Genomic DNA, 144,179 nt, shown 5'->3' with positions numbered 1-144,179 from the left:
ACAGAGCTCTTGAGAATTAGGTTTGATAAATTCATCTTGTGGGGTTTTAAATACAGATTATCACAGAAAAGAAATGGAAAGGAGAAAGAACCTTTCATTTATTGCATAGCAGCTAAGGGCCACTCATTTTCTAGAAATTTTACATACTTGATTTTTTTTAGTCAACATGGTAGCCATGCTTTATAGATATTTTTATCCCTATTTTTAAAAACAAAGTATCTAAGGCTAAGAGAAATTTGGTAACTCATCCAAAGTCAAACAGCTCTGAGGTGTTAAACTACAGTTTAAAGCAGAATTGGGTTTACTCCAACTCCACAGCACTTTGACATAAAACAGTCCTAGGAGCTTTCAAAGACCTTGGGATTTGGGGTTGTAGAGAATACCTTTAATTTTTGTCTTTCCAGCATCCAAATCCCTTTAATATCGAAAGAGCATGTGAGACCCAACTGCTTTTGGTACACATATTGTGGCTGGCGCTACTTACTTCCTCTGCTTAGATAAAGATATGATCAAATGTCTCAGAAATAGTTGATCAGAGCACCAGATCCCCCAAGCTAAAGAGATTAGTTCAGAAATGAAGAAATAGTCCACTGTGGGCCAATGAGAACCTGTGGTAGACAGAATCATGGCCACAAAGATGCCTACCTCATCCTAATTCCCCAAACCTATATGTTTTCCTTCATGGCAAAAGGGACTTTGCAGGTATGATTACATCCTGATATGGCGAGATTATCTTGGAATATCTGAGTGGGCCCAATATAATCATGAGGGTCTTTATAAAAGGGAGACAAGAGAGTTAGAGTCAGAGTGTATTACTCAGGGCTTTCCAGAGAAACAAAGCCAATGTAATGTGCGCTCATGCATGCATGCGCATGGGCACACACACACACACACACACAGACACACACACATGAAGATATTTGTTATAAGGAATTGGCTTATATGGTTATAAAGGCCAAGGAGTCCTAAGATCTGCAGTTAGTTAGTCGGAAACCCAGGAAGGCAATGGTATTGTTTCAGTCTAAGTCTGAAAGCCTGAGAACCAAGAGAGTCTGTGGTGTAAGTTTCAGACCAGAAACCACAGGTTAGAGACTCAAGAAGAGCTAATGTTTTTGAAGGAAAACAAAACAAAACAAAACACCAATGTTTCAGCTCAAAGTGGTCAGGCAGGAAAAGTTTCCTCAAACTTGAGAGAGGGTCAGCATTTTGTTCTATTCAGCTTTCAACTGATTGAGTGAGGTTCACCCACATTAGGTAAGGTAATCTGATTTATTCAGTCTACTGATTGAAATGTTAATCTCATCCAAAAACATTCACACAAGAACAATATTTGACCACATACCTGTGCACTTATAGCCTAATCCTAGTCCAGTTGACATGTATTATAAATTAACCATCACACAGACAATTAGATGTAATGACAGAAATAGAAGTGTGTCAGGGAGAGAGAGAGAGAGAGAAGAGAGAGAGAAAAGAGAGATTTGAAGATGCTATATTGCTGGCTTTGAACATGGAAAAATAAGCCATGAGTGAGGAAATCAAGGAAATACATTTTCGCCTAGAGCTTTTAAAAGAAATGTAGCTCTGCTGATCCATTTTGAATTTTTCCAGAGTTATAAAATAATACACTTGGTCTATTTTAAGTCATTAAGTTTGTGGTAATTTGTTATAGCAGCATTGGGAAACTAATACAAGGCCTTATTTAAAACTCTTTCTAGAATCATAGAGAACCCTACAGAACAGAAATACTCTTGTTCCTCAAGGGTCCCCAAGCCAGTAGAATGCAAGCTGGGAGCTCCTGATGGTAATTCTTGCCACCACATTGGGAAAACTCATCTGTGAATAAAATCAACCACGAGAAAAACAAGACACTTAGATAAGTAAATACAGATTTCTTTTCATTGTGTTAAGAACACTTAACATGAGATCTACCCTCTTAACACATTGTTAGGTGTATAATACATTATTGTTGCCTATAGCTACAACGTCACACAGAAGATCTCTAGAGCTCATTTAACTTGATTGACTGAAATTTTATGTCAGTTGATTAGTAATGTCCCATTTCCTCTTATCCCCAGCCCCCAGCAATCACCATTCTACTCTCTGATTCTGCAAACTTGACTGCTTTAGATACCTCATATAGGTAGAATAATGCAGTATATGTCTTTCCATGAGTGACTTATTTCACTTAGCTTAATGTCCTTAAGTTTCATCCATGTAAAAATGTCATTTTTTTGAAAGGCTCAATAGTATCCCATGGTATGAATATACTCATGTAGTGCAAAAATAACTGCGGTTTTTGCCATTAAAAGTGATGGCAAAAACCGCAAATTACTTTTGTGCCAACTGAATACCATATTTTCTTTATCCATCCTACTGTCAATGAACATTTAGGTTATTTCCACATCTTGCTATTGTGAAGAGTGCTGTAATGAACATACAAGTGCTACTGTCTCTTTGAGATAATGAATTCAATTATTTTGATAGACACATATATGATTGATGGATCATATAGTAGTTTTATTTTTAATCTGAGGAACCTCCGTAATGTTTTCCACAGCAGCTGCATCATTTTACATTCCCACCAACACTGTGCAAGGATACAAATTTCTTCACATTCTTGCCAATGCTTGTGGTCTTATTTTTGTTGATAATAAACATCATGTCAGGAATGAGGTAATATCTCACTGTGGATTTGATTTGCATTTCCCTGACGATTAGTGATGTTGAACATTGTTTTTCATACATCTGTTGGCCATTTGTATGTCTTTTATGGCATATAAATAGAAATGTCTATTCAAGTCCTTAGTCCATTTTTAAAATGGGTTATTAGTATTTTCACTAGTGAGCTGTAGAAGTTCCTTATCTATTATGGAGATTAGCCCTTAATCAAATACATGGCTTTAAAATATTTTCTCCCACTTCATAAGTTGCCTTTTCACTTTGTTGACTGTTTTCTTTGCTGTGTCGAGAAGATGTACAGATTTCTGGCAACATTGTCTGAACATCTGGAACTAATCATGCCTGAAGACTGATGCCATAGACTTTTCAATCCCTTCAGCCAAATTAAACCATCTTTAGATGGATTTCTACCATTGTCAAGCTGAAGAATCTTGAGTAAAACAAGAGTGTAGACTTTGGCATTTATTTACTGTGTCAACATAGCAAAGCGGGAAACATCGAGAAGTCTCTCCCTATAAAGTTCCACGTTAGGGATGGCCACAAAGATATTTGCATGCAATCTGGGAGATAAAAGCAAATCAATAGTCATTATGCTCTCAAGATCAATGCAAGGTACTGGATGTTGTTGCAGGTCATGCGTGCTGTTACTGATCTGCTATCTTACCCTGTTGGTTGGCATACGGCAGCAGAGCCAGGCCTGCAGCTCCTCCAGATCCTGATGGATCTCCTTCGGCAGCTCAGAAGCCTAGGTTAGGTACATGTACCAGCTGTGCAGCTCTACCTACATGGTAGGTAAACCTTTTCATAAGGTGAAGAAAACCCCATATGATTTTTTTTTTCAATGAATCAGACTTTGTATAAATCAGTTGACTAAAAGAAAAGCACATCTGCTCACTTTGTTGTTTATGCAACATGCTACAAAATGAATTTAAAAGCAAAACTTTTTATTCAAATGACAAAATTGAGACAAGGACACAAGCTGGTAATTTTCTTGGTTGGAATCCCTGGGAACCCTGGATACTCCCACATAAATAGACCATTGTCAGATTTTCTTAGGTAGATGCTTATTTAATCTTCTTTTGAGATGCCTTTTGTGCGGGATATAGTTTTTAAAAACATGTTAAAAGCTCTCCTACACTTTTTCAGTAACCTTCTCAAATGGGCCTGGGAAATGTCCTTTTTGCCAAACAGTGGGAGGAAATGACTTACTTCACGTTTTAAAATATGAAATTAGGTTTTATTGATGAAACATGAACTAAATAAAACTCAGGATTGCTGTTTCTGGTCTGGTTTCATTCATGGGCTCAAAAAGTATTTATTGAGGACCCATGATGTTTCAGGCCCAATGCCAGGTGATGGGGCAGCAACTCAAGTAAAATCTTGCCTCTACCCTCCATACACACATACAGTAAAGTGCTGGAGACAGATGAGAAAACCAGCAAGCACAGAACAGTATATAATGATCATTTTAATGGTTCCATGAAGAGAGAGCTATAAGAACACAGGGCTAAGTATCCTGATAAATGATGTGGTGGTAATAAATTCTGCCAGAGGGAATTGTTGCAGAAGTTGACCATTGAAGGAAAGGGGGAAAGAGCCCTCAGTCATGTCAAAGAGATGGAACTGCATGTGCATATCTATGTAGGTAGAGTAAAACTCACTAAGGTCAAGGATTTTGTTTTGTTCAATAAATATTTGTTGAAAGAATGTCAAATGTTCCTCAAGATTAATGAGAAGAATGTGTTAGTGTAGGAGATATAACTGTGGGGATAACCTGGGGCCATGACGGACCCTGTGTGATGCGCTAAGGCCTTAGCATTTGATTCTGAATGTGCTCTCACAAAGAGATCCACTGGTAGAAGCCTGAGAGACAGACTGGAAGGGAGTGAGCTGGAAGAAAGGGAAAATAAATAGAAGACAGAGGCATCAGTTTACGATAAAAAAAGCCTCTTCACTGACCAGTGAAAGTAGAGGGTAAGAGACTGTGAAGGCAACAAAAAGACAGCAGTTATGAAAATGGATGATCAATTGGATGTGTAGTGGGGAGGGCCAAGTTGGGAGAGTCTAGAGCCATGATGTCCAGCATAGTAGCCATTAGTCATGTGTAGCTAATGAGCACTTTAGACATGGCTAATTCAATTAGAAACATGCTGTAAGTGTGAAATACACACCTAATTTTGAAGACATAATATTAAAATGGAATGTACAATATCTCATTTATGATTTTGTATCTTGATCACCTTGAAATGATACCATTTTGGATATATCAGATTAAACAAAATATATCATCAAAATTAATTCCACCTATTTCTTTGTACTTTTTTACTGTGGCTACCTGAAATTTTTAAATTACCTATGTTGCTCACATTTGTGGTTCATGTTATATTTTTAATGAATGGCAGTGACCTAAAATTATTACCTAAATAACTTTCTTTTTATGTTGAGTAACTTTGTGATTGTGTTGTCATTCAACAAAGTAGAAATGACAGAAGGAGGAATGTTTTGGAAGGATGAATAAGGGTCTAGTGGACTTCCATGTGGAGCTATCTACTGTGTTGGTATGTTAAATATATTGGTTGGGGCCTTAAATATATTGGATGGAGATTGGCTGGAGATAGTAGATTTGAAATGGGTCGGGGGGTGTTCATCCAAGCACCAGTATTCAGTATTTACCATGGACTAGGCATCATACTCAGTACTTTACATACACTGAATTTTCTCAGTAATCCTGAGTCCTGTAATACTGTTATTATCATCATCCCTGTTTTTCAAATGAGGAGACTGAGGTAGTATAAACAAATTTCCAGAGCTATTAGGCACATGCTCATGATGCTTAAGCTTTAGGGCCCTGCTTTTGCATAGAGGCATTCTAAGGATTAGTGTGTTTCTCTCTGAGGATGAAAGTAGAAAGCAGTATCTCTAGCCATGTGCCCTGAGGGTCACTTTTGTGCTCTGGAAGATATCCTGGGGCTGCCAACTTCAACTGTACATTCTCTCAGCCACGTTGACATCTTAGGTCTGATACAAGCATCAAGCATCAGGGTTGTACCTTCACTCAGAAGAGAAGGACCTGAGGGAGATGCTACTCCACTAAGGACCTGTGTCTCAGGTTTCATGACCACCTCACACTCCCAGGATCATCCCTGCAGAAATGGGGAGCTGGAGGGCAGGGACCAGCGAGGATCTGGCTGAGGTTAAAGGCCTGAATAGAAAAAAGGCCAATCTCCCTTAAGGGAATTCTGCTAGCAGACCACCTTAAGACTTGAATTGCAGTGTCAACTGCTCCCTGGGTCTCCAGCTTGCTGTCCTACCCTGAAGCTTTTGAGATTTTGGGTTTGTCAGCTTTCACAAAATCAGATGAGCAACTTCTTAAAATCTTTCTCTCTCTCTCTCTCTCTCTCTACACACACACACACACACACACACACACACACACACACACACACAGTCTTGTTTCTCTGGAGAACCCTCGCCTCTCATCTGGGATCCTGAAGGGCTACCAGCATTCAGAAGCGACTTCTCTCCAATTTCCTCTCTTTCCTAAGTTACTACCCAACCCAGTAAAAATAAAGTTCTTCTGTTAATGTTTTACACACTCTTAGAAAGCAAAACTTATGTACCTAAAAACAACCTTTTTGTCCCCACAGAGGAAGCCCTTTTGTTTGATCACATGGAGAAGGTTTGCTGTCTTTGCCTTGGGCACATTCATGTGCTGTTCTAAACAGAACAGACTCTCCTTTTTTTACTTCCTGCTCTGGTCCCTTCTTTATCAGCTTTTAAGCTGACCATTGTTTTCATCTCACTACAGTGAAGAGGCCATACAGTGTGCTCAATATAGACAGCTATTAAAGAAAGGAAAGTAGGAATTACTATTTTCACTATGTAGCAAGAGTCACCATACACATTAGGTCCAGACACAAAATTGCCACTTACTACCCTGGCCCTGCCTAACATTGGAGCTAGGGATACAGCAGAACACCGTACCCCAGTGCAAAGAGATAACCAGCTAAAGTGAGCTCTGCCTTTAAGAGCTACTGAAGGCTTTCCTGAGAAGGTGATTCTGGGCAGGGGAAAGCCTTCTTTTTCTCTGCAGTTTGGCACTAGGCATCCCAGAGTTTACCACCTGCCCAACTCCTAGCCTTACCCATCCATAGAACTGGACTTTTTGCTGCTTTTGCCTTGACCCTGAGCTAGATGATCTTGCAGCTGTGATCTGTGAAATCAGTGGAGCTGTTAGGGTACAGTTGGTTTGCAATACTAATGAAAACCTTTTCCTGAGGCTTCTCTTATTTATTGTTAACATCATCATCATTATCATCATCATCCTCATCCTCATCATTGATGATATGGTTTGCTTCTGTGTCCCACCCAAATCTCATCTTGAATTGTAATCCCCACATGTCAAGGGATGGAGGTGATTGGATCATGGGGGTGATTTCTCCCATGCTGTTCTTGACATAGTGAGAGAGTTCTCAGGAGATCTGATGGTTTATAAGTGTTTGAAAGTCCTCCTTCACTCTTCTCTTTCCTGCTGACTTGTGAAGGTGTCTGCTTCCCCTTCTACTATGATTGTAACTTTCATGAGGCCTCCCTAGCCATTCAGACCTATGAATCAATTAAACCTTCTTTCTTTATAAATGACTCAGTCTTCGGTATATCTTGACAGCAATGTGAAAACAGACTAACACAATCAAGCTTCCTAACAATAACGTTTATGCTAGCACTTTGTGTCTATATAGAACTGCATTCAGTTTTATTTGTCTAAAGGTAAGAGTCAAGCTAATCATGCGTTGAGGCACACAGAAGAAAAGCTTGGGGTTCTTTTGGCTTCTCCTCTGGGGCAAAAATAAATATAGCCCAATCCAGAAAAGCATATTATTATCATCATTTTACCTAATTTACCTCTCTAATACATTTTTCCTTATGTTGTTGACTATACAGTATATATTCTTTGATTCTTTTGGCTTCTCCTTCAGGGCAGTAGCAAAGGGGAATTCCTGTGAGAAGCTACATGAGTTTTCAATCCTACTATAAAAAAGAAGTGGAAGAAAAATGCTAAGGAATTGCTCACACCCAGACAGATTTGTATCTTTCAGCATTAAAACTTTCTCATGTTTTAAACTCCCAAGGATAGTATAGATAATGTAGAGGCTGTGGTGGTAGGTTAAATTCCACACAGAACTTCTCCAACACCGAACAATCCTTTTGTTAAGAAGGGACAAGTTCCCTGGGGGTAATGTAGGTGAAGGAAGAAGTATTCTCTTACCACAGTAAACAAAATGCCAGGCAGTCTTGTTTCAGTCATTCCCATTCCCTAAGTCTCTATAAGCACTCCTTTCTGAAGGTGAGCTGCAATCTATCTCACCAGAAGAAGGTTAGAAGCCAGTTCAATTTCTGCTTCAGTTTTGTTGTCAATTTCTCCTTCTTTTTTTTTTTTTTTTTTTTAGGTTATGCTATGTTGGTTGCTATCCTGAGAACTCTATATGTTCTCAGGATACAAGCTTAAAAACTTCTTTGAATCCTGGCTTTGCCCCTACAGTGTCTACACAACCTTGTTAGTTCATCTTTCTGAGCCACATTTATCTCATCTGTAAATTAGGGAAAATATAACCATCTCATAGAGTTTCTTTGAGAGTAAATAATAAAATCCATGGCCCACTGATCCCTGACAGAGATGGCTTTGTAGACCATTCACAGTGTGTGCTCCTCTTCCAGAATGACTAATGGGAAATAATGATCCAGCTGGGACCTCCATTTCCCAGCTCTCTTGCACCTAGGGGGTCATGTGGCTAGCTCTGGCTAATGGTATGTGAGTGGAAGTGATGTATGACACCTTTGATCCTAGCTGGTCAAATGTATCTGTGTACCTTCCTCACTCTTTCTTCTCTCTAGTTTTTGACTAGAGGATACCCAAGGAATCTTGGAGCTATAAGATGGAATGGAATGTGTCTCTCAGTCAACACTCACACAAATTATCCAAAAGAACCTCATCTCACAGCGAACTTTTCAGGAACAAGAAATAAAGGAGAACAAACTTTCATTGTGTTAAAACACTGAGATTTTAAGGTTATTTTTTATAAAGTTAGTATCATCTGATGAACAGATGTAGTTATTTTTATTTCTACAAGTGAGTCACTAATGTATTATTAACCTCGTCACTAACATCATTTCACATTTTTCTTTACACAAAACCACCGCCACAGAGATAACTGGCATTAACAACATCATTTAGTGTTGAGATTTTTCAATAAGCAGACAGAAAATTGTCTAAGAACATTATAAACTTTAAGAGGGTAAAAATTATGTCTCTTTTTCACCATTTTGTTAGTGCTTAGTATAGTGTAGGTGCTTAATAAATATTTATTGATCAAGTGATACATTACTACTACATAACAAACATATCTAAAATCTCAGTGACTTAATACCTTAGAACTTTATTTTTACTTATATATCAGTTCAATGTGGTTCTTTGGTGGATTACTTTCCATATGGACATTCAGGGTAGCAATAGCAATAGTCTTCCATATTCTGGCTCTAGCCATTCATAGAGTCTTAGAGTCCTCTGCTGTATCATGTTCATGCAGCTAGCTAAAGGGGAAAGATCATGCAGGATCATGAGAAAAGATTTTATATTGGCTTGGCCTGGTAATCGTGCCTTTCACTTCTTCCACATTCCATTGGCCACAACTCAGTCATATGGTCACATCTAGTTGCAAAGGAAGTTGGGAAATGTAGTCTAACTATGTTAGAAGAATGTATTAGTAGGAAGAAGAATGTATTAGTATACCAGTGTTGCTATAACAAATTACCACAAATTTAGCAGATAGCACAATGCTATTATCTTTGGGTTCTGCAGCTCAGAAGTCTTAAAACCAAAGTGTTGGCCAGGCTGAATTACTTCTGGAGGCTCTAGCTGACAATCCATTTTCTTTCGTTTTCCAGCTTCAAGAGGCTGCCTACATTTATTGGCTCATGACTCCTTATTTCATCTTTAAAGCCAGCAGTGTAGCACCTTCAATCTCTTCTCTTTCCGTGACCTCTGTCATCACATCTGTTCTTACTTTGAGCCTCCTGCTTTCCAAGAACCCTTGTGATTACATTCAGCCCACCAGATAATCTCTGATAATTTTCTCATTTCAAGAACATGAACTTAATCACCTTTGAGAATTTCCTTTGACCATGTAAGGTCACCTATTCATAGGGCCTAGGAATTAGAATGTGATCATCTTGGACTTCTTTGGGAGGCCTTATTCTATCAACCACAAGGAAGAAACAGGTTGTGTTAAATATATAGCAATGTCCATTACATGGAAAGTAATCCACCAAATGGATTAATTAATTGTGAGAAGTTAACAAGCACTGCTCTGAGCAGACAGGGAGATCATCTTTGATATTCTTCAACCAATTACAGTGCTTTAGCAAAGTGCTTAGGATTTAAAGAAGGATGCCAGGCACAGTGGCTCAGGTGTATAATCCTAGCACTTTGAGAGGCCAAGGTGGGCGGATTGCCTGAGTTAAGGAGTTTGAGACCACCCTGGGCAACATGGTGAAACCCTATCTCTACTAAAGATACACAAATTAGCCGGGTGTGGTGGTGCGCACCTGTAGTCCCAGCTACTGGAGAGACTGAGGCAGGAGAATTGCTTGAACCTGGGAGGCAGAGATTGAAGTGAGCCAAGATCATGCCACTGCACTCCAGCCTAGGCGAAAGAGTGAGACTTTGTCTCCAGAAAAATAAAAAAAAATTTTAAAAAGGATTTAAAGAAGGACAGAAGGACTACAGTTTGGGAAATTCAAATAAGAATAGAATGGAGGCTTCAACTGAAGAAACAGTGAAAGTATCCAGGTTTTGGAACTAGAGACTAATGTGAACATTTTTAACAAGAATGGGGCAGTAGCCAGATGCTATGACTTTCATCTGGCTGTCTTGTCTAAAATAAATACAAGTGTTTCTGCCTCAAAATTTCTTCCAAGGCACAACCCATGTTTTCGATGTAGTGCCTCCAGGTCTAGGACCAGAAAAACCAAGAGTTCTACAGCAGAACTTTCCCAGAAGGGCAAAATATGTTTAACTCTGTGTTATTTTTATAAATCATAATTTTAAAATATCTATATTTGCAAATTAAGTAGCTTTCCTAACACCAATTAAAATATCCTTAGTGGCTTTTGGCAGGGAGCTGCTGTTCTTAATTTGAGAAAAACAGAGCTAGAAGAAAGGTTTGAAAATATTAAAAAGGAAAAATAGATTTTACAGAAAAAAATACCAACTTTGTAACTACATCAACCTTGCATACATAGAAAACTAAATTTATTACAATCATTAGAATAAGAACTCTATTTCTCAACATCATACTATTAGAAATATTACATGGAACTAATTTTATAAAAATAATACCTCTTTTAGAAGCTTTACAAATATTTGGTTAAATTAGAATTCAGTGGTTCTTTTTCATTCTGGTAAGAATACCTTGATGGAGTACTTTTGCTCAAGGTTCTTAGTCACTGACAACAGAATCCACTATAGCTACTGATCAGAAAGAGCTATGAAATGATATTAAGTATTTCACAGGGATTCAGGCTTAGATGCTACTCAGTGAAGAACAATGCGGTGAAATAAAACAAACCATATCATGAAGCTGTCTCCTAGAAATATCACTGCTGCTACCATCTACCACTCAGAAATATAATACCAAGACCTGAATCTTACCATGTTCCCTATGGTCCAGAGTAACCAGACACCTGTTTTCCACCTCTTCTCGTGTGGAGCACAGCTTCAATTTTCTTTCTCTCCCTCTAAGAAACGTGGGATTGTCTGTGTGGTAAAACTGAGTTTACCTGTGGACTTGTGGCTTCACGAGAGTTTTAAAAGGTAACTTGTAGTTTTACAGACTCAGTAGGTCAGAAGGGCAAGCTAGAATCTGTGCTGAGTCAGGTGATCTACACTAGATGCCATAAGAACAGTTGCCTCTCCGTGTTTGTGGGCTCTGCATCTGCCCATTTAACCAACTGCAGATTAAAAATATTTAAATAAATAAAAATACAACAATAAAAAGTAACAAAAATAAAAATAGAGTATTACTGCTATCTGAATAGCATTTACATTTTATTAATATTATACATACTCAAAATATGATTTAAAGTATACAAATGTGCATGGATTACATGCAAGTACTACACCATTTTATATAAGGGATTGAGCATCTGCCGATCTTGTTATCTGAGGGAGTCCTGGAATCAATTCCTTGTGGATACCAAGGGATAACTGCATTAGGCTTTCCTCTTTGGAATCCCCCTTCCCTAGAAAATAAAGCATTCACTGGTCTTGCAGGGACATGTATCTGATATTGTGTGCTTTTACCATGATGAAGGGTTAGTAATAAAAATTACACACCTGGGCACACTTACCTGGGCACACTTGACCTCTGCCAGACCTACAATAACTCTGTGCCATCTCCGAAGCCTGGGGACTTGACTTGCTACTGCCCCATGTTGGAAGATTTATCTTCATTTTAGTGCAACGTAATGTTATCTCAGTATTGAGTTTCAGAAATCAGGAAAAGAAAAATTTTGATTCCAAATATTGTGGAATGTATGTGTCATAGCGTGAGTGAGGATAGCAACCCATGGCAATCCAAATTTTTGGAGTCAAAGTGTGTCTTATTTTCCTTGAATCTATTGTTACCAATGATAACATGAATAAAAAATGGAACCAGTCAAGGGAATGGAGGAAAAAAGAGATCCTATTAATACACATTCGTAGAATGTGAGTGAGAGTAAACACACTCGCACATTTACAAAGCACTTCTTGAGTCTTGAGAGGTAGGCAACTGCAAAGGAGGCATGATTATCTCTATCTTAAAGACAGCAAAACAGGCTAGATTGAATTGTCCAAGTTCATAGAACTAGAAAAACAAACCTAAGTAAAAATTAAATTGAAACCTAAATCTATGTCTTCTGCCTATAAGTCTACTATTCTTTGGACCATCCAAATTTGCATTATATTGGAGAGAAGGGAAAGTACTTGAAAGGTTCATTTAGAATTTTTCTACATGATCACACCACCTCAGGCAGTTTTCGTTGATTATCTCATATTTTCTCAGAACAATCCCTTGAAATAGGTATCATTGCAGATGAGAACACAGGTTCAGGTACATTCCAGAATCAGCTTCAGAATCAGTTGTCTTCCAAATGTTTTGATCTTCACTAAGAAATTAGCTCCCAGATTGTTAATAAAAATAATTTGTGGGGTGGAAGAGGAAAAGCAGATATTCCCAGAAAATAAGGAGAATAAAGAAAAGGAGGAAGAATTCCTGACAAATTGTCCAAAGATTGGTAGCTGCTTGTGCTGTGCCTATCAGACTCAGGACTCATTCCCTTGAAGCAGTCTCACAGATAACTGCTCTCTCTGCTGACATTTCCTGCCCCACTGATTTCTGAAAACTGGCATTATCTTCACAAAGTGTGTGGGGACAGAGTTAGTAAAGATGAGGCTTTCCCTATCTGTACTAGTTCACGCTACTCATGAGTGAAGCCCAATTTTCTCCTCAGTGTCCCTGCTGCTCATCAAGTGTGTCACTAAGTTACTTGATTACAGAAGTGGAGGGGCAAGTTGGGACTTATTATTTAGCAACAATACAAATAAAATATGTGTGATTAATCTTATACCTGTATATCCTCCAGTATTTCTGTTTTAAGAGTTATTCAAAAAGTTAAAAACAGAGCTGCCATTTGAGCCAACAATTCCCCTCTTACATGTGTACCCAAGAGAATGGAAAACAAATGTCTGCACAAAAAGCTGCACATGTTCATAAGAACATTATTCATAAGAGCCAAAAAGCAGAAAAGCACCAAATGTCTATGAATTGATGAGTTAATGAACAAATTGTGGTATAGCCATACAATGAAATATTATTTAGTCATAAAAAGAAATGAAACACTGATAATATGCTAAATATAGATGAACCTTAAAAATATTATGCAAAGTGGAAGAAGCTGGATACAAAAGACCACATAGTGTGTGATTTATTTATAGAAAATGTCCAAAATAGGCAAAACTACAGAGACAAAAAGTAGTTTAATAGTTGTCAGAGGCCAGTGAAAGGGAAGAATGAGGAATAACTGCAAATGGATACAGGGTTTATTTGGGAAATTATTTTAAAAATATTGCAATTAGACAGTGGTGATGGGTACACTTATCTAATATATTAAAAACCACTGACTTCTGTACTTTAAAAGGATTAACTTTATGGTAAGCAAATGGTTCTCAATAAAACTAAAAATAAGTGCCACATGCACAAAAACGAAAAAAAAGAGAGAGAGAGAAAAAAGGAAATATTTCAATTACCTAATTAGATGGAATTTGTCAAGCATATGACTATAACCCTTTAGTAGCATTTAAAATATTTTCATTCTCACTTTGGATATATGGAATTCTTTCCAGAGAAAACCACATTTTAAATCTCAGAGTAGTGAAGTAAAAATAAACTCTTGAAAGAATATGCTTTGAAAAAAGAAATCTATATATTTCTTTCAATGTATTTTGATTTAATTTCAATGGCTACTTTCAAAATTTGTCTAGTTTAAGTATTCAAAATATAATAATAAAGCAGCTACTACATGCAGGACATGGAGCCTTTTACCTATTACATTTTTATCTATGAAATATTAAATACTAATGAGTAAACAGTGAGTTAATGTTAGATGATATGCTGATATGGAACTTTAGAGGAGCAAAGACAAATATAGGCTGTCATATTGAGAAGATCTTCTGGATAATATGGAACTTGGAAAAATTGGAGGCAGATGGGGAGTCTTACCAGGCCCCAGAAAGTGCATGAAAAAAGGATGGAAGATAAGAATGACCACAGCATTGGGAGTATAATGATATCCGCAGGAGGTAGAGCTACAAGTGTACTGGAAGATCCCTATACTTCATAAATGTAATTGCTAGCTACTGGTACTTGAAAAATAAACAATTTTAACCTTTGTCCATCTCCATTTAATAAATAAATGGCCCCGGCAGAAGTAAGTTATTGTGTTTCTTCTTTACAATTACTCATTGAATGCTTATAATGTTCCAGGTTCTGGGTCTGCCGAGGCATTCAAAAAAGGAAAAAGTTTGGGCTAGAGACTAATGGGGGAAGGCCCACAGGTGTCACCCGTTTCCTGTAGCTCAGAATAAGTGTACTTATCTCCTGCCTTCTTGAGAATACATTGTGGCTGTGGGCATGGGCGGAGGGAAGAGAAGTGCAATATAAATTGGGGTCAGACTGTTGAGGGCATGTAAAACTGACATGATAAATCTGAACTTTATTTCATAAACAACAGAAAGAAGATTGGACTTATGAACAGTTTCCACCACCTGTGTTGTTAAGGGAGGGGCCCTCCATAATTATCTAGCTCTTGTCTCTTATTTTCACTGAGGGAATCGTTAACAGAGAAAGTGATGATTTGTCTGGGGCCACACTGCTTTTTGCTTATACCACATGCTCCACATTACTTCCCAAATGTCCACATGGATTGGAGCTAGAATTACTATAAGAGACAAGGTGTCCTGGACATGGCTGGACCTTAGTTCTTCATCATGATGCCTGTTTATTTGCTTTCTTTGTTCCATCAGATTAAATGATGAATACAAACAGCAATATATTACAAGCAAGTGAGTTTCCCAAGGGCCATTTGTTTATTAAATGGAGATGCAAAGAAGTTAAAATTGTTTATTTTTTAAGTACCAGTAGCTAGCAATTACATTTATGAAGGATAGGGATCTTCCAGTACACTTACAGCTCTACCTCCCAGGGAGGTCATCACAACACAATGCCACCTCAAACTTGTATCTTCCATTTGCTTCAGAGAACTATTTGGTTGGCAGTGAGCTGGGCCTGGACTTTAAGGAATTCAGTTGGGTGTAGCATGCTTCATGATGTTTGTAATTAGTATCAAGAAGCTGCTTCATATGAAATGAGAGAGGCTACTCCTCAGAAGACAGGTGCTGCATTTTTGGTAATAAAGGCAATTTGCAAGGCTACAATTACTTTTTAAGTCTGAAATAAGACTTTGGTAGCCTGCATAATGTTGACTTTTCTATTCTGCCTTGAGAGGTGGTCCCATAGATCACCTCATTCAGTACATTCTTCAACGAGAATAAACTAAAAATGAAACTTCCTAAAATCCCCATCTGAGATATTCAGACAGAAATTAGGAACAGTAATGAGATGCAGGCATCTAGTTAACACTTTTTAAGGCAATTAAAAAAATTTCTCCATGGGAAAGTCAATGATTTTTTAAAGCAAGGACACGAATTCTGATGTATAAACTAAAACCTAAGTAGGTGCTCGCTTCAGTGTGTCAAATGTAGAAAGGCCATGATGTAGTTCAAATGGAAAGGTTCGTGTAGTGATCTTTCCTTCTGTTTGGGGCTGGAAGACACAGGAGTGGTGATGAAAAGCTTGACATGAGTGGGGCAAACATGGGGCAGAGGGAAGGAAAGCAGAAAGTGGCTTGCTGTTGGCTCTGCAGCTATATGGAATCCAGATGTCACTTGGGCGCTTTGTTTCACTGGAGAGTTGTAAAAACATGGCTCTCCTCGACATGTCTATGAATTACTATTTGCAATTCCTTATGGCATCTTCCACTCGGATCCTGTGTTTGTGAGATGTTCAATGTAGGCATTGCTCAAATCTAGCTTGTTACTCAAGCCTGCCCTCTTCCCATCCTCATGGTTTCTTAGAGAAAATAAGCTTATATTTGAGTTTTGTGGGAACACAGGGGAAGAGAGGTCATTTCATTCTACTCACAACTCTCTGCTGAGTGCTTGACCCATCCAGTCCCGATTCATCCCACCTACCATCTCACTAATGAGCTTTTCTTCCCAAGAGACAAGAGAGTCTATATTTATGGTGACAGAATGTGCCTGGCTGTAAGTGATAGGATGGCACACCAGATAGAAAACCAAATGGACTGCCTTTTAAATAAAAGCTTCATTTTATTTAATGTATAGCGCTTGCACTGTCTTTCCTCTTGCTTATTGTCAGAAAAATTACTCTTAGGTTACAGTTAGTGCCCTCACTCAGTCCTTTCTCTGCAGTGATTGACCCTCAAAGTAAATTATTAAACAGCTACGCATACACCATTCTATAGTGTTTAAATGTTTTTAAGTTGCATGAGAATCATTTTTGAAATGAAAGATGATATGGATGAATAAAAGAATGAATAAATGATATAAAGCTAAAAATGAGTACTTCATTCCTCCTCCTTTAGCTTCCACATGAATTTGTAATTTAATATCCAAAATACTTTTAGAGTGAGGTCAATGTAACATATATTTTTATTCCTACTGTCTTTTTTTTTTCTTTTCCACCTCATAAAGCACCCTGACATGCATGATAAACATCAAGAAGCCCAATAAAGAAAAGTTATTCCCAACAGGAATCTTAGCTGGTATTTTTTGTTTGTTGTTTGTTGTTGAATTTTTTTCTGTCATGTTTGTTATTGAATTTTTTTCTGTCAATATCATTTGAGAGCTTTGCCCTTTTCAAAACTGAAATTTTACCCACAATTCTGCAAACGAAAAGTTTTTTTGATATCTTAAACCCTTGAAGTACTTTATACAATTCAAATTTTAAATAAGTTTCTATTTTAAAAACATCAGAAAGCAACTGCTGTGTATTTTTGTACAGAGACCATTCCCCATCTGTGCAGTCTGTGTCAGAGAATAAGATCTTACAAGGTGCCAGGGGTCCTCCTCACACAAGCTTTGGCTGCCTTTTCAGGGTTGCTCTTGAGATAGGCCTTCGACACAACAGGACTGATGTCTTCGCCATGAGGGCCACTGGAGTTTGGAATTATATGACTGACATCTCCTTTATTCCTTTACAATAGGATGGGTCTCAATAAACTTGTCCTCAACAAATATTTATTCAGAGCTTATTTTGAACCAGGCCCTAATTCAGCAACTGGGGATATAAGAATGAATAAGAGCAAGGTTTCTTTAGGATCAGTAGGTCTTCATGAGGTGAAAAGCAGAGGAACAACATTTCCAAGTGGCAGGAACAGTGGTTTCATCCTTTACATGCATTGCTTCCACTTGGTCCAGAATTCAACTCTTCTCTCTTGCAAAGATTCTCTCAATCATTCGTTCTGGAGGGAAGATCTGTTCCAGTTTTTCTTTTTCATTCAAAGATGCTTGCCTTGTAAGTCTGGTCTCTTTATAACACCTTAGTCCACTGTTAAATAATTTTCAACCATTAGGCACATGTTTGAAAGTACTTGTGGCAGGGTGCTGAGTGAGACCCTTTCAAGTCTTCTTCCAATCATATGACTTAAAGGGACGGATCATCTTTCCTCTGCTACCACAGATACCCTGGGGAAGAAGTACTTATAAACTGTCAAATAATTTTGAGTACTTTTAAACTTTTGCTTACATACTAAGTATGTAAGGTACCTGAAGGCATCTTCATTGCTTCTGGATCAAGCTTTACCTACAGTTAGCATTACTTCTAGATTGCTCAGATTACTCTTTAAGCCAATTTGAGTTGCATTTTTCATTACTTGCCACATTAAAATAATGCTTAAATTATGCTTGTGTCTCCTCCACACTGGGTATGTGCCAACAAAGATAAATATAACATAGTTCTTGACTTTAAATATTAAACAGCTGTCTGATGGAGAGACAAAAGCACAGAATGATACTCACTATACAATGTGGTATGTACTTGTATGGAATTAATGAACCACATTTAGAATAACCTAGTTAACATATTCAATTGACCAGAATAATTTCTTCTGAGATCATTTGTATAAAATGGAGATTGGCTATATCTTGACCTGAAGCTGAGCTACAGCTCTTGGCAAAGTTGATTACAAACGCTAAATTTCATCATGGTAGTTGTTTCTGTGCCTAACCACTTACTTTTCTGAGTGTATGGCCTCCAACTGAATTATAACATATCCCATCTTTGGACACTAGGTGGTTCTCCCAGAAGAGTGCTGTAGAATTCCAGAAACTTCTGAAATAAAAGCAGTTTGTCCTTGAGAAAGCATTATTTCTACAGAGTTTTCAAAATTGCTGTTTTTTTTTTTTTTTCTTTAGAAGGGAAATAGACCAATCTTTGTCCTCCTTCAACTTTTAAAGTGATAAAAGTCACCTTCAAGCAGAACTGTAGACTTAAACATTACAGCTAAAAATAGGAAACTTCCTCCAAGTTATGAGCTTCCATTCTTCCCTTCATCTCCAGCTCCAAAGAAACTGAGAAGTCTTGAAGCATCCTATAAACCAAATGTGACATTCAATTGAAAAGGGGATAGGATTGCATGAAAAGAATCTGTCTCTTTGAAAAATCAGGAAAAATGTATTTCTCTAGAATATATTCTAAGGTGGCTTTGTACTTGGCAGCAAAAGGGGAGAAGGAAGACAGGGTTGAAAGAGAGAGAAAAGATTGACAACTGAAAATAGAAAAAGATAATTATAAGCATAAATAAAGGAAGTAACAGGGTAAAGTACACAATTTCAGGAATAATTTTGCAAATTGTATGAACATGCTATTATTGTGACACCTGCAATTCCTTGATCTTGTTTCTTAATGTAGTAAAACTTTAGAAAGGATTAAAAAGACTAAATAATGCAGAGTGTTAGACATCTCATTGGAAAGGCCTGCTTTTTAAGAGTAAGAGAGTGAAATATTATGTGGCAGAGAGAGGCTTTTATGAAAAGTTCCATTTGTGTTGACCGAGGCTTTTCAAATCTGTCCCTAACAAAAGGATTTGTAGTTGGATTATCCAGATTAATTTGCTGAGCCAAGGACTAGTTTCTTCTTTTCCTTTCTGTTTTTTTGTTGGTTGGTTGGTTTGTGTGTGTGTGTGTGTGTGTGTGTGTGTGTGTGTGTGTGTGTTGTGTGTGTGTGTGTTTCAATTAAACCTAATGCTTAAACCCAAAGCCTAGATATCCAAGTAAAATTTGTTGACTGCTGATTTAAGAAGAAGGCTTCAATGGCTGGGACTCAAAATTGGACTCTACTAAGAATGGAAAAGTTTGGTGGGATGGGTGAGGGTTTTGTTATTAATTTTAGTGAGGATGGGACTGTTTCTGGAATTGTTTCACAATGGTTTCAAGGAGTGCGACTTTTAAAGAAATGATTATTAATATCTCTAGAGACCCATATGTAATAAGAAGAAGAAATAAATTGGAATAGAGTTTCAGTGGGAAACTGAAAACCAGCTTCACCTGTATGGAACGAGTACAGTATGAAAATGATGGAAATGACATCAATGTTTTAAATTATTTCTTTTTTGGGTCAATAAAGATGTCATTTATAAGATAAGGTATTTCTGAAATATGAGAAAACTTGATTATTTCTGCTCACCCAGGTCAGCACCAATTATTGTCCATGGCAGAACATGCTGGGTGGGGCAATTTTATCCCTAGACATATGGTTGAAATTCATTAGGGGTATCATTAACTAAAGGAAGAATTGTCCCAGCTGGACACAATCTATGTCCTCACTATTCAGATAGAGGAAAAGCAGGAAAGGTCATTTCACCCAAGTCACCTGCTCATTGATATATAGCCCACCTGGAAATCCCAAGGACTGGGATTAAGGCGATGCATCTGATTTCTCAGAACCATTAGATCTCTTTAATTCTATACCTGATACTGTATAAAGATGTCTCTGGAACCTAAAACTTTACTACAGTCTGATCCAAAATTATTTACCCAAATTCACCTCCATGTACACTCACCTTCCACTGTACTGACCCTATTTTTTCCAAGGCTTAATTTTGCCTCTTCTATCTGATTTTTCAGGCTTCATTTTTCATTTCAACTTTAAAAAATGAAGTCTCACCCTGTTGCCCAGGCTGGAGTGCAGTGGCACAATCCTGGCTCACTGCATCCTCTGCCTCCCTGGTTCAAGCAATTCTCATGCCTCAGCCTCCTGAGTAGCTGCGATTACAGGTGCCTGCCACCATGCCTGGCTAATTTTTGTATTTTTAATAGAGACGGGGTTTCACTGTGTTGGCTAGGCTGTTCTCAAACTCCTGACCTCAAGTGATCCTCCCACCTTGTCCTCCCAAAGTGCTGGGATTATAGACATGAGCCACCACGTACGCCCCCCCACCGCCCATCACTTTCTGACATAAAAATGGACCAGTGTCATGGTTCACGATCTTCTTGCACATTGAAGTCACTTGGGGAACTTAAATTAATACTTGAGTCCCACCCATTAAAATGCTAAGCTAATTGATCCAAGGTGTGGCATGGGCACTGGGACTTTTAAAGTTTCCCAAAGTGATTCTAATGTGTGGTCAAGATTGAGACCCATTGGACTAAATTCTAAAGGCTGCAGAATTCACACGATTTTTGCCCTAGCCACTTCTCCCTTACTTCCTCTTCTCCATCTCCATTTTCTGTTAAATATCCTTGGGTAATGACGTACATGAGAAACTGCTACAGAGGCTTTGGCTCCATCTGGGGTGAACTGAACATCTGTCTTTTGGGGCCTCTACGTGATGGTTGGTAAAGTTATGCAGACCTTCTGCTCAGGGTGCCTGATGCAAGGCACTGACTGCTTGGGCAAGGTTTTCTACTTGATGTTTGGCTTGTTGGCCATCCCACAAATCAGGCCCAAACTGATTTTCTCGATTTATTTTTTGATGTTGAAATAGTTCTTAGCCGGGCGAGGTGGGGGGCGCCTGTAGTCCCAGCTACTTGGGAGGCTGAGGCAGGAGAATGGCGTGAACCCGGGAGGGGGAGCTTGCAGTGAGCTGAGATCCGGCCACTGCACTCCAGCCCGGGCAACAGAGTGAGACTCCATCTCAACAACAACAACAACAACACAACAACAACAACAACAAAAAGAAATAGTTCTGTAACTGGAAAACATACCGGAAGCATAGCAACCAAAGAAGAAACTCTCCTGCACTACTAGTTTTTCTCTGCTCACAGTTTTGCTGTCTAGGAGGAGAAGTTGGCAGGTTGGAGGGAATCATCCTGTGCTTCCCACTGTGTGTCTGACCTCGGACAGAAACTCCTTCCTGACCAGTGGTTTGTTGTGAGGGTACTACCTCTGCTTACTGATAATCAGGAAGAAAGGAAATCCACTTCTCTATTAAGTGGAATTCAAAGAAGAATTTCAATGTCCTTACCTAAAGGGGTTTGAGAGATTACTCCAAAGGAGTAGACAGCTGAGGAGGGGAATAGGGTGTTTGGCACCAGGTCCAGGTCCTATACCCAGTTTTAGGTAAACACCCATGAAACAAGTAATACTCTGGAAGGTGTCCTTCCTAAAAGGAGCTTTCAACCAGGACATTCGGTTGCTTGCTTCCCCTTCTACTTTTGAAACTTTTTCCCCTTTAGTTCTTTTTTACTCAGGTCCCCAGTGTCCATTTTTTTAAATTTGGGGAACCACCAGATTTACCAAGAATATGATCAACTCTTAGTCTCTATTTTCCCTTCTTATGTCCTACAAATTTGATACTCGTGGGCATCAGTTGGCAACATTTTTATCCTTCGCTTTGTTGATATTGCTCTGATCTCAGTGTACAAAAGCTTGGACATTGTGTGGGGGATGAGCTTGGCTCCCATTCACTCAGAAAGGGGAAGAATGAGAGAGGGGTTCTACTCCAAGCAGTACATTGTTCCCTTTAGGGATATTTAAATTCAAACACATCACAATACCATAAGGTTTCATTTCTTTCCCAAGTCTCAAGTCTGAACATCTTGAGAAACAACTATTCCTCATGTTAATTTAATTTTGACTTTCTTTCATGAACTAATAGCGTGGCCTTATAATGACCAAGAAAGCATTCACTCCTTTCCCTGAGTTAATTCAAAATCATTTGTATTACCATGACAGAGACTCTCTAAGTCCAAATCACAAATTCCTAATCCCTGGAGAAGACTGATCAATACAACACAATGTTGGTTATCTCAAGTTTCTAACTAAAGGAAAGCATTGTATCCTTCAGAATTTTTGGCGAGGGTGAGATATGGAGGTAAATTCATCAGACATAAATATAATATTGTTCATTTGGTTTAGAAATGAAGTCTCTATTTCAAAATAGTAACTAAGGAACAGTGTATGTGTTTGTGTGTATGTGCATGAATGCACACGTGTGTATGTTAAACAATAATACTTAGAAGCTATTTACATCAGTCATAAAACACTTTTAAATTATCAGTGAATGTTCTGTATCTCTCCTGTTCACAATGGAGTTGGAATGCTGTCTCCAAATACAATTTATTTTATGCTGAAGGTTAGCAACTCCTTTTAGCTTACTAATGTGATTTTCATCCATTAATCCAGGCTCTTAAACCTATATTTCAATTTCTAATTCTAATATTTTGACATAGAACCACACCTTAACAGTAGGAATGAATTTGACTTCATGTCTTCCTAAAAGCATGACTACCGTTTTTCTGTTTCTATAATGAGGATTTTTTTTTTTTTAATTTGAAAGTTACCATTCTTTTCCTTTAGTGATCGTATTTTATGCCACAGTTCAACTCTATGCCTCAGATATTTGTTGCTTCAACATTGCTTTGTCAAGTCTTTTTTACACCATGACTCTCTTTTTATTCTGCACATAATGAATAAGACCATCAAGGGAAAACTGACACTTTTCATGAGTTTATTTCTGAGGTGGGAATTCATGTACATTGTATCCACTGTATTTTAGTATCACACTGGGTACACTGCATTTCATAGATGGAAACATTCAAACACTGATAATGTTGTTCAAAAGAAAGGTAACTGGGACAAAGTTGCTATCTTTTATTATGAGCAATTCTTTGATTTAATTTTCATACTTTGAGTATGATGCGTAAAAGACAATTTATTTGGAAGGCTCACAGGCATTTCCTGTAGGACAACACGGGCCTATTTATCTACATGTTTCTTTCCTTCTTCTTGAAATAAGGGGCAAGAAACATGTAGAGTATTCTTAAAACGGAAAGCACAGGTATTTGCTCACCCTGTTCTCACCCCCAGCTGACCCAATTTCTTCTCTTTTCAGATTCAATTATCTACCTCCTTCAAGGAGCCACCAACAATCATCCTTGTGCGTACTGAGTTTCCCCTTGCTTCATATAGTTTTGGGGTTTTGTCTCCTCAAAAATACTGCAGTTTCCTTAATTTTAGGGACCATATTTTACAATTCTTATACTCTTATTGTACTAAGTATACAGTAAATTCATTTCACTTTTGAATTCATTCAAACAATAATTCATTAAGCACAAGTTTGTTGAAAGTCCTTTAAATGTGAGGCATCTTACTAAGCACTGTGAAGTCTACAGTGAACAATGCACCCCTGCTTCGTAGTTAGTGTAATGACTGAAGCTTCATGAAGAAGTGTTCCTCAGGAGGCAGCAGGAACCAACAACTGAGGATATACTGTCTCCATCTGTAGCTTTCTAAGAATCCTCAGAGATCCTTTTTGAACTCAAGCTTCCCCTCATCTACTTTTGGGTTTATATCCGGACTCACAGGTCAAGAAGCTTCCAGGAAGCTTCCAGGAATACACCGTCAATGACGCTGACATGTTCCCGAGGTGATCCCATAAGATCACAGCGGCATAAGAGACGCTAGAGATGTTGAGATAGTTACAGTGACTATGGAACTGGACTTTTCATTTCTGTTTTCTTTATATTCTGTTTTCTTTATATTTTCTTTATATTGTGGGCCACAGTGATCAGGAATCATGTAGGCCAAACACCCCTTTTTGCTGCAGTTATGGCTCTCACTCCTCTTCCATCTCCCTAGGCTCCAAATGTCAGCAAATCTAAAGGTGTTTCTGGGTGGCTGGTAAGCAATATTAGGGTTGATATTCCTTGAAAATGATAACACCAATTACCATTTATTGTGGTAGGTATTTCTTTTGATCATACCCTGTTCAACACATTGTGAAGAGACAGGTTCTTGCCCAAGAATTATAGGGATGACTAAACATACAACACCTTATAGTGGGCAGATGACATTGATAACCTTTTATTAGTCACATATACTCACATCCCCAGGGAGAGGAATACCATACACCATATAAGGTTACACAGGGCCTGTATTCAGGAACAGAACAAACAACTAATGGCTATGGTTGGCAGGCTTTATAGTACCAAGAAGGTTGAGGTCTCCTTACTATGTACTTTCTATATATTATCTCATTTAACCTTCTTAATAACTCTACTAGAGAGTTATTTTTATCTCTTATTTTACAGTTGAAGAAATTGAAGTTCATAGAATGTAAGCCACCCCATGTAATTGTCTAATAAATGGAAAATCCAAGATTCAAACCTGGATCTCTTTCTCTCTATAGTTGTGACATGTATAGTGACACAGATTGTAAAGCATTCCCTGTGAATCATACCAGACCATGCTTCCAGCTCACAATGCATGTTGACACCAGAATGTAGATGAGAAAGTGGGGTGTAGATTTGTGATGCTCGTGCTGCCTACTCTTCTCAATGAACTGCAGCTCAGCTGATGGAAAACGCTTGGGTACAGTGAGTACCTTGGTTCCTATGCAAAGTGCTAATATCTCACAAAACCTTAACAGCTTCTATTTCCCATGGATTATGTTTCCTGTGAGATGTTTGAAGTTATTATGCCAATCTCAGGGAGATCTTTTAGATTAAAATGGGGACATGTGACTTGGAATGGTTCAATTAAAGTCATCTATGGCTATTTTTAGAAGCGAGCTAAAAATGAACTGATACTAATGCCTACGATTATTCATTTTTTATGTCAGAATCAGACTGAATACACAAGGGCATTTGCTATTGATGAATGGTTTTCCCAAAGAATTTTACAAAGGAAGAGCATAGGTTGTTTCTATACATATCACACACATGGTGTATTTTCTCTTAAAATAAAGTGGTTGTCCCCTCCGGACTCAGAATGCAGTGGATCCATTTCTCCACTGTTGATGGTGGGGAGCATTCACTCACAGCAGCAGGCAGAAAATTTTAGGTCACTCTTTTTCTCATCCCTTTGTTTTAGGTGTACTTGTAGGGTTATGTCTTACGGGTTGTAGCAGTTAACTGTTGCTGCCATCATACTGCATAACAAACAACCTAAATGTCTCAGTGGCTTAAAAGAGGGAACAGTTATTTCTCTTGCTCATTGTTCTGAAAGTCAGCAAGGATGACTCTGCTTCAAGCTCCTAGGTGATCCACTTCAGGGGACCCAAGGAGTCAGTTTCATGAGTCCGCCAGCCTTCTTAGGTCAATGGCTACCTGGTATAGGTTCTTCTAATAATGAATAGCAGAAGTGTAGGAGAGTATGCGGAAACATTTGACACCCCGGCTCTGAATGGGCACACTGTTACTTTTGACCAGTGGGAGGTACTGCAAATCACATGGCACTGGGTAAGAAGCGATGGGACTATGGTATAATCTGCTACAGGGCACCCAACGTACTGGTACAGGGACATTTGTTTTCCTCCTTTTGGCTCTTTAAATTTTGCCACCCGATTCCTCTTTTTATATATATAAATCTATATTGATATCTATGTCTATATATAAAATCATGGCAAATAGCTATATGAAAAGCCACTTTAAAGTATATTTAATTTAGGCAAAGCTAAACCCTCAAAAAAGAAGATTAAAATTACACCAAGATTACTTCACCCCCAAAGCTGATATTTTTCTTACTTTTTATATTTTTTTCGGGATGAATAAAAAAGTTGTGTTTGGGAGATGCCTCCACTGTTTAGGAAGAACCAGAAACTAAATTTATTGCATACTTTCTCAAAGAAAAGTCGGTATGTTATAGATAAATCACCCGATTTTCCATAGAGAAGAGCAATGTATGCATTCATGAATTGGAATAAAGCATGTGCTGAGAATGTGATGCATTTTAATTTATTGTCTTAAGTAAGATCTTTTTATCTTAAAATGGTTAGTAGATTCTTAGTACTGGCAGTGTACTGTAATATAGGTGAGAATCAAACATGAATGTACTTATTAATATTGTCAAGTCTATTACTTATGATGAACAAGAGTTCTTATCACATCATGGTAGATGGTTACAACATACAAATAATTACCTTTAACAAATCCAATGTTCCTTGATTTGTAAAATGCTCAGCTACTCTTCTGCATGACAAGAAGTAGCTAAATTCAGGACTGGCAGTACAGACTTGGAAATAGATTATATGATGCTAATACATCACACTCATCAGCTCTGAGTGTCAGAAGACTGAGGTTATGGTCTCCATTCTGCCTCACTAACTTTGAAAGGCTGGTGAGACACTAAATGTTTGGGGACAGGGAAGATTATAATGGTACATAATGTGCATTCTCAAGCTTAAATGAATTAACCCAAGTGTTAATTATCATGATGACGAAAAACATGTAGACGTGTATTATCCTGGCATGGGGCAGCATTGCATAGCTGTGACTTGGTGATGTTACCTCTAGAGTCAGAATGCTTGAAACTGCATCCCTCTGCTCTACCACTTGAAGAAGGTGTGACCACAGAGGAGTTTATTACCCTCTCTGAACTTCAGTTCTTTCATCTGTAAAATATGAATTGTAATAGTATCTACTTCAGAGGGTTGCTGTGAAGAGTAATCAAAGAAGGCATGAAAAACGCTTAGCATGACACCTGGCACATAGAAATTCCTTAACAAATGTTGTTAGCTAAAAGTTATCATTTTCATTATTTTAAAGTGTTAAATTTATGCAACACTAAAGGGTCCCAGAGGGCATTTTACTACATTGAGTCTTAAAAACAATGTACTTCATTTTATTTTGACAACCAAGCATTAATCCTTTATGCCATTTTTTGCTGGTCTTTTAGACTCCATGGGATGGTATCCGAGTGGCTTGGAAAAGAATATTTAGTTGTGTTCATCCACCTTTAAAAGACATCTCTTTTGGTGAATTCCAGGTACAGCATGCCACACCCTAATTTCCTGAATAAAAAGCTCAGACATTACCTAGGCTTTTCAAGACACAGGTCCACATATGTGTGGAGATTTGGAAGGTGCTAGAAGGGCAGAGATTCCAGCTGATTATAACTCTCGGTTCAAAAGTTAGACAAGAAATGTAATAAATGACATTAACAGGAGCTCAGTCATTTTCTTGCGAGGTGACAAGTGATTATAGTTTTTGATATAAAGCCTTCATTAAAAGATGTCTTCAAACCAAATTAACTCCATCCTTTTCTGGCAACCAATATAAAAGATTTGAGACCATTTATTCTGTGATACAATAGAAATCAAATCTATTTTTGGCTAGATCAGGTTGAACCTGACAGTGAAACTGTGTTGCTGGCTAAAATAATTAAGCCGGTTTTACAAAGCCTCATCGGCTCCATGTATTTTAATCATGAACTTCATAATCATTAAACTTAAGGGCCAAAGCCCAATAACTATAAAAATGATGATAGTGATAGATAGATAGATAGATAGATAGATAGATAGCATCTAACACATGTCTGATTGCATCTCCCAAGCATCTTTCAAATTTACCTACTTTCTGTCTCCACTGCCACAACTCTGGTCTATGCCTCTAGCTTTTGTTCACCAGGAATTAGTGCAACAAATACCTGAGCTACTTATATCCAATTTTCCTCTCACTCTTGACAATTCATTCTGAATGCTGCTGCCAGATAGCTTTCAGAAATACAAAGTTGATCACACTCCCATCTCAGCTTGGAGCTCTTCAAAGAATTGCAGCGGGGTGGAGTGGTGGGTTAGAGGGTTGTTGTTTCTAGGAATTCAAGATAAGAGAGGTAGGAACCTAATGGGTTATGAGGATGGAGACAAGAGATTATTCCAGAAAACTGGACAGGGTTGATCTGGAAGGGCCATATCAGCATAAAGGGATCTGGCCTGAACATTATTGAGAGGGGCATAGGGAGTTATTAAATGTATCTAAACAATGTGCATAATATGTCACTTTTATATGAAAGTTTAGAAATGTATGTGCAGGGAGACAGAAGAGGTCTAAAAGAAAGCACAGAATAGGAATGAATACTTATTTCTTAGTGGCTTTGGAATAATTTATAATGTCTCTTAGTGTCTTTTAATATTGCTCTCATTTTCTACATGATTTTAAACCCTCCGATTTTTAAACATTAAAGTTATTTTTGTTTTGTAAGCAAACTAAAAGAAAAGCAAAAGTCCTGAGCTGCTGCTGCTTTTTTTTTTTTTTCTTTTTACCACTCCACAAGACAAATTAAAATACCGAGTTAATTGGGCCCCTCTGCACTTGTCTCTTATTGTAGCTAAATCTCTGGCCCAATGAACTGTTTTCTAATAGGCTTCCCACTGTCTCTGGCTTCCAAATTTCTTGCCTGCAGAAGTCTTTTTGAGTCTCTTACTGGCAGAACCATAGCCCCTGCTAGCTGAGTCGAGCCAACTGTGAGTATCATTGACCAAATGGTAAGCCGATTCTAATTACAGTGTTTTTGTTCCTCTTTGAGAGGAAACATACAAGAGCCATCATTTACAATCCTGGTCAGAGTTTTTAGATCTCCCAATCTCAGAAGTGATCATTGGAGTTGTAAACAGAGCCAGTCTACTGTGAAAATTGCTGGAAGGGAATTAATAAAGCTTTCGCATTTTTTCCCCCTGTTTTTAAGGAAAACTAATTTAATGGGTATATGGATTTTTAGCTCTGAGGAACATTCCTAATGAAGCTGGGCCAGGGGAGTAGAATAAGAATTCAAATGTAATTAAATGCACATAATTATATCATTCTCCCAATTAAGATATTTCATTATATATGGCTATTTCCCCTTTAAAATAATTTTCTGGAAATAGAGGCAGCATGGCCTGATCATGTATTCATTTTTTCTCGTTTGCTCTCATGTATCTACACGTAAGTTCTCACTTCTCAGAGGTATGATACATACTTGTCAGCACAGAGCATTTCCAAAAGACAGAGGTAGATTGGCTTCAAAGGCAAAGTTGTCCCTGAAAACTAAGGGCAACACAGAAAGATACACACATAGCACTCAAAATGGGATGGCATTAATTGATCATCTTCATTACCTAAATTTTTCCCATATTATCTAAGAAAATCTTCCAAAATTCCTTGGAGATAAAGGGTTAATACGGTGTAGTAGTTTGCTGGAATGTCATAACTAAATAGCATAGACTGTGTGGATTAAACACCAGAAATTCATTTTCTCAGCTCTCTTGAAGCCAGAAGTTCAAGATCAAGATGTTGGCATGTTTGCTTTCTTCTGAGGCCTCTTTGACTTGCAGATGGCTGACTTCTCACTGAGCCTTTGAACACATACACCCTTGGTGACTCTCTTTGTGTCCTATTCACCTTTCTTAAGACACCAGTCAGATTGGATTAGGGCCCACTCTAATAGCCTCGCTTTTTTACCTTACCTCTTTAAAGGCACTGTTTCAAAATACAGTCACATTCTGAGGCACTAGGGCTTAGAGATTCAACATACTACTTTTTGTCGTAATTCAGCCCATTTTATATATAGCGTCAGTTGGAAAGCACAAATTGACAAAATGAAACAATAAAGCAACTAAGATATTGTTTGTTCTCTTATAAAAACAGCAACAGTGATAAGATAATCTTCCAAATCTGAGCAAAGAGATAAATATGGACCTTTTTCACTCCAAAGAAAACCAAAAAGCTGCTCAAGCCAGAGCATTACTCTTCTTCTTGCAAGTGCTTGATGCCTCTCCAAAGATGGTCATGCCTCATAAATGAGAAGTGGACAGAACATGAGCTTTTGTGTCAAGTGAGTTTTCTGTAAGTCCTAGCTCTCTTACCAGGGAACACCTTGGGCAAGTAACTTAGCATCTCTGGGTCTCAATTCCCTCATTTGAAAAATAATGCTCTCATCCACTCTACCTCCCTCCTTCCAAGGTGAATGGGGATCAAATTAGCAAAAGCTACTGGGGGGCTGTGAGATTGGGAGACTTGAACTTGTATCTGATCTTGAATCTTGGTGATCAAGGCATAGTTTCATAGCAAAGGATAAATGGACATCCAATATTTCTGGAACATGAAACCAAGTTTGAGGAAACAAATTATAAGAAATCAGAACTTGAGCAATATAGAATATTAAATGAGTCTGGGAACTCTCTATAAATTTGAGAGAAATGTAAAAGACAGCAAATAAATGCCATTTTCTTCCTTGTTTCATTACATAAAGGATTTGAGAGATGGTCAATAAATACAATAAAATGGGAACATACAAATAACAAATGTAAAATAATCAAAATAACTAATGACTTAAATGAAATAGCCAAAAGTAGAGGAAATTGGGCTACAGCTAGATGGGCTGTGAGGTTGTATATCTGAATAATAAATTTGTTTTGCTTATGATATTCCTAGGATGTATGGCAAAACAGGGAACATTATTATGGGTTCACATGACACTCACTTCATGAAGGAATAGAGTTCACTTTCTTTTTTTTTTTAATGGCAGCAAAGTTTTGCCAAGTGCAATGTTCCAGAAAAAAATTCTGGTGCAGGATGCTTTATGGGTCAGTGTTGGTATCCTGACTAATCACTAAATCTTCAGAAGAGGGGAGATTAACAGAAAGACAGAGGTCCGAACCCAACCTCCAGAGATTTTAGTTCAGTAGATCTAGGTAACGCGTTCGTACTTATATTTTTCAAAGTCTTTCTCAATCTATCTGATCATTAGCCGGGTTTGGAAAGTATTGATGTAGGATATATTCAGGTGACTTAGGTTGGGTTTCCCCAAAAAGTGGGCAATGAGATGAAATTTGAATGCAAAGAGTTTATTTAGGAAGTGTTTCCCAAAGGTTTGTTTGGGAAACACCAAAAGGGAAGTAGAAAAGTGAGACAAGGGAAGAAAGACAGCAAAAATTCGTGCCTTACAAAGCCCATTATTTTGATGTATGAGTTGAGCTTCATTCTTCTGGGGAAACTCTGCAGCATGGGGTAGAATATATGCTTCCCAGAGTGAGGGGTCTGGGTGTTTATACACCAAGTTCTTACTAGTCACTGGCTGAGGATTGCACCTGAAAGGTGCAACTCGCCAGCATTCCAAAACTGCTATGTAAGTGGCAAAATATGCTGTGGTGACCACAGAAAACCCTCAGGCAAGTGAATGCAGGAGATACCAGTTGGAATTTGGCTGGTGTACATGCATATGGTAAGACTGAAGGCAGATGTGGCTGCCAGTGACACCACCCTCCCCAACATCCCCACCATCCCAGGAGTAACCTGGAAATAAAAGTCATCATTCCCATGATTGAAAACTATATGTACATCTGCCCCATCCAGGAGCCTGGTTTACTTAAGTGTATGTGGGATTTCAGAGCTGGCTGGGCCTAAAGGGATGGGTATAAAAAAGGGATAAACCATTGTGATCTCCAAACACCAAGCTCTGCTAACTAGCTGAGTGAGCTAAGACTTGCTTTTTTCTTTAGAACCTCACTTCCCTCTTTTCTTGCAAATTAAGAAAATGTCTTTCCCTATCCTCCTCCACTTATCAAGAGTCTTAAGATGAGACTTCATAAAACGAAAGGATGTGGAATAACTAGGCAATGTGACATTGGTGGAGAAAAGGGCTTTGCAGATAGCTACCTGGCTCTGCTCTTGCAGGATGCTTTCTACGTTTTAGTTTCCTCATCTGCAAAATAAGAAAAATGATAATATCTACTCGATAATAAATGCTGTGAGAACTAGGAAAGATGGGAACAGAATCTTGCACTATGCCAAGTAAATGATAACCATTGTTAGGGAAAAGTGAAATTGTTTGATAAGAGAATCTTTATCTGTGACTTATGCACAGGATTCCTCAGTTCATGTGAATATAAAAAGTCTTGTTAATGGTGAAGTGCTGAAAATGTCAGTTTAAGTCAGTCCTGTTTGTCCCCCTAAAGACTTACTCCAGGCAATACTTTTCCGAGATTTTCTTCTTCCTTTCTCACATCACATTTGCCTCTTGTCACAGCAGTTGGCTCCTGAGAGAGCCCAAGAACTGGCAGGGCTGTCTGTGGGAATGAAAGACTTTGAGAGAAGACCAGCATCTTTCAGACATTTTCCTTCAGAAGAAATGTAGACAATCCCAAGGAAGCTGACTTTCTGTGAATTAACCTCATCCTACTCCCCATAGGTCATTTTCTTTGGAAATCTATTCAACAGTCGATGAGATTAGCACAACAGATTGCTTGTTAGTTCTCAGACCAACAGCCAGATTTCAGATTGCCTTTTGTTTTACAAACTCTTCTTTGTAAGAAAATAAAAATAAAAAGAATAAAACAAAAAACATGAGGTTTTGGTTCTAACCCCAGAGAGACCCACAATGTATTCATTAAAGGCCTAGCTTTTGAGGTCAGATCCAGAGAACTCCTGCCATTTGGGTGCCTGGACATCCACAGGGAAAGAAAGCAAATACATTGATTCTTGTTTGAAAATGGTGAGCAAAATGCAGAATATTTTCCAGCCAAAGAAGAAACATAACTTATGAAATTGATCAACTCAGTTGCCACTAGTGAGTGACAAGGGTAACTGCACTGAACTTGCAGACAGCCTTAAACATATATCTAGTAATTTCCCCAGAAACATGAAACTTAGGCCATCCCTAGGCCAAATTTGGCAGGTACACTTTGTTTGCAATGTTTCCAACATCTGTTTTCCTGGTGTTTTCAGAACCCAATTCCATGTTACCCCAATGTACACGCAGACACACACACTCACACATGCACACATGCATGCACACGTGCATGGTTCACACTAGCTTCTGGTTCTTTTCTTATTGAGGAGATTATAGCCATAAAACCAGTGACTTTCCTTTTTACTGTCCTCCACCAATGAAACCATGAGACTCTATGTTCACCTTGTGGCCTATACAGCATAATTTCCCTGAGTTGAATGAAGAAGTCTTCGACCTTGAGGAGTGGCCCTGGTTGGGGATATGTAGCCCACTAAGTCATATGGCACATTTGGGATCATCCGTATCATGAGTGTGGGCAAATGTGGATGAGGAATGCAGATCTTCCTTTTTATGTTTTTTTTTTTTTTTTTTTTTTGCGAATTCGGATTCACCTATTTGGACTTCAGAATGAGCTGGACAGGACATTTACAAATGTGTAGTAATTGAGATTGCCTCTGGTTTGCTCTGCACGGGTCAGACCCAATCAGCTTGACAGATGAGTGATATCACTTTGGGAAGTCAAGCTAACAAGGGCTCTGGAAATGGAGAAGGGCATCATTTATGGACAGTCATTCTCCTCCTGCCAAGCAGGGATGTACTCAATCACTTGTGGTTTATGTTGTTACTCAAGGAAACAGATGCTAATCAACTCTCCCTCTCCAGCAACTTGCACCAGGATCATTTTCTCCACCTCTCCACTGGGAAACCAGGTCATGCTCAACATGGAACATGTTATCTGGGGGCTGTTTTAAAAGGCAAACTGATCTCATCCTATCTTGAAAGAACAAGAGGGCTTTTGGAATCATAAATATTCTTTACTGTGACTCTGTGACAATGTGGGAGTCTTACATGCCTTTCGAATCCTCAAGGAAACTTGCTGATGGCCAGTGACATTTTCATGATGTATGTTGTTGTGTTGTTTATCAAGAGAGGAAATTAGTGTCCTTTAAGGGACACTGGTTGGAGAACATGAGGACACAGTGCTAATCTGCAGGCCTGCAAGGGTTTCAATTTTAACACCTGTAAATTAAGTAGGTAGCTCGTCCCTAAGACTCTCCCAGCCCTAACAATCTAGGAATTCACCTAGCTGTAGTAACAAAGACATTTAATTAAGCAGAATTTTCCACTTCCTAAGTCTGCCGATAGATGAGAGAACTTACTATATGAGTTGAAAGTATTAAGCCAATAGGGAAAACCTACCCACGTCTGAGGCTGCCTTATGTTTGTTGATGTCAGGACAAGAATTATTGTGAAGAATCAGAGAAGGACGTAAAAAAGAACAATGCGTACCTGGCAGATTTTGTATATCATTGCATTACAATTTGCCAAAGTGTTCTTGAAAGTTAAATCTTCCATTATATAACTTTTCATCACTTTGTTAAAAATGTTCCAGTTGGGTTGGCATGTTTTATGATTTTTCCTTGCTTCAAAGATAAGCACATTGTCAAAGATTAGGCTAAAATTCCTAGGTATTTCTGAATTTAAAAGGTTGGGGTTAAGAAAGTGATGCCAAAACAGAAGGCTGGGAAAAGAAGCTGTTATTTAAAATATTTAGAAGGTAAGATATAGGTAAGATACTGTGTGCCTTGAGTTGATAGTTAATTTCAAAAACCTTCCAGTCCCAAAATAGGTAGCTCTCCATCTGCAAAGGTTGGGAAAATTAAGGGTCAAGCTGGGATCAAAACTGAAGCATACATGTTGGGCCTTTTTCTGTGCAGACTTGAGTCTTAGTTCCTTTCACTTATTGGCAGCATATACTGTTGGCCTTGGGGGACAGAGCATTCCCACAAGCTGGCAGGAAGAGCATTTCCTCTCAATTCTGATCATAAATGGGTGCCATAGCCTGGTATTTATTTTAAAATAAAGAAACAAACAAAAGAATTAATTTTCTCCTCCAGTGGCTTATACCTGATTCATGGCAACCGAACTTAAAGGTTCTTTTTAAACAAATAAACAAAAAAGCACTTGAGGCACTGTTAACTAAAAATCTACACATATAATTCAGGCAGGGGAATTATTAACCTATGACACACCTCTCAGCTCTATGTATATGGAGAATTTCAAAGTAAATATGTGGAAATTTAACTTTCCTGCATCTGAACAAGGATATGACTATACTTACAATCCTTTTCAGGGATTTTTGCTTCACAAGTACTTTTACTTGAATAATACAATTGACCATTGGGAAAATAAGCTCTCATTAGTGAGGACACAAAGATTATTTTGGAAGAAGCAGCCTGGAATGGATTGGATTATCTGATTTGTGAAAGCTTTTCTAAAATGAATGCGACTCATACACTCAAATAAATACAGTTAATTTACTTTTTTAAAGGGTTGTCTTAGCAAAGGCTTGATTTTCCTATTCTATAGGAAAAAATATGTGTATTTCAGTTCAGTTGGGTGTCTTTCTACAGAGTACCTGCAGAGATATATTATAGTATTGCCCTCCAGGGGGCGATAAATCTTCAACAAAGCTTCGATCTCACTGGGAAGGTGAATTCTCAATTCAGTTAGTAAAAGCAGACATTCTGGCTTCCTTCTTGCTGGGATGCAGGAATTCTCGGGCCTATATCCTGAATTTTACATCGAGGAGTTATCCCAGGTTTCTAGACTAGATATAACACTTTTAGCAAGTCTCGAAGGGTTGGGGTGAAAAGTCCATGGCCCTGGGGTGTGTACCATGAGCAGAGCCTGGCCACAGTGCTCTGCATGCCTCGCCACAAGTCCTGGATTAGCTGACCCTGATTGTCCCTTACAATAAATAAACATTTAAAGATACTATTGCTACCTAGGACCTTTAGGACTTTCTGAGAGCAGAAATTTTAGGCCCAAAGATACCCTACCTTGGGTTGGAGGAGGCTAAGTGTCTCAAAAATGGCAGAGGTTCCCTCTTCCCTACATAAATCTCACAAAGGGCTATTTTTGTGCTATTAAAAAAATAAAACCATCACGTAGGAGACTGCAGAACTATAGGTCTGAGGAATCAGCAACTTTAGGTAGGAAAGTTGATGAGCATAAGGCAGCACAGTGGATAAATGGTTCATAGGTTCTGGAGTTGACAGACTGGGTTTCAATGCCTGCTATTCTTACAAACTCTGTATTAATTACTTAATTCCTGTGTCTCTGACTCTCATTCACAAAAGACTATCTCATAGGGGAGTTTGTAAGGATTCATTAAGATACTCCAAAGAAAGTACTTGGTGCATAGTAAGTGTTCCATAAATGCCATCAGTTCTACTATTCCTTAGTCTGGAACTGAGATCTCTACTACATAGTTCCAGCCTTGTTTGTCACTTCTTTGCATAGACTCCTTCATCCCAAACACCTCCCTATATGATATACCTCTGCTCCCTCTGCTTCTTCTGTCTTCCTTGTCTACATCATCATCTTGTGAGATCCCACCCAAGTTTTAAGGATTATCTGTAATGGTACCTTAAAACCAATAACTTCCACACAATTCCCTACTCCCAAGAACCAAATGTGCTCTGGCCAATGACAAGGACACAATATCTTGATTGTATGACAGATGCTCAGGAGTATATATTTTTTAAAACTCATAGAACTGTGTACTTAATCTAAGAAAATTATAACTATAAACCAACTCCGTAGGAATTTAATGTGAAGACCTGTCTTTGGAGACAGAAAGATCTGATTCAAATTTAAGTTCTAAGACTTTCTACCTGGTAACTCAATGAACCTCTCTTACTTGAAGTTTTTCCCTATGTAAATAGAGCAGTTGTCACTTTCTTCTCTTGTTGGGAGAGTTTAAAGACACAATAATAGCATAAAAATGCCTCTCACAGTGCTTGCATCCAGTTGATGCTACATAATTACGAGGACCTTCCTCCCTAGCATAACCATTTCTATATTTGTTACACACGCCCCAGTCCACCAGAAAGTAATCTCGAGGACAGGCTATGTGCTGTCCTTTTCTTTTCCATTTTGTCCAGCATAGTGCAAAGGTACAATAAGTATTTGGATTCAATAGCTAATTATATCTATTTTTGAAGAGTAAATGCCAAAAGGCATCCTGACTTAAGCCTCTAAAGGATGCCACACTTGTGTATAACCACCTAGTAAAGTTCAGTATTTTAGACTCTGACAGATACTTAACTCGGCCAATAATTCAGCTATGGCTCCCCAGTGTACAGTTGGGCTTAATAACACATTTTTTCATTGTGATAGTTCTTTGAGTTCATAAAGGTTGTCTATTTTTCTTTAGAGCAAGTAGAATGACTATACTGTTTTCTTGACCAATAAGTCACTCTGTTTTCCATGGTTCAAAGTTAAGCTTTTATTTGGTTTTAAATTAAAAAAATAAATTTCATTATTAAATAGTGAGATGGATCTAACTAATGTTCAGATAGTAGCTTACTCAGAAATATACCACCGGGGGTACAATTACGGGGTAGATCACCTAAACTAAAATTATTTGTTATGTTGTAGTGTTTGTTAAAAGTTCAGCAGTGGCATAATTCAAAAGAAACTGAAATACAAAGTTTTAAATGTTTACAATGGATGGGAGAAGTAAACCACTTATTTCTACTGCAATCGCAAACTACTTTCTTTCTCAATACCAGTCAGTTTGGACACTATACCACAGTGCTAATATCATCAGGTTCATCCGCTTTCTTTTGCCTGCTTGGCAGGGATTTCAAGTATTCGAGGTGTCTCCGGGCATCCTCCTGATTTTGCCTCACATAATATACCACATATGAAATCACCATGGTGAACCAGCCAAACATGGTGACCAGCATGGCATAATCGGTAGTTTTTTTAGGGAGGTTACAAAGGTCAGCATCATTGGCAGCATTGAGGAATGGTCTGCCAGCATGTTCATCCAACACGGACGTTTTACAGATCACATTGTGGGCTGTCTCATGATTGGATGCCATGCTCCTCAGAACTTGCTGTAGAGTACAGTCGCAGTGCCAGGGGTTGTTGGCAATTCTGGCCCTGGCCTTCAGGTTATTGAAGGCATTTTTGTGCACACTTTGAATCCGATTGTCGGACAAGTCCAGAGTCTGCAAGGTTTCAGCTACTCCTTTGAAGGCATGCTCATCGATAAACTCAATGCCATTTTTGGACAGGTTGAGAACTCTCAGTTGATGGAGGTCCTTAAAAATTTCATTGGGAATAGATGTGATCTGATTGGAGTCCAGATACAGTAAGACTGTTTCAGGAGGAAGATCTCTAGGTATTTCCTTGAGATTTGCATTGCTACAGGTGACATTTAAACCCCCAGAGGAAGAACAAAGACAGCCCTTGGGACACATACTGGCAGAATGAAAGCACAGTATCATAAGAACAAAACTTTGTAGGAGGAGACACATGGAGAGGGAACGGGTTAACCACAAGTCTACCAGATTCATGCTGGAATGTCAGCATAATCACGAGCCCATTCCTCATTTACTCCAACAAGTGTGGTAATGTTTCCAGCCCTGTCCACACTATTGACTTCCTTCTTGCGTGGTTCAAAAGGCTGCAGCTAACACATGTGTCTCTTCATTATTTCTGTCCTTGCTTGGGCACCTAAAGGAAAGGGAAACAGATGCAATTAGCTCCTTTGCAAAGGAAGGTACATTGTAATTAAAGGTGCTCTCAGGTGTCTGGCATTCTATGTGGGTAGTGGGTTAGGTTATGCAGGTAATTTCCATCAATGCCACTAGGAATTCTCTGTGAAATGGAAGTCTCCTGTTCAAATCCCAGGTGCTGGGGGAGAGAACTGTCAATATATGAAAATACTTCTGAATTCTGTTGCCTGGTTTTCAGTTGAATAGAATGAGAACAAACACTCCTTATTTCTCTGCTGATCTCCACTCCTGGACCCCTTCTAATTCTACAGAAATAAAATTTAATTATGCTGCTCACCCTTTCTGAGACAACAGATGAATTTATGCAATTTAGTCCTGCACTTGGGCAGCAATGAGAAATAATACCAATATTTCATGGTTAATGACTATAGACAGGGATATCTGTCATGGCTTTTGAATGGATGCCCAATTTGGAATATTGTCTCTAAAGAAACATCTTACTTGAATTAAGAAAAGAATAAATGCATTCCAACCTTCACAACAAAATATTGCTAGAGGCTAACACCAAGAACCTCCAGGATAGCTGCCTTCCTTGTGACCTCTTAAAATTACATTATACCTGGGAGGATGCTTTTAACTGAATTTCCAGAGGATCCTCTCTCTCTTTTCTAAGGACTATATCCCCATCCCAATAAATGCTTAAATATGACACGCACCTATAAGACTTTTTTATATAACAAGAGAATTAAGAAATACTGGCTTTGAAAACTTTCCCAATAAACTTGACTCTCTATATGTTGCATATATATACTGTTAGTGTTGGCAAGGGTCACAGAAATTACAAAATTAAGTGATATGAACAAAGTTATGAAACTTACTCAACAGTAGAGAGCAGAGATAAGAATATCAGTTAACTCTCAAAATTACCCTTTAATATAGAGAGGAAAGCACACATCTTTGGGACCAGTTCACAAAGGAGACAAGTGGATCCCAGAGAGACAAGGTTACTTGCCCAAGGTCAAACAGATTGAGGTGTAGAGACGGGACTCAAGCCAAAGTCTTTGTTCTGACTCATTAATATAAAAACCCTTTCCACTATCCACACACTCTCTTCCAATCTCATCTGCTCTATAAGTATCTAGCAAGCGCTGCTTATTGTGATTTATGATGCTGCTATGTTGCAGCCCTATCTTTTATGCTATGAATATTGTTCCAAGTTGAGGACCCAATGGAGCTCAAGTGAGGGGTCCCTGTGCATTTCAAAGGGAACCCATGCCTGACTGAGAAGATTCCCTCCCAGGATCTGAGAAACAAGAAGAGCATTCACTTCTCTTACAGCAGTGAACAACACACAACTTTCTGCATGAGCAACTAATGACTTTCTGAAAACTTATCTTTTATGAAGATCCCAGATGGATAAATACAGAGGGAAATGACCCCAAATGTTACCAAACTCACAGAAGAGAAGATTAATGTGAGCTGAAAACATAATGATCTGGATTGTTAATCATGGAAAAAATGAGATTAGCAACAGCAGAATGGAGTGGATGTGCTTTTGGAAAACTGAGTCCCTTAAATACCAGAGAATGCTAAAGAGAGACCCTAAGCTTACTAAGCCCTCCATCACCAGAGCATTTCACTGGCAATGAAAGTGTCCTTCCTTTCATGTTTCCCTTCAAAACTGTATTGCATGGCACTTGGGGACTCTAGGAATCTAGATGGGAAAGAAAAAAAATAAACAGGTGTGGAAGGGAAGAGAGAAGACAGAGGAGTAGAAGGACAAGGCAATGAATTCTAGGAAAAGGGCATGAGAAAAGCACAGGAAATAGAAGAAATTAATGTAATTGAAGAAAGTAAAGGGAGTCCACATCAACCAAGTGATTCCACTTGGTATGTGCAACCAGCCTGAAACATGCTGAAAGATGAGAAGCCGTTTCTGGAGGACACTTCATATTTCTCTTGGGATTCATTAAAAGAGTTTAGTGTAGTAAAGTGTTCTCTATTCAGAGTACAAGCTCCATGAGGGCAGAGACTTGTTTCTGTCTCTTGCAGAGACAACAGTAAGCAATTAAAAAGTAGAAAGTACACTGAGTTTGCATATCAGCTTTATTTATTATTTTATTTTATTTTGAGATGGAGTCTTGCTCTGTTGCCCAGGCTGGAGAGCAATGGTGTAATCTCGGCTTACTGCAAATCTCTGCATCCCGGGTTCCAGTAATTCTCCCGCCTCAGCCTCCCAAGTAGCTGGAACTACAGGCACATGCCACCATGTCCAGCTATTTGTTGTTGTTGTTGTTGTATTTTTACTAGATAGAGACAGGGTTTCACCATGTTGGCCAGGCTGGTCTTGAACCCCTGACCTTAAGTGATCCATCTACCTTGGTCTCCCAGTGTGCTAGCATTACAGGTGTGAGCCACTGCATCCGGGCTGTATCCCAACTTTAATTCTTATTAGTAGTGGTGTTCTTGGGGATCTCATTTTCTTTATCTTTGTATAAAGATGATAAAAGCACCTAATTACAAGGTTGATTTGAGGGTTATATGAAGTAATCCATGTAAAGCACTTAGCACAGTATGAAATTGGTAGTAAAAGTTCAATGCTTCTTAGCCATAGTTACTATTATTATTCTCGGATACATTCCCAACACCCAGCATAGTGCCCGGCATATAGTGAGGACTAAATAAATATCTTTTATATGAATAAAGCAATAAAATATTGAAGAGTCTAGCTATGCTTTTTATTCTACATGGCAATTATTTTTATAAATATTTTAAACATAAACGTTGGTTCATCAAATGTCTACTGGTGTTATTCGGCAACATAATGGACTTAGGAAAAGTCATATGTGTTCAGGCTCCTAGGAGATGGAAAGAAGAATGGAACTCTTCCTCAGCAGGCTTCTTTACACTTATTCAGGGTTTCTCCAGAAGGATCAGTCCAATGGTCATGGTCACATATCAGAAATGTTTAGGACACAGGTTGAGTTCTCTACTCAGATTGCAATCTTTCTTGAGATGGAATCCATCATATCCCAAATTATCTACCTGTGAACTGGATGTAATGCTTGTTAGCAGTACAAATACAGAGCACCCCTTGCTTTCAAAGAAGTTGGACTTGAACTGAGTATTTCTTTTTCTCTCTATTATGTTTGATAAAAAGAGAATAAAGTCTTCTGGGATTGGCTATATTGCTGAGCCTCTGTGAGTCAGCCTCTACAGCCATCACCCCCAACCAGAATAAAGTGACAAAAGATGCAGGATGTAGACAGCTGAGCCCTGGGATGCTGTAGTGGTTTGAGTATGTGTGTCCTTCACATTTTCTGATGTCTAAATCGAATCCCCAGTGTGAAGATATTTGGAGGTGGGGTCTTTGAGAAGTGATTAGGTCATGAAAGCAGAGCCATCATGAATGGAATTAGTGCCCTTATAAAAAAGAGGCCCCAGAGAATTCCTTCATCCCTTCTGCCATGTGAAGAAACAAAGAGAGCCATCTATAAGCCAACAAACAGGACCTCACCAGAAACCAAATCTTCTGGCACCTTGATCTTGAGCTTTGCAGGCTCCAGAACTGTAAGAAATAAATTTCTATTGCTTTAGCAGTGCAAATAGACTTAGATGTCCAGGATGTAGACAACAAAGCCAAAGGCATCAAGTCAAGGTCATCTTCACCAGGGAGGATGGAAGAGCTGCTTTCCACTCCATGATACTGGTTCTGTAGTTTCCAAAGGGATTATCAGTTTGATATTTCTTTATATTACTAGATAGGTCAATAATGCCTGTTGGAAAAAGAAGATACGAGGATATGTGCCTCAGAGAAAAAGAGGTGGATATTCTTCTGACATTGGTTATCATCCAGCAGAATACAGGGCTAAAAAGCTTGGAAGCCTAAAACTCCCTCAGCTTGGAAGCCTGAAACTCCCTCCTGCTCTGACTGAATCACAAAGCAGTAAACAAGCTATGCTGCTGGGCAAGAAGAGTGCCTTCCTACTAACTTCAGAATGAGTGGTTAGAACATAAAGAAGGACCTGGGGTCACACTGGTAATGGCAAAAGCAACAACAGCAATTACTGCCCATTAAAGGGACGGACCAAGTTAAACAGCATCTTTCCTCCCTCCTAACTCCCCCTCTGCAAATCTCGACTCATGGGACTACCCTGTCCCCATCTACTCATTCCCTTTAACTATGTCTGGGTCAAGCAGGACGTTGCAATATTTCTGGATGTGGTGTTTAAGTATGCACTGCACCCCAAAGGAGAATTATTTTATCCAGACTCATATCTCGCTCGTATTTTCTTGCCACCCGGGTTTCTGAGCATTAGCAGTTAATTCTGGGATTGGGTGGCAACCATCAAATACCATTTCCAGAAGAAAAAAAAACAGTGCATTTAACAGGGTGTTCATTCAGTGAGAAGACAGGCCATTCAGTGGCTGATTAACAACTGTCTTGCTGCTTATTTCTTTCTTTTCATCATTAAATGACAGGAACATTCAGAGATTCTAACACAAAAGCTTTTATTAACCCTTCTGAGACAACCAAGTGTATCAATTCACAGAGAAATGCCAGATACACCAGTTTCTTCCAATTATAGTCTATGCAACTCTATTACCAAACAGGAGAATTTGATTAAAAAGGAAATAGATAGCAAAACAGGAAGGGCTTTTAATTTAAAACATAAAATTCAGATCAACGGGAAAAAAACCCTCATACATTTAATTATTTTAAATTTAAGACTTCTCCATGAAAAAAGTTAAGTTTATAAACAAAGTCAAAGAACAAATGACAAAACAAAAGGTTGATTATTTTAATACACAAAAAATCCTTTCAAAAGAACAATAAACAACTAATCTAATAAAAAAAATGGAGAGCTGAGCTGGGTGCAACAGTACACACCTATAGTCCCTGCTACTTATGAGGTTGAGGTGCGAGGATTATTTGAGCCCAGAAGTTTGAGTCCAGCCAGGGCAACATAGCAAGACTCTGCCTCTAAAAAATAAAAAAATAGAAAGAAAAGCAGAAAAGAAAAATGGATGGGAAATAATATACATAAATGGCAATGCATATGATGTATACAAAATAAACCATATGAAAAGATTCTTGATCTCACTGACAGTACAATAAATTCAGGCTAAAGTACTTATCATCTAGATTAAAATTAGGCATAGTATTTAGTGTCAATAAATATGTTAAGAATGAAGCATTCTCAAACACTTGACAAGAGGATAGATTGGTGTACTCTTGTCATATAAGCAATTTGGGACTATCAAAAATTTAAAATTGAAGAATAAGTTATTGATGATATAAAGATGTCCAAAGATTACCCTAAAGAGCAGCTCAAAAAAAAGCAAATACTTATAATCACATTTGTGTAGATTTTTTAAAGAAGATAAATATGCAAATATAAATATGTAATTAATATGTTTACATATGTATAGATCACTTCCAAAAGGGTATGTCAGAAACTATTAGTAATGGTTAACCCCAAGTGACTAGTAGAACTGACGGGCTGCCAAGGGGAGAAGAGGAATTGCCTTTTTATTTTATATTCTTTTGTATGGTTTTAATTCCTTATGGTATAAACGTATATTTTATTTTATAGTAAATATTTAAAATATAATGCAAAAGGACTAGGATTAGCCAAAAAATGAACCCAAATTTAATGCCTCAGAAAGCAACTATTCAGTGCATGAAAGAGTTGAACAATGGTGGCCAAGATGGCAAAGGCAAATGAAAGAACAATGAATTATTAAAAGCAGTACACGTTTCATGATGAGAGACTGAATATACAAACGGACAGTAGCCACACCATGTACAAAAATAGATTTCTGATGCACAATCTGGATGCGCAGCCAGACCAGGAAACCAAACCACAATCTCTGTAGCAAACAACCCAAATCAGCCAAGAAGCTGATTATAACTGATAATTTTCCTAAATGTTGACCCTGCTTCCAACTTAGGACCAATCCAAGAACACTAGATATGCACCCCTAACCAATCACGTATGCTGCCCTGCTTCTAGTTAGCCCACCTCCAGCTTTCCCATGTCAACAGCCTTCAATCAGAACTCACCTGAAGCCTTCCTTTTTTCCCACTATAATGCTTTTACATTCCTCTGCCAGCCTTTGAGTCTCTCTGCCAAATGCAAGGGATGGTGCTTGCCTCTTTTGCTATAGAAAGCTCTGAATGAATAGCATTTGCTTATTCTCATTTGGGTGGCTTTTGTTTATTTTCACAAAACCTAAAGTTTGAGTACTTGATATCTTTAATGCAATATTTCCAAAATTAGTCTTATTGACTATCATAGAGCTTAGATATGATTTATTTATATAATCAGGTTATCTATAAAATAAGTATTGGTTATTAGACATCAATATGTCTAATTCCTGTGTATTTGTGATTCAAATTATTAGGAAAAGAGAGTTGGGACCTGGTTAATTCAAGTGAATAAACTGCATAGGTAATTTTTCCACTGCTGGTCTTTGGGATCATGTTTGGAGATAATAACTTCTTCATTCACATCTTTACCACTGAGTTCTGCCAGGGACTTTAGTTCTCCATTTCCATTCTCAACTGTCTACTACAGGAAGAGTTCCTCAGGGCCTCAAACTTTGCATACCCAAAAGTAAAATCATAATTTTACACTCAGCTTTACCCAATAACTTCCGCCTCCACTGTAGACCACATTTTCTTCCACCCCGATTTCTTGAAGTTTTTATTTCCATTCTCCATTCCACCTGTCCCTTGCTTTGCATTCTCATGACCTCTTTCCTAATTCAGATCTCCAACATCCTGTTCTGAAAGAGCAAAAGTCTCCTTCCTGAATTGTTAGTGTCCAGTCTCTCTGCTTCCACTCTTCTAATGTCAGGTTAAAGTAACACTCTTAACCACATCATCCTGCAGGTCACAAAAGCCCTAATGACCCCCGATGGTTCATAACAATCCCCTTCTACAGTTGTATCTCCCGCCATGTTTTCTTACACAGACACAGAAACATGAACTCGACAAATAGCTCAATGAGGAGAAAACTGATGATGAATGGCACTTCGTTCCACAGATATGAAATTTATCAGAAACCAATCCAACTGAAGATCTCTACACTGTAGGATAGCTTTCCTGATTTAAAATCCAATTATAAAGATCTGGCCCATGAGTCATTTAGGTGGCCCATTAATAACAACAGCTGTGATCATTTAGTCAAGGCTATGAACCGACAAGGCAGACAGATGCATGAAGAACAGAGAATATTTTCATTTAAAAGGAGAATAATCTGGCAGCAGATCCAGAACTGTTTAAGGCAAGGAACTCTTGCAATCTCCAAACTCTCCCTTCTCTAATATCCTAGCCTCTACTATATTATTTGCTGTTTTCTACTTCATATTAAAGACATCACTTTACCTTCTCTACTGCTAGACCATGAGGTTCCAACAGGTATGGTCAGTGTCTTACCCATTTTACATTCTCACATTGCCCATGGTAAGAATTTAGTAAACATTTATTGAAATGAATTATAATCCATTCTCATTTCATTATAACACAGCTATCATTTGCTTGGCATTTATTACACATTAGGTATTTGTTAAACGATGAATTCCTCTAGCAGGATGGTAAAACTGAAATTCTGACAAGGTTCTTGGTTAAATGAATGTAGAGTTAAAAAGTTACCATATAACTTTTTTTGGAATTAAGGGGTTAAGTTACCATATAAAGCTTGGCTGACACATGTTCTGTGAGTCAACGTGTCCTTGCCCACTTTGAAAGTAAAAAGGTCAAGAGGTACCTATCTTGTCACCTTCCCAAGGAAAGGAGAAAGTTTATTACATGACCCCTGGAGTTGGGAGGCAGAATGTCTTGGAAAAAGAACCACGTTAACCTGTCGTTTGGAGATGCAGCTGGGTGATGTTTCGACGTCGGGGTGAGCCTACACTCCCAGAGTTTGTCAATAAGGGATGGGAAACTATTTCCTATAGGTCAAATGCAGTCACTAGAGGGGAAGAGATTTTCAAGGAGCAAGCATCTGGAGTCCTATTTCACTGTCCCATAAGATTCCTTCGTAGAACAGAAGGACTCCAGCAATACAAAACTGTAGGGTAGATGCTTAGATTTTGAGCAAGTGGCCACCTGAAATGCATCCACTGTCAGAGTCAGGGTAGCCACATGCCGGAAGAGCATTAAAGCCTCAGGAGAAAGAGACCTGAATCCTCTCATCCTATTAATTCTACCTCCCGAGCAGCTGCCACCCAATCATGCTCACCTCGGGGTGGGGTGGAATGGAAGGCAGAGAAGAGAAATCAAGCCACTTACTAAATCCTCTTTCCCTTTGAGCGTGAAACAAAGGGAAGGGGAGAACAGTTAAATAATAAATGAAATTCAGGGTTTTTGTTAATCTCTTAAACTAAACATTTAAATGATCATTTTTAATTTTTATTTTGGTTAAATTAACTGAGTTTGTGACTTAAAATAATATTAGGACAATCTATTATCTAGGGGTAAGTACAACATTATGGGGCTTACTAATTTGCATTCAGAGACTAGAAGAGAATGATCAAGAGGATAGAAATTAAAGGAACAGTAGAGGCAAGAAGGAAAGTTTCATTTTATGCTGGTTACACATGTATCACCTCACCACAATTCTCACAAAACCCCTAAAAGGTAGCAATTGCAACCCTTGAACGGATGAACGAATTGAGGCCTAAAGAAGTTATATAACCCATTTATGGTAACAAGTGCTAAATTACACAGGCAAGAGCTTAACTGAAGTCCTTTGGCTTCCAGAGCACATGTGATCAAACATGGCACCATACACCATTTTACAGCTAAACTATACTTTTTTCCTTCCAAACCGACTCCACTAAGATAGGAAACAAGGACCAAGATGGATTTTTAAATTAAGGGAAGTATACTTCCAAGTCAAAAGCTCTAAAATTATCCATTTGCCTTACATTTGTGAACTACTTTAGAAGCTTGTGGGGCAAGTTCATATGCATGCTCTCATTTGATTATCTCTAAACAGCGCTGTCAAATACACATAGTGGACATTATTAGTCTCTATGTTAATACAGTAGAGGAACTCATAAAATGGAGACTCCTCAAAGCCACAGAGCTGGTTAGTAGAAGGAAAGAACCTGCATCTCAGATATCCCCCAGAACAGGTCTCATTTAACATGCGTTGGTTTCTATATCTCTTTTCCTGGCTACTTTTTATATGAATGTCTATAAACACAAATGGTGAGTTTCAAATGCCTAACCAGCTCTCTGTGACCTCTTTCTGCCAAAGTTGGGAAAATCAAAGAGGGAGACAACCCCTTCTCCTGTTAGAATTTCTTAAAGGCCACTCTGATATAAAACTTTTATCAAAATCACACGAAATCCGTTTGTTCTAGATCTCAGTCAATTAAGGCACTGCTTTTCCACTTTTGAAATCTATTTCACAAGATAAATCTTCAAGCAAACCCTCAGTATATTGGGAAAGAACTGACTCTTCTGAACACATTAACTCCTTCCTACAAGATCTACTGCTTATAGATCTTCAGAGTGGGTTTAAAGTTTGTCCTACCAATGAATTCACTGGAAAAACAAACAAATACATTTTTTAAAACCCACTTTTTATGAACCCAGCGTTTATCCCTCTGTGAGTACTGAGCACAGCATAAAGATACCACGATGTCTCTGCTAACATCCATATTTATTATGCAACATGCTGCAAGTTTATAGGGAGACTGAGTGGGAATCTATCCATCTTGGTTTCTTTCTGTTTCTCTACTATTATTTCACAGCAAGTGCTTATGACATTTACAACGTGAGAGCTTTGCAAACTTTTAACATCTAATCTACATAAATGTAGGCTCTCCAAGATTCACCAGAGTCCAGGATAACTTGAAAGCTTCCTTTAGAAAGCTCTTACTTATGCTGAATTCAGTTGTACTTCTGAGTAGGATGAGTGTCACAATTTTTTTTTAAACATATCCTGCTTAACCCTGCATTATCCTTCTTACACAAGATGCTGTAATAATATTCACTGGGTTGGTGGGAAAAACACAGGATTGAGATCCAAAATGAAGACTCAGAAACTAGATTCAAACCTCAGCTTCCCAAGGAATGAATTTCAGGAATTTAGCACAACATTCGTACTTCCATCCCTTAGTTGCCCTAGGACTATCATCAATAATATCCACCTCAATGATCTCACAGTTACAAGGAGACAATAAAATATATGTGAAATGTGCTTCAAAAACTGTCAATGACCATTCAAAGATGATTAGGTTTAAATTTTAATTATTTTCCTAAAATATAAGATCATTCTGTTTTGAGGGTTTCACATTTCTTTTTCTTAAGTATAACCAGTTAGGAAATGATTCTCACATCACATACAGTATTCATGCCAATATATATTTAACCCAAATCTAATCAAGAGGAAGGCATCAGACCAATTCACAACTTGAGGTATTTTACTAATCTGGACTTTTTGAAATTTCACTGAAGAAAAACAACAAAAACAAAAAACAAAAATAAAAAGAAACAAAACAAAATAACAATAAAACACAGGCTTTAGAACTGTTCTAGATTAAAGAGAAGAGATGTTGCAACTGAAGACAATGCAAGAGATCAACTTCTGGATTTAAAGGAAATGCTAGAAAAGGACATTATTGGAACAACTGGGGGAAATTTGAATGTACACTGTATGTAAGGTGTTATTACATCAAATTTACACATCTTGAAATTTATCCTGATATGAGTAGAATGGAGGCAGTTGTTGTTCTTAGGAGGCACATACTGAAGTATTTTGGCGTAAAGTGTCTTAACAACTGCAGCTGTCAAATTATTCAGTGAAAACGAAATATATATGCCTATACAGAGTGAGAAACAGTGGTGGGAAAAAATTAACAATTTTTAAGGGATAGTGATGGATATACAAGTGTTCATTGCACCAATTTTTCAAGTTGTCTTAAAGTTTCAAATTTTTCAAATAAAAATTTGGGGTAGGGGAGATTCCACACCTTAAAATCAAGGGGAAGATTTGGTGATGCAAAAAAGTCTAAGGAATCCTAGATAGAGTAGGGCTTATCCCCTCAGAGTGACACAAAATAGAAACCCAAGGTGAAATGAGCAGTGATTCTCATTTGCAATTGCATTTCATGAACTCCAGGACTCCATTTCACTGCCATATGAGACATGTGCAAGGTGCACTTGGTTTTAATTGGCCAATGTGGCCACTAACTCATTGTATAGTTTCTCTATCCTAGTTTTCTCATCTGAACATGAGGGTAATAAAAGTTCCACCTCACAAGGGTGAGATGGGGATTAAATGAGATAACACATGTAAAACATTTAGAAGATCTGTTGTTACAAGATACACTCTCAGTCAGAGTTACTACTGCCACTCCTAGTACTACTGCCACCACCACCACCATCATCATCTTACATTGATGTCTGCTATGACAATGTGGAGCCTTCACCATCTTTTTTTTTTTTTTTTTTTATTCTTTGAGACGGAGTCTCGCTCTGTCACCCAGACTGGAGTGCAGAGGCATGATCTCGGCTCACTGCAAGCTCCGCCTCCCGGGTTCAGGGCATTCTCCTGCCTCAGCTTCCGGAGTAGCTGGGACTACAGGCACCCGCCACCACGCCCAGCTAATTTTTTGTAGTTTTAGTAGAGAAAGGGTTTCACCATGTTAGCCAGGATGGTCTCGATCTCCTGACCTCATGATCCGCCCGCCTCGGCTTCCCAAAGTGCTGGGATTACAGGCTTGAGCCACCGCGCCCGGCCAGAGCCTTCACCATCTTACACCTTGTCTTCTCTCTGCTATGACAATATTTCTAAAGAGTCAATAATTTCATTTTACCAACTCTTTCATGTTATTCCAAGAGGGATCCACATTCAGAGACATAGCTAAATCAGAATCATAGAATGGTAAAGAAAATGAACCACATAATGAGGGAAGAGGATGAATGGAGTAATTCTGATGGTGGCTAACATTTTGTGGGCACCTTCTATGTACAAGGCACTGGGCCAAATGCTTTACTTAAAAAATAGAAATTTTGCTCCCAAGATGCTTATACCTAGAGTCTTTGCATATCTGATTTAAATGCTAAAATGTGAGGGTTTGGGGGTGATATTTAGATGAGATTTTGTACTTTGAGTTGATGCTGTAATGAGTTGAGAATTTTGGGGGATGTCTGAATATGATTAATATATTGTGCATGGAGGATGGAGGTAAATCTTTGGGAATCAGAAGGTAGCTTGTGATAAGCCAAAAAATGGCCCAAAAATATCTAGGTCCTGATCACTGGAACCTGTGAATGTTACCTTTTATGGGAAAAGAATCTTTGCAGATGTGATTAAATTAAGGCTCTTGAGATGGAGAGATTATCCTGGATTATCTGGATGAGCCCTAAATGTAATTTTGAGTGTTCTTATCAAAAGGATACAGAGGGAGATCTAACACAGAAGAAAAGGCAACGTAACAACTACGGTAAAGATTGAAGTGATATAGCCATAAGTCAAGAAGTGCTGACAAGCTACCAGAAGCTAAAAGTTTCAAGCAATGTATTGTCCTTTACAGCCTTTGCAGGTAGTGTGGCCCTACCCAAAAAATTGATGTTTTTGTCCATTGAAACTGATTTCAGACTCTACCTCCAGAACTATAAGAAAATAGATGTGTGTTATTTTTAGCCACCGAGATTGTGGCAATTTGCTACAGAAGCTATAGGAAACTAATACAGTAATAAATGGAGAATAGAACTTGAAGTCAATTCCATCTGACTCCCCCTTACATGACTTAGGAGTTTTTGCTGCAACTAAGTACCTCGCTTAACTGAGTTTTCTGGCAGCCAAAGAAAGAAAACAAAAACATCAAATTACAAAATGGTTATTATCTAAAACAGTCAAAATGATTAGTTATTAGCAAAGATAAAATTTTTTCACATTTTATCATTTTCAAAAAATCCTAGGAAAGAGCTGCCAGAGAACATAATGGACAATGTCTTTAAGATTTCACTGATGATGCAGATACGTTCTTCTTTGACCTTAGGCATACAGTGAAGTCATTGATGTGTACAAGACTTTCTAAGCCATAGAAAGTTAAATTATGATCTAAGGATGATTTTTACTAGAGGTAAGGATAAAACCAGGATGAGATAGAAATGTGGTGGAACAGGATAGTTAGTATGTCCCTTACAGTAGGGGGCCCACAGAATGTATTGTACAAACAAAGACACGTCTAACAGTGAAAAGCAGCGCTAGTGACAATTGTGCTGGGACAACAGGTTCAAGAAGGAACAGTCCCAGGCAAAATGGAACATGTAGTCACCTCACTTAAAAACAGCATTCTTAAGAGTTAGGAGACAGTTTGATCAAATTTACAGAATGCCATTTTAAAAGAATATATCAGGCCGGGCGCGGTGGCTCAAGCCTGTAATCCCAGCACTGTGGGAGGCCGAGACGGGCGAATCACGAGGTCAGGAGATCGAGACCATCCTGGCTAACACGGTGAAACCCCGTCTCTACTAAAAAATACAAAAAACTAGCCGGGCGAGGTGGTGGGCGCCTATAGTCCCAGCTACTCGGGAGGCTGAGGCAGGAGAATGGCGGGAACCCGGGAGGCGGAGCTTGCAGTGAGCTGAGATCCGGCCACTGCACTCCAGCCCGGGCGACAGAGCAAGACTCCGTCTCAAAAAAAAAAAAAAAAAAAAAAGAATATATCAATCCCTGAGACTAAAACAAATCTCTGTACACAGCTCACAGTCTTCCTAGACATCCACAGAGATTAGCCCCTGTAGGCTATTAATTTAAAATTTTACAAATAGCGTTAAAACACATTTGAAATTTTTAAAAATGCATAATTCATACATGTAACCCATCCAATACTTTGTTCTTCCATGCCTTATAGGTGTATACACACATCATTTTACAGTTGGCATGTTAGCATAGGTAACAATTTTGTGTTTCTGTCTTTTTCAGGGTTGTAAATTGTCATGACCTTCATCATTTTAATGCCTACATGGTACCTCAGTGAATGGGGTTATATGTTAGATCTATTTACACATTATTCTTTTGTTAGATATTTAGGTTTTCTCCTATGATTTGCTATCACAAATAATGTGGAATAAAATTATTCCATTCCTGGTCTACATCATTGAAAGAGCCAGCTGATAACAAAATGGGAATACCTTTAAAATGAGAAAAGTTTGGTTACGTCTGTGTCCTTGCATCAAAGTTAAACTATGCAGAGCTGTTCCATGGGAAGGTAACAGCCTGAGGAGGCTGAAATGCCCTCTCCTGGTTTTGGCCATTGTAGATTTTGGACATATAGGCATCTGATGAGAACCATTGTCTCAGTCCTTTTGCTCCCTTGTTAGAACAGAGCAGACCAGAAAGTCAGGGTCCAATTTTTTGGTCAAAAGTATATATTTAAGCACTCATGTTTATCTACAGATGCTACAACATTTCTTAGAAATGGTCTACTATGTTTCCTAAGAAGAGACATTGGGGAAAAATAATGCCCTTTATGTGTTTTCTATTAAAAACATAACTGTGCAAAGACATGTATATAAAACTGGTTTTTTCAAATTGTCTTTCTGTACAGCAAAAAAGAAAAATAAAGAAGTAGTTTTTTAAAAAAAATAGAATTCATTTAAATATTTGTCATAAAGAGATTGATTAAATAAATATGGCACATCAACAAAATGAATGAAGCAATCTGCAAATCCTGATAAAAAGATATCAAATACATATCACTGAGAGAAAAATTTGAATGTGTAATCCCATCTGTGTAAGGCAGAACAGAAGCATCTACACACACACACACACACACACACACACAGCTTTTAAAGTTGTGGAAAAACAAGAACAAATTGATAGTAGTTTTACCTTTAGGTGACAGTTCTGGAGGTTGATGATATTAAGGATAACTTTCACTTTTTACCTTACGCCATTTTCTATAGTCATAATTTTTCATCCATGAGCATAATCATAACAACATCTAAGCAACAAACAAAGAGAGTGGCCAGGAGGCATTGACAGACAACCTATTTCCTGTTAAGTGCTACGGTAGATATGAAAGTATATGAGACATCGTGCCTCTTCTTACCAGTGGAGCCACTCTGGACTGTTTAAACTTTCTTAGTCTCAACAAAATGTACAGAAATCATCCGGAACCTGAAGCTAGATAAAATCAAGTTCAACTTTCATTTCTGATACCAGCTAGGAGGTCTTGGACAAGCCAACTAATTGTTCTGAGTTTCAGTTTCCTCAACTAGAACTAAGAATAATGCCTATTTCATGGAGTGCTGATGTGGTTCTGATAATGACTGTCTCACAGTAGATGCTTGGCTAATATTATTAGCTCTGAATACAACTTCAAAGGGATCAGAATCACATTAACATTTTCCAGGGGTTCTATGGAAAGTTAGGTGTCTGAGAGTTCTACAAATGAATATTATGAAGTCGTAAGTCTGAAAAACACTATTTCTGAGACTCGCAATGGATATCAGCCTGTTAAAGGTTCTGATAGTTGCAGTAAAGTATTTATTAACCCAGATTTTCCCAAATATGTTTGGCTCCCTGCTGAAGGCCTCCCCAGGTCTTCTTATTTTTATAGTGAAATCACCGGTAGAATAAAACATTGCTATTAATAAATTAATACATTCAGATTTAAATGGACAACTTTTAATACTACCTCTACTACTACAATTACTACTACTAATACACTCACACTTTACCTAAATATTCTGGAAGAGTATGAGGTGACAAGTTTTGCAAATGAGGATTCTAGTTGCACTCGATCAGTGTCAGGTTGCATAATATTACCATAGAGAAACACCTATCACCCACTAATGTCTATTGCAGGCAGAGAAGAAAAAATGAATAATCAATAGTTATCACTAAGGGTTATTTTTTGTTTTATTAAAGAAATGTCCCTAGACTTAAACTAGACATACTTATAAGTAAATGAAGATGAATGGACTATTGTGTTTCAATTTTATACTCTGCTGTTTCCTCATCTTCAGATACCACTTTTCGTTTTGAAAAGATTATTTAATACTGTTACCCTTAAAGGCTTTTAAAACCTTATAAAGCAGTATTTTTTAAAGGACTTTGGAATTAGGCATACCTAAGTTTGTCTACCTTTGTCATTCAGCCTCTTAGTAGTTACTAGTTACTGCTAGTAATTTGAACTTAATCAGTTTTGTGATTTTTAGGGCATGTTACTTAACACTGGACCTCAACGTTTTCATCTATAAAATTGGCATGATAATATCTATTTCACATGGTTTGATAGATTGCTTCCAAAACTGAATTCCATGATTCCTCATCTTGTATTATCTATGGTCTTTTGCAATGCGACCTTAAAGCTCCTTAAATCAACAGGTGGAGCCTATTTTTCCATTCTTTAAATATAGTCTAGATTGGGACTGTTGAGGCAGATGTGAGATTGATAAGGCAGATGTGACACTATGCCAGTTCTGATCCTAGGCTTCTCCAAAAGGTATTGCATGTTCCTGCTCTTGCTCTGAGAACCCTGCCCAGTCATCACGTGAACAAGCCCTGGCTAGCCTGCTGGATGTTAAGAAATCATATAAAGGAGAAGCCAGTTGTTCTAGCTGAGGTATCCCAAGCCTAGAGCCAGCCACTCTCCAAACATATGGGAAAACCAGCCTGATCGTTAGAGCCAACTACCTGATCTGCAGCTGACCATAGGCCATGAGCCAAGACTAGAAGAACCACCAAGCTACTCATGGATTTGTGAGCAATAATAAATGCCACTGAATTTGTAAATACTTGTTATGTGGAGAAAGCTAACTGATACACATGGCTATTTTATCAATTAAATAAGTTAATATATGTATATTTATGTTTTTATCACAAACCCTGATATTTGTTTCACACATATACACTAATAACTAATAGAAGAGTATGCTTTTTAATAAAAACATAGTAGAAACCTCATTTTAAAGTATTGTAATTGCTCAATGCTGAAGGACACAGCAGTTCCATTGTCATTAGATACCACATTATTTAATTCTATTTGCTGACCATGACAGTCAATAATGTTCTAAGTTGTTATGGTAACTTTCAAGCAGCTGAGAGAAACTGATACACAGATGAAAGATATCCATGCACTTCTAAGGTTTTAATCTGAATAAAAAATTTAAATATTGTTTGTTCACATCCCTGGTGTCTAGCACAGTTCTTGGTGTGGAATTAGTGCTCTATTAGTGTAGTGCAGGGGTTAAGACCAGGGACTCAGAAGTCAGACTATCTGAGTCTAAACCCCAGTTTCCATATTAACCTTGCCTTACCTCAGTTTCTCCATCTGTAAAATGAGTATAACAGCAGTACTTATTTCTTCTATTGGTAGAACGGACTAAGTGATATTATTTAGGCAAAATAGTTAGAATGAGACCTGGCAGAGTAAGTGCAAAATAAATATTAGCTATTTCTCTTTGTTGAGTGATTTTTATTTTAAACAAACTCTTGGAAATAGAGCCTGTGTGGCATATAGTCATCTTAGTGGACATGTGTGGATAGCCATCCTAGTACCTGTGATTCTCGGCAGCTCTCAGACGCTCTCTGGCAAACACAAAGACAAACATCAAAGAGACAACTACAAAGGAGACAAAGATTCTAGAGATTCAGTGAAGAATTTAAATGACATGTCTCGGTAATTCTGATGAAACAGAACTGACATAACTAACATTCTGTTAATTCAGGAGTATTGCCAGCATGTGGATAGTACAAGGTTCTCACCCAATATTATGTCTGCAAAAGGCTTCCATCGAATGGAGCCCACTCTCCATTATCCATGACTGAAGAGTAGGCTATCAAAAGAGTGCTCTCCTCCATTTCATTTTGGCCATTGATTCCCCAACAAACCTTGTCCAGAACTGTGGCATCATGCAAATTCTCACTGAATTATCCAGACTAATGACCTAAAACCGACACCTGGATGCTGATTTTAATTAGAGATGGATGGAGAAGTTATTTTCACACAACACTTATCCTTCCTTCCCGTTTTTATTTCCTAATCACAAAGTCAAAAATCTGGTTTCAGAGTCAGTGAGGTGGGTAAGCAGCTTGGAGTTGAGACAGATTACACACATGAAGCATAAAATAGAAAGCCAAATTTTCAAGAATCATCTCAAAACAAAGTTGCTCTTGTGAATCTCATCATTTTTCTTTTCCAGAACCACTGTGCATCAAATCAAATGGAATAACTATCGGTCCAATTTCTTGGTAGAAGTAAAGTGGGGTACAAGTTACCCTAACCTTCATATAATTTCCCCTTGATTTCAGATTTAGATTCTCCATTCTCTTAAGCATTCTAATGTAAACTTTCAAATTTCATCTTCTCAGTGATCACATGGGGATCATGTAAGGTCAAGTTTTCCTCATTTAATTTATCCTGTTATATATATATATATATATATATATATATATATACACACACACACACATTCATATACATGTATACATATATACATATGTATATAAAAGCTTAAGTCCTCATTCCTTAAAGAAAATGACAGAATGGAAAAACCAACCAACTAATATTTATAGAACAATGAAGTCATACAAAAAGTTGCCTAAATACTATCAATGGAAATATAATTCTAACAGTAAGATAATCAGATAGGCTCCCTCCTGTTTACCTAATTATGCCAATAACTAGGCAACCCTTTTAAACCAATTACTTGGATATAGCCTACAAATGTTCTTGCCTCTCTGTTATCACATGAACAGTTTATCTTCTCAGTTAGACATAGATTTTTTCCAACCAAGAGAAATCTTCCTTTCATAGTAAGGAAACCCCCAAGGACAAAAAAGAAAATCAGAACTGAGATTACCACCCATCTTTTCTATACTGTGCAGTTCGTTGAAGTTCCATAGAGAAATAATGTTGCTCTGAGTTGATTTTCCTCTGGGAAGCACCCAGAAAAATTAACAGCTACCTAGGGACTTAGCTTTTGTCAACAATGAACCAAATAAAACTTTCCAAACCCATTTAATTGTCTGCATGATGCAGTAAGACTTTCCCTATCTCCTTGCTCAGACATAATGCATCAATTTAAATAAAACCAGATTGGCATTCTCCAACCTAGCATTTATTCTCTCTTGGCGAACCAGCTGGCAGGTAAGATTAGTAAAGACAGGAGGAATCCATGCAGGCAAAACTAAGAAAGTCAAGCAGAGGAGAGACAGCCATTTCCAGAACAAGATAATGTAAATCTTCATCTAGCCTTCTTTAGATACTTGCACAATCTTTTAAAAATAGACATCATCATATTAACATGAAGTCACAAATTTCACTGCATCTGGGGTAGTTTCAGGAATCATAACCAAATTGCTACCACATCAAACCAATTTTTATCCATATTCAGCTCAACAAACCTGTGTTTGGTCAGGTATGCCCATGTTTTACATTTTTACCATGCCTATGGCTTTTGCTTTGTGCAGAGTCATAGCATGTAAGAGGAGGAAGGTGGTGGGGAACCAAGTGGGGTCTCCTCAATTCCCTGATTTAGTAACATTCAGTCCAAGCAGAGGCACAATCTACCCTGAGCATTTCCCCCTCTTTGTCTTTCCAATTCACCAACACCAGAAGTCACAGATGGGAGGACTGGACAGAGCAGAGTAAAACACTCATGTGTGGGTGGGCCTGTGGACCATCTGACTGTTACAGCTGTGGGCATCCCAGAGCTACTTTGGAGCAAATAATACAGTCTGTGCTCATAACATGTTTGCTCAGTGCAGATCTGGATGGCTGAAAAGATGGTGGGAGCCTCCCGAGAACCTAAAAGTCCCGGGGCTGGGCCACTGTACCCTTCACAATGCAGATTTGGCCACCTCTTTATGGAAGTCCATATGGAAATGGAGAAAGAGCAGGAGAGAGAGTGAGACACTAATTACCAGCTCCTCCTTGCACAATCAGGTTCAAAACAAAAGGAGAGAGCCTCTCACTTGGGAGAAATGGAAACAACAGTATCTAATTCATGAAACCTGAAATCTGGAAAGATGAAGAAGATGATACCTCTACTCTCCCAGAAAGCCACCCAGGGATGGTCACTGTCAGAGGGAGGTCAGATTCCGTGAGAAGGTCACCATTGTTTGACATGTCAGGACTGGTCCTGGTGTCCCAGATGCAGTTATTGAGCCTGTGATGCTAGCCTGGCCTACAGGTTTGAGAAACATCTAGTCAAAACATGAAGGTAAAATATTTACAAAGAGTGAGAGTCAGGGAGAGACTGAATCTGTACTAAGTAAATTTTTCACTTTTAATGTACCAGCATTTCTCTCTTTTCCCCTACTTTGTCTCCAACTTAGAAGGAAAGACATCATTATCAACCCTTAGGGAGGTGGAGCATCTGAGAGTCTATAAGGGCTCCTCATGCTCAGCTGCTGGAACTCCCTGGAGTCTAGGAAACTTCACAGGTCTGCAGACACTGAGGTCTCTCCACCTGTGGAAGGTGGCACTCATCCCATTATGGGATAACTGAGGCCTTGATGACATTAAAAAGTGATTCTTCTACTTTGCAGTAGATTCTTATCTGTTTGGGGATCTAGGCACATCTGTTTACAACTGACCAACAATTATTCATGGAAATGCTGTGCTTGTCATTCTACAACCACAAACGAAAGTGGTTAAAAATTGTACTCTAGGCAGTGATTATAGGGGTGAGATGGTGATATGGTTTGGATCTGTGTCCCCACTTAAATCTCATTTTCAACTGTAATCCTCAGTGTTGGAGGTGGAGCCTGGTGGGAGGTAATTGGAACACAGGAGAGGATCTTTCATGAATGGTTTAGCACCATCCCCTTGGTGCTGTTCTCATGATGGGTTCTCACGATATCTGGTTGTTTAAAAGTGTGTGGCATCTCCCTCTCTTTCTTCCTGCTCTGGCCATGTAAGATGTGCCTGATTCCCCTTTGCTTTGTGCCATGATTGAAAGCTTCCCGAGGCCTCCCCAGAAACTGAGCAGATGCCAGCATCATGCTTCCTGTACAGCCTGAAGAACCATGAACAAATTAAACTTCTTTTCATTATAAATGACCCAGTCTCAGGTATTTTTTATAGCAATCCTGGAATAGGCTAATGCAGATGGGAACAGTCATTATTTTTTATTGGTGCTGGCAAATATTCCCTGACCAAGTCAAACTTTCACCCGTGGCACAAAGCAACAGCAAATATTATTTTTTCTATGGTTCTCTATTTAAAATGTGTGCCTGCTCTTCTCTGTAAGGGAGCATTCTTTTCTGCTGACCAGAAAAGTATAGATGCCCAGATGTCTAGAAAGAGCTGTGGATGTATTTTAATTATTTTTTACTCAACATAATTTATGGGTCCACATCTGGATATATCTTTGTAGGTTCATCCCTTTTCTATCAATCTGTTATCATAAAACTTCCATGTTATGTCCTCCCATATGCACGAGGATACCTGGGCCTCCTTCTGATGTAACCAAGATGGAAGCTTCAGTGAGGTGTCTTTGTATCCCCAAAGCAAGGAGGAATCTGACAAAAGTCTTCCCAGAGGCTACTTGTGAAGCATGTCCTTGTTTGGTGGTTCCATCCAGTGGCTGCTGTGGGATGAGATAAAGCTGCAGGAGGCAGAGGAGCCAAGGCTAATTCTTCCTTATTCAAACTATGGATTATCTCAACCCTTGATACTCTTCCCATTCCATCTATCTCCTGAGTCCTGGGTCATTTTCATTGCTCATTATCACCAGCACCAGAGGGAACACAGAGGAAATGAAGGAAGTTGAAATTCAAATGAATCGATTCTACCACTTGTTAGCAGCTCAGCTCACAAGTACACCAAGGGAGGAGGCTGCAGCTCTTCTGTGGGTTTCAATTCTCCTTGCTATTCTTGTACCCCATGCTGCCAGGCAATATCGAGTGGGTTGTATGGAAACGATCTCTGGGATCAAAAAAGAAGTGGGGGTAGCTCCCTCTAACAGTAGCTTCTTCAAAGAAAAGAAAAAGCAATTATATGCTCAGCGGCAGCATGCCACACAGAGAAGCCCAAATTTTATTAAACAAACTCATATTTGGAAGCGTACTATACCCTCAGAAAACTAGAGAGAAAGGAATGCTGAGAACATATTTAGAGCAATTATAATGCAGAGGATACACTGATTGTCATAGCAGCAAACATTTTAAATAAAGAGGACATTTCCTTAAAAGATTATGCTAAGGACAGCAAAAGCAGAAGCAAGCAAAAGCTGTATTAAAATCCAGAAGAAAAATGCATTAAGACCTTTAAAACCACTGTTGCCAACACAGGTAGAATGGCAGGGAGAGAATAGAACCCTGGAGCAAATGGAATCGTCTTTTTCTCCCTGCACTTAAAAGATAAGACAGGGTTGGACTACAGTCCCCAATGCCCTGTCCTGCTCTCAATGGTGGACATTGTGAGGCACCACCTAGATGACCCTGCAACAAAGGGCTTGCCCCAGCTTCTGGGAGTGTAAGTTGCAGAGAGCTTTCAATTAGTGATCCCTTCGGGGATTGTCTCTGTGGCAGAGAGACACTTTGCCTTCCAGAAAGAGCCCACATCCGATGACTGACCAGTGGGGGAGGATAAAGGTCTGGCTCTCTCAGTCTAATATGGGACAGCTCTGAGGGACCATTCTAGATCCAGAGCAGACTGTGAGGTTGGCTGAGGCTGTCGTTGGTTCTCCATTACAGCTCATCTTCTCCTTCTTGCCATTCCTTCCCACCCCATTCACAAATGTTGATCCCAAGTGTACTCCTTAATAAACCTCTTGCATGCCAAATCCCATCTCAGTCTTCTTCCCTAGAATCTCAACATGCAACAGTTAATAGCCACTAATCTTTGCCTACTCTTGGTTTTTTCTTTCTTAACACTTTTTTCTGAGCTGAATATTTACTTTTGTGAATGAGGTTGGTATATACCCCAAGAAGTTAAGTTATGTAACACATCAAAGAAGAAACGCAGGTAGGCTGGTGGGGGATGCCAAAGAGCAAAAGGCTATGAATGATCCAAATGGAAACTGAATAAAAAGATTGGGCTTCAAATTAAATATTTAAAGAAGCAGTGTTGAAGTTACCATAAGGAGCATGGAAAATTAAGAAATAATCATTTACTGGCCGGGCGTGGTGGCTCATGCCTGTAATCCCAGCACTTTGGGAGGTCAAAGCGGGCAGATCACAAGGTCAGGAGATGGAGACCATCCTGGCTAACATGGTGAAACCCCATCTCTACTAAAAAATACAAAAAATTAGCTGGGCGTGGTGGCGGGCACCTGTAGTCCCAGCTACTCAGGAGGCTGAGGCAGGAGAATGGCATGAACCTGGGAGGCGGAGCTTGCAGTGAGCTGAGATCTGGCCACTCTACTCCAGCCTGGGTGACAGAGCGAGACTCTGTCTCAAAGGAAAAAAAAAAAAAGGAAATAAATAAATAACCGTTTACCTAGGCAAAGCAAGGGGCATAGTCTGTGTGAATCCTATACCACCGCTAAGTCTATTAATGAACAAGTAACTTTTTAAAGTAAGCCTAAGAACTTGGTATTTTCTATCTGAAGGAACTACTGCCAATAGAATCTTAGAGAGTGTTTGCCACCAGAAAAAGATATCATAACTGAGAGACTGGACTAAGTTATCAATGGAGCATATCTGGGCATGTCCCCCCACTGAACCACTAAATGGGACACAGTATTTAAACCCTAAGTCTGAGAGGAGGAAAGCAGGCAACTTGCTCAGTGAATGGAGATTCATGAAACAAAGATCCTTCTGAATTATTGTATATGAAATTTCCATCAATTGCACTGCATAAGTAAATTAAGGTATAGTCATAAAAGAGTAATAGTAAATAGTTATTTTTAAAAATGAGATATATAGATATATACACACATATATATATGAGTGAAGCTTGTATAGATTTGAAGTATATATGTGAATAAATATATATATATATATAGAGAGAGAGAGAGGGAGTCTACTATGTCTTAATATTAAAAGAAAAAAATACCAGTTGCAAAACAGTGTGTGTTGTGGCATAATTCCATTTTAATTAGCAAATATGTGTATGGCATCACATACTACTCTGATATCTTCACAATTACTAACTTATTTAATACTCATAACCATTTTTTGAGTTATTTACAATCATTATCCCCATTTTCCAGATGAAAAAAAAAAAAGTAATGAGGCACACTGAAATTAGTTCCTCCAAGGTCACAGAGCTGGTAGGTGACTAAGCCAGAATTTGAACCCATGCAGAATCCATGCTAACCACTACATCGGACTTTCTCTCACTATTATCATGTCTGTGCAAACAAAAAGCATATCAAGTCAATTGAAATTCTCTCTCTTGCCCTCTCACCACACTGAAGCTGGCTCTTGCAAACAGGAACTATCCTGATATCACCTTACATCTGAATGGTGTCTTAGGGTTTATAATGTATCTTTACAGAACTGGAGTCATCATTACTATGCTTTGCAAAATTTTCAGTTCTCCTTCCTTGGGAAGTGGTAGGATTGCCCCCTCCACTCTATCTATTTATTTATTAATTAGAGATTGGGTCTCACTGTGTCACCCAGGCTAGAGTGCAGTGGTGTGATCACAGTGTACTACAGCCCAAAACTCCTGGGCTCAAGGGATCCTCCTGACTCAGTCTCTCATGAGTAGTGGAGACTGCAGGCCTGTGCCACCATGCCCAGCTTCCAATCTCTTTGAAGTTAAGTGTGGCCAAGTAATCACTTTGACTGATGAGTCTGAGCAGAACTTGTGTGAGTTTTAGGCCTTCCCCAAGCCCCCCGACCCCCAACCCCAGTATTCCTTGGTCCATGAGTAAATAGGAAGACCATATTCCTCACTGATCCATATTGGACACATAACATGAATGAGAAAATAAACTTTTGTCCTTTTAAGCTTCTGAGATTTGAGGTTCATTTGTTGCCACAGAATTATTGAGCCTATGTTCACTGTTACAGTTGGGTATCCTCCTTACACAAACTAAGATTCAGAGAAATGTAATGACTGGTCGTTGGTCACATACTAGTAAGATAGGTAGCATTTTGACAAGCAGAGACTAAAGGGAGGTGATCATTTTAGAAAACAAGAAAGTCAAGTAAATCAAGAAGGCAAAAACAAATGAACAAACATGAAACCCCCCAAAAAACAACAACTACCCCTGTGTGGGCCAGGCACGGTGGTGGCTCATGCCTGCAATCCCAGCACTTTGGGAGGCCAATATGGGTGGATCGCCTGAGGTCAGGAGTTTGAGACCAGCCTGACCAACATGGTGAAACCCCATCTCTACTAAAAATACAAAATTAGCTGGATGTGGTGGCGTACACCTGTAATCCAAGCTACTCGGGAGGCTGAGGCAGGAGAATCACTTGAAGCCAGGAAGTGGAGGTTGCAGTGAGCTGAGATTGCACGACTGCACTCCAGCCTGGGCAACAAGTGCAAAACTCCATCAAAAAAAAAAAAAAAAGAGAAAAAAAGAAAAAAAGAAGAAAAACCCCTGTGTTTGAGTGACTGCGAGCACTCCATTGTACATGAGAATGGAGTAACAAAGATCTGCTACTGGTGAACTCAGGGATCTGAATGAATAATGAGTTCCACTCTGAACATATTACATATGTTTATAGAAAGTCAGTGCTATGGTCTGAATGTTTGTCCCTTCCAAAACGCGTGTTGAAATTTAAGTGCTATCCATAGTATTAAGAGGTGATACCTTTGAGAGTTGATTAAGCTATGAGGGCTTTCCCTCCTAGGTGGATTAATGCCATTTAAAAAGGACAAGTTTGGCCCCCTTTTTGTCTCTTTGCCCTTCCACCTTTTGCCATGTGGTGGTGCAGCAAGAGGGCACTGGCCAGATGCCAGCACCTAGATCTTGGACTTCTCAGTATCTAGAACTGTGAGAAAATAAGTTACCCAGTCTTGGTGTTCTGTCATAGTGCACAAAATGGACTAAGGCAGTCAGAAACAGAGCTGAAGTAAAGAACCAGAAATTGTCAGAAAGGAGATAGAAAAGAGTAAGCACAGATGCAGCACATATCATGGTCAAGGCAAGTATAGTATCATAATTTTCCAACCAATCTGCCCATTTCTGAATACCGCATAGTCCTTTAAATGCCATATAGATTGAGACTGACTTAATTTCAGTGGGAACCAGTGGGATTGACAGTTACATATAATCTACTTTCACCCTTGGTTCCTTGGATACTATGGATACTATCAGAGAGCACAAAGCTTTGTGAAAACATAGAGAGGGCTGGAACTTTCCCAACTTTGTTTTCAAACAACGTGGAGAATAAAGATTCCAAGGAATTGTTCATCTGACCGTGATCCTGACTGAATAACTTGAGCAAATCATCTAAATTGGCTGATTCACCAGGAGAAATGGGACAAGTCCACAGCAGACAACTCAGCCAGAAGGATCCTGAGAAAATATTGAGAGAAACAAGTCCCGTGGACAAAGGATCAGCTTTTGTCAGACATCAGTATGACTTATGCTCAAAAAGGAACCCAAAGAGCTGGTGCCAAGATTTGTCTGACAAAGTGCTCTAAAGTAAGAACAGAGATTTATTCCTGAGAAATTGTGCTGCAGATATCTTAGGAAAAGTGTGCATCCTACCTCTACACAAATAAATGAGGTTGCGGGGGGGGGGGGGGGGGGGCGGGCAGACAGAAAATGAAAAGCTGGCAAGGCTGCTGTCTTAGGCCAGAAGAATTGATAACTAATGGGCTGATCAGAGTGGTGGACTGGTTCTGCTTTGAGAAGGTAGTATTTCTAGTTTCACTGTTTCAACAGGGTGCAACCCTATGCACGTATGGTTCCACCCAGCCACAGCCTTCCTAACCTCATGGACAAGGACTTTGAATATGGCTGTGCTTTCATTCCTCATTGGAGTTCAACATTCGCTGGTGAGGACCTGCCATAAACCTCTGCCTCCTGGGGATCCAACTCATAGCATATCTTTTCCAACCCCCTTCTTTATTTCTCTAGACCTTGCTGGAGCTTATGTTTGGCCTAAACTGATGGGCCCCAAAGAACTATGATGCTACAACTACTCAAATCTGACTTTGCCAATTTTTGGATATTTCAGCTGCTGCTGCCACAATTTACCCAACAGATCAGATGGTTGTGGTATTGAAATGCCATCATGCAGTAAGGTGGTCCTATAATGTAGTTTAAACTGCTGTCTCCTTCCTTGATGGGACAAGGGATGCCCCTAGACTGTAGTGTCATTTTAAACTGCTGCCCTCTTCCTTGATGGGACAAGGGATGCACCAGAGCTTCTTAGTTTCTCTTTCCTTGGTCTTGACCTTTCCTAACCTCCTCCCATTCCCAAATGGTGCCCTCGAAGTCCGAGAACAGCTTGCAACCAAGTAAGCATGACTGGAATAAACAAGATATCAGAACTGAGCTTCTGGGGTTTAAAAACTGGCATAAAAACTATAGATAGGATTGTTTTTGTGTGTCATTCTTACAGGCTGCAGAATGCCTGTGAGAGAAACACAGGGTATAAATTAGAAATTCTCAGATTTTACATTGTTTGGGGTAAACAAAATGGAAAAGTGAAACAGGAAATACAGAGCTAATTGATGTAGAAGAGGAAACACAGCAATTTTTTGACACTTTTAATGTGCAGCAGCTGAATGCCACATGCAATATGCAATGGGGAGGGGAAAATTATCCACTGGGGCAATGCCACTTTGTGAGAACCCTGAGAGGGGAGCTGTGCAGAGGCCCAGTGGTACTTACAAGTGAATGACAGCCCCACCAAAAGGAGCATTTAGTTTTTCTCCAGGCTGGGGACTGTCTTTCTGGTGGCACTTGGCCAGGAAACATACTCTCCCATCTCAATGACAGGACTTCCTGGGGGAAAATAAATAGGTCTTCCTGCCAGGAACAAAGGCAAAAGGAAATGTAGTAATGAATAACTACAGTTATTCAGTAAATAAGTTGACTGGAGAAAGCAACCAAAGCAGTTCTTTTCTGCAAGTGACAATGCATATACGCATGAAAGTTTGAGGTTGGAGAGGTGACAGGAGAAGCAAAGGAGAGGCAGTGAACTTGAGAGTTTGCCAGGAAAAGGGCGGCAGTAATGAGAGGCAAGCTATGTGTATAGGGGTTCTCAAGCCTAGGTAACATGTAAGAAAAACAAAAGGAGCATGAAAAACAGTTGGACAAGAGGAAAGGGCAGCTACAAAGCTATTGGCAAGTCTTGTGTGAGAAGGGATTGGGAGTTAACCACAGTACCTTCTTATTCACGGTTTTGCTCTCCATGGTTTCAGTGACCCCTGGTCAACCATAGTCCCCAAATAGGTGAATACAGTACCATAAGTTATTCTCAGAGAGAGAGGGAGAGATCACATTCCTATACATTTTATTAAGAATATTTTTATAATCATTATATTTTATTATTATTTATTGTTAATATCTTATTGTGTCTAATTTATAAGTTAAACTTTATCATAGGATATAATATGACAAGAAATGTATACACAAAAACTTGTATGTATGGGAAAAAACATAGTGTATGTAGGGTTTAGTAATATTCATGGCTTCAGGCATCTGCTGGGGGTTTTGGAATGTATCCCCTGAGGATAAGTGAGGACTACTATATTCAATTCAAGAGGCTTTGGCTTATTTTAGAAATACTTTTGTTTTTACCAGATCTATCAACCATCTGGTTGCTACTCTAGTGCCTGACAGTGACTGACATTAATGATAATATACTGATAAGATTAATTACTATAATTGTAGGGGCTGACATTTATTTGGCCCTTATTTGGGACTATAGGCTTTATACACTTCATGTTATCCTATTTCACCTCCAGAGCTACCCTGAAAGATACGAATCACTATGATCCCCTTTTACAGATAAGAAAAATCAAGTCTCAGAGAAGCTTGCTTGAATTATTAATAATTGCAAAGCCTGATTTCAATCCAAATCTGCCAATTCTAGAACCTGAGCTCATAAACATTATAGAATATTGTCTCTTGCTCAGCAGAGACAATGAGGTTTATGCCTGTTCTTCCTTAGTAGACTGTGAGGAAGAGAGGTTACATGTGCTACTAATACGTTCTCATAAGTATATTTAATTTAGCCTTAGTTTTCAAGTCAATTTCCCTGTTAAAACTACATATTAAATAGGACACATTTTTCTCCCCACAAAATCTACACCTATAATTATGTTCGTTAATACAATTCAGTGTGATCCCAAAGGATTCACATTATGTTAATTATGTCTAAAAGCACTTCCATAAACATCAAAAGAACAATAAAAAAGTACAAGCAATGTCAATAAGAACAGAAACTATATATCATCTTCCAAACTATCCTTCCTTTCTTCTTCCTCCCTCAAAAGCTATTTTTTTAAAAAGCCTACTCCAGACCACAATAATTCAGTTGTCTTTTGTCGTATATAAGTGATAAAAATAAATATTCGAGAGAACAAAATAACAGATTTTCTCTTCTCTGTCCAATGCTAACTTTGGTCTTTGGCTTCCAAAACTAAATTCTATGATTAATAATGAAATAGGAAAGATAACACTTTCTTTCTAGATTAGGATGCTTTTCTGAAATATTTGGAACTCTGTATTTTAGGATAAGCCAAAATAAATCCCCTGTCTGGGCTAGACTATACTGTGTATCTTCTGGTCACAATGAAACAAAGCTGTTGGAGACAAGGAGGGAAAAACCAGCTATAGAGTTTCCTTTACCAAATGCAATGCCGAATAATCTTGTCGCATTTTATGCACAGGCTTACGACATTCTGTGGGAAGATATGGGAGGTCAATTATTTGGACAATATTGGGATGTAGAGTAGGAATTGCACGCTGTGACATGGAATGGTGGAGAGGCTTTGGGGAACTACTGAGGTGTGATATGTGTGACATTTCTGGGCTACCCTACCCACAAATGGATGCAATATAAACTTCTATTTCGCAGACCCCTTGGGGAAATTTACAATCTTTGCTCGTGGCATTAGACCTCAAATAGGAGAAATCCTCTAAGAACGTTCTTTTACTTTATTTCTAAAACAGAGATGCAAACCATTTCCTAAATAGATTAATGAGATAAATATTCCAAAAGCACAACTTAACAGGATTCACTAAACACAGAAACTTCAAGAAGAGAATTTGTACATTTAATTTTGCCGGCCTCAATGGGTGTTTTTACGGGGAAGTGGGGGCAGAGAGGTGGTATTGGAAAGTCTGGGAAGCACCTGTGCCTGTCGGGCTGGCTTTGTAATACTTGCCCTTCCCTGGATTGTGAACCAGCAGCATCTGCGTCACCTGGGAGAGTCCTAGAAATACTGAATTTTAAGCGCTGCCTCAGACTTACTGTGTCAGAATCTGCATTTTCACAAGATCTGGGAAATTTGTTGCACATGAAAGTTGAATCGCTCTGCTTAGGCCTCCTCTGCAGGCTGAAGAAGAAAAGCAAGTGAGCTCTGTAGAGGATGGGATAGTGGCCAGTGGAGAAAATGAAGCTCAGGGATTCTGTGTTCTCTGTTATGTGACACACTTTTGTTCTCCTAACCCAAATCCTTTATCACTCCCTCTCATTCATTTATTTGCTCATTTAACAGATATTTTCTTATGAGCCTCTTACATGCCAGAGACTGTTCTTGATGTTGAGCCTATAGCAGAGAACACCACAGACAAGGTTTCTGCACTCATAAAGCTCTGCATTCTGGTGGAGGAGGGCAGGGAGGACAGGTGACACACAAATAAATGATGTAATGTCAGGAGAAATAATAACTACCAAGCAGAATAACAATAAAGCAGAATAAAAGAATGGAACATGTTGCAGTGGATGGTGCTATTTTAAATAGGAAGGTTAGTAGAAGCCTCCCCAGGGAGGTAACACTTGATCAGAGAACTGACTGAAGTGAGGAAACAATCTGTGAAGACAGTGAAAGGTACAGAGCTCCAGGAGAAGGAACACCATGTACCAAGACCCTGAGCCACCCTCGGCTTCTTTGAGGAAAAGTGAAAAGTTGAGTGTGACTGCAGCTAAGTAGGCAGAGGCACAGTGGTAGAGACAGGCTTGGCGAGGCCAGCAGGGAGACCATGGAGATCTCAAATACTGTGCCAGAAGGTTTGGATTTTATTCTAAGCATGATGAGAAGCCCCTGGGATTTGATCACAGAAGTGAGATGAACTGATTTACATATTGAAAAGATCGCTCTGGCTGTTGTCGTCACACCAAGACTACCTGCTATCATCTTTCTTGCAGAAGCACCTGGATGAGAGACTGTCCAACCTAGAGGATTTTGTCCAACTCTGTTTAAATGTTTGAATAACTGATGAATGGATGAATGAATGGTTCTAGCTGTCCAGGTTATGGTTATGCACAACAATTCTATGCTGTCTTGTTCGTGAGCATAGGATTTGATAAGATCTTTTCTCATCAAATACATTTGTATTTGTTGTATGATAGCACACCTGTTGTCAACAGAGCCCACCCAAATATTCCTGGAAGGTCTAATGTTAGAGGAATTTCAGTTTTCACTTTTTGTTTTTAATGAGAAAGAGAAAAGGTACACGTCTTTCTCACTGAAAGAACTTATGAAACAACTCATAATTCTTCTTCCCAGAAAGTCTTTATTCTCTCTTTATTCTTAAAGGCTTTTGTGCTAACCGTCAACAGAATATGAACTGGGTATTGGATAACCCCCAAAGTCATTTTTATATCTGGTTCTATGAATCTATGATTTAATATCCTCCTATTGTGGTGCTTTTCCAATCCTTCTTTCAGAGTAAACTTTAAGAACCAGCATCATGCTTCTCATGTGGTTTTGAGGGTCCCCTGGCTCTTAGGTACAAACCTTGGGTATAGATGCTACTCAGGATGCAGAATCTGATTCTTCAGGCATCAGCACTGACCAGGAATCCCACTACTTTTTTTTTTTTTTTTCATTTTTTGAGACAGGGTCTCACTCTGTTACCCAGGCTGAAATGTAGTGGCGTGATCTTGGATCACCGTAACCTTCGCCTCCCAGGCTCAAGCTATTCCCCTACCTCAGCCTTCCGAGTAACTGGGATTACAGGCGTGTGCCACCACACCCAGCTAATTTTTGTATGTTTAGTAGAGAAAGGGTTTCATCATGTTGACCAGGCTGGTCTCAAACTCCTGGCCTCAAGTGATCCACCCACTTCAGCTTCCCAAAGTGCTGGGATTATAGGCATGATCCACCTCACCCAGTGAATTCCACTACTTCTCCCATATGTTCATAAATTTCACAGGAATGCTTCTTGGACTTTCAAATGTACCTAAAACTACAGTTAAAAATACCAATCTTGGCTGGGCATGGTGGCTCATACATATAAACTGAACACTTTGGGAGGCCAAGGCAGGTTGGTCACTTGAGCCCAGGAGTTTGAGACCAGCCTGGGCAACATGGCGAGATCCTGTCTCTACAAAAAAACAAAAAAGAAGAAAAAAACAAAAATTAGCCAAGCATGGTGGCACATGCCTGTAGTTTCAGCTACTTGGGAACTGAGGTGGGAGGATCACTTGAGCCCAGGAGGTCAAGGCTGCAGTGAGCCATGATCACACCACAGCACTCCAGCCTGGATGACAGAGTGAGACCCTGTCTCACAAAAAAAACTAACAAAAAAAGGCAAAACAAACAAACAAAAAGGCTATTTATCATATTTGTATTCAATTTTGGCTGACAATAAGAATGTGTCATATGTATACATTTGTTTCTTTGGTCTTGTGGCATTATTGTCCTTACATGCTCTAAATAATATTCTTCGAAGGTCTATGCCATTGGCACAGGGATGCTCCCAGTGTCCCCCAACAAGTTGGCCAATCTGCTTTGACTCACATAGGCCATCCCTTCCTCACATACAAGCCCGCCAGCCTTTCTAATGTGGGTAGGATGCTGGTGAGCAGCCTGCTCCCTAGCAGTAGTGCAAGTCGATCACAGGCAAAAGAACACCTCACACAGTGCCTCCTGCCCAGGGTTGTGACCACTACCAATCACTAGCTGAACCTCCCTTAGATTTACCCTGGTATGAAAGATTATGGGAAGTACAGCTTATGGGAAGTACACCAGAATACTGGTGTTTATTTTCAGTATCAACCCTCCCCTCACATTCCCACTCTCCAGAAAAAAAAACAAAACAAAACAACAAAAAAACCAGGGCTTCCTTGTATGATGAGTGCCTTATTTTTGCATAGCCCTGTACAGTTATCAAGGTACTTCATGCACACGATCTTCTTTGATTATTCAACATCCCTGCGAAGAAGGAAGGTATGGTTTTTGTCTCCGTTTTGCAAATGAGATTGCTGACTCACCTTCTTGACTCATCAGTGATGGGGCTAGAATAAGAATGTGTGCTCTTGACCCCTAGACTAGTGTCATTTCTATTCCAGCATGACACCTTGCCCAACCCCGCTTTATATTGTGGTTTGGAAGCACTAACAAATACGTTCATTCTACACTTCTACCCAGAGCATGTCTACAGTGAAGCCTGGACCTCCTCCTTATAAATCACACTGCCAGGTCAGTGTTCATGGATGTGCAAATTTAAAAATGAAATGAACAAAGGATGATGTCAGATTGCCACATTTTATTTTACCAACTACCACCATTATTTAATAAAAGAAATGATATATTTCATCATAAAGAATAAGAAGATAAACATTCTAGAATAAGGGCTAGTTTTTCCCAAGAAACAACAATTAAGGTGTTTCATATCAACCTATTTTTTAAAATGCTGTATATTTTCAAACTTAAAATTAGAACAATTTTCCTTTAACTATGCTGTAATTATTTAATTGATACATGTTTGCCAACCTGAGTATATATTCAAATATATGCATATATATTCAACAATGCCAGAAAAAAAACAGTTATTCCAATTAACTTATTTTTTATCAATACCTTTGTCAAACTTCCAGTTTCATGTGCTATTTGGCAAAAATGGAAAAAACACTCACTGGGGCTTCTTCACATAGCTTGGAATATTCTGGGCAAACTGAAAGAAGTTGAGAATTAATTGTTTCCATGCCACCAACCGCTTTTCCTACATTCTCACTCTTTGGAGCGCCAGGAAGACAGTGGGTAGTTGGCACAGTGTGTGTCTGGCTGAAGGTAGCAAGTACTCCAGGAAGGGGCATGTGGCACCTAGAGCTCATGGCATAGGCCTGACTCACAACCTCAACCTTGTCAGTGGTGAATTCATCTGATTGGGGTGTCACAGACACATGCAGACTTGATTTTAAGAATCACTGGCTTTGTTTATATGCTCTACCTGAATGTATCCATTTTATTTTAAGAAAATGACAAAAGCTCCTACCTGTATCTACCTGCTTAAATAGGTATCTACTTATATGCAATAGAATCAAGTGGGCAGAACCACACCAGGAAGATATACTACTAGAGTACACAGAAAACAAAGATCAAAGACTAGAACATGTTGAGAGGAGGATTTCTTGTTCTTTCTGTCTATGATACCCCTGGTGTTTCCAATTATTTCAAGTCATGTCATGGAATATCAATAAAATAGCCCAACATAAAACTACTTGGAATCATTTTAAAATTATATTTAAGCCCATGCTATTTGGGAAATCTTCAGGAAAACAATAGACAGGTGCCGGTCTACACTGACACTCATGTATTAGGCCAGGTGACTTCACTGAGAAGGAAAACATGGGAGAAGAAGTAGGGAGAAGGATGTAGGTTGGAGCAAATAAGGAGGCAGCAAGGATGAGTTCATTTTTAGAAATGCCCAATCTGAGTTCTTTGTGGGGCTTCCTGGTTGTGATATCTAGTGGGTACTTAGAAGTTCATTTAGTTATCTAAAATATTTATTATATATATATTTACTATCAAATCCTGTATTTGGTGCTAGGCACAAGGGAGAATATAGGCCCTGCTTCCATGAATAACCTAGATTTTAACATCAGGAATAAAATAGATAGAATGTTTTTATTCTTTGAGAAAACTTGTTTTGAAATATATAATTCATTTAGAAATTTTAAAAAGCCACCTTCATTCCTTTTTATAAGAAAACAAGAATAGAAGCCAAGTACTAAGTCATTTGCATAATATCAATATTTTACTTTATTTTGATCTGGCTAAATTAGTCAAAAGCTTAAATTTTATTTTAGTCCATTTAGTTTCATGTTAATGTTTTTACATTCATAAGTAAATGTTTTGCTTCTGTCCTATGACAGCATGACAAAAAATATTTACCAAATATTCATAATTAACCTGTTGAATTGAAGATAGTGCAACCTCCCACAGACTTCAGAGGGATCTTCTCCATTAATTAACTTTTGGAAGTGATGAAACTCATCATATTTCTGATAGTACAGCATCAGTAATCCAAAAACTAACTCAACATAAACCTCTCCTCGCCTATAAAATGTAGAGTATGCTTGTTCCAAAAGTTCAAGTGATTTAAATGATTTCTATTAAATCACAAAGTTGACTTAGTTCAAAAGCTCATCATCGACAAGCCTATGTGTTTCTTTGTTATGTATTTATTATTTGTTATTTACAATCTACACTAGGTCAGGAGATGAAATTGGGTCTCCTATAGTCTGGCTGGCTTTCCAATGTGGTCCACAAACCAGGGACCAATTTCAGGAACAAGAACCTCAAAAGAGTGGACAGGGTGAGTGTCACTCACCAATTAATGCACTACGTTAAGAAAACTCTCCTAGAGCTGACTGATTTTGTGTAGACTTCCTGTTTGAGTGGAGGAGGCTGTTCTTCAGTGGGCGGAGGTAAGGATGGGGATAATATGAGGGGGATCTCACAGGGCATACGACACAGTAAGAAGGCAGAGCAGCTTAGAGACCCAAGCCAGGAAGCAAGATGGAGGGTACTGCTTCCACGCCATGCTGTTTCAGGCTACTGAAACCACTGGAATATTCTCATCTCTTTTATAGGCAAAGAAGACATACGAAACAGACAAGCACCAGAAAGTATTTGTGTCCACCATACCTTATTGTACTGCCTAATTTTCTAAGATTGCTTCTCAGAACTTCCCCAAGCAGTCGAACAAAACTTAACATGAAATGAAGTACAATTTCATCGTTCTGTAGCTCAACCTTGGTACTATTTTTTTCTCCCCATCTACCTATCTCCCAATACCCTCTTCAGCATTGTTGGGTTTTCATCTCACACAAAGTGTATCTAAAGGCATAGCATTATAATCAGTATGGTTTGAAATGAAAACCTTAAAATAAGAGAAATAAAAGACTGTATGAACTCAGTTTTCAATAATGCATGTTCTGATTTTTTTTAAAGAATGACTTCTAGAAAAAAATAAAAGCAACCTATGACCACTTTGATTTTTCTTGATTTTATATTTATGCAGAAAACGATTGCTTGCCACTGCAGCAGACCTTTGTTTTATTTAAGAATAATTTCTAAGATTCATTTCACATGGCAACACTGACATGTGCTGTGGCTAGAAATTTGATTCTCAGGTGCTATGAGACTGGACTCGTGGAGTAAAATTTTTGGACAATAAATAAACCTACCTCGCCAACCAGAACCCTCATTTCACATTTTGAAGGAGAAATGCTGTTCCCTCAAAGTCATTCTGTACAGCTGATCTGGTGGAGTATTAAAAATATTCTTGCTCCAAAAAGTGGCCCTTAAACAAAGCGTACTATGGAGTCATTTCTGAATTAAGATGTTCCATAAAGACTTGGATATACTCTATTAGAAATGTATTTCAAAGACAAAGACAGGAAAAGGGGGGGAAAAAAGGAAAAGAAAGATAAAATATACTGAATCCAAAAATCTGAAGCAGCTACATAACATAGCCACTGTAATTGGAGCCATAGATTTGGGGCTGAGATTACATTTGCTAACAGAAACTGGATAATAAATTTGAGGCTTTACATTTAACAATAAAAATGGTTATTACCATTAGGCTGACTAGGTTGGAGGCTGGGAGCAGAAACTGAGTATAAACTCCCAGTTCAGAAACAGGATGATAGAACTAATCCTCCGTTTCAAAAGGAAAGTGGTCTTCCCCGTGTCTTCTCAGGCCCTCAAGTGAAGGGCCATTTGTTTTGGATTATTTACAATTAACATGAAATTATGAGGAGATATTTTCGTATCTCCACATCATAACCAAGTCTTATTAAACTGTTAAGAACTGAGCTACCAACTGAAGGATAAATATAAGAAATCAGACTGGCAAAAGTGCATGGCCTATTGCAATCTATTAATCACTACCCTTCTCCTGTAAAAAAAAGTACGGCCAGGTGCGGTGGCTCACATCTGTAATCCCAGCACTTTGGGAGGCCGAGGTGGGCGGATCACGAGGTCAGGATATCAAGACCATCCTGGCAAACACAGTGAAACCCTGTCTCTACTAAAAATACAAAAAAATTAGCCAGGTGTGGTGGCACACACCGGTAGTCCCAGCTGCTCTGGAGGCTGAGGCAGGAGAATGGCGTGAACCTGGGTGGCGAAGCTTGCAGTGAGCTAAGATCACGCCACTGTACTCCAGTCTGGGCGACAGAACGAGACACTGTCTCAAACAAACAAAACAAAACAAAGTACTGACTGTGATTTCTAGAATATTAAATTAACTAAAGCCTGTGACACTTTTTTTTCTTAGTATCTTCTGCTTTGCCTTTTGAAAAAATCAAAACTATTTTCTTCAAAATTCACTGTGTTAATTAAAACATAAAACAAAATGATAAATGAACACCTCAGTTACCGAGCAACAACTTCTTTAACTGTCTAAAGCCTGGAGCTGGGGGTGTTGAGGTGCAGAGAACATGTTATTGAAAGGTCTTTAAAATGTGTTTAAAATGCGTTTGACAATGAGTCATTGTTAGTTTACTAGAGTTTCCATTTTCAACTGCCTAAATAGATCTTGTGTTCAAAAGCGAGAACATTTAAATTCTTGGCCTTTCTGGGAGTTTTCTGTCAAGGAAGGATGGCAACCTCAGGTTTGCAAATATAAGAGAAAGAATTCTAGGGCAGATATCTAAAGGCCCAAAGTGTGGTTCTGGTTAAATTAACTTGCTTCAAATCCTGAGTAGCTTCACATACTAAGACTTATTTTCTTCATTTGCAGAAAAGAGCTAGTGTTGATCACTCCAAGTATAAAAATTATTTTTATGGCCAGGCACAGTGGCTCGTGCCTATAATCCCAGCACTTTGGGAGGTTGAGGCGGGCGAATCATGAGGTCAAGAGATTGAGACCATCCTGGCCGACATGATGAAACCCCGTCTCTACTAAAAATACAAAAAATTAGCTGGGTGTGGTGGCACGAACCTGTAGTCCTAGCTACTTGGGAGGCTGAGGCAGGAGAATTGCTTGAACCTGGGAGGGAGAGGTTGCAGTGAGCTGAGATCATGCCACTGCACTCCAGCCTGGTGACAGAGTGAGACTTTGTCTCTCTCTCTCTCTCTCTCTATATATATATGTATCTATACACACACACACACACACACACACACACATACATTTATAAGATACATGAGAAGGTAGACTGTGCCCACCTCTCTCAATACTGAGTATAGTATTACGCAAATGCCATAGCATGCTATGAACACACATTAAATAAAAGAACTAAGGCACCAGAATTCTCCTTGATAGTTCTTTGTATGTGATAATAAAACCATTAATGGCTATTGAGCTTTTATTATGTCCCCAATACCAGATTGAACTTTTCATGTAGATTATTGCTTTCCATTTTCTTAAACTACTAAAGTAGTAGCTATGATTATCTCTATATTATACTTGGGGAAATTGAGACACTCAGGAACTTACTCAAGGTCACACAGTTAACTAGCAAAATGAGATTCATATGTGGACTCACTACTTCTCTCCACAATAATGAAACAAACGTTTTTTTGCCTCCAGCTTAATAAAACCTTTGATATAGTAATAATGACTGATATTTTTATAGAGCATGTGGTATTTCATGGATTCCCAAACAACCTAGTAATATCCTTCGCTCCATTTTATAGATTAAAAAACACAGTGCTCAGAAAGAAATAATTTGCCCAAAGATAGGTGGTAGAATGAACAAGAAATCAAGCCTTCAGAATCATAACACAATGAACATTCCTCTGTATAATCTATTATGATCTTCTAGCATGCAATGGGTAAGAAAAAGGGGTCAGGACACAAAACCAAATCCCTTCAGTTATTTTTGGAAACATACTACTAATGTGTCTGTCTGTATTCTAGGAGACTGCTTTATCTCTCTCTCTCATTTCTGCAAGGCAAAGTGAGGAAATAACTTCTCTTTGAAACTGAGCATCTACCAGGAAATGCACGTCCTTTCCTAAACCACCCTCATTTCTTCTCCTGTGATGAAAGAACTGGATTAACAGCACACACAAGACAAAAATGAGTGAGACAAAAGAAAAAAAGTGATTAGCATGAAGCCCTAAACTGATAGTAGACCCAGTCAGGTCCAGCAACATCAGGAATATTAATTCCAATAACTTGAAAAAGCAGAGCAGGGTGGAGGGAGGGGAAGGAGCATTGTATTAAGCTCAAGAAAATGTGATGAACATTGGAATGTAATGGTGTGGATAAGGAGGACTCTCACCTAGGAACCAGTCCCCATCCTCAAGGAAGCAAACTGAATCTAATTGAACTGAACCAAACCAAACCAACATAAACTAAAATAAAATAATCAGCCTGTGAGGGATATCTGTTAGCACATGCCACTTATGGAAATCCAAAAAAATCATCTTTCACCAGCAACCATATGACATTAAGTAAGATTCAACTTTGGGAAAAGAAAATAAATGAAGTATAAAATAGCTTTTTCTTTAAATGGCAAATAGGAAACTTATTTTATTTTCCAAGTTATTGGTTTGCTCTCTTCAAATAAGACAGATTTACTAACAGAGTAAATCTTAGAAAATAAAAATAAACCAATTAGTGAAAATTGGAGTTCAGCTACATGATTCTTGGGGTTATCATGGGGTTAAAAAGGTAATATTCACCATCTCCTTATTTCACAGATACTTTTAAATTTAGACAATATTTTTGCTTGAAGAATTAAATCTTTCATTTACTAGATCTAGTAAAGCTAGTTGAGTTTTGTTAATCCAATTATGGAAGAAGGCCCAACCAACAATGCAATCAGTTCACTCCCTCTTAATGAAAGTAATGAAAAGAGAAAACTGAAGAAGGAACTGTTCTAGAAGCACACAACTGGCATGAGCTCAGAAATGGCATAGTGGAAACAGCAATAGCTCTGCACGACACTCATCTTCCCATCGAATTTTTGCTTTCAGCTTCACAAACACAAGAATACATTGGAACATCCATAAAATAGTTGAGCTCCTTAATGTGCACTGACTAAAAAAAATAACTAAGGACAGCAAGCTACTCTAAATTCAGTAGGACTTTTGGATGAACTTGCATTTATTAATCTTAATGAGTAGCATCTTTGTATGTTTACCTAGTGGTTGAATAAGTGTATATGACATATTAATTTGTTCAGTCTATAGACAATGCTTGATAAGTATGTGGATTTGAGGACCCTTGTAAGCAATCCATAGCTCCCCAGAGTTCTTCAGCTGCCAAATAGGAACTACTGAACCCCTTCTCTTCTACTAAATACTCATAATATAAAAATAGACTTATAGAAGGCATTCCAGCATGATATTCAGCAAAATTTGCAGTCTACATGCATTGAAAAAGAGCCAGAGGATCATATACTGAAATGGTAACTGTTCATTGCTGGCTAAAATGGTTTAGGGAATTTTATTTGCTTTTCTGTATTTTCCAAAATTTTAACAATAATTATTTATCCCTTTTGCAGTAAAAATAAGCAACAAAAAAGCAAAGCAAACAAGTTAACAAAAGCTCTCAATGCTGCCACATTAAAAAGGCCTTAGCAGTCCTCTGTAAACTTAAAAACCCAGATTCTTGGAAAACGCCCCTAATAGTTGATTTTCCTTGTTCCTAGGGGACCTATTTCTTCACAGTGATGTAGAAAACTATGGAAACCTAAATGTGCATTCTAAAACTAAATGTACATTCCACAAAAACTAAGTTTCTGGCCAGAACAATTATATTTCCATTGCAAAATTTATGCCATCACACTCCTTGAAGTCCTTCAATGGATCCCCCATTGTCCTATTGGGCAATTTCATGGCTCCCAAATCTTTCTGATCCTGCACCACTAAGCTCTCTAATGTCACGCCCAATCACTCCCTTAAGTAACCAGCTCTGGCTCTGTTATGGCCCCTCATAGCTTTCTTGCTTGCTACTCTTTGGAAAAGTCTAGTCATTTCTCAGAGCACATCCCATGAAAAAAACGCTCTCTGATTCTTTCAACAAGGCTCGTTAATGCAGGGAAAAAAGAAAACTAACCTACTCTATGTATTCCCCATGAAGATTACAAAGAGAGCAAACTCATATTTTTTAAATAATAGTATCTAACTGCAACCCAGAAATGCCCCATCATGTACTGTGAAAATTATATGTCCAAACACTACTTATGCAAAATTTAATGGCAGGTTCAAAACACTGTTGAGTCAAAAATTCAATATTGATGGTGCATTAATAATTGCTGGCAATCCAATTATCTGTGTTTATATGTTCAGGGTTGGACAACATTGCCAAATGTGGTAGTGACCACTGTTTGTCTCCCAACGCCCAGGCTCATCCGCTTCTTTGACAAGAGACACCCTGTTTTGCCAGACACAGCACTGCTTACAATGAAGATTATATTTCTCAGTCCTTTCGTTTAGGAAGTTCCCATGTGACCATGTTTTGGCCAATGAGATACAAAGGGAAAATATTACACGATATTTCCAGAAAATCTTTTTTAAAGAGACAAGGCACACCCCTCTTTTGCTCTATCCAATTCCATGGAATGTGGATGTGATGACAGGAGCTTCACCAGCCCTTCCAGATCAGAAGACTGGTTGGGGGCCATACTTTAGGGATGGTAGAACAGTGAGCTGGAAGGAGCCTATGTCCCTGAATAGTTTCAGGAGCTCCCTTTCTAGCTCTGGACTGCCTACTCTAAATTGTTGCTAGGTGAGAAAAGAATAAACTGTTACTTTCTTTAAGTCTCTCTAAATGCCAATTTTTTTTTCAGGTCTCTGTATTTGCAGCCAAAGCTAGTCTTAAAGGAGGTATGGAACTTTGCATGACAACCCAGGCATTGTAACAGAATATAGAATGAGAACTATTAACAAATTTAACAATGCACTAAGTCTAGTTAGTGGATATCAAGTATTAGTGATTCTCAAAATTCACTTGGAAGGCTAGCATCCTCATCAAATCTCCCAGGGGCTGAATGGTCATGGGATTGGGTATACCAGTCTCAACTGGGGCTTTTTTGTTTTGTTTTGTTTTGAAAGTGGGACTTTACTAACAATGGTAAAAACAAACAAACAAACAAACAAACAAACAAAAAACCACAGAAGGACATTTTAGTAGAATTCAAGGACCCCAGGCATCACTAAAAATAGTTAAATTTTAGTTATAATTGTTGTTGCAAAAGTTGTTAGTAATACCTTTTTAGTTAAAATCCCTATATTTGATGAAAGTGTTGTAGTTGACACATTTCTATTAAAAACAACAATTTCTATTCTACAAAATACCTGACTCTTCACAACTGTCCAGGTCATGAAAAACAAGGAAATATTGAGACACTGTCACAGACCAGAGGAGAAAAGAGTGGTATGATGACTAAATGTAATGTGGATCCTGGAAAAGAAAAGCACATTAGTGAGAAAACTGGTGACCTCCAAATATTGTTTGGAGTTTGATTGATAGTGATGTAACCCATTTTGGAGTCTTAATTGTGGCAAATGTACCAGAATAATATAAGATGTGAACAACGGGGAAACTTGGTGGGGGTATACAGGAACTCCCTGTTCTATATTTACCACTTTTCTGTACAATTAAAACCATTGTAAATGTCTAATTTCATTTAAAAATAGCAGTATCTATTGCCAAGTAGTTGGCAGGATTGGTTGAGATAATAGGTACAAAGCCCTGAGCTTGTAGTAGAGATCTAATAAATATTATTACCCTCCCTTCTACTAATACCCTTAAAATCCCCCCAATATTTAACATTTTCTATTATCAGATAAATTCTTTGACATGTACTTCTTCTGTCTTGGTATGACTGAAAAATAATTGTCTTATAATAAACTTTCATAAATTTGAAGGCAGCCATATATTTTCCTTTCCTTTTCTTCTCCACTATTAATAATCTGTCTTCACCTTTTCCTTGTGGTTACTCTGCTTTCTTCTTTGATGTCTTTTTTCTCTGTAGTCGTTCTAAATTTATTTGACTAATTTTAGGATCCAGATCATACTCAGCACTCTTGCAAAGGCATCCCACGATAAACTTACTGACATAAATCTTTTCTCCATGATTCTCTCTCCTTCACTCTTTCTCCTGGTTTTACACAGAATACGTTCTCAGTATGTTTCTGCTAAATTGATTTGAATTAATGAAGATGGTTTATAGCCAAAGGACTATTTCATAATCCTTGAATGATTTATTATCTTTGCAAACATTTGAGCATGATGTCAGATATAATTATAACATTAAACTTTTAGCTCTCTCATATTTATTTCAAAGCACCTAGTTAGACAGATTTTCCAGGACATGAGCTACTCTGGTGAACATCACATGCCTTTGGGAGTTCCATGAACTCTTACAAAGAACCAAGTTTAATACAGTGAAGAAAACTTTCTTTTAGCTTAAAAAGCATACCTAAGGTTAGACTGGAATTTCAACAATTACCAAAAGGTTTCTCACTGGCTTTCAAATAATGCCTGGCAAATCAAGAAAATAATTTATTTTTCCATGTTTTTTCTTGGTCATTTAGCCAAACTTAGTGTCTGTTTATTTATTTTTCACACTATATTTTTATAGCTTGTTGCCTCAACTCTCTTTCCTATACTTGTCAATACCGAACTCTATGCCTTTCTGATTAGATGGCAATGTTTTGAAGTTGTTTTGGTGATTATAATAAAAGAGAACACAAAAGGAAGTAAGCTGGGAAGAAAAACACATCAACAAGACAAAGCAATGGTGCCTCCAGAAAGTATTTTTAGCAGAACACAATAAGAAGGACAAGAAGAAAATAAAGACGATAGGAAGAAATAGTTAAGTAAATGTGATTTTTCAATCAAGCAAAGTGAAGTTTGATTTAGAAGTTAAATCCTGAGATAAACCAGTCCTTCAAACTGGAATCTGGCCTTGGATTAGAAATGAGGCCACAGAACTCTGCTGTGGGTAGTTCAGAGCCTCCTGGGCATTAGTCATGGCCCAGTCTTCAGAAGGAGATGCTGTGGATGTTCTGCCCACATTCTCTTAGATTTCTTAATGATCTCCAAATACAGCAGATTCTATAGTGCTGCTTTCACTCCCAAAAGTCTGACCGTACCTTTATGGTAGGATGGCCCTTAGGCTGCTGCAGCCCATTTTGCTTAAACTGGTACTTCTCAAAGTATAATCTATAGACCAGCAGTATCCATTATCACTTAGGAATGTGCTGAAAATGTAAATTTTTGTACCCTGTCCCAGACCCAGTAGATCAGAAACTGTAGAAGAGGGGCCCATCAATCTGCATTTTATTAAGCCCTCTAGTAATTCTGATACATGCTCAATTTTCAGACCCACTGACACGTGGAGAGTCAAGTGGCTTGGAGTTTACATTTTGAAGGAAGCATCCCTTAACCAATGCTGATAGACGTGAGAGCTGCCTCACCCCTTGTGGGAACAAATCAGGGGTGAGATCTAAACTGTCTCCTAGAACTCCACGACAGAACTGACCGAAAATTATTCTCTGTGGGTGTCTCTTCAAAGCATAGCCTTTCTTGGCCTTCTCTTCACTTCCCCACTACCCAACTAGTGTTTCACAGGACCACTTCCTACTAATTCAATTTCATATGAATCTTCAGCATAGGATCTGCTTCTAGGGAACTAAAGCAAAAATACCTTCTTTCATGAAAACCTCAACTTTATTGTTTACAATCTGGTGATCTGGCATCACATTAGCAATAATCCTAGACTCTACACATGGCACTAGAGGCTGGGGATAACCAGATCAATAGGACTTTCTCTGCCCCTAGAAAACTAGGGGTAGTAGCAGTAGTGATGGGGGTGGGAGGACAGACACCTGAAAGGATATTGTGTATATAACAACACTGAAATTCTCAACAGTGGTAGGAAAAAATTTTACCCAAAACTCCTAGAAGAAGCAATGGGCCAAGCTCACTCCTGAATGTGGATGAAGACTTTTCAGGGTATGAAAAGTGAATGAAGTATTCCAGCAAAACTCATGGACCAAAACATGGGAGTAAGAGACAGAGAAGAACCATGCATAATCTGGTGTTCATGTGGTGTCTAGTTCAAATTAGAGAGGGGCAGATGATAAAGTGAAAAAATTGGGACGTTCCGAAGCATAGGAAGACTTCTGTGTCCTTCTAAGTAGTGTGACCTTTATTTGGTGGGTGATGGGTATGTGTTGGTAGGTTTTAAGCATGAAAATACATGTTCATATGTGTTCACAGAAAAATCCTCTGGTTGAATTAAAAACGGGCAATTTTATCAGCAGGGAGACCAATCAAAGGCTATAGTGAAAATCCAAGCAAGACATGGCAAGGTTCTGAACTGGAGGAGAATATGGAACCCAGGAAATATGTAGGAGACCAAACTGGCAAGATGGTAACTGAATGCATGTAGTACTGATTGACAGGGAGGAATAAGGCAAGGACAAATCCAGGTTTCTGGCTTGAGTGATGCAATTAACTTAGTCATAACCATTTTCATCTTGCCAGTTCAGAGTGAGAACTAAAAAGGCCACACTGAGAATCGCCCCCTTACCTTGGGAAAGCTAGATACAATTAATATTCGAAATCAACACAGTCAATGGAAAGTTTCATCAGTGCTGAAAAATGCAAGGCACCTCTGATTAGTACTGATATAGAATTGCCTAATCAACAAAAACACCAGGTATAATTAATAAACATGTCCTTTCAGTTAAATAAAATTTAGGCATGATTATGTTCAATGGAGAGTTTATACAATTTTTCAGTGTTTCTTTAGTAATTAACAAAATTCTATCTCTTAAGAGAATTAGACATAGAGATATGCAAAAGTTTACTAGAAGAGCAGATAGTAAAATGAAAATGCATGTGTGTATTGGGATGGGGGGAGTGAAATCAGATTAATGTGAGCTTTCAACAGAACAAGCTGCAAAACGAATTCCCCAAATCACTATATGAACAAAAGCAAACACAATACCTAACTCTGGCACAAAAATATTGCCAGAGACAGAACTCAGTCAAGCTAAAAGCTGGCTACAAAAAAGGAGAAACCTATGGAAATGCTTTGGAAGAATTTTTTACTGGAATCGTGCATGAGAGGGCCTAAAGCCCAACTCAATCTAGCTCTAGCCTCTAGAGTCTGATGCACTGGGAATCAATGTGAAAGAGTGGCAGAGCCGGCACAGGAACTTGGTTCCCCTTCTGCCCAAGGGTTCAATCTCTTGATTCCCAGGAAGGCACCTCCTGAGTAACACAGCTGCAAACCCTCATGTGCCTCCTTCCTCATGCTCCATTTGACTTCAAATCCTCATGATATAAAATAAAAGAATTAGCAACAGGAAAAGAAACAAACCAGTTTCAAGCCTTCCTAAAAATAATGATGTCTATTGGCCTTATCATCCCACCACCAACCTGAGAAAAGACTGTTCACTAAAGAAGTGGGCTGAGTTGGTGACGAGAAGAAGCAGTGGTAAGACTCAAGAGCATTCCCACCACCAAAGTAGCCACATTCTCTTCAATAAATTTTGTTACATACTCAAATCCCAGTTTGAATAAAGCAAGGGTAATGTTAAAACTCACTCATACAAACATCCCACATATATGCCTGTTTATCTATCTATCTATCTATCTGTCTATCTATCTAATGACTTAGACAGCAACCAATCAGAATGGACAATGTTGTAGCTTCAGCGGTAGAGAGATTTCAGAGGAGGGGCTGGGGCTGCCAGGGTATAGTAGGAAGTAGGAGGAAGTTAAAGGGTGAATGGGGGCACTTTAAGGGAACAGAGTGGCAAAAAACTTTAATCAGTAGCAATGCATTTCAATATTTCAACAACTGTATATTCATACTCATGCATATCAGATGAATATCAGTCCTAGCAAACAAGAATATTTTTCTTGCATTAAACTGTCCAAATCCCAGAATGTGGAGCACAAGTTGGGCATGGCAGAGAGTCTAAGAACAGTAAATAAATTTAATTGACTATAATGGTCCAGGAAAAAATAAGATAGGACCAGCTAGCATTAATAGCCAGAAAAAATGACTCAATTATCAAACTCAAGAGAAGTAAAGGAGGACTTTCATTAAAACATAGGAAATGTGGCCAGGCGTGGTGGCTCACGCCTGTAATCCCAGAACTTTGGGAGGCCGAGGTGGGTGGATCACAAGGTCAGGAGATCGAGACCATCCTAGCTAATACGGTGAAAACCCGTCTCTACTAAAAATATAAAAAATTAGCCAGGTGTGGCGTGTGCGCCTGTAGTCCCAGCTACTCGAGAGGCTGAGGCAGGAGAATGGCGTGAACCCGGGAGGCGGAGCTTGCGGTGAGCAGAGATGGCACCACTGCACTCCAGCCTGGGCAACAGAGCGAGACTCAAAAAAAGAAAAAGAAAAAAGAAAGATAGGAAATTCATATTTCTTTAATGGTATGACTGGATTTTGGAACAGAGAAGTAAACGCTGGGGTGATATGTTAAGGACAACAAGATTTCTCAGAGGAACCCCAGAATACTCAGGGGATTGCTAATTTTTGAGGAGTCACAGAGGTCAGAACCTATAACTCTGAGAAAACATCTCTTTATTCTGGGCCTTTCTGCAATTCCTGACTCCCAATCTTTAAAAGGCACAGAAATGTCAGAAAACAACTTTGGGTGTTGATCCTGAGCTGGAAGAATCTAAGCAAACACGGAAAAGCAGCGTAGGAAATTAATGGAAGCTGCATCAACCAAGTTCTAACTGTAATGATTTTTATAAATTTGTCATATTCAGGACAGTATGACCATTACTATAAACACTGCAGCATTATCATGCACAAAGATGTTCATGGCAGCAGTGTTTATAACAGGAAAGAACTGGGAAGACATAAATATTTTACTCTATAAAGTTGACTAGAGTAACTATGATATATCCATTTGATGTGATGTTATGCAGCCATTAAAATGACGTTTATAAAGACTTAGTAATAATGCTTGGAAACATTTTTTAAAATAGGGTAAAAAGGGAAGATACACAATTACTTATATAGTATGATCACAATTAACAACAATTACATACGTAAAGCATAAGAAACACCAAAACATTAAGAATGTTTGGATGTGAGGAAGAAGATCTTGAGTGGCATTTGTCATCCTCTGATTTATCAGCATTCTCCCAATTTAAGCATGAAGGAACAAGATGAACTGAAAACCATAGTGAACTTTGGATAAAGTATGAGCACTTGCTCTACAGACTTCATTTCTGTATGCAGTGCAAGACTTAAGAGAGGAATCCGGCCGGGTGCGGTGGCTCAAGCCTGTAATCCCAGCACTTTGGGAGGCCCAGACGGGCGGATCACGAGGTCAGGAGATCGAGACCATCCTTGCTAACACGGTGAAACCCCGTCTCTACTAAAAAATACAAAAAATTAGCTGGGCGAGGTGGCGGACGCCTGTAGTCCCAGCTACTCGGGAGGCTGAGGCAGGAGAATGTCGTGAACCCGGGAGGCGGAGCTTGCAGTGAGCTGAGATCCGGCCACAGCACTCCAGCCTGGGCGGCAGAGCGAGACTCCGTCTCAAAAAAAAAAAAAAAAAGAGAGGAATCAGCTTTTTGACGGCACATTGGGAGCCATAACACTTTGTATTCCCTTTGAACAAGACCTTCCCCTAAACAGAAGCTAATATCTGTGTGTGCAAATGTTAGGGGAGATTTCAGTCACTGACGTACATACCCCTGGGGTCAGCACTTCTATTGACTGATTTGACACTCACAGTCTATTCAGGATGTTTTTCAAATTGTTCAAATATCTAAGAAAAATTTTTGAAGCTATTATGATCACACATTAATAATGCTCAAGAGTAAAATTACCTAAAAAGTAACTCTTATATGGATAATTTTTATTACTTTAAAATATATTTACCATATGCCACACACTATGATTGTATAATTCCCACCACAATCCTATGGTATGTATTCTTATTATCTCCATTGTAAAAATAAGGAAATAGGTCTGGGCAAAATAGGTAACCCAGTCATGCAGCTCAGAAATGATAAAAGCAGAATTTGGACTGAGTGATCTCTGACCTCAAGGTCTACATCTTTGACCATTATTCTATAGTGTCTGGATTTTTTTTACATCAGTAATAGACATTTAGATATGTCAAAAGACCATCTTCCTTTGTCAGCATTTGCTCTAGAACAATACTCCAAGCAAGCAATGCTCTGGAAGACTCAGGCACGTACTGACTACCCAAGTATCTTATACCGGCTACTTCAAAAACCTAAATGAACCCTATCTTAGAAGCCACAGTTGAAGGAAAATGATGATGTTTGATGGTTCTCCTTTTATTAAATCAGCTTTAAAATGTTACCTGTTTACACAGAAAAAATCACTTAATCTTTGTTCTATTTTGCATTTCATAATTTATTTAAGAGACTTAATGATATCTAATGCTAACCTTTACTCTAAAAGACTTACCATCATGTGCAGCCTAAAAGGAAACAAATTTTGATCTGGCTAAATGAAATGAAATGGAATAAAATTCTGGCTTAAAATTTACTTGCTTTTCGGCCGGGCGCGGTGGCTCAAGCCTGTAATCCCAGCACTTTGGGAGGCCGAGACGGGTGGATCACGAGGTCAGGAGATCGAGACCATCCTGGCTAACATGGTGAAACCCCGTCTCTACTAAAAATACAAAAACTAGCCGGGCGAGGTGGCAGGCGCCTGTAGTCCCAGCTACTAGGGAGGCTGAGGCAGGAGAATGGCGTAAACCCAGGAGGCGGAGCTTGCAGTGAGCTGAGATCCGGCCACTGCACTCCAGTCCGGGCGACAGAGCGAGACTCCGCCTCAAAAAAAAAAAAAAAAAAAAAATTTACTTGCTTTTCTACCATGCCTTTCTGACAAAGAGAAAAGAGAATGTGCAATCAAGGGGCAATTATACTACCTGCATCCAGGAACCAGACACAACAACGCGAGCAAACCCCCCATAATCCTTCTGAATCACAATTCTGTGTTATCGGGTCCTCTGAAATCTTAGACTTAGTAGGGATGGAGTAATATAATTATGAGGGGAGCCCTATATTTCTCCTGCTAAAACTTGGAGGGAGAAAAATGTGTGCAGCTGGAGGATTAAAACTCTAAGCAAAGTGAGGGTTTTTGCAGAATGAGAAATTTGTTGGAAATAAGGCAAGGCAACAAGAAAAATTATGGGCTACATCTGAGAGCACAATTCTATGGTGAAATTGCTTTCATCATGAAACACCTTTTCAAAAGAAAGAGCTAAATACAGGAGGCGTTAGAGAATAATTTCAACCCAGATGGGCTAACACTTCAGAGAAGACTCTACAGGGGATAATCTTTCACAACGTAGGAATGAATGAAATCAGCTGATGGATCTTCCATTGGTTTTTAGCCTCTGTAGAACATTCTATTTTCAGAAAACCTAAACAAAGTAAATCTAAGAAGAGAGGTTTTTTTTTGTATTGTTTTTCACATGTGTGTCCAGGCAAAACCAGTTCTTCCTAAAGAAGTAGAAAATATAGAAATAGAGACTAAAGAAACATAAAGTGGATATTTACAAACTACTATTCAAATTATCTCCATGGTAATCGAATGCACTATTTATCAGTTTCCATTGAATTCTTAAATCTGTCTTAATATCTGTATATCACTTATAAACTTTCGTATGTATTATTTTAACTTTCCAAAAATCCTGAGAGGTTGCCAGGGCATCTTAGGCCCACCTTGCAGATGGTGGAACTGGGATGGAGAGACGAAAGGACTTATTTAAGGACAAATGCAAATGGAAGAATCTGAACTTAAATCACAGGAGTATTTGAGTGTGTGAGTTCCATATGTGAGCATGGTAAGAATGGGCTAGGCAGCCAGCCTGCCCTGATTCAAAATCTGAGCTCTGCTGATTTAGGCAGCATACTTAACCTTTTTGCGATTCAGTTTCTTTATTCAGTGAAGACAGTAATAGTACCTACTTCATAGGATTGTTGTGAAGATAAAATAAGTTAGTATTTGCAAAGTGTTTGGCAGCATACATATGGTTATGTTTATTATTAATTGATACACACATACATATTTACTTCCACCTCCCATTTTTAACATAAGAATATATTTGTAAAGTTTCCAATATCTACATCAGCATTTCCTGAAACTCCCAATGCATTGTGCAAAATCATTAGGAAGTCAGCACCTGATTCCAGTCCAGATACTTAAATTGTCTGCAGATCCACATATAGCCATCCTCTTACAGTTAACCATCCTTCTTTCCAGGTAATTTGTTGCAGTCATGTCCATGTCACCCCTCAAAGCCAATACAATCTATTATTTTTCTCTTTATTGTCAGTGTAGATGCAATCTCAGAATTGAAGCTGCCTAAAGTATGCAAACTCACAATGACCTAGAGGTGGCACTTGAAAAAATACTGTAGATTGAAAAACACACAACAGATCACACTTTCCCCTGACTGCAATTTTTTTCATCTATTTTCATAGATACAGCCTGGTTATTACTCTTTGTCAAAGAGAGCACATCATCTGAAAGTGTTTTGTATAAAGAATGAGGCTTTGACAAGAATAGGACCTGTCTCCTCAACTCTCCCTCCTCTTCAATGTGTGGTACTGGTAGCATCCCTGGAGAACTTGTTAGAAATGCCAAATCCCTGGCCCCATCCTAGATCCACTGTATCAAAACACATTTTAAGAAGTTCCCAGGTAATTACTGTGCACATGAAAATTTGAGAAGCATTGGGCTATCTCTCTGCAGACACTTTATTTGCAAATTATGTTTCATTGAAAAGCTGACTTGGCTGAGCGCAGTGACTCACGCCTGTAATCCTAGCACTCTGGGAGGCCAAGGCAGGGGGATCACAAGGTCGGGAGATTGAGACTTTCCTGGCTAACACGGTGAAACCCCGTCTCTACTAAAAAATACAAAAAATTAGCCGGGCATGGTGGCAGGTGCCTATAGTCCCAGTTACTCGGAAGGCTGAGGCAGGAGAATGGCATGAACCTGGGAGGCGGAGCTTGCAGTGAGCTGACATCATGCCACTACACTCCAGCCTGGGCAACAGAGCGAGACTCCATCTCAAAAAATAAAAATAAAAAAACAAAAAGCTGACTTAAAGGATGACACTCTGCTAGGTATTCAGTAGCTTGGGTAAAGTCAAGATTATCCAAATTTGATAGTCAGTACTATGATATAATGCAGCAATTATTCTGTCACTAAAGGCATCCAGTCTCTCACTGATTTTCTCTTATATCTCTTGGTATTTACTTATCAAAGTTTGAAAAGGCAGATTCGGCCTCACCTGCAACAACCCAGAAAAATAAGAGTGAGTCATCTCATTTCGCATTTAGAAGAACAGGCTATGCCCGTCGATTCATAGTTGGGTGAGCCCAGAAATGAATGAAAAGCCAAGCCAGACAATCATCCCTCTGTCAAATGCAGCTCAGAGGGCAGCTTCGAAGGTAATGAGCGCCTTGGCTGGAATGAAGAAGTTTCAAGAGACTTCAACAAGGAAAAAAAAGGAGGAAAAGGAAACTAACTTAATGAATCACTAATTCTGGAGCGACTCAAAGCATGACAGCAGGCATGAATCTCTTTAAATGACTAATACCATCAACTCAGAGAAGTGACTTAGCAAATAAGAAAGTTAGAATGTGATCACTCAGGATACATTTTACCCTCAAAGAGAGACATGGGAGTTGTAAGAGTTCCATGTTGCATCCCAAGAGACTTAGTCACTACTGTTGTGTCAGACTACTGGACACTTTTGTCATTGACCCGAAGTAAATTTTGAAATTGAATATAATTCAATAAGTATGATTCAATCGATCAGGTATGCACTACATACCTGGAATGCTAAGAATTTTAAACATGGAGGTGATTCAAGCTTTTCTCTCACAGAGTTTATAGGCATTAAAGGTGAGTGTTGAGAGTGAGCATCTATTTCAGTTCTTTGATAAAATTTACTATTTTTATTTCATTCAGGATGGGAGGGAAAAGCTGGGAGGCTGTGGTTTGGAAAGCATACTCTAAGCAATAAGCTCTTAAGCAGAAAGCCCTGATTATATTAAAAGCAAATATTTTATATCCCTCTGATATTTAATGATTTTTAAACACTGTATCATGTGCTACTGAGTTGTATACTCTGGATCCTATAAAAAAAGGTTAGGCAAGTGTTTTTCCTCCTAAATAATAGAAAAAGTTTTTGCATCTCAGAGAGCCAAGTTGTGCTGGCATAGCTATCAAGTGGCAGAAAAAAGAATCTGAACTTAGATTCTATTCCAAAATCTAGGTCTTTGTCTATTGTCCCATGTTAAATCTTAACTTGCTTTACAAAGCATACCCACACATCTTATTTCATTCTAATTTTGATTTTAAATTACCCTGTGGAGTAGAAAGCAGCAGGAGCCATTGATTCTGATTTTCAAATGAGTAACTTGTCAAGCGACTCTAGCAATGGTTGTCAGGATTCAAATCCCAGTCTGTGGATTTCTAGTCTTAAGTGCTTTCCTCTGCTTCCCTAATACGGGTGCTCTCCAAAATTCGTTTCTTCTTGGATACCTGGCTTGACAATATTCCACTGCCTCTCTTGCAATTAGGTGTAGCCATGCAACAGAATTCTGGTCAGTGGAATGGAAGTGCAAGAAATTCATGTCTTTTCTGAAGCTTGGTCCATAAAATCATCCTATGCATGCTCTTCTTAGTTGCCTTCTGGCTAACAGTAACAGAGGTAACAGTGGCAAACCTGGAAGCCATGTATACACAATAATAGAGCTAGAGTCAACTTATCTCCCTGAATGACTACATGGAGCAAACTTACCTTCTCCTCCCACTTTACCACCAACTTCAAACTGCCCTGGACAATCATGTAATCAAGAAATAAACTTTTGTTGTGGTGAATCATTACATATTTAGATCAATTTGTTATAGTGATTAGACGATCTTAGCTGCAGTACACAACCATCCTGCATGTCAGCTCATGTGGGACAGCAGCAGTGGCAGTGGCAGCAGCAGCAGCACCGATATACCTCTTGTTCTGCCTTACAGAAACTATCAAATCCATCCTTGCAGTGATTCTTCAGGGCTTTCATAAATCATTGAGCTAAAATAAGCTGAACAACCAGGCATAGTCAGTTGGAGGCAGAATAGAGAAGTAGATAAGGTCAGGCTTTGCAGTCAAATGAACCTTAGTCTGAGGTCCAGCACTATCATTTATTAGTATGAACATTTTGACTAGTCCTTTAGTCTCTGAGTCGTGGTTTCCTTGTCTGTAAAAAGGTGATAATAAATAGCAATAAGGTCATGGATAATTTTAAACCATATCACAATGTGTGTGATATGCTTGGCACAGACCTTGGCCCAGTCCCTGGCATATGACAGAAACTTGGTAACCAGTAGACATTATTAATATAATGCACTACTGAGCATTTCTGTCACCATGACACAGCTAGAATTGCAGCTGAAGGTAATAGGGTGGTTAATAATGACGAATTGGAGATATGAGCCCTGCTTCACTTGGTATTATAAAAAGGGCACATCTATGAAAGATAATTAAAAAGATAAAGGTAAGTATTGTTAATGAAAACTGGATAGATGAGTTAGTGAAAAGGAAAAAAAGAATATTTGTCTTCAGTACTACCAGGTTTTACTAATAATCCTAGGCCAATTTATCAAGTAAGATCTACTTATCAGTCATTTGACTAAACGCCTTAGTCATGTCCATTTTAAGGAGGCTCGAATTTGGCTTTAACTAATAGTCTATATAAACAAACAGCAAGTAACTCAAGATACAGACATTATGGTGCCTCTCACAGGCTTTAACAGAGCTTCAGAGGGTAAGAGAGAAACGTATTTCCTTTTTAGTTGGTCGTTGGCTTTAACGATAGGGTCATGTTTGCTCTATGACTACAGGCTTATTTCTTTCTTGTAATACCTACTAATTTCTTTACTAGATAAAGAAATTCTTCACTGTTTAATTCACTGCAGCAAATGGGAGTATCTAAGAAGAAATAATTTTTATTTTTATTGTATTGATTTTTAAGGTTAAACTTCAACTTATGAAAAGCAATATTAGTTTTCCATTGAGGGAGTAACATAAATGTTCATGGATAGATAAACAGATAGAGAGATGATAGCTAAATGGATAGATTGATCAATAAATGAAGAGGTAGATATCCTTTATAAGTATATTTAAGTAAAACTAAGTAATTTTAAAAATATATTGGACAATTATATTCAAAAATTATGAAGAGGCTAAGGCAAGGACTCAAGTTAGGAAATGCCACTTTAAAGCAACAACAGCCCACTAATATGACACAGGTTTATAATTTTTGCTTTTTTCCAGGCACTTTTTACTCACTGGCACTATGTTCATCAACCAACCAAAAAACAAAACCTTCTTTCTCCAATGATTATTTTTGCCTATGAAATGGCAAATAAGATTGCATCAGCCTGGTATCCAAGCACTTCTACAGAATATTCTGATGTTCTGATATTCTCCCCTGCTGTTCCTTTATGCCTCCAGGCTATAGCCAAAAAGAACTTTGCACTGTCCCACCACATGCTTTCTCATCGCTATTTTTGCTTATGCTGTTCTCTCTGCCTATAACATCCTCCTTATTCCCCACCAAAGAAGTCTTTCTGATTTCTCTTTTCTCTGAAGTACTCCTATAGCATACAAGTAATCCTCATTTGCATTTATCATACCATGCCTTGTTTTATGGCTGTATATCAGAACCACCTGGGAAAAGTTTAAAGCTACTGGTGCCTTAGTTCCAGCCTTAGAAATTCTGGTTTAATTTATAGATAGTGCAATCTGGACCTAGGATGTTTTCCAGAGTTCTCTAGGAGATTCTAGCATGCAGCAAAACTTGAGAAGCAATGTTGCACACACTCACAATCTTCTCTAAGCCCAACTATCGGACAGCCGGCTTCTTATGTCTGCTTGCCTTAGTATAGATGGAATAGCAAGAAATACTTGAACAGCATTCAAGAAATCCTTAAACAGCCACTTCAGCATTTTTTAAGTCCATCCTGGTCTTGTTCCAGGACACCCAACTCTCTGACAGATTTTAAATCATGATTCAATTCCATCATTTTGCAGGTTATTAGAAACAGATCACCAGGAACAGGAAAACATCACAGCAATTCAGCCAGGCTTTGGACTGTTTCCCCATCTAGGAAATGTATCACACAGGCTATTTTAGGCTGTTAATTAGACACGGAAAAAAATAGCCATCTGGTGCTACCAGGTATGGGCATTATAAACTTTTTCTCCAATATCCATATAGTCTAATTCACTTCTTTATAAACTAAATGTCACTTATTAGGTGAACTATTGTTTTCAATACAGTATCTTTACATGTGGTCATGCTAACTACTTCAGGACACACATATGGGTACAGTCTGCTCTCAAAAACAAACAGTTCACCGTGAGTTTACATGGGTGACATGATAATTCATGGTGAAAATCTGCCACCTGGTCCTGGGCCGTACTCAGAGAAATGACTTAGGCCTAAAACCTCCAGCATGATCAAGAGTTCTCAAAAATCTCAGCTAGACTTCAGGTTATCTTACTGTTGTTTAAAGGACACTGTCAGCTTATTTTTTTTCTGTGAGTTCTTCCTTTTGACAGTTTACATGTTTTGTTTTATACTTCATCTCTCTCAGCCTCCCAGAGGCTTAAGTCAGTGAGAAATGACATGTCAGCTTCTCCTAAACCATTATTAATGACAGATCCATTTCTGCAACATCTGAACTCACATGTATATCCAAGCTCATCTTTGAGAATATTTCAAATCAGCTTTTTGAAGTCTTTGTTCCTGTCTGTAAAAAAAATGACAGAAATTCTAGATTTCATGGAGGAACTGTTCAGGTACAGGTTCTGACTAACACAAACCAGCTGAGCTGAATGTCAAGGAGATGCAAGTCATTTTCCTTTCGTTAATTCCTACTAATATTTTCTTCCTTCATTTTCCTCTTTCCCCACTTATGTCTATTGAATTTTTTCATCCAGTCTTTTAGTCATTTTTGTTTCATCATCTTTAGCACCTTACCTGGTATCTCATTCATTTTTTTTTTAATCCCACAAGCTCAGCCTAAGGTTTTGAGGCTACTTCTCCTTCAGTATGAATCTGCTAGGGGACACTGGCATCCCCATCCCCTTCTTGTTGACCCAGCAATGCCTGGAACTGGTGGAAATGACAATTATCTCCAGAAATAGATTTCAGCACATAAGAGATATGAGATTATGCCATACTAAAAATATGTATGGATATGGACAAGAACTAGGAAGGGAAGAATGCAGAATGAAACAAAAATATTTTTTAGCATAATAAAATCTGGGGAGATGCTTTGTTTACTTTCATTAGTGTTGTTATAACTGTTAGAATTTTACACTTTTAAATAAAAAATTATGTACTTTTTAAAAAGTTGATTTGAAATCTCTAAAACATCTGTGATTTTTTAAAAAAGAAAAAAAGGGGTTTTGGAAGTGAGTAATCCAAGGAATGAGATAGAAAATAATGTGTGCCTTTGCAGAGACATACTTAGTACATGAACGTAGGAAACTGTCTCACTATCTTTATGTACCGTTGATTGCAGGCTAAAGGATCCCTACACATTTTCCCCCCACCGGACTCTCCTTTCTTCTTGCAGGCTTTGAGCTGACACTCTGTTCTACTACCCCTCTGCAGGCTTGCATTTAGTTCCCAGCTTTTCTGTGAGATTCCTTTGGCTTCTTTCTTCCGCCCCACTTCACAGCTGTGCAGTGACATCTAACACTTCCCGGCAGCATATGCTGGCAGGAACAGGTGCCAAGGCAGCAGAGACTGTGAGAATGGGAAAGGATCCCATAAAGGGTTGGGCTCTGCTTAGCAGGCCCCAGCTGTCCTTCCCTCCCAGTCTCAGGGACAGAGCAGTCCCAGTTGATCATGCAGGTGTTATTCCACATATATACAGTGTTCTGTAGGGTTTACAGAAAGCCAAACATTACCTCAGCTGGTTGAAAACACTCTGACTTTTCTTCCATTTCATGGGAAGTGCTGTGGATTCACCCACTTTGTACTTGCACTCACAACATTGCCCAGTAAAATTGTAGTAGGGGCAGCAAAGCATCAAGAGAGTGTGACACTTAAGAGCTGGTTCTGCAGTTAGACCTGGGTTCAAATCCAATTTTTGGTATTTGCCAGCTCCAGGATCCTGGGCAAGTTCTAATGAGATATGATGTCATTTCTCATTTGTAAAGTGGCTATTCTTGAGAATTCATTGAGATAATATGTACTAAAGGGTCTAACGGTAGTAAACTCTCAATATATGTCCATTTTTATTATAAGGTAACCTTCTGAATTAGGCTTACAGGCTGAACTGACAGGTAGGAAAGTTGAGTCAATTTCCATCTACTTCAAGAGGACCATATTCATAAGGCTAGGAAAAAGGCAAAAGGGTATTTCTGCAACCCATTGAAAGTTCAGCTTCTTTTTACTTCAATGAGCCCCAGAGAGAAGAGATGAATTGTCTCTTCAGAATACATTACTACACTTCTCTCATTCATTCATTCATTCATTCAACAGATATTTATTGAGTATTGACTTTACGCCAGATTGTCTCATTGGTGTCTAGAATACAGCACTGACAAAGTAAATTTTCTGACCACATGAAACTTAGAGAGTAACAGAGGAGACAAATACTAAACAAGTAAATATACACACAGATACACACAGGTACACAGCACACGTGCTCGTTTATAATAGTTCAGGTGGTGACAAGCATGGGAAGAAAAACAAACTGAGGTAAAAATGACAGAGAAAAAGGCAGAGAATAAAAGGGAGTGATTACATATTTCACACAGTTGGTCACAGAAACCCTGTCTGATGAGGTGATGTTTGCATATAACCTTCTCTGATGACCTCCCAGAAAACTGTTTTTCAGTAAAACAAAAGCATATTGGATACACAGGAATTCCTAGTACTTACAAGTCTCAGAGTAACTCATTTTTAATTACACCCATTCTCTATATGACAAAATGATTTTCAATGATAATCATGAAATGGAACAAATATATTTCACGTATAAAAAAATGTGCACTCACCAAACATCCTGTGTCAGTGGGCATAACTGGGGCTTCTCTGAATTCATTTTCTTATAGGATACAGTGTTTACTAAGTAATAATAGCAGAAATAATAATATTGAGCTACTTGGAGCTAACATACATTATTAAAATTTAATAGTAACTACTACAACAAAATATTTTGGACAGGAAAGGGTATTTTATCACTAACATTGTTTGGAAATGCTAGTGTTTGGTGAAAATTAAAAGCAAAACACTTCCGAGTTGGTTTTACAATATTTTCAAATTCTCTCTGTACTTGCTTATTGCCTGTATCCAGGGTGTGCTGTTCCCACTGGCCTGACCTCAGTCTGCCACTGGTGGGGGAGCTGCGTGATCCCTCTCTCCTCCCTTCCAGATCTAGCATGATCTTTTCTTCCAAATATGTTTTACACACTCTCCCTCTTGGACCTTTCAAACTCTGAATCCAGCAACCCATATCCTGGAAGTAAAAACAACAAAAAAAAAAACCTGACACAATCGCTGAGGCTCAACAGAAAAGCTTATTTAATACCCATAGAAATGGGAGCCATACAACCTTCATGTTTTTTAGAAAGAACATAACCTTACTTTTGAGAGCAGGTAACAGATATTTACTGAGTATCCACAACGTGTAAGATGATAAGGTAGGCAGTAAGTGGAGACACACAAAGCTATGAGACATGGTCTCAGACTTTAAGTGTTTTATAATCAAAATTTGAGAGAGAAAACATAGAAATATAGGCAGAAGACATGGAACAAATAAATTAAAGAAATAGAAGTTTATTTTAAAAGAGGAATTATTTTCATCACAGGTGGTCAATGAAAACTTCTGTATTTGCGTTTGTCCTGGGTCTTAAGAAGATGAAATTGCACTGGAAAAGTAGAGGGAAAGAGAGAGCCAGTTCCAAGTGGGGGCTCCATCAGGGATGTACAAAAGGCAGAGTGTGTTAAGAAGTAAAGAAACATTTTGGATGATGTTCAACATGAGCGCAGAATAGCACCATGCAACATCTTAGGATAAGGAGAACGGGTCCATAGGGTGGCCTTAGATGCCAGGCTAAGGAATTTGGCATTATAGAGAGTTTAAGGTCATCAAATGCCTTAAACAAGGAAGTAACCAAATTAAAGTGGTATTTTAACATGATGAATCTGTCAGTGATGTGAAATATGAGGTAGAGGGAAAAGGAGAAGGAAGAGTGAATTTGGACACAGGCACGAAGTGTTAAGGTCTGAGTTGAGACATTGTACCTTCAAATGTGATGAAAATGCAGGACATTGGGCAACACCATGAAATTAAAACTCAGAGTTTGATTTTATTTTTAATTTGAGGAGTATGAAAACAGGGATCTGGGGAAAAATAGTCACACAGTTGGGATCTAGGAATGTTCTCTTCACTTCCTTGATAAAGTATTTCATGTTAAATATTCTCAACTAAATATTCCCAAAGAAACAAAATAGAGGAGAAATCAGAGAGGCAAATAATTCTTTTTGAATCTTAGAACCCCAATGGTAGTTCCTCCACGAAGACCAGTAGAGGCTTCCCATCCTTGAAAACAAGCAAACAAGTGACAGGACTACCTGTGTGATGTTTTGTGTGAACAGCAAAATCCTGTTCAGTGTTTTGCTGTCTTGGGACAGCCTGGTCTTAAGTCAGATGATGAAACCCTTGGAACCCTTTAGGCATCAGATCTATACTCAATTTCTAATTCTTTTCTCAAGAACATAAATAGCCTGTATTATAAACACTTTTTAAAAGGTTGTGTTTTAGTCCTCTAAATGAGCTGAATTTCAGGGCTGCACTTAATTTGTGATATATTCTGTGCTACTTAATCCACCTCTTTCTTCAAACAAAGCTCCTTAAAGGAAACTTTCAGCTTTCAAGTGGAGAAAAATGCCCCATTCTTACTTTTGAGTTGCCTCAAGGGAGGAATGTAAGCTTGAAGAGTTTAAGATAGCCAGTATATTCATTGTCTTTATTACAGATCATTTGCTGATGTTAAGGCAGAGTTCATATTACAAGTTCGGTATTACAACTGCCCATTCTTCAAAGCACTCAAATTAAAAATTAAAATGCTACAGCTTAAACATTACAAATCAAGCATCAAAATCTTTGTGTGCTACACACATTTTTCCCAGTAGACATGGGCATTTGTGTGAGGGGTCCTCTTAGGAGTTAAACCAAGAGAGCCCACGTGGAAGGAGATGTGGGCAGGGTTCTGGTTCTCTAGGGAAGGGACAGGAGAAACACAGACTGGATTCAAAACCCTTTTACTGATATTTTAAGAAAAATGGAGAGTATTCATTTTGAAAGCCGCAAGTAAAATGATTTCTACTAGGTTCAGGATTTTGTTTCATTTTCTTGAAAACTGGAGATTTTAATTTTTACTGAAACAAAAAAAACTCATTTCATTTCATGTAAAAATGGAATGTGGGTACAAAAAAGCACAGTACTATTCTGCACTGTATCTACCAGGCGACAGGGAAGGAGGGGTTTCTACCTTCTGAAATCAGTGCCAATAGCTGTCTGATTTAGTCTTTATTAGGACGATTTCCACACTTCTAAAAAAACGCATCTTTCTAAACATCATGAATAATGAATTGAGATTTCTGAAATCCCCTTTCTTTCCCTCCACAATTTAAATCAAGCTCTTTCAAAGCCAACATACTACATCTTGGTTGAAGCCTGTAAAGGTTATAAATAGTGAAGGTTGAAAATTTTCCACAAAGGTAATAAATAAATAACCCAAACTTCTTATACCATACATGGGCAAGATGTACTCCTTCCTCATCAGTCCTGTCCTTCATCAAGGCATCGTTGTAGTCAAGGAACACAATGAACAAAAATGGGCCATGGCACCCCTGTGTTTGCTCCAAGCTGAACTCTCCTCTGCATAGATTTCTGCCTCCTCATCCCCAAAACACAGGCATATGACATTTTCTTTAAGCAAAGCTTGGTGTGGGGAAGCTATATGTAGCTTAAATTCTTAATAGCTTCCCTCCAAAGCTGGATATTGTTTGAACATGGCATGCTCTGTATACTCCATGGGATTGAAGTTTACACCTGTAAATTCTTTGCCTAGTGGCAATTTCCAAGCTAGGAGATTTTTTTCTCTTGCTTCAAATTCCTCCAAGTTTCATTTGAAACTCCTGCCAATGAGCCATATCAGGCGTTAAATCATGTATCAGAAATGCTGTATCTTTAGAGTGATGCATAACGCTGTAAGAATATGAAGAGGATAATTTGGGCTGGGGCAATGGAAGGGTTTCTTCATGGACAGGTAGGGAAGGCTTAATCATACATTTTATTCACATAATGTTTTATAATTTCTAAGGCACTCCCAGAAGCCTTGTGTTATCTGATTTTCAGAACAGCCCTTCAAGGCTGTTCAATTTCTTTTAGAGTTTCAAGTAACTTCCATCCAACAAATATTTGTTGAGCAACTAGTATGTGCCTGGTGTTTGCATACAGGGTTGAAAGCACAAAACCATGGTCTCTGCTCCCAGGAGCTCTGGTTTGAGAGAGTCCGACAATATGCACAAAACACAAATGAGTCATCAAAACAGTTAAGATAGTGAGAGACGCCATGAAGAAAAACCTTAGGGTAACATGTGTTGGAGGGTGACCAAGGGAGGAAAGGCTACTCTTAGGGGTGACATTTGAGCTGAGAACTGAAAAAACTGAGTAGCATGCCATGGGGTGATTGGAGGCAGGAAGGCATCAAGCAGAAGGAAGGGTAAGTTCAGCAGCTTGGAAACAGGAAGATTCTTGGTATGTTCTACAAACAGAAGGAAGGCCAGTTTGGCTGTAGCTGATGGAGCGGATGGAAAAAGATGAGTTGGAAAGGTGAGAAGGAGCTACCTGTTTTAGTAAAAAGAATCAAGATGGAGAAAGAAGATGTGGGGCTCATATTTGTTGAGTACTTACTATGGGCCAGGCCTTGAGCCAAATTCACAGCCATAAGTTGTGGGACTGGGACTCAAATTAGGTTCCCTGAGTCCAAATCCTGTATATCTGACACTACACCACACTGCCTCACTCACACCCTACTGTCTGGAGGCTAGCTTTGGTTCACCCAGGTGGAAACAGGGGAAATAGAAAAAACATTGATATTTTGAATCCTCCATAGGATCCTCTTCACCTGCTGGCCTATCTCTTGAGTGATTTTTGCATGAGGGCATATTTTTTGGCCTGCATGTTAAAATCAGGGCTTTTTTTGTTTTTGTTTTTGTTTTTTTTTTTTTTTTTAGCCTCCTATCCTTAGTGGCCTCTGGGCTGAAGAATCAGCTGACTGGTTCTACACTCCGGGGTAAATTCAAGCACTGCAGATAGAATATAATTATCAGAGGAAACTGAAAAGGTGACTGCAAAAGAAAGATAAAAACATACTTAATGCCTCCAGGAAATGAATCCAAATGGATCTTGATCGGTGTTGCAAGGAGAATGCAATATAAGTTCTTTACCCTCATTCTCCTTCAAGCAGGTTTGAATACACTCTCACTGCTTTTACATGAACTCAAATTGCTTTAGAAACCTGTCATATTGAATTAGTAAAAGCAGATAATAATTCAGAGGGGTGCCAATGTGGCATTATTGAAAGTCGCTGGTTGGAAGGCTTCCTGCTGCATTATTCAGGGATTATAACTCACTTTCATCACCATGTATCAGAATGAACAAATGAGGAGATTTCTGTGTTTTTTTTGGATTAAGCTTCTTTAAAAGTTTATCATAAAGATGAGGTGGCCTACATTGTGAATAAGTGTATGGAGAACATCTGCATTCGTCAACAAGAGAACAAGGAAACAAGCGCACACCCTTGGGTTGGCCACATTGTATGGTCACTTGGAATGGACCACAGTCAGAAACAGATCCTGGGATAGTCCAGCAGAATGGTCAGGTTTCAGAAGGCCTTTGACCTTGATATTAGGGCAAACTCAAAGGCTGGGGGAATTAGGAATAAATAGCAGAGACATGGAAAATAAAATACTCTTCCTTCTAATCTTAACGGTTGGCCATCTCCTCAGAGAACCCATCCTCAATCACTTTCTGACATGATACCATCACAATTGTTTTTTCATTACAAGATTGCAATTTTTGAAATACCTCCATTCCTTTAGTTGCTTGTTTGGCTATTTTTCATCCCTCACACTCCAGAAAGTAATGTGTTTGAGAAGTAGGATCTTAATTTTCTTACCTCCAGACCCTAGGAGCAATGCCTGAAGCATAGTAGGCATTCAAAAATATTTATTGAATGAAAATTATACATACACACACACACACACACACATATATATATACACACACACATATATAATAGCAGAGGCCATTCTGTGTGTAATAGTATTGTTCGATCAGCTGTTACAGTCAAATCTATGCAAGCTAGAATACAGGCAGTCACTATGAACCATCTTTGCTGAGTTTGTCTGAGCAAGTCAATTTACTTATTTAAATGATTTCTTTGCTTACCAGAGACCATCTTTATGTCTCATAGTTACTTTGTGGAGGGAATCTTGTCTGTGGAATAGTTGGGAAGCAACTACGGGTCTCTGCACAATGTAAACATCCTCTTTAGTAGGCTCAAAAATTTCATCCAAGTTCTTAACACCTGCTACTTAATCCACATGACAAACATCTTAGATTTATCTCTGAGACTTCTTTAACTCAAAAAGTCTAATTTTTTTTTCTGCAACTATTAATTTGGAAAATTTAAGTCTAAGTCTACTGAACAGTTGCAAGAATTGCAAATAAACACTCTGGGTTGACCAATTGTTAATGTTCTGTCATGTTCGCTTTCCCTCTCCATGTATAGATGTATGTATGGATGGATGTCTGTGTCTTTGTATCTATGCATGTGCATATGTATGTCTGTATGTGTATGTGTCTGCAGGTCTATGTTTTGATATGCATGTGTATATGTGTATATGTGTATATTATCTGTGTATATATGGGTATTATATGTGTGAGTATACGTTTATGTATGTGTATTTTGGCTGAACCATTTGAGAGTTAGTTGCAGACATTCATGTACTTATCCTTAAATACTTCAATATGAATGTCTTAAGACCAAGAATATGGTCCTATTCTGCAACTGTCACACTTAGGAGGGCCAAAATTGATACCTAGGTCAAAATTGATATCTAATGAGCAGTGGGTTTTCAAATTTCCTTAAGTGTCCCAAAATGCCCTTAATAACTTTTTATTTTTAATCCAGGGTTCCATTATGAATCACACATTATATTTCATTGTCATATCTCTTTAGTTTACTTTAATTTAGAACTGTTCCCCCATGGTTTTTTTCCCCTGTCCTTGGTGACATTGACATTTTCATAGATTCCAGGGTCAGTTGCTTTGCATAATTTTTCCTCATTTAAATGTGTCAGATTGTTCCCCCTAATTGTATCCAGGTTAAAGTCTAACATTCTAAGTACCAGATATGACCAATATGAAGTAGACGTGAAATAACTCAGATTCTCAAAGGAATTTTTAGGCTGTTATCAAACCAATGAATAAAAACACTTCTGACATAGGTACCAGGTATTACCTGGTAAGGCACTCTCCTCTTCTGAATTTGTTAGAACAAAAGCCTCATCAACACAATTAAGTTAGTGCTTCCCACATATTAGTCACTCAAATACTACCTTCAAGATTTCTGCTATATCTAAGCTCTACCTGTGTTCATAATTATGTAATCTTCTTCTTGAAATCAACTTACCTATTTAAATGATTCCTTATCCTAAGAAATAATGTCTGCATAAATGGTTTTGTTATGCTTGTTTTATTTTTCTAATACTTATCAAAGCATATGTAAATATCAAAAAATAATTCGTACACATTTAAACCTTTTGCACCACAGTGGTATACTTGGAAATGCTGAGTAGAGCATGGTCAAACTGCTCTGTGTGTGTATATGTGTGTGCATACCTGTGCATGAATGTGTGTCTATGCAGAATTACCTGGTAAGAAAAGGCTTCCCAAGAACTAAGAAGACAAGAAAATGCCAAGATTGCCCAGCCAAACTGGGGACCATATCCAAACAAATGACAAGACCTGCAACTCCTGAGACATGCAGCTGCTATATATAGTCCCCTGACATCAGACTGACTGAGTCCTTATTCATTTCCAAATCATTCAACAGACAAGATTGAAAACGGGCTCTGGAAAATGCTACTTAGCCAAACTCTGACAGTGATGGAATCCCCGTGTCCTCCAGAAGATCACTCTTTGTGGCCTGTAAAAAAGGTACATTGTATCACAGAATTCCTGACACTTCACACCTGCTGTATATCCCAGACAATGAGACGGAGGCCCAGAGACCCTTGTGAGTTGTCCAAGGTCACACAGCTGGCAAACTGGGAGCTGACTCTAAATGCCCAGGCCAGCTCATTCCACCACTCCATGCTGAGTCCTGGACTGACATAGCCATTTATATATAAAACCATCTACACAGGTATACTACACACATATAAACACAGATATATATATATACACACACACACGTATATGTCTAGTGTATATGGTTATATATATATGTTTTCATACAACCACATATATATACACACACATCTACATGTATACATACACACTCACACACACACACACACACACACACACATATGTGTGTATACAAAACCACATCACCATTCTGGATTCCTGAGTCCCTCCCAAGTGTTCTTACAATCATGAATGTGTCCAGCCCCAAGGAGAAGGGCATTCCACAAACTTCATCCCTTGTTGTCTTTGTCACTCACCAACCAATTATTTTTCCCTGTGTTGCTGCATATGTGAACATGGCAGACTAAATCAGCCCACACTTGAATGCTTCTGGAAATTCTGCCTCCTTTTTTTTTTTATTGTTTTGAGACGGAGTCTCGCTCTGTCGCCAGGCTTGCATGCAGTGGTGTGATCTCAGCTCACTGCAACCTCTGCCTCCTGGGTTCAAGTGATTCTCCTGCCTCAGCCTCCCGAAAAGCTGGGATTACAGGAACAGGATTATACCTGTATAGATGGTTTTATATATAAATGGCTATGTCAGCCCAGGACTCAACATGGAGTGGTGGAATGAGCTGGCCTGGGTGTTTAGAGTCAGCTCCCAGTTTGCCACCCACTAGATGTGTGATCTTGGGACAACTCACAAGGGTCTCTGGGCCTCTGTCTCATTGTCTGGGATATACAGCAGGTGTGAAGTGTCAGGAATTCTGACTAATTTTTGTATTTTTAGTAGAGACAGGCTTTCACCATGTTAGCCAGGATGGCCTCAATATCCTGACCTTGTGATCTGCCTACCTCGGCCTCCCAAAGTGCTGGGATTACAGGCATGAGCCACTGCGCCCAGTCAACTCTGCCCATCTTAATTCCTGCTGATGTGTAGTGATATTCTTAAAGTCCAGTCATTGACCTAGGGCTGGACCTCCTGTTTCCTTTTCACCGGGTCAAAGCCTGTAGAGAAACTGGCTTGTGTGGGGTCGAGGTGGCTGGGGAAAACCCTATACCTGTACCAGCAGCCTGCTGACATCCAGCTATTCATATGGCCAAGTCATTCTCAGAGACTCTGCCCTCTCCTCCATCCCCACATCCTATGAGTTACGAAGTTCTATGGCTTATGTCTCCTTAGCTTCTCTCCCATTCATCCTCTTCTCCTTTCCTGAAGATACACCTTGGTGCAGGCCTTCATCTTTCTCCCCTAAGTTATTACAAGGCCTACTGGTATCACCACTTGCTGGTAGAGGCATCTTCTTCACCACACCAGTGGCTCTCAAAGTTTGGTCCAGGGACTCCACGAGGTCCCTAAGATCCTTGCAGGGGATTCCTGAAGATGTGACTATTTCTACAATGTGATTTAGATGTGATTTGCCTTTTTTACTCTCTCTCTCACAACATACAGTGGAGTTTTCTGAAGGCTCCTGACATGGAATATCACAACAGAGTGAATGTAGAAGCAGATACGAGAATTCAATGGTTTTCTATTAAGCGAGACATGAAGGAGATGTGCAGAACTATACAATAATACCACTCTTCTCAGGAAATACTTTTTGCTTTGCAAAACATAACTTTTTTCATAAAAATGTGTTTTTTTTTTTTTTTTTTATTATACTTTAAGTTCTAGGGTACATGTGCAAAACGTGCAGGTTTGTTACATATGTATACTTATACCATGTTGGTGTGCTGAAATTCGGTATTGATGGAACGTACCTCAAAATAATAAGAGCTATTTATGACAAACCCACAGCTAATATCATACTGAATGGGCAAAAACTGGAAAAATTCCCTTTGAAAACTGGCACAAGACAGGGATGCCCTCTCTCACCACTCCTATTCAACATAGTGTTGGAAGTTCTGGCTAGGGCAATCAGGCAAGAGAAAGAAATCAAGGGTATCCAGTTAGGAAAAGAAGAAGTCAAATTGTCCCTGTTTGCAGATGACATGATTGTATATTTAGAAAACCCCATCGTCTCAGCCCAAAATCTCTTTAAGCTGATAAGCAACTTCGGCAAAGTCTCAGGATACAAAATTAATGTGCAAAAATCACAAGCATTCTTATACACCAGTAACAGACAAGCAGAGAGCCAAATCAGGAATGAACTTCCATTCACAATTGCTTCAAAGAGAATAAAATACATAGGAATCCAACTTACAAGGGATGTCAAGGATCTCTTCAAGGTGAACTACAAACCACTGCTCAGTGAAATAAAAGAGGACACAAACAAATGGAAGAACATACCATGCTCATGGATAGGAAGAATCAATATCGTGAAAATGGCCATACTGCCCAAGGTAATTTATAGATTCAATGCCATCCCCATCAAGCTACCAATGAGTTTCTTCACAGAATTGGAAAAAACTGCTTTAAAGTTCATATGGAACCAAAAAATGTGTTTTCATGTTAACATGTGATAGGTTTACTTTTTTCAATTAGTTTATAGTAAACATTTAAAAATGTTAACAGTTTTAATTTTTAATATAGTGAATATGGATAAATACAACCCACATGAACAATACCTCTTTAAGATCCTCTGTAATTGCTGAGTGTCTAAAAGGATTCTGATACCAAAAAGTTTGAAAACTGTTCTGACATTTAAAATTTTTTGATTTTTTTTAAATTTGATTTTTAAAAATGTATTATTATTATTCTTTTTTGAATGAAGACTACCACATCTGTTCTCTTAGTTCTGACAGTCAAAGTTCATTACCAGTTGCTAAACTCTATACATTGTTATCTATAAGTCTGCATAGTAAATCGTATATAATTTTTCTTTTTTTTTTTTTCTGGGAGAATTTCCACTTGCTTTTCTGAGAGTGCTTTTTTTAAAAAAAATTTTTTTAAATTATACTTTAAGTTCTAGGGTACATGTGCATAACGTGCAGGTTTGTTACATATGTATACTTGTGCCATGTTGGTGTGCTGCACCCATCAACTCATCAGCACCCATCAATTCATCATTTATATCAGGTATAACTCCCAGTGCAATCCCTCCCTCCTCCCCCATCCCCATGATAGGCCCCGGTGTGTGATGTTCCCCTTCCAGAGTCCGAGTGATCTCATTGTTCAGTTCCCACCTATGAGTGACAACATGCGGTGTTTGGTTTTCTGTTCTTGTGATAGTTTGCTAAGAATGATGGCTTCCAGCTGCATCCATGTCCCTACAAAGGACCCAAACTCATCCTTTTTTATGGCTGCATAGTATTCCATGGTGTATATGTGCCACATTTTCTTAATCCAGTCTGTCACAGATGGACATTTGGGTTGATTCCAAGTCTTTGCTATTGTGAATAGTGCCGCAATAAACATACATGTGCATGTGTCTTTATAGCAGCATGATTTATAATCCTTTGGGTATATACCCAGTAGTGGGATGGCTGGGTCATATGGTACATCTAGTTCTAGATCCTTGAGGAATCGCCATACTGTTTTCCATAGTGGTTGAACTAGTTTACAATCCCACCAACAGTGTAAAAGTGCTCCTATTTCTCCATATCCTCTCCAACACCTGTTGTTTCCTGACTTTTTAATGATTGCCATTCTAACTGGTGTGAGATGGTATCTCATTGTGGTTTTGATTTGCATTTCTCTGATGGCAAGTGATGATGAGCATGGGCAAGGACTTCATGTCTAAAACACCAAAAGCAATGGCAGCAAAAGCAAAAATTGACAAATGGGATCTAATTAAACTAAGGAGCTTCTGCACAGCAAAAGAAACTACCATCAGAGTGAACAGGCAATCTACAGAATGGGAGAAAATTTTTGCAATCTACTCATCTGACGAAGGGCTAATAGCCAGAATCTACAAAGAACTCAAACAAATACACAAGAAAAAAACAAACAACCCCATCAAAAAGTGGGCAAAGGATATGAACAGACATTTCTCAAAAGAAGACATTCATACAGCCAACAGACACATGAAAAAATGTATTATGTTTTTAAAGAAAATCTATTTTATCAAGTTACTCCTCCATTTTAATCCATTAATACATAGAGGATAAAACTCCTCAAGGTCATCATTGCTACTTTACCGCTGTACATAGGCTAACATCCTGCCATACCACCTTAATCCCCTGCCCTAACATGCCCACGTTCCATCCCGCCATTGCCAGCTCAGGTTTCCTAAGCCAACTGCAGTGGTTTTCTATCGTGTTGACTTAGCTATGTGGGACCATGTTTCCCAGATTTCCCTTTCCTGTGGGAATCCAGTTGAGGCTGGCCATGAGAAAAGTCATCCTGAGATCTGGAAGTCAGACATGCTATGCAGAATTACCCTGGGAAGACACCATCTAAGCTAACACACATTGCTGTTGATCTCCTGGCTGGCAGCGTTGGGGAGGGCACAGGTAGGCCCACAGTTCTTCCACATCCCCCTGGGTCTCCACCCCCAGTTTTCCAGTCTGAGTGTGCAGCTCCAGGGCAAAGGGTGTCTGCTTCCTCCTTAGGCCACCTATGCTACTGGGGCACAGGTCCTTGTTCATCCTCATAAGTTCTAGTTTGCCCTTGCTTCTCCTCACACCAGTCCCAATTTCTTCTTCCCTGAGCCCTGCTGACCTAGAGCAACTTCAGTCCCATCACCAGCAGTAGAGGCAATACCTGCCACAGATTTCTTCACCAGCTTCCTTCATGGTCCCTACTAAGTGACTTTTTGTGCCCTGCAAGACCTTTGCATTCCAAGCATCTCCCACAACTGTGGAAGATCTGTTTATTCTAGTAATAAATCTATTATTCCATGTCATTCATAGGGACCCTGCTTCCCTGTTCACACTTTAATTCATATGAAATCTCCAGGTGTCTTTCCCTGCCTCTAGCTGTCCGGCAGAACACCAATTTGACCTTTCCCGGACGAACTCAGGATTCCCAAAGTCCTTTCTAAGCCATTTCACCAGCCCACAGTCCAATGGATATGACCAGCTCACAGTCCAATGGATATGACTCTTGTGCTCTTCATGTGCTCTACACTCAGCATGCCATGCAGTACTCCACTTGTAGTGCTTTATAAACACAGTTTTCCACAGGTCTCTGTCTCTTCCTCCTACATCTGCAAGCTCTCTGAGATCAGAAACAGGACCTCATGATCTATACCTTTGTATCCCAGTCCCATATTTTAAAAATAACCTTGACAGAGGGGAGGCAGAATAAATATGACATGGGTCTTTAAATGCCACTTACTGGAAAAGAGGATGAATGAGAAAGGCTTGGATTAGCAAATTCTTTATTTCTAAGCTGGGGTCTGCATAAAGCAGTGTTTGTTTGTTTTAATAAGACGTAACAATTATTTAGGGAGTTTTGGGGGTATGTTTGTTTTGTTTTGTTTTAAAGTAGATTCCTAGTGCCATGCTTTCAGATATTTTGATTTGCAGACTTGGGGCAGGGCCTAGAACTCTTCAATTTAACAAGACACAGGGTGATCTCAGGAAGAGAGAAGAACACAGCTTGAGGACCACTGCTAAAAAGAATATAGTGGGAGGGGAGGGGCTTGGGGTAACAATTCTTAAATTAGGCTCTTTGAATTACTTAGTAGGGAGACTAGGGGGAGTAAGAGAAACTTAACAAAAATGCGGTTTCCTATATCCCACACCAAATCCACCAAATCTTCACAATCAGAAGCAGAGGTACTTCAAAAGTGATGGCTGCCTTGTGGGGCTCTGAGCAAGGAACATTAGCTGTTTATTCATCCTGACTTGCTGTAGGGACTTTAACTTCCTGTCTTCATCTAGTCACCTAAACTCACCCTTGAACCTTCTGTCTATGAAGCAGAGACCATGTGGTGTCACTGGATATAAATAATAAATACTCATAAGGAAAGGCCTTTGGGAGGGGTCACACAAAAGGATTCTAAAGAGAAGGTGGGGAGATTTTTGGAAAAATATCAGATTAACAAAAAGACTAAACGAAGTGATTCATAGAAAAGACAACAAAAAACTGGAAAAGACAAGCATGACTCTAATATTTCCAGTGAGTTTAAAACCCATGCAGTGCCTATGAATTCCTCTGTAATTGTTTCTTCATATAGTTTGTACCTGTCCTGTCCCATGCAGTAACCACTGGCCACATGTGGTTACTGAGCACTTGAAATGTAGCTAGTGTAACTGAGGAGCTAAATATTTAAGTTTATGAACTGTGATTAATCTAAATTTAAAGACTAATATGCAATTCAGTCATTGGAAAATGTTTAAGTATGTTTGAAACAACTTAGACATATGAACTTGTTTTTTTTTTCTACTGTAAATTTTATAAAATCTAAATATAGGTCAAGTATTTCTGATGAAAACTTAGTGTCCAAAGTGCAACATGGTGTGAGTATAAAATATAACACCAGATCTCAAAGACTTAGTGTATAAAATTCAATACATTTTATCTGATTACAAGTCAAAACGATAATTTTGAATATACTGGGTTAAGTATATTACTGAGATTAACTATACATTTTTCTTTTTACATGTTTAAAGCAATTACTGAAAAAAATTTTAAATTATACAAGTGGCTAGCATTATATTTCTATTGAACAGTGCAGCTCTATTCAAGACTATATAGAATGGGACTACTTAATGAGGGAAACGAGTGTTCCTCTATAAGGTAGCCATTCCAGGGAATTATAAGCTGACTCCAAGGATGCTATCATTTTGGAAATGCAGTCCTTTCTGAATCTCATCCCTACCTCGTCTTCACCTGCTACAAAGCAACCTTCAGGGTAGCTGATGAGCCCCTTCCAAAAAAATCCTTAGGACTTTCAAGTCCAAGTCTGGTGTTCACACACCTTGATTACCTTCGTCATTCAGCAGCCTTACTTCATTTGACTTTGGCTTATTTCAAAACACCAGAACCATTCCAAAACTGTTTAAGAATGAACATTGATGACAATATTCAAAATATTATACCACTGCTTCTCAGAGAAGACCCAATACTATTTTGAATAAAGGCCTCTCTCCAAAGGGACCAATTATGAAGTCAATTGCAAACTTTAGGTTGAACTATGGCATGTTTGTTAAATAAGTTAACAAACAGTAAATGACATTCTTTTTATAATCCCATCTGCAGGTCTTATTTTTCTGAGAACTGTTTTAGCTGTTATTTTCCACATCATCAGGTATTAGTTCACACTTTGAGACAGAAGTTTTTAACTTCAGCATCCGACAGGTCCAGGATGAGGCCATGGCTAGAATGTAAGGGATCTACAACTATGTAGGATCTTTTCTAATTTCTTTCCATTGACCCTTAATTGAAATTTGGCATTTCCTTCCATTTAAAAGGCAGGCAACAGATTACACTGCCATTATAGTACCTGTGACATCACCAATAAAAGTCACAATTTTTTTTATATGACAATACAATTCTTCCACAAATCCTGAAAATTTATTTTTTTACATCATGACATTAAAGTCATGATAGTTAATTTCTCGTGATCATAGCACCTCATAATATATAGAGACAAGTATTGGTCAATTCTTCACTTGGCAGTCATTCAGTCATGAAAGGTGGAAGATGCATTATCCCATCCTAGATATTTAGACATCTACAGTGCTTTGTGGAATTCCTTATTCATACTTGTTTGTTCTTCATCAATGGAAAGAAGTCAGGCATTTAAATTAGTCATTACAATTTTGCAAAAATTGGAAAGTTCAAATGAGAATTTTTGATTCTTTGAAAGTTACTATTGCTGTTTGGAATATGATATACATGTAGGCTACAAGTCTAGACCAGGCAAGTTCAAACACATCTGATGGTTAAACAAAATGTTGAAATGTGTTATTTAAAGTAAATTTAAGATTATTATTGATGACACATTGGGTGATGATATTAGTTATCCATAATGTTGTACATTCTGTGAGATTCAGTTTACTTTGTGTTATTTGTCTTGCTCTTAGTAATCCCATGTACTTTCTTAAAATTTAAAAATGTCATTCTGAAAAAGGGTACATAGGTTTCACCAGAATGCCAAAGGGATCTATAGCAGGAAAAATGGCTAAATCTCCTGCTCTAGGCATTCTATGACTAATCTAGGACCCTGAATATCCACGTATTACTAGAGATGCCTGCTATCCACAGAATCCACAAACGTTTCCTAGCCCTGAACACAGTGTGCCCAGACCTCCTGGTCAATTTACAACTGAGTAGAAAGAAGACCTCTTCATTGCCATCCACACGAAGGAAAGGTAAGGTAGAGAAAAGAACATGACTTTATAAAAGAACTAATGGCACAAAGTTTCACCTGATAAAGCCCTAGAAGTTGATGGTGAATTTGAGGTGGTGGAGGCTGAGAAGCAAACAACAACTTCATGGTAACTCAATAAATTACCACTAATTTTTCTAGAAACCGGTAGGCTCTTCTTCAATATGAAAAGTGAATTATTCTTACCTGTTATTACTGATGCCATTTCCTTCACTCAGCTGAATATAATATAAATGTACATTTAGAAACACATCCTGGCCAACACAGTGAATCCCTGTTTCTACTAAAAATACAAAAATTAGCTGGGTATGGTGGCAGCCACCTGTAATCACAGCTATTCAGAAGGCTAAGGCAGGAGGATTGCTTGAACTCAAGAGGCAGAGGTTGCAGTGAGCCGAGATCGCACCACTGCACTCCAGCCTGGGTGACAGAGTTAGACTCTGTCTGAAGGAAGGAAGGAAGGAAGGAAGGAAGGAAGGAAGGAAGGAAAGAAAGAAAGGGAGAGAGAAAGAAAGAAAGAGAAGAAAGAGAGAGAGAAAGAGAGAAAGAAAGAGAAGAAAGAGACAGAAGGAAGGAAGGAAAGAAAGAAAGAGAAAGAAAGAAGGAAAGAAGGAAGGAAGGAAGGAAGGAAGGAAGGAAAGAGAAAAAAAGAAGGAAGGAAGGAAGGAAGGAAGGAAGGAAGGAAGGAAGGAAAGAAAGAAGGAAGGAAGGAAAGGAAAGACTACGGCACTCTCCAGTTAAAAAGAAAGCTATATGGGCTTTCCACACTAAATCCAGGCTGGGCAGAAGAAAGTGATGCATATTGGAGGCCCATATTTTTGAGCACTGTTGTCCCAACATTTAGAAACACCCCTGGCATAAAAACAACACTGTAGCTTTTAGAAATTTTGTTGTGTTTTTTTTTAACACTAAAAAATGAGATTTAGCCCACAATTTAATATTGTCAATACATATTCTTCATTACACAACTGGCATGCCAACTGTTTACCTAAGCACTTCAGACTCTTCAAATCCCACACCCACACATTCTGAACTCATCTGCATCCAGATATGAATAAAGATGAATAGCATCTTGAGGAAATTGCTTCTCCATTCTCAAATGGCAAAAGCCATGGAGTATACTCCTTGTAGTGTCTAAGGAATTTCTAAGAGCAACAAGAAAATATCCTAAAGTCACCATTTTGTAAGAAAAATCACATCCTTCTATGGCAACCTGCCCACTGGGGATTTCAAATTAAAAGGGACCTTAGAATTCCCTTCCTGTAATTCTCTCTCTCTCTCTCTCTTTTTTTTAAAAAAAAGGACTTCTTTATTTTACTAAACTCAAGTTAATTAGGTTTTGGCAGGGCAGCAGCTCAATTCAGCATCTCTTTATAGAGAATGGTTCTAAGAGATCTTGATGAAATTGCAAATGCTTAGAAACAGTCATTTGCTTGCATGCTGGGTAAATAGGAAAGCATGCTGACTGTATTTATTTTCCTATCATTATGTCACTGTGGGGTGAGCTAGTAAAAAAAGTAGAGGTTGCTAACATTTTGGGGGGGTGTGTGTACGTCCTAAAATAATTTATTTTTTTCTTCATCTCAAACCATTATTCCATGATTGCAGGAAGTCCCCAACACTAAACTGTTCACTAAATGTTTATTTATAAATTGGATTTTTTTCACTTAAATCATTAGTGTTCATTGATTCATTCAACAGATAGTTACTGAGTGCCAATTATGGGCCAGGCTTGTGATATACACAGATGCAAAAGCGAGGTCCATTTTTATCCCAAGAGATGCTTACAAGGTGATGAGATGCCCAGGCTAACCTACATTAATTTCTCATCTTAGTTAGGGCTGCCTTAACAAATTGCCATAGACTGGGTGGCTTAAACAACAGGAATTCATTTCTCACAGTTCTGGAGAAGACACCAGCAGGGTTGATACCTGGTGTAGGCTCTTTCCTTGGGTTGCAGACAGCCGCCTTCTCACTGTGTCCTCACATGACCTTTCCTTGGTGTGTGCAGGCGGAGAGAGAGAGAGGAAGCATGCTTTCTGGTCTTTTCTTGTAAAAACACTAATCTCATGCTGAGGACCCCACCTTCATGACTTCATCTAGATCTAATTACTTCCCAAAGGCCCTGTCTCGAAATACCATCTCACTGTGGGTTAGGACTTTGATACCTCCTTAATAGCAAATGTGCTAGTTCATCTATATGTGCTAGTTCAGTAGAACAAGGTGTCTCAAATCCACCTCAGAGGAGAGGAACCTTGGCCCCTCTGGGACTCCTGCAGTAGTTCGGGGAACAGGGCTCCAGAAACTGGCCGGAAATGGGAGCTATAGAGGCATCAGACACTGCAGTCCTGAGGTCCAGGTGCCTTGAGGCTCAGAGGAGACTAAAACAGACTCTGAGGCTCAGGTCAGTTCCAGAAGCAGAGGTAGTAAAATTTTTGCAGTGGAGCCAAAACTCATAATGAATTTGCTTCTGAAAGTTAGGTATCCTTATTTCAAGGTCTGCCGGTATCTTTGAAGCTTCTTATGATCATGTTCAATTAGGCAACACAACAAAACAAATAAAGATAACACAAATCAGACAACACCAACACTCAATGTATTATAAAAGCCTGGAGTTTTTGCAAAGCTGCAATTACACAGAGCTTTTAACCAGGCCCAATGAAGCAAGCTGGGTACATATCCAACTCTCAGCAGTGTCAAAGCCAACATTCACCAAGCTCAGCCCCTCAACCAGAAATAATTTGACTTTTATAGGGTTTGATCATTTCCTTAAAAGCCTTTATGATCAAAGCCAGCCTGGAATGGAAAGGGATCAAAAGATGGGAAATTACACAAATGCAAGTGCAGATTTTGACATAACCCCCACTAACAAGTAGTGCAGCAGATGCCTTTTCAGAGAATTCCCCCCTCTTCTCAAGGAAACAACAAACACACACCATGTCGAGGTGAAATGAACCTTTTCCCTGTCATCCTGAATCCATGCAGAATCAATAACTCTTAGCTGGATCTTTGACACACAGACTTTCAAAATGGAATGTCAAGCTCCTTGTGATGTTTTTAACAGAATAAAGAGGAAAAATACACCTACGTTTTTCTTCCCCCATCTGTTGTTAAAATTAACAAGGCAGGTGAGGACATTCAGGTATCTTTGGGTGACTTAAACCATGCTGAGGGCTGTACTGAGTGTATGGCTCTGCCACAGCATGCTAGGACCCAGGAAGAATTCTAACACTTGTCTGATTCTTTGCAAGGGCTTTTACCTCCATCATCCAAAAAGCTCCTCACAGCAAGGTATGAAAGACAAGAAATATAGCCATTTGGCAGAAAACCAAGGCTCAGAGAGCTTAAGAAACTCTCACCTGTGGTCACACACCTAATGGCAGAATCATATTCAAAATCAGAAATTTCAATTGCAGAGCTTATCATCTTTAACCAAGCATGGAAACCCAGGGCTCCACTTTTCTGTGGAAAGCTGAGTATAGCCTGCATATGTGTTTTGTTTTGTTTTATTTTGTTTTTAATTTAATTAGTTCTACCATGTTTTAAATGAATTGGTTCTACCAAACATTAAGATCCTACACATGAAAATATGGACTTCTGACACCTTTTGGAAAACCCAAAGTTCAGACCTACACTGGTACAGGCTACAGGAGGAAAAAAAAAAGGACTAAAAGGAGACTGCAGCTCACTTCCTGGAAGATCTTGCCATAACCCAGAGATGATCAAAGATCTCCTCTGTCTGTGACCCCTCATGCTCAGCTACACAAAACCCTAACAAGTCATTATTCTGTTCCCTTTTCCTGTGTCTGTGCTTTCCCTCCTCCTGGGTTAACCCCATCTGTCTTATCAATTTGGTGGGTATACATAATCTTCTTCCAGGATTCGGTTCAAATGTACCTGGCTCCATGAAGAATTGACCATGAAGTCAATTCTGATACCCCTGGGATAATCAGGCTTTGTTCAAGAAATGTTCTTGAACATTTTCTTATGCTTGTTTTACAAACCTGTTTTCATCTGTACACATTCAGTGCTGAGTACACAGTAAGCAATCAATAATATTTTGTTCAATAATAATAACAGTGACTTAAGTAGTACTTCTCATGGGCCAGATACTGTTAAAAAGCACCTTGTTCATGTTAATTCATTTAAGTCTCACAGCTACCTATCATTATACCCATTTCACATAGAGAAAACGGAAACATACTAAAGGTTAGAAAAATTTCCCACAGTCACTCACTCAGCTATTAAATGGCAGATTAATTAGAACTTAGTCAGGCTACCTTTGAATGAATGAGTGGGTGTGTAGGTGGATGAACAATTAGTTAGAAGAAAGGGAGAGAGAGAAGAAGAGAAAGGAAGAAGAGAGGGGAGGACAGATAAACTGTCAGCAACAGGGAATGGCAGCGGAGGCAGATGTGAAAAAGTGCTTTCTGTTGTAGGAGCATCGAGTCTTTCGGTGGGGCAGGGGCAGTGGTATGTGCTTGTAAACTCTACAGCCAGCTTTCTAAGGGAATATGCTTGCTTCGTAGTATAAACAGTGGTGTAAATCCTCCTACCATGGCTGATTTCATGATGCCAACATGATATCTGATCACAGAGTTGGAGAGGGCCAGTTCTAACACACCAGGGCTCAGGGTATGCCAAGGAAAATGGCATGTAAAGCGACAGGTAACAGCCAGGTGACAAAGGACTGTGGGGGCCAAAGCAACTCCATCTTGGATGCTAATCCACCATGTTGACTTCTGATTAACTTCAGTTCCTGGAAGGCCTCTAAGAGTTTCCACTTATCTAGTGTTCCTTGTGTAAGAGCGGGTACTCACTTACTATAAATCCTGCCCTTAGGTCAAACAAATTTGATGTTACCATATTCAATAGTTCTACAAATCCTTTCAGAATCACCCCTTTCCTATAATATATAAACCCTGGGTCTACTGGGTAATGGCTCAGGGATCCACCATCTTGTCTTGCCATTGCCTGACATACGGACATGACTTCTGTTCCTAAGTCCCAACTGTAGATTTCTTTCTGATAAACTAGATGTGTCAGCCTCTTTCTTCAGCCTCTCAGCTTCCTTGAACTTTGGGATAGGTTTGCATAGACCTGCCCGTTGCTAAACAAGGACCTGTTAAACCATACTAAGGATGCAATCCTCTTATATGCAAGCAGGAGTAATTTAAAGGATTTTAGCAGAGAGTGATATGATCATATGCTTATAAAGAATTGACACAAGATGGGCACATAGTCAAAATCTTAGGAACCCTTCTTCATCTTCCTATATCTTGCCTGCATGACAATTATTGCCGCAAGAAAAGTTATCAATTGTTTCACCCCTTTGTACCTTGTCCCTTTACCGGTCAGTTATTGCTCTCTTTGTGTCACTCCCCCTCATCCTTTTATTGTAGGTTCCCAGAAGTGCTCCAGGTGTAACAGACCCTCAGGACTGTAGAGTGTCCATCTATCATTGTTGGATCTGTAACATGTAAGGACTGGAAGACCTAAGCAAAGAAATGAGTCTGAATCAACTTAAACAGAGAAGACCTCATATGAAGTAAAATAAAACAATGTCAGACACATCCTTGACATTATACACACACATAACTGAAAAGGATTTTAGAAATCATTTAATTCCTAGCTTTCCTCTTACTGGGGAAGTAGAGCCCAGAACATTTGATGTAACCAGCCCAGTGCCACAGAGATGGTTAGAGTCAAAGCTGGAACTGGAACTAGAACTAGGTTGCCTGGTTCCCAAATAGTCTATATGCACATAAAGGGGGCATTTTCTGAGATGTCGCCACCCCTGCAAAGTCAAAGGCTTTCTTAGAAGAGTTTTTTTCTTCTACTAAGCAGGTTCTATTTCATCAAACAGAACAAACAAAAACATGCTAATTTCCAGGAGCAGGGACATTCTGTTATCTTTTTCCAACACTGGACAACATGAGCCATCTGTTTAGGAAACACTCCATGAGCACAATTCCCTGTTTATCACTCAAGGCCTTATTATCTACTTTAAAAATTCTTCAGATCCTGACCTTTTCCCATGGTTCTCCATCTACCTGCCTGGGCCAAAGCCATTTCCTGATAACTGGGAAGTGGGAAGGGAAACGAAGTGAATCTTTAAAAACTATTCTGGCAAGTCTACTCAAGATAAATTGTTGGAGGGGAAGTTGAAACTTTTGGCTGAAATGCAATGGAGTCTGATAATTCACCCTCATTTCAGGTGATATTGGCCAAGGCTACAGTGAACCTAGCCAAGGGGGCCACTGGGAGCTAAAACAGAAGCCAGTGTTCATTGGGCCAGGATCCAGGAGGCTATTGCTGCTCCAAGGAAGCCCATTTTTCATTTCTCACATCCCATATCTTGGTTATGGCCCTGATAAAGGATCCTTTTCTAGCTGAAGGTCTTCTCTACTTTCCAATACCAGTATCCACAGTCTTGATCCCTAAGAACAGAGCAGAAAAAGCCACTTTCCAGAGTCAGAGAAGTGAAAACTGATCTGGGGAGGAAGGTCCCAAAAGTGCTAACGCCGCTAGAAGATCCCAGAATGCTAAAGCAGCTGTATTACCATTTGCGCGGGCCTGTCCCAATTTATACCTACTGTCTTGGAAAAACAGCTAAGAGCCTTTTCATTCTCCAAAGTGTCCCAGTGGGAAAGGATAAATTATATGGTTACCATTGTCTGGAGTTCTTGGGGTCAGAGACCTCCAAGGCATCTGCCAATAGAATTCAAGGCATCCATGAACCTGCATGGAAAAAAAATCGCAACTTTGTTTGTGAAGCTTAAACGGCAATGTACCATCTCACTCCATGTTGAACACAGGCCATAAACCTCAATAGCAGCAGTACTAGTGATTAAGTCACCAATATAAATATTTTCATATCATAATACAGCTGCCATAGTTATCTCATAGGAGCATTTATGCTCATTCCTACTTCGAAACAATACTAGCCACTAGTCCCACTACAAGAGCTTGTTATAGAGGCATTATGTAAGAAGCACATACATTAGTAACAGTAGTTTCTTTTATAAGTCGATAAACAGATATTTCAATAAAATTGGTTTGTGCTATAATCTTATGTATTATATTTGATGCATTTAAACACACCATTCCAGGGCTCCTAGGCTTTGTCAGACTGTCAAAGTGCACCATGGAGTAAATCAGAGAAGACCTTGGCCTGGAGATTGATAAAGCCATACTAATGTGGCACTCTGATACGTGAGAAAGAGACCTTGTCCTCTGGCTGGGGAGCTAGGCTGCCTTTGAATTATCTATGCTGTGAGGTATTATTTAGTACATTCCTTTTCCTTGTAAGCCTCTTCTTTCAGTCTTTATTACTCCCATTCTCTTTTTTTGCCTTCTTTTATTCTTATTGTTTTGTTTTGTTTTATTTTTTCCCCCTTTATCCTTTGGTTTAGGTTTACTACCAGGTATCTCTTAGTCTTACTGTGCTAAGTATCGGGTTCTCTTCCTTTGGGTAGGTTTTTTGTGGTTGCTCTTTCTGTTTTTGTTTTGCCATGCTTCTCTTACTCCTCTTTCTCTCTTTCCCCCACCTTTCCTACCTTTCTGTACTGTTGTCTGCTGCCTCTAGCTTGGCCCTCCTGACTTGGCTGGCCACACACCATACCCCTTTCATAGGTTTTGTAGCGGAAGCACTGGGTCTCAACAGTCCACAGTACATCTTCCCTTTGGGAATCATTTTCAGTTTACTAGCAGACACTGTTTCTGAGCCACAGTTAAAATAACAAACTGGCCACTCCAATAAATGACCGCACAACACATGGTAGCAGGAAAATAAAAGCTTTGAAACCCTAAGCTTAAATATAATTGTGGAAAGGGTGAAAAGTATTCCACTTAATAATCCGTGATGGCCAGACATCTAGGGAAGATCAGCAGCCTGGACCAGGACTCTTCTCAGTGCATAAATTCCCAGTGCAGCATAGGAAAAGCATACTGCTTAGTCACTGCTAACAGGGGGAGCCCTCTGTAGCAGGCCTATACAATGATTATTTCTCCAAATCAGAGCTCAGATTAGAAGACTCAGGGGAAAGCCATGAGACCTCATGACCTTTGTGCTTTAGCTTTAGAGAACTATGCACTGTGCCTTCAGCATTGCCCTCACCAGAGGACATATTTGTCCTGAACTATTATAGCAGTCTCTCTCAGTAAGTTACTGAATACTTCTATCAATGACCTAAAATTGGAAGGAAGAAGTGAAGGAAGGAAAGAAGGAAGGAAGGAAGGAAGGAAGGAAGGAAGGAAGGAAGGAAGGAAGAAGGGAGAGAGGGAGAGAGGGAGGGAGGGAGGGAGGGAGGGAGGGAGCGAAGGAGGGAGTGAGGGAGGAAGGAGGGAGTGAGGGAGGGAAGGAAGGAAGGAGACGGGGTGGGAGGGGCAGGTGGTAGAGGAGGAAAAGAGAATAAAAGGAAGCTAATCTGTATTTGGAAACATACTTAACACTTTGTCAAATATTACTCCACAGTTGAGGATAGCTTCACATATTTGTAATATTTGTTTCAATTTTATTTCTAATGAAAGGCATCTAAAGCATTTTTTTAAACTGTCTGAAAATGCAGTGACATTTGCACTGGACAAGTATTAACATAAAAGGTAGCTGAGAGAGCTTAGGATAAAATGAAACTGTAAATTTCATAACCTTTCCTAATCTGTTCATTTATCCTCCTAAAGAATAAAATCTGTTTTTATTTGGGGAGGATTTTTTTTTTTTTTCAGTATTTACTCCTTTATCTATTTTGAAAGAACTATATGGCCCTTACTATTAACTTACCAGCTGTGGTGGAGAAATAGTATGTTCAAACCTATCAGCTTTTGAGAAGATTCCAGATTTCATTCTCATATGAAATGACCATTTCATTTGTCATTGTCATGTTGAGATGTATTAATTCACTATGTTTTTATAAAGTATATGTAGATATATACTAACATCTAAGGTATAAGAGCTTCCATCATGGCTCCAAACCACTTATCAAATAAAGTTCACAAAGTCACAATCAGCAGATAGTAAAATAAATACAAAATGTATTAATCTTATGGATTATTCAAATCTAAATATAGATTAAGATATTTTATATTTGTTTAAAATAAAATCAATAAGGGTAAAGCTTCTCGGGTCCTACTCTGAGCTTTTTTTTTTTTTTTTTCAGTATCTTCTTCAAACTCTTTCTACAGAACCTTATATTTAGCTTCTCTTGCTATTAAAAATAGTCAAGATCAGATCTTCCAAATCTTGATTAGTTTTTATTTTCAAATATCTAACCCAAGACTTTTAACTCATACTATGTATTGTATAAGCATATCTATTCATTGTGTTCTGAATAAAAGTTATTTTTCATATCCTTTGTCTCAGAGCATATTGCTTAATAGTAATTGTTATTCTAAATGTCAACAAACTCATATTTATATGATTTAAGATGAAGGCACACCCCAAAAAATTTCCCCAGAAGATGTGTGATGAGGGACTTTTGACATTGCACCACATAGGAGCCACAATAAAATAAGTAGAGGGGATTGGACCACATAAGTAAGATAAGGATACAGCTCCCCTGAATAAACTAGGAACTAGAAACCAGAATGTCTGCCCAGGTTCCAAAGGATTCCCCTTCCTTTGGTCCCTAGGACAGAAACCATTTATTTTGGATATTGTCACACTTAATTTCAGTGTTACATCTCTTTTCTTTAACACTGCTGCAACTCAACTAAGCCGGTATCCCCACCTCCAGAAGGTCACCCTTCTGGATGATCTGGTTTTGAATGGTTCTTCCTGAAGAGTGGGGCAGTTGTGCAAGTTTTTCCTACTTGCGTAAAAACAAAATTGGTTTCTAATGAATTCTCTGGAAAATGAATGCTTCCCCTTGAGATAACTGGGGTCTTGGGGATTCAGAACAGTCGACCTGACACAAAAGGCAGACTGAGGTTGGGGGTAGGAGAGAAAGGAAGAAGAGGAGCAGCTCTTAGTGCACACTGGATCTCTGTGGGCATTTTGGTCACACCTGGGTCCCTCAGCAGCCAAGTCTCACCTCCATCTTCCTCCACCCATCCCTCCTCTGACAATAATGTTGACTCACTCTCTTCTTTTCTTCCTTCACCTCCCTCACTATAGGATGACCTAGGTCCTAGTGTGCCACAGCATTAGAGATAGAAATCCTACTCCAGGTGACATAAAAGGCACCAGGTGTCCACCATCTGTCTGTGACTCTTGCCCTGCTGATGTGATTCTGAAAAACAGGATTCTTCTATCCCCCCTATTGATTATGACTATTACTGTAGTCATAGTCAATATTACTATTGACTTTTTGTTGGTTTGTCTCCAAAGAGAGGACATCCTGGTACTATAGAGAAAAGACATGAGGTGTTCTTGGAAATTAGAGCTTTGTCTTATGAAATGCTTAAAGGTGTATGAAATCCTCAAGTAACTGGAGAAAGCCCCTTTGTTGAAGGGGCTGGGTAGGCAAGGAAGTGACAAATATTATTGGAAGTGACAAAGAAATATTTTTCCTCTTTCTGAGCCTCAAGTACAGAAATATATTGTTTTGCCTCAGCTTTACATCAGCATAAACTTTAATGAAAAGTCAAAAATCCACGCGAAATCCAATAATTCATGCCATTGTATTCAAAAGGATGTTTCCTGTGATAGGAAAAATTCCCTATTATTTTCACAAATACTTCAAAGTATGGAAGGACGAAGCAACTCAATCTAACAGAAGACTTTGCTAAAATCATTAGAAATCATTTAATGTTATTTAGAATCATCCAGAGGAGGCTTGCATAGTTAATTTTTGTTGATTTGAAGACTTATAAATATTCTGCAATTTTTTATTTTTGCAAAAAGTCACATTTGTGGTAGCTTATTCATTATATATGATATAGAGTTCTTCTGGTTTTGCTGATTGAGAAGCATTTATGGGAAAATAAGCAAAACACTCTTTTTAAAATAAAAATTATTTTCCTAATTAATTTTAAGATGCTAAAAAAATAGCGGAAGTGAGCATAACTTATTTATGTATAATGGTACCATATTTGAGCAAGGGTCAAAAGGCAGTGGTTCTAGCATTAGTTATGCTACAAATGCACCAAGTGGCCTTGAGCTCAGCATTGAATCTCCTCCCTGAGTCTGGATTGGGTGGGATGATATCTGAGATTCCTCTTAGCTCTAATTCTGTGACTCAATTCAGAGAGAGGCTTTCACTTGCCGAGTACAATTGCTACATAAAACTGCCTCTAGTTTTTGACCACAGAGCAAATCCCTGTTCATATTTGGATCCCTCCTTCCATTTATCTTCCTATTTTAAAAGAGAATGTCTACGAAAGGTTCAGAAGAGAAGTCTAGTACCAGCAGCCAGTTCTCTAAATCTATTTACAGTACTAGTATTCCACTATACCAAGATGTACCCCAACAAACTTTGAGACAGGCGATATGCAACATCAGTCTTCCCAATACTCTGGCCACAGGGGCTCACAGGCCAGGACTGGCACTCATAGGATGCCCCTGCAGTTTGGAGTAAAGGGTTAGGGGCCTCACTCATGCTTCCTTCTAGACAAAGGGTTTTCAGTACCAAATAGGGCTGGGAGTATGGGACATACTCAGTGTTCTTTGCTCACCAGACCAATCAGCCCCACCATTTCCTGGCTGAATGCCAATAAGCAGATAACTTGATTTCTTCAATACTGGGTTTCCCCATCTATACCATGAGATAAATATCTCTACCCATCTTTCAGGACTGTTGTGAGGGTTAAATCTAACACAAGCACACACAATATCAAAGATAGTATCTGGCACATAGTAAGAACTCCACAACCGCTAGCTAGCGCTGATTGTTACATTACTATTTGTCTCCCCAGAACAGTTCAGCAATCTGAAATAAACCCATCTTGGTGTGGATCTGGAGTCTTTCCTCAAGTTACCAAGGGACATGTTCTAACTTGTTTCTACATGCAAAAACAAGTGGCCAGAGCGCAAATTCAGGCGACAGATAAGCATCCAGAAAGCAATGAGCCCTGCGTTGGGGGGGGGGGGGGGTCGGGGGTCAGAGCTAAATCTCGTGGAGTGCGAGTTTTAAGTCTAGGATCCTACCTCAGGTATCCAGGTACTTGTGAAGAAGCCCGGCTCTCTCACCAGGCCTGGCCTGTGAGGGTGTGGCCTTTGTGCTCAGGAACTGCACCAGGAGCCTGAGCGCAGGGAATCCCCGTTCTGCTCCTTGGGGCTCTGGAGTTGCCACCGCTAAGGCAGGGAGCTAGCTGCTCCAGGGGTGCCCCGGAATGGGAGAGACTGACATCGGGATTTCTCCTGGGAGCCCTAGCGAGTCGAGGTTTCCTTCGATGTGGCCAAGGCGAGGGACCCAGAAAAAGGAACTGCTCTGAATTTTGCTTTTTCCCAACCGGTACAAAGGAGCAGGAGTCCTCTGTAGGGCACCCGCGGAGAAAGTAAGAAAAGCCTGCACGTGGAAGGTCTGAACAGGGAGGACCTAAAGGTTGTACAGGGTTCCAAACCCAACCAACCAAATGTTTCCCTATACGGCTACTAGGAACCAGGGATCCACTCTCAGCCAAAGGCACCTCTGGGAGAGGAGCATGCACCTCCTCAGGGAGAGAAGGGTTAAGTGAGGTGCTTACTGTCCTTGGTAGTCACTGTGCCCCCACCGGGAAATAGGGGGCTAGGTGGATAAAAGGGAGGGGAGGCTGCCTCTTCGAAACAGCTGACTAAGCCCCCTCCCGCAAACAGTCTTGCACTCCAGATTGCTGGGGTGCACAGGAGAAAAGAACCTCCCCTTCCTGCATTTGCCAGAGCATCTGGAACCACCAGAAGGATCTACCTGGAAACTGCAAGGTGGGCAGATCCACCTCTGCCTGGGCTCCCAGGTCTAAGAGCTGGGTCTCCCCTCACCCGAGGCCCACACCTCCTAGCTCTGCGTTTCCCTGCGCGCCCTCCAGCTCTGCGCTCCCCAGCCTCCCGGGCGCAGCACAAGGCTCCCCCCACTCCCTCGCTCCGCCCAGGTGCGATTTGTGGAGGGGCGGGGGAAAGTGGCTCCCACCGCAGCCTCCGCTCCTGCGCTCTCCTCCAACCCCTGTTTACTCGCTGGGCTCTGGGGACTCCCCTCTACCCCGCACACCCGTCTCCCCCTGGAAGGCAGGAGTCCCCTTCCTACACTGCGGCTGTGGAAACATCCTTGACTCCCGGGCGCCTGCCAGAGAAGGTGGGCGTGGGTCTACCGACCTGGCTGTGGAGGTGAAGGAACGTAGAAGCAAGCGGGTGCCAGAGAAGAGAGCAGACTATGGTCCTCTTAGAGCATGGAGAAGCATCCCTGGTCCGCGATCTGACCATTCAGTCACCACCCAAGATGCCAACGCATTCAGATTCTCGCGGGGAGGTTTGTTTGCTTATGGGGAGGGAGATCGCCCCATCCCTGGCACTGAGCAGACTGCCTTCCCAAGTACCCAAGGGCCCGGCATTCCAGGGCTCCATTCCTTGTCTCCACGCGCCCCCAGGTATCCAAGCCCCTCCCCCATCTGTATTTACATACCCAGGCCAGCGCCCTCCGGACTCAAATCCCTTTTCCTCTTCGTCAGATGGCCTCTCAGGGCTGGCCCCTCGTCCACATTAGCAGTACCTTTTCATTTCCCTCAACCGTGGGTAGATCTACCCGACCCTCAGCTTCCTCCTCACCGCACGAGCAGCCTTTCCCTCCCTGAGCCACTTACTTCACCCACCCATATCTGCACTTGCAGTTCCCACGGCGCACAGCCGCAAGCCACTCCAAAGGTTTCATTGCCGAGTTGGGGGTGGCGTGTGCAAGGATGGACTGACTCCCATCGCGCTGGACGAAGCTTCAGGGGTGGCCGCAGCCATCCTCCCCGTCCCACCTCTCTTATTTCACCTTCTCTGTCCCTACCGAGCTCCTAGAGGCAGGATGAGCACTGCTGGGTCCCAAACCCTCGCCTCAGGAGCCAGAGCTGCGGGGAGTGAAAAGTCGACTGGCAAAAACACACAGAGAGAAATGGGCAGATGCATATGACAAGAGGAGCTGGGGGAAGGGCGAATGCAAGAACTAAACCTGCAACTTGCACAGCATGGGGTGAGCACCGCGCAGGGAAGGGTCACAAAAGTTTGCAGACTATTGTACAGCAGCCGGCTGAACGGGAGCAAAGAGGGTCGACTGTATCTCACCAGGAGGAGGTCTCTCCCAGGGTCTGCGCAAAAGGGATTGGGGGACTTAGAAAGGCATGGCTTAGAACTGAGGTAATAGTTCTCTACTTGTTCCTTGGAGGGACGGCCTAGGTACCCGGGCAGAGGGATGATCCCGCGCGCTGCGAAAAGCAACAGGCGGCTGCACCTTACCTTGCGCCAGTCCCGGGCCGGGGTGGCTGCTCCATCCTCGTGGCTCAGGGAGGAGGCGTTGGGTGCGTATGCTTAGGGGTGTGCGCGCTGCCAGGGCTGCAGCGGCCGCCACCTCCAACCAGCTGCAAGCCGAGCTGCCCACCTGGGACCGGGCCGGCCCGGCGGGCTTGGCTCCCGGCGAAGGCGGCGGGGTTGGTGCGCGGCGGCTGGGTCGCGGGACGCAGGCAGTGCGTGGCGCGGCTGGCGTCTTCGGACGCCGCCACCGAGCGAGGGTGCGGCCCCAGGCTGCCGTGCGGGGCACCACTTGGCTCGCGTTGCTGCGGCGGCCGCTGCAGACCCTGCTCCAGGCGCCGTAGCCTTGCAGGAAGAGCAGACAAAGACGCGAGAGAGGCAAAGCGCCGCTTGCCCAGATGCAGTCGGCTCAGTCACTAGAGGGAAATCGCCTCCAAACCCAGCCTGGGGAGGAAGGAGGAGGGGCGAGGCGGCTGGGGACTAGAAAAGCAGCAGGGAATTAACGTGACAGTCAGAGTGCAGCCAGCGCCTCGCCGGCGCTGCTCTCTCGCCTCGCGGTTGGGGGGTCCGGAAAGGAGAGAGGGGGCGGGGGCTGAGCGTTGGCTGCAGGAGACCAGCTGAGGTAGGAGTATTAACTCCCTCCGCTGCTCTCGCCTTCCTTCCTCGCACCCACTTACACAGCTCTACTTGCAGCAGTCTATGGCCCCATTCCTTCCCCTATTTTTCTAACTACTGAGATCACAGCTGAATTAAACTGGTGAAAGGAGCAAAACGTGCAATGGATTGATTGCCCTCCTTGGGGGAAAAGCGGAGGCTTAAAATCAATTCGACAAATGAGTGTTTACTGGGTGCCGAGTACTGTGCTCCTCTATTGTGAGGGAGGATTATGAATAAGGTACCCCCCTCCCGCCCCAGGCTCCATTGTCAGATCTCAGAATCAGTTTCCCCCGCAGTTCTGGAAGCCCAAAGTTTCGGGTTTGAGTTGTGGTCCCTGATCCCTACCCTCAACCCATCTAGCTTTCTAAAGCAGAAGAAGGTGGGATTCAATTTTCCCTTCTCCTTCCTGGGATGACTTTAATGTGCAGCCGAAATGGAGTCTATAGGCCCCTTAAAAAGCGCGCGCACGCCATTGTGCGTGTGTGTGTGTGTGTGCGCGTGTGAGCGCGCTCGCGTTTGCGCGTGTGTTTTAAGAGTAAGTCAAATTACTGGTTTTAGTGATGTTCTTATTTCATGATTTTAATTATTTACCATATCTGCACTAGACACCAATTTGGGGCAGAGGAACCCGGCTCTCCAGACTCTACAAATATAACCTTTCCTCTGAAGCTTTTTTCCACTACCCCAGTCCTCTGACAGAGAGGAAGAAATCTTTCCCCTCTCTTTGCTCTCTCAGAATTTTATTTGCCAATAACTTGCGGAACTTATATATTTATAGATTTGTCTCTTCACTCACATATGAGTATTCCCTGTGCTTTTTGTTTGTTTGTTTTCACTGCAACATCCAGCAGTGTTTTGTATCTAATGGGTACTCAAGGAAAGCTTATCCAGCTGAAGGTCATTTTCTCCTTCAATATGAGCTAAATCTCACTGTCTCTAGAATTAAAGAGACTCCAGGGATGAAACTTTTGATTTAGGGTGTGGTGGAGGGAGCCACACATACAGCTAGACTCACAGTCCCTTTACTGGAAAGGTAAAAATATATATATATATATATATTTAATTCATTTTGGTCTCTAGACAATTAGTCTTCTTCCACTGACCACCCACCTCTGTTTCCTGAATTCCCAAAAGCAGAAGAAAACCAAGCTGCTGAACAACTGCATAGAGCAAGGCACATATTTTCAGCTGCCAGCACCTAGAGCAAACCCATTCCAAGTGGAGAATGACCAAAAAATCTTGATTATTTCATGACCTGTGTCAAGTATGTTGAAAGCCTGCCAGTTTCCTCATTTCTATTGAGGCACTCTTATTCTGGATGCATTTTACAACAGTTTGAACAGTGTTACATTGCTGAGAGGTGAAGAAAATTGCTTTGTAGTTTAAGGATATTTAAATTTGCTTGTTTGTTTTCTGTCCCACCTTCTACAAATTACAAGATAGGTACCTCAGATCAGGAATGCTCCATGAAAAAGTAGGTCCATAATGCAGGAGATTAGACTAAATGACTCTTAAGCTATCTTCTGTCTCTGAGACATTATGATACTGTGATTTGAAATATTGTGGTTGAAAGTTTGTTTTTTTTTTTAATTTTTGTTTTTTAAAAGCGATTTTAGAACACAAACATAGATACATTTGGATAGCAGGTATGTAATTTGGTGTAGTTTTTCTGAAGGAAAATTTGGCATTGCTGCTGAAAGCATAACATTTTTGCATTTCATTTTTCCAGTGACTCTAATTCTTCAAATTCATCCTCAGGAAATAACTGAGGTTGAGCAACAAGATTTATCTACCTGAGTATTCATTGCAGTGTTGTTTATATTAGTGGAAAATTGAAAAGAAGCAAAACTAAACTCAAATGTCTACCAAGAGAGGAATGGTAAAATATTTTGTAAATCTATCCAATGGAATATCAGTCAGACACTAAAATGTTGTAGGTGAATAGGTGAATATTATCATGATTTATGGTTGTAATATAATTTTAGTCAAAAATTTCAGGTGCACAAAGTGAGATGTAGAATAGTAAAAAATAAAATCTGGAGTTGACAAATCTGGGTTTGAAACCAGGCATTTCTACTTGCTGACTTTGTGATTATGGACCTGAACCTCCAATACGTAGACCATATAATTGGGTCGATGCTATTTACATTTTAGTATTGTTGCAATTAAGTGAAATAGCATTTATGAAGCACTTAGCATGGTGCCTAATACACAGTAAAATCTCAATATATTAAATAGATTTATTTGGCAAACACATGTATAAACATGAGGTTAAGGTATGATATATTTTCTGGTAAAAATATATACATATATAGACTCATTTCTACGGTAAGATATACTTCAAAATTACCAGTGGCCATCTCTGCTGGCACTGGGATTTGGGGTGTCTTTTTAAAAAAATAATCCTGTCGTAATCATAAAGTAAAATTATATAGTAAATAACAGCAGAATTTGTTTTTAATTTAATTGTCTTTTAATTAAAATACTACTAACTATGGACACAGGAAACCTCTAGATTTGGAAGTTCTCTGTTTTTGTTGATTCATCAACAAGTCATCAACATTACTTGTTGACTGTTGGTGTCACCCATGCTATAAAAAGGATAAACAACAGGGCATGGAGTTTGTCACCTCTGATATAAACTTAGATTTGTTTTGTAGCAACCAGAAGTCAAGTCCAGCTCAGCAAAATATGCTGTTTAATATAAAGAGCTGATTGGTTGCTACCCTTGCCTTGTCTTGACAGCCGATACAGACAGAAGGAGAGAGGAAAAGGAGGGATCAGAAGCTATATTTGTAACTTTTGATTAGTGAACTGGAGAAGGAAGCCTAATGCTGCAGGGCCATGACCTTTGCATCTACTTTAGTGGCCCTTGTGGGTCAGAGAGGGATGGTTTGTACAAGTTGTCTGTGTATATTACAAATGTTATAGAAATACAGAGGGGAATATGATTTATTGGTGTTTTCAGTTTAACTTTCTTTAGAAATAGGGGCACACGATTTAAAAATCAGTATGTTCCAGAACATATTTCATGTAAAGGAAATTCTTTGAATTTTAAATTGTATTCCCTCTCTGAAACTCTTTACAGAAATGAAAATGCATTTCTCTGAGCCCAGGAATTGATTTTCTGAAATCTGAATCGTTGGGGTGCCTGAAACTCTGCTGTCTAATGGATGAATGGGATCAAAATGTGAAGATATGACTATCATGAATCCTTTGTACAAGGTATTCCAGTTAACCACTAATAACAAACTATCCTTAAACTTCTTGGCTTAAAATAACAGCCATCATTTATTTAGCCTGAATCTAGAATTTGGACAAGGCTCACTAAAGAAGGCGCACCTCTGATCCACTTCCCACGTGGCTCGCCATTTACCTGATAGGCTGTGTTGGCTGTTGGCTATTGGTTGAGCATCGGACAGGAGCTGAGAGCCAGAGACCTTAGTTTCTCTCCACACCGGGCTCTCCATGTGCATCACACCATAAGTTCTCAAAGACTTCCTCACCGCGTAGCGGTTGGGTTCACCAGAAGAGCTCCAACAGGGGTCAGACCCTTTCCAGATAATGAAAACCTGAACAGTTTAGCAGTATCAATTGTACAAACTCATCCAGTCTTCAAACAATGTCATAAATTTTAGCCCAGAACACACCAGGCAAACTGAGCCAGTGGACTAATGGATCATTTGAATGATTTAGGCAAATGGATCAATTTTTCTTTTATTTATTGAGATAATTTCATCAACAATTACAGTCTTAGTCAATAAATGAATTCATAATATTTTCTATATCAAAAAATTAATTATGTCTTCACATAGGGAAATTAAATTTCTCATGGTGTTTTTAAAGGCCTCTGCAATTTAACTTTCTTCCCAGTCCTATCTCATCACTTCCTCTAGTCTCTCATATTTATCCATCTTACCTGAGCCTTGTTTTGACTTGTATTAGGGCTCAATGTTGAGAAGTCTCCCTCTCTTACTAGACTCTAAGTTCCTTGAGAGCAGAGACTTTTTCAGTTTATGTCCCCACAACCCTCAGCCCTGAGACATGCATGAAGCATGTGCTTGATATACTCTATTGAAAAAATGAGTAATTCAACATCCCTTGGCTTTCTAATTCAATCATTCATTTTCCAAAATGGCAATATTGGTCATGAGCTACTTCACAGGGAAGCTAATTAATCCCTGAAACTGGAAAATGTTTTGAAGTTCCACAGTATTTTAGAAGCACACAGGAACATTAATATGTGTAATACTTACATTATTACTTCCCTGACACATAAATGTTAAATAATCCCTTTTTAATGTGTTTGTTTTGGATGTACTGGACAAATTTGCAGAAAGTAATGTACTGTTGACTCATTTCTACTAATGGATACCTATGTGGACTGAATAAGATGTGGTATCTTCTAGCTCTATTATTTGTTTATTTCTCCAACTTTCAGAGCTGCTATTTATACATGCTTCTTGCCAGAAAGGCGACCGTGACATGAGAATCGACCTTCTTGGGGTTCTGTGTCTTAACAGACAGTGTGGGTACCTAAATGATTCTAGGAGTGCCCCAGCCACATAATTACTGTGATGTAACTACAAAGCTGCATGATCTAATAGAGAATCCTTGCCCCAAGGTGGAACTGTCTCTTCTCTGGAAATTTTGTAAAAGAAAACTGGGAGGGTTGGGTTAACCTCTCTGGTAGCTAAAGCTGCAAGATATAAATCATAGGTGCAATGAGCAGGTATATTGTCTGCCATGTGGAGAAAGCCACACTGCAGTACGAGTGATAAAGCTGCCACACAGGTACAGATGTGAGAGACAGGGCAATTCCCTGTAGCTTCTATGCCCCTGGATACAGCTATTCAAAGGTCCAGCCATGTCTCTGTTTTTCCCATAACTTTTATATATACACTCATTTCAATAAGTTTCCCTTTTTAATTAAAGTCATTCAACTTTTCATTCCATCATTTGGTACCTAAAAACTTTCAACTAATGCAACATCAAAGAAAGATTTGAGGAATGACTTTCAGAAAATGTTTAATTAAAAGTTGAAGAGAAGTACTTTGGGATGCTTTGATGTAAGGCTTACATTTTTCAAAGTTGAAAGCCCAAAAGCAACATAAACTGAACCTATTTTTCCAGACAATAAAAATAGGACCTTAAATATGAAAACGTGATCCCAGTGTTTGTGATTTACTAGAATGTAGACTTTATGAAGGCAGAGATTTGGATCCTTTGCCACTATATTCCAACAACTAGCATAGAATTCTACATAGGGTAGGATATTAATATTTGTGGAATGAGTTAATGTATTTACTTGTTGCATCTCTTTCTTAATCCCAGTAGAAATATGAAAAACTCTCACTTATTGAACTCATGCTATAAAACAGCTATTGTGCTAAAATGTTGTCAAAATTTCATTTCATTTTTTACCAGACGTTGGAGTGTGGATGGAGGGGAACTGTGGATTGAGAGGATTTGTTCTCATAGATAAAAACAGTTTGCTCAAGGGCACAGAGGTTCTATATATTGAGGCTAGGGGTTAAACCCAGGATCATCTGCCTCCAAAATATGTGTTTTATCTACCATCCCACAGTCACATATTAATGTGTTTATAGAAATATTTACTGAGGTATTAAGCTGTAAGGGGTAGAGCTAGACTGGTATTTTGCTTCATATATAATTACAGCTTTAAATATCAAGGGTTTTATGAATAAAGATTTAGTTCCCATTTTATAGACAAGTAAGTGGAGGTCTATGGTGTTGCCTCAGTATTCATCAATGTCTTCTTTGAAAGTCTCATTATCAGGATGGAAGCTCTACTGTTGCTCCTCTTGTCTTCCCACGAGGAGACTTCATAACGCCTCACTCTCTTGTAGTTGTTGCTGCTCCAGTACATCACCTTTGTATCTCCGTCCTCGATCCCACAGCTTCCAACTGCAAGGAAGCACCTGTTTCTCTATGCCTGGTTTTTTGAGGAGTGCTAGGGGACTTAGTGTTCCATTAACAATAACTGATGAGAATTGATGGATAAATATCCCACACACAACTCCTCTTTTGGGTTGTCTCTAAGGCATGTTGTACACTGTGCCCCAGAAGTCATCTGTATGATTAACCACTCATTACACACACCACTAGCTTGCCCAAAAGTGAACCCTTTATAGGCTTCTTTCCCATCCCTGTCTCACTGCCCTACACCTCTACCAGAATTTTCCAAATAAATTTCTTGAATTCACACCCTTATCCCAAAGGTTTGCATCTGGGATAACCCAAACTAAGGTATCTCTCTGGCCCATTCACTCTTGAACTCTAAAAGATAGGGTCAAATTACCTGACTGAGAGTTTAAAAGAAGACACTGAAAATTATCCTTACATTTATCTCTTTTGAAGATGTCAAGTTCATAGGACATACGTGTTCAGACTGCACTCTGCATGCGCTTAAGGACTTGCCCTTTGGGGAAGGTCTTAGTTAGTGACTGAATGAACAAGTCAGTACTTCAAGAATAAGGTATTAGGACATATCAAAGTCCTTATAGATCTAAAATCACGTTTCCGATCAACTTTATTTGCAATACACTGGACATTTTAATTTCCATAAAAATTAGCTTCACATGATTCATAATAACCAAAAGGTAGAAACAACCCAAATGCCTCCATCAACTGACAAATGGAAAGAGAAAATACATTATACCTATATAATGAAATATTACTTGGCCATAAAAAGGGATGAAGTATTGATACATGCTATAGCTTGGATGGGCCATGATACTACGGTAAGTAGAAGAAGCAGCCAGTCATGAAAGATCACATATTGTATGATTCTATTCACATGAAATGTCTGGGACAGAGAAATGTACAGAGACAGAAAGTAGATTAGTGGTTGCTTAGGGCTGTGGTGTGAGTTGGAGATGAAAAACATGATACCTAAAGGGTGTGAGGTTTCCTTTTGAGGTGATAAAAATGTTTTAACATTGACTGAACTGTTGGTTGTCCCATATCTGTGAATAAAAGCCATTGAGGTATATTCTTTAAGTAGATGAATTATATCTCAAAAAACTGGTGAAAGTTAGCCCCACATGGTTATGCAAAATGTTAATGTTGTGTGAAAGATATATGAGAGCTCTGTGCTATCTTTGTGACTCCTCTGTAAATATAAAATAGTCATCTCTTAAGGTTGTAATAATCAATTGAGATATTATATATGACACCACTGTATCTGGCAAATACTTTCTTTCCCCCTCGTCCTTCTCTCTCTAACTAAAATAGGGGCCCATGTTGAGAAAGAGAGATAGATATATTATATGTACACATTATATATATAATGTATATAGTATATATTTATATTATATATACTTTATATATAATACATTAATATATATTTTATATACATTATATATTATATATATACTTTACAGGTGTAAGATTTGGCCCAATAGGGTGCAGTTAATATCCCTATTACTGCAATTTAATAGACATATTAAGCCAATTCAGTTTTCAATGCCAGAGATTTGGGCAAAAGAATAAAGCAAGGTGATATCAATAATTGATGCCAATGTGGCCCTCCTCAGCAATTGTTTTTTCTTGTTTCTTTTGCACCCCATCATAGCTATTTTTGTTATTTGTGTGTGTTTTATGAAAATGGTAGCATTCCACCAGACCCACATGTAAGCTTCGAGGTGCTGATGCAGGCTTTCCTTTCCTTCTTCCGTAGAACTTGTGAAAGTCAGCACGATATTTCTGTTAGTTGGTCTGGAGTCAGTTCTGTTTCTAATTATGGGGTTTATTTTCTTCTTTTGTTGTAAAGTTTTCTCCACCCACTGGGGGTGTTTCAGGGATTTGACAGGGAAGCTTTCCCTATGGTCCTGATTTCATCATAAGAAGCCAAGGGTGTGGAGGAAATGCCCTTGCTGGAGTGGAGGTGGGGATTTCAGTCCTTTATCTAAACTTAAAAGGGACTAAGGAAACCACAGACAAGCCATCTAATCCCTGCAGGCTTCGGTGTTTTCTTCTGTAAAATGAGAGGACTGGCTTGAATGTCTCTAAAGTTTCACTCAGGCCTGACATTCTCTCAAAATGCAAGCATTTTCCTGAAGTTTACTGACAAGCAGTTGCCAAACACCAGAAGAGTGCTGATATGTTGCTAGCTAATATTATCTCTCATCTGTTTGCAGCATTTTGCTTGGAGATCATCAGTGGGAGCGGTTCAGTGTTCTGATGTCTGCTCCGAGGAAAGCTTTAGGGAACACAGGAAGAGGGAGTGATACAGAGGGTAGATTCCTCCAACATGGGCACGGATGCTGTTGCTCTGTTATGAAGTTCACACAGATACAGAGAAACCAACCCAAGTCTAGTCTCAGTGGCTGAAAGATGAGTATTACATAAGTGCAATTTTACTTTCTGCGTTAATCTTTGCTGAGGTAATTGCCTTCATTCTATTTTCAGTGTGTTGTTGGCAGTGTTGCATGGCCTACTGACAGTTGCTCAATAAAAATAGAGATCATACCCTAGAGAAAAAGCACAATATTTACTCGCAGTCAATGCCCTGCTTCTATGAACCATGGTACTCAGTTCCTCAAGAGTTAAACGAAGAGCAGTACTTGCTGGAGTTTTAACAGGAATCAAGGTTGAGTTGTATTTACAGGTTGTTAGGTTTGTTTGGCACACAACTTTGTATACAAGGAGCCATTAACGATTTCAGCAAGCAGAGTTCGTTCCAAAATGAGAACACCTGAAAGTTATATTCTTCTCTTCACACGCCACATATTCACTTTTAGGTCACCCTTTCCCTCCATGTGCACCACCAAATGCAACCAAATGTACCTCCTAAATAACTATCTAATGGCCCACAGCACACATCTCTCTCCCCTCTTCCCACCTGCTGTCTTGAATCATAACATTATTATTTCTCATCTGAGTACTTCAATGTTCTCCTAAAAGGTCTCACCATCCCTAGTTCTCCCCTTACCTCCCTTCCATTCTCAGCATAGCAGTTGGAGTGATCCTTTTAGTCTGCTAATGTGACTGACATGCCTTGCTCAAAATTTTTCAATGGTTCATGATAACATTTTAACTTCATTACACAGCCCACAAGTCTCATTATAATCTCCTGTCTCCCTATTTCACTAGCCTCACCCCCTGTCATTCTTTTTTCTTCTGTGGTACAACTGAGCTTAGATGCTCACAGTTCCCCAAAATTCACCACATTCTTGTGCCTCTCATTGAAATACAGCCTGGAATGTCCAATTCATTCAGCCAGCTTCTCGTCTTTTGTGTTTCTCTCACTAACACCATCTTAAGCTCCCTTTCCTGATTCTCCAGGCAGACCTAAGGACTATTTCCTTCTCATTCTCAATGCTCAATCTACATTCTTCCAACATGTCTATAATCAAACTAGCATTGTCCTGGTAAACTCAAGTGTGATCATCTAAAGGTTGAGACCATGTATTGGGTCTTCATCTCCTTACTACCAAATCAGATACAAGGTGCTCAATACATGCCTAAGGAAGAGAATGGAAAGAACATTTACTAAGCACCTGAAATATGTCATACGCATACTTGTAATTTTTACTAAAGCTATGATATTTGGAAGGTGGGGAACAGGGAGGGAAACAGTGCATATTTTATGAGTTATATCTGGCAGAATGATAAAAGTAATGAGAGGAGGGGAAGATAATAATAAAAATCATGCATTTTGAAAAGGAACAAACCAGAAAGAAAAATTAATAAATCATGAAAGGGAAGGCAACCTAAGCATAATATTAAGGAAATAAGAACTTTGACTCCAAGTGACTTTCCCCCTACAGGCAGTAAAAAGGCTCTGGAGTCCTCACTATTAAAGCCTCCTACCATATTTAAGGATGGCCTTGATGATGAAGCATTAGCATGCAGAATGGATTGGAAAGTGTCAATGTTCTAAGTAAAGGGAAGTTCAATCATCACTTTTCATAACCTGCAGAAATATTAAAAGAAAGTTTTAACTACAAAACTGTTTACCCACAGAATTTAATCATAGGTTACAGCAGAATTTTTCTTTTCTTTTTCTTTTTTTTTTTGAGACGGAGTCTCGCTCTGTCGCCCAGGCTGGAGTGCAGTGGCCGGATCTCAGCTCACTGCAAGCTCCACCTCCCGGGTTTATGCCATGCTCCTGCCTCAGCCTCCCAAGTAGCTGGGACTACAAGCGCCCGCCACCTCGCCTGGCTAGTTTTTTGTATTTTTTAGTAGAGACGGGGTTTCACCGTGTTAGCCAGGATGTTCTCGATCTCCTGACCTCGTGATCTGCCTGTCTCGGCCTCCCAAAGTGCTGGGATTACAGGCTTGAGCCACCGCGCCCAGCCAGAATTTTTCTCTTATTGTCTTAAACATCAAAGGCTTTGACTTTTAGTGGGGAGTATTGAGAGGTGAGGCTAGAGAAGCAGCAGAGAGGAAATTACAATGAGACTTGAAGACTGTAATACAGAGTTAACATTTTAACATAAAGGATATTGGGGGCCATTATATAATTTTGAGCAAATTGTATCACAAGCACATTTTCAAGCTAGAAATTTCTTGACAGCTGTATTCAACATAGTGGGAATGTATAAAAGGGATGGGAATAGTGAGACTATTTAGGACTCTATCACAGTACTTGTATTAGTCCACTTTCACACTGCTGATAAAGACATACATGAGACTGTGAAGAAAGAGAGATTTAACTGGACTTAGAGTTCCACATGGCTGGGAAGGCCTCAGAATTATGGCGGGAGGTGAAAGACACTTCTTATATGGTGGCAGCAAGAGAAAATGAAGAAAAAGCAAAAGTAGAAACCCCTGATAAAACCATCAGATCTGGTGAGACTTATTCACTATCACAAGAATAGTACAGGAAAGACTGGTCCCCATAATTTGATTACCTCCCCCTGGGTCCCTCCTGCAACATGTGGGAATTCTGGGAGGAAAAATTCAAGTTGAGATTTGGTTGGGGAAACAGCCAATCCATATGGACACTCTAGGTAAGAAAAGTTGCTGCTCTGAATCAAGAAGACAAGAGGGTAGTGGAAGCATAGACCAATAAGAGAAGAAGGTTCTGAGGTAAATTAAGGTATATGGCCTTATCTAAGTGACCCATGATACGATGGAGTCCAGTCATCCCTTCCTTGTACTAACTTAATGAGGCATTTCTAGCCCTTCAGAATTGCCATGACTAACAGAACCCCAGACCCACGGTGGCAGACATGGTTGGTTTTTCACCCAATGACCATCATCTCGTCCACCATTCTTCCAGTAGAGCCGATTTCTCTTTACAGAGGCTGAAAATCTACTTTCTCAGATACCCTTGCAGTGAAGAATGGGAAACAGACACGATTCCAGTCAAGGAAACCTAAGAAGAAGCTTGCTGGGAGATTTGTAGCAAAGACTTTTCCTTACAAAAAGATCACAAGAGAAGCAGTATCCTTCTCTTACTAATCATGAGCTTTGCCATGTCTATATGTGCTGGTTAGAATCAATGCAGCCATCTTGAGACCTTAAGGGAAAAGCCAGTATAGGGGAGTGGAACAATGGAAAGACCCTGTGTCCTTACTGAGGCCACCACCTACATCCAAACTTTGGTCACATAAGATAATACAAAATCTTATTTTAAAAGTTCTTACTACTCAGAGTGAGGTCAGTGGACCAGATGTATCAATATCACCTGGAACTTGTTAAAACTGAAGAAGCCTGGGCAGTATTCCAGAAATACTAAATTATAACATGCATTTTAACAAGATTTCCAGAATAGGTTTAAGCCACTTTTAATTGGTTATTTAGTTGTTTGGAGTTGGAGGAATCCACACACAGTTCCTTTTGTACCTAGAATTGATTGCATTTTTTGTTATTCTACAATGTTTGACCACCTCCTCTATCATAAAACACATTTTATTTTGTCATGTGCATGTAATATGGTTAAAACTATCTATGATCATCTGACTCATGAAATTTACACATTATTTAAGGGTAGGCTGTATGTCCTATTCACTTTTGTATTTCCCTTGCTACCTAGCATTGAGCTTTGTGAAAATTAGTCATTGAAATATTTGGTAAATGAAAGAATAAAGAGTAATTGTTTCTTTGAAATTCCTCTGGCCAATGAGAATTGTAGAACTTCCAATAATTAGGTACAATGGATTCTAAGGTATGCTGATGATCTGCCTTAGGCTGTGAATGTATTCCATTTTCTTATGCAAACACTTTTCCAGGTAGAGCCCTCTTCCACAGAGCTCTTCAGAGTCAAGATGCTCCATAAATCTTGGATGTTCTTTGTGGTGGGCCACATCACTGTCGTTTTCCTGAAGCTTGATTGCCTCGTTGTTACTGGAATAGTGAACATCATCTCAAGGTTATCCCTGTCAAAATCACCCAATCCAGCCCCATTTGTAACACTCTAAACACATAGATTCTTAATTTAAAGTAATCAATGTCACAAATCAATCCACCATTTAGCATCAAGAACTGACCACTGAATAAGGTCAGGAAAGAAATTCCTGGCTTCCTAGAATTCAGGAAAAGCCTAAAAGGGGCAGACACATTCCATTCAGATGACTCTGCTTCCCTTAAATGGCTCTGGCAGGGGTCAAACTTAGAGAAGCTAGAATGCAAGGTTAAATATAGCAAATTGATTTATCTTTTTCATTTAATAAAAAAGCATCTATAGATTTCATAAAGAAGAAACCCTGCATATAGCTCATCCAAATAAAGAACACACACACAGAGACAGAGACACACACAGAGAGAAAGATGGGGAGTGAGAGAGAGAGACAGAGGGAGAGAGAAAATAGCTCTAAGTCATCTTACATCACATGCACACATATGTAGCCATGTCATTTGACTTTCTGCTCTATCCATTATTTGTAAATATACTTTTATAGCCCATCCCATAAATCTGTGTGCTTGCCTGCTTCCTCAACATTTGGCAAAGCAATAGACATTGCAGTTATGGTGATCAAAGCTCAAGACCTAAAGAAGAAGAGTTCTAAGCTACGGTTCCAGCTCCATTCTGATGAAAGGTTAGAGGTGGACCTATATCAGCCTCAGTATATTTATATCAGTACTTCTTTACATGATGAACACTCTTCAACTTCAAAGTTTGGAGTGGATGAGAAAAATCATACAATTACTTAGAGGAAGTAGTTTCAAAAAATTCTTAGGAGTTTTGTAAAATAATTTAGAAGAGGTTGTCACTAAATCTTTCTGTCTGTTTTGACAATTTTATCTGTCTGTTTATGGACAGCTCTAATTGGGCAAAGAAACAAATGTGATGTAGCAAAATAATTATCAGTAGTGCCTATAATCTATATTTTCAACCAAAAGCTAAACTTTATTGCACCAAATTGCCTGATAAAGCCCACAAAACACACACACACACACACCACACACACACACACACACACGTGCGCGCGCGCAGACAGCTGTGGCTATAAGTCCTCAACTGTCCTTTGAAAATAGGCAAATTACGGAAGCTATTTAAGGATCTGAGAATGCCCAATAGCAAATTATATCTCTTTAGATTATGGTTTAAATTGACAAAATCAATCCTCTAATTGGTAAGGGCATTTTTTTTTTCTCACAGAAGGAACTAATTTTATGTTTATATTAATAAGATAGTTTTGAGGCTCTATTCATTTGAAATTCATTGAAAGTTCATTCCCCAGGAAGAACTTGGTTAACCAATTTATAGAGCTTCTAACTTGAGTTAACAGACGTCTTACTCGTATTTATGATAAACACACAGGAAGCAAGAGATCCCCAAGAGGTGCAGTGGCTTGCCCAAGCACACACAGTTAGAGGCAGAACTAGGGCCACAGACTCATTGTCACTTTTGCTTAGAGCTGTGATTCTCAACTAGTGGCAATTTTGTCCCCCAGGGATCAATGGGCAATGTCTGCACATAGTTTTCATTGTCACAACAAGCAGGAAGGCACTAATTGTTTCTAGCAGGTAGAGGTCAGGGATGCTGCTAAACATCCTAAAACACACAAAATAGCTGTCCAACAAAGTGGTGCCAAGGCTGAGAAACCCAGCGATAGAGTCACTTTCAAATGTAAAAGTATGTGCACGCATGTGTGCACACATACACACACACAAACGTGCCAATAAATGCAAAGATGACAAAAAGAGGATAAAATAGCTGTCTAAACTATTTCTAACACTTGTTTATAAGCAAAATCAAGAATAGTAATAACAACAGCAAGCCTTAGAGTTTTCTATGACTCTTCTCTTTCACTCATACTTGACTTCCAATGTCAGCATATCTTGTCATCTCTACTTTCAAACTAGATCCCCAAATCAGCTGCTTCTCGTCACCTTCACTGACGACTCCTAGTTCTGGTCATCATTATCTTTAGCATGGACCGATGCATTAGCATCCTAAGTGGTATATCTTCTTCAACTCTGTACCTATTCAGCCAGTTTTCAACTCAGCAGCCACAATAACTTTAACAATGAAAATCTGATCATGTCACTTCCTTGTTATAAAGCTTAGTTCTCCACTCAGACTTATACTATATCCCAGTGTGCTACTGGAAATGTGTGGGGCATATTTTTGGCTGTCATGATAAGCTCAGTGCTACTGGCATTTAGTACCTGGGGCCGAAGAAAGCTAATGTTCCTGCCATGGGGGAGGTTATGAAGAACTGACTTGTCCAAGCTTGTTAGCACCTCTGGCAGGATGCAGTAGTTCATTGCCTACCCCACTCTCCATGTTGCTCTCTGTGCTCCAGCCATTGACCTTCTCCCATGGTCCTTGGACCTGCCAATTATGTTTTAACATCAAGGAGTTGACACTAGTTGATCCCGGCCTAAAAAGCTCTTCCCCAATCATCCAAATATCTTACTTCCTCTCTTCATTCAGATATCTCACTTAAATTGTCATCTCATTAGAGAAACATTAAATCACAATCTTAACCAAAGTACTAAATGTTAGTTAAGAATTTAACTAAATTATTAAATTATTATCCCCTTCATTAAAGTGAGGGGTTAGTCTGCTGAATGTTCCTCCATTTCACTTATCAATAGCTAATATTATTTTGTTTGTGTATTCTGTTTATTATCTGTTTTCCTATGAGAAAGTGAGCTCCAAGAGGGCAAGGGCTTTGTTTACTCATCTTTGTCTCTTCGTGCCTAAAACAGTGCCCGGACAGAAAAATTATTAGAATAATGTGCAAGGAGTGAACAAATGAATGCATACTTTCACTTAGACAAAAGAAAATCCCGCTAGAGATGTGCGTGTGGTCAGAGTAGAGAGAAGAATCATAAATTTCCTCTTAACCTGATGGTGGTGCATTTTAAAAGCCTAACATTACCAACAAGACAATCCCACACTCATCACGTATTGCTTTCAAAATTATACTTAAGAAATAGTCCTC

The 144,179-nt window shown here is 39.2% G+C and overlaps 1 protein-coding gene across 6 annotated transcripts; it reads right to left on the bottom strand.

Annotated features, from left to right (window-relative positions):
* Nucleotides 1-37,553: 37,553 nt before the first annotated feature.
* LRRC3B (leucine rich repeat containing 3B) lies at nucleotides 37,554-128,570 on the bottom strand. 6 transcript variants are annotated; one of them, XM_033212830.1, is made up of 4 exons: nucleotides 128,143-128,273; nucleotides 120,467-120,536; nucleotides 119,134-119,290; nucleotides 37,554-38,816 (listed from the first exon to the last, which is right to left on the bottom strand). In XM_033212830.1, the coding sequence occupies exon 4, from the start codon at nucleotides 38,654-38,656 to the stop codon at nucleotides 37,877-37,879; it is 780 nt and encodes a 259-aa protein (XP_033068721.1). In that variant the 5' UTR covers nucleotides 38,657-38,816; nucleotides 119,134-119,290; nucleotides 120,467-120,536; nucleotides 128,143-128,273; the 3' UTR covers nucleotides 37,554-37,876. The 6 variants fall into 6 exon arrangements, with proteins under 6 accessions (XP_033068721.1, XP_033068720.1, XP_033068718.1 ...); XM_033212829.1 differs by lacking the exon at nucleotides 128,143-128,273 and adding an exon at nucleotides 125,881-126,763; XM_033212827.1 differs by lacking the exons at nucleotides 119,134-119,290; nucleotides 120,467-120,536 and having other exon boundaries at nucleotides 128,143-128,570.
* Nucleotides 128,571-144,179: the final 15,609 nt, after the last annotated feature.

This window comes from Trachypithecus francoisi, unplaced genomic scaffold (assembly GCF_009764315.1).
Source record: "Trachypithecus francoisi isolate TF-2019V2 unplaced genomic scaffold, Tfra_2.0 Lachesis_group0, whole genome shotgun sequence".
Taxonomy (NCBI): domain Eukaryota; kingdom Metazoa; phylum Chordata; class Mammalia; order Primates; family Cercopithecidae; genus Trachypithecus; species Trachypithecus francoisi.
The sequence above is the reverse complement of the archived record's forward strand: the minus strand, read 5'-3'. Positions and strand labels throughout refer to the sequence as shown.

What these genes read in the sequence shown, in the direction of transcription:
- LRRC3B (XM_033212827.1), bottom strand. Translation starts at nt 38,656, where the DNA reads ATGAATCTGGTAGACTTGTGGTTAACCCGTTCCCTCTCCATGTGTCTC.